Source organism: Apiospora marii (genome assembly GCF_038362585.1).
Source record: "Apiospora marii strain CBS 49790 chromosome Unknown utg000003l_segment0_segment0, whole genome shotgun sequence".
NCBI classification, from domain to species: domain Eukaryota; kingdom Fungi; phylum Ascomycota; class Sordariomycetes; order Amphisphaeriales; family Apiosporaceae; genus Apiospora; species Apiospora marii.
The window spans coordinates 5,868,075-6,006,304 of NW_027117374.1; the positions used below are offsets into that span (position 1 = coordinate 5,868,075).

General features: G+C 49.4%; 37 protein-coding genes across 37 annotated transcripts; 19 read left to right on the forward strand and 18 right to left on the reverse strand.

Moving 5' to 3' along the window:
- Nucleotides 1-385: 385 nt before the first annotated feature.
- On the forward strand, nt 386-1,960 carry PG985_005398 (uncharacterized protein; the record flags this gene model as incomplete). The annotated part of the gene is made up of 1 exon (XM_066825167.1): nt 386-1,960. One exon carries the CDS (start codon nt 386-388, stop codon nt 1,958-1,960), a length of 1,575 nt encoding a protein of 524 aa, XP_066688327.1.
- Nucleotides 1,961-9,404: 7,444 nt separating this feature from the next.
- PG985_005399 (HET domain-containing protein) lies at nt 9,405-11,688 on the reverse strand (the record flags this gene model as incomplete). Its single annotated transcript, XM_066825168.1, has 2 exons — nt 9,405-11,170; nt 11,232-11,688. The coding sequence occupies 2 exons, from the start codon at nt 11,686-11,688 to the stop codon at nt 9,405-9,407; spliced, it is 2,223 nt and encodes a 740-aa protein (XP_066688328.1).
- A 638-nt stretch (nt 11,689-12,326) lies between these two features.
- Nucleotides 12,327-14,084, reverse strand: PG985_005400 (carboxylesterase; the record flags this gene model as incomplete). The annotated part of the gene is made up of 3 exons (XM_066825169.1): nt 12,327-12,812; nt 12,896-13,725; nt 13,817-14,084. 3 exons carry the CDS (start codon nt 14,082-14,084, stop codon nt 12,327-12,329), a joined length of 1,584 nt encoding a protein of 527 aa, XP_066688329.1.
- Nucleotides 14,085-15,155: 1,071 nt separating this feature from the next.
- On the forward strand, nt 15,156-17,799 carry PG985_005401 (uncharacterized protein; the record flags this gene model as incomplete). Its single annotated transcript, XM_066825170.1, has 4 exons — nt 15,156-15,697; nt 15,753-16,008; nt 16,055-16,748; nt 16,799-17,799. The coding sequence occupies 4 exons, from the start codon at nt 15,156-15,158 to the stop codon at nt 17,797-17,799; spliced, it is 2,493 nt and encodes an 830-aa protein (XP_066688330.1).
- A 3,576-nt stretch (nt 17,800-21,375) lies between these two features.
- On the forward strand, nt 21,376-22,602 carry PG985_005402 (glucanase B; the record flags this gene model as incomplete). Its single annotated transcript, XM_066825171.1, has 1 exon — nt 21,376-22,602. The coding sequence occupies one exon, from the start codon at nt 21,376-21,378 to the stop codon at nt 22,600-22,602; it is 1,227 nt and encodes a 408-aa protein (XP_066688331.1).
- Nucleotides 22,603-22,745: 143 nt separating this feature from the next.
- Nucleotides 22,746-23,135, reverse strand: PG985_005403 (uncharacterized protein; the record flags this gene model as incomplete). Its single annotated transcript, XM_066825172.1, has 2 exons — nt 22,746-23,063; nt 23,121-23,135. 2 exons carry the CDS (start codon nt 23,133-23,135, stop codon nt 22,746-22,748), a joined length of 333 nt encoding a protein of 110 aa, XP_066688332.1.
- Nucleotides 23,136-24,514: 1,379 nt separating this feature from the next.
- PG985_005404 (uncharacterized protein) lies at nt 24,515-24,928 on the reverse strand (the record flags this gene model as incomplete). The annotated part of the gene is made up of 1 exon (XM_066825173.1): nt 24,515-24,928. One exon carries the CDS (start codon nt 24,926-24,928, stop codon nt 24,515-24,517), a length of 414 nt encoding a protein of 137 aa, XP_066688333.1.
- A 3,314-nt stretch (nt 24,929-28,242) lies between these two features.
- PG985_005405 (uncharacterized protein) lies at nt 28,243-30,797 on the reverse strand (the record flags this gene model as incomplete). Its single annotated transcript, XM_066825174.1, has 4 exons — nt 30,677-30,797; nt 30,065-30,619; nt 28,717-29,975; nt 28,243-28,660 (listed from the first exon to the last, which is right to left on the reverse strand). The coding sequence occupies exons 1-4, from the start codon at nt 30,749-30,751 to the stop codon at nt 28,243-28,245; spliced, it is 2,307 nt and encodes a 768-aa protein (XP_066688334.1). The 5' UTR covers nt 30,752-30,797.
- An 823-nt stretch (nt 30,798-31,620) lies between these two features.
- PG985_005406 (uncharacterized protein) lies at nt 31,621-32,326 on the reverse strand (the record flags this gene model as incomplete). Its single annotated transcript, XM_066825175.1, has 2 exons — nt 31,621-31,905; nt 32,030-32,326. 2 exons carry the CDS (start codon nt 32,324-32,326, stop codon nt 31,621-31,623), a joined length of 582 nt encoding a protein of 193 aa, XP_066688335.1.
- A 684-nt stretch (nt 32,327-33,010) lies between these two features.
- Nucleotides 33,011-34,272, forward strand: PG985_005407 (uncharacterized protein; the record flags this gene model as incomplete). Its single annotated transcript, XM_066825176.1, has 5 exons — nt 33,011-33,047; nt 33,125-33,179; nt 33,259-33,666; nt 33,772-34,104; nt 34,206-34,272. 5 exons carry the CDS (start codon nt 33,011-33,013, stop codon nt 34,270-34,272), a joined length of 900 nt encoding a protein of 299 aa, XP_066688336.1.
- Nucleotides 34,273-36,778: 2,506 nt separating this feature from the next.
- Nucleotides 36,779-37,815, forward strand: PG985_005408 (uncharacterized protein; the record flags this gene model as incomplete). The annotated part of the gene is made up of 2 exons (XM_066825177.1): nt 36,779-37,081; nt 37,159-37,815. 2 exons carry the CDS (start codon nt 36,779-36,781, stop codon nt 37,813-37,815), a joined length of 960 nt encoding a protein of 319 aa, XP_066688337.1.
- A 120-nt stretch (nt 37,816-37,935) lies between these two features.
- Nucleotides 37,936-39,719, reverse strand: PG985_005409 (uncharacterized protein; the record flags this gene model as incomplete). Its single annotated transcript, XM_066825178.1, has 2 exons — nt 37,936-38,772; nt 38,847-39,719. 2 exons carry the CDS (start codon nt 39,717-39,719, stop codon nt 37,936-37,938), a joined length of 1,710 nt encoding a protein of 569 aa, XP_066688338.1.
- A 1,444-nt stretch (nt 39,720-41,163) lies between these two features.
- PG985_005410 (uncharacterized protein) lies at nt 41,164-41,684 on the reverse strand (the record flags this gene model as incomplete). Its single annotated transcript, XM_066825179.1, has 2 exons — nt 41,164-41,438; nt 41,510-41,684. 2 exons carry the CDS (start codon nt 41,682-41,684, stop codon nt 41,164-41,166), a joined length of 450 nt encoding a protein of 149 aa, XP_066688339.1.
- An 85-nt stretch (nt 41,685-41,769) lies between these two features.
- Nucleotides 41,770-43,896, forward strand: PG985_005411 (uncharacterized protein; the record flags this gene model as incomplete). Its single annotated transcript, XM_066825180.1, has 1 exon — nt 41,770-43,896. One exon carries the CDS (start codon nt 41,770-41,772, stop codon nt 43,894-43,896), a length of 2,127 nt encoding a protein of 708 aa, XP_066688340.1.
- A 1,823-nt stretch (nt 43,897-45,719) lies between these two features.
- Nucleotides 45,720-46,997, forward strand: PG985_005412 (Alcohol dehydrogenase- zinc-containing; the record flags this gene model as incomplete). Its single annotated transcript, XM_066825181.1, has 4 exons — nt 45,720-46,242; nt 46,295-46,530; nt 46,597-46,723; nt 46,810-46,997. Coding segments are annotated over 4 exons (1,074 nt in total), but the record flags the coding sequence as incomplete, so codon positions are not given.
- Nucleotides 46,998-47,511: 514 nt separating this feature from the next.
- Nucleotides 47,512-48,904, reverse strand: PG985_005413 (uncharacterized protein; the record flags this gene model as incomplete). Its single annotated transcript, XM_066825182.1, has 3 exons — nt 47,512-48,059; nt 48,122-48,803; nt 48,887-48,904. 3 exons carry the CDS (start codon nt 48,902-48,904, stop codon nt 47,512-47,514), a joined length of 1,248 nt encoding a protein of 415 aa, XP_066688342.1.
- Nucleotides 48,905-57,045: 8,141 nt separating this feature from the next.
- PG985_005414 (reverse transcriptase) lies at nt 57,046-59,418 on the forward strand (the record flags this gene model as incomplete). Its single annotated transcript, XM_066825183.1, has 1 exon — nt 57,046-59,418. One exon carries the CDS (start codon nt 57,046-57,048, stop codon nt 59,416-59,418), a length of 2,373 nt encoding a protein of 790 aa, XP_066688343.1.
- Nucleotides 59,419-78,038: 18,620 nt separating this feature from the next.
- On the reverse strand, nt 78,039-78,646 carry PG985_005415 (uncharacterized protein; the record flags this gene model as incomplete). Its single annotated transcript, XM_066825184.1, has 2 exons — nt 78,039-78,334; nt 78,415-78,646. 2 exons carry the CDS (start codon nt 78,644-78,646, stop codon nt 78,039-78,041), a joined length of 528 nt encoding a protein of 175 aa, XP_066688344.1.
- An 8,958-nt stretch (nt 78,647-87,604) lies between these two features.
- Nucleotides 87,605-88,714, forward strand: PG985_005416 (uncharacterized protein; the record flags this gene model as incomplete). Its single annotated transcript, XM_066825185.1, has 1 exon — nt 87,605-88,714. The coding sequence occupies one exon, from the start codon at nt 87,605-87,607 to the stop codon at nt 88,712-88,714; it is 1,110 nt and encodes a 369-aa protein (XP_066688345.1).
- Nucleotides 88,715-90,124: 1,410 nt separating this feature from the next.
- Nucleotides 90,125-91,444, reverse strand: PG985_005417 (uncharacterized protein; the record flags this gene model as incomplete). Its single annotated transcript, XM_066825186.1, has 1 exon — nt 90,125-91,444. One exon carries the CDS (start codon nt 91,442-91,444, stop codon nt 90,125-90,127), a length of 1,320 nt encoding a protein of 439 aa, XP_066688346.1.
- A 1,659-nt stretch (nt 91,445-93,103) lies between these two features.
- Nucleotides 93,104-93,382, reverse strand: PG985_005418 (uncharacterized protein; the record flags this gene model as incomplete). Its single annotated transcript, XM_066825187.1, has 1 exon — nt 93,104-93,382. The coding sequence occupies one exon, from the start codon at nt 93,380-93,382 to the stop codon at nt 93,104-93,106; it is 279 nt and encodes a 92-aa protein (XP_066688347.1).
- Nucleotides 93,383-94,683: 1,301 nt separating this feature from the next.
- PG985_005419 (uncharacterized protein) lies at nt 94,684-98,975 on the reverse strand (the record flags this gene model as incomplete). The annotated part of the gene is made up of 3 exons (XM_066825188.1): nt 94,684-96,858; nt 96,908-98,507; nt 98,566-98,975. 3 exons carry the CDS (start codon nt 98,973-98,975, stop codon nt 94,684-94,686), a joined length of 4,185 nt encoding a protein of 1,394 aa, XP_066688348.1.
- Nucleotides 98,976-99,427: 452 nt separating this feature from the next.
- Nucleotides 99,428-99,863, forward strand: PG985_005420 (uncharacterized protein; the record flags this gene model as incomplete). The annotated part of the gene is made up of 2 exons (XM_066825189.1): nt 99,428-99,736; nt 99,792-99,863. The coding sequence occupies 2 exons, from the start codon at nt 99,428-99,430 to the stop codon at nt 99,861-99,863; spliced, it is 381 nt and encodes a 126-aa protein (XP_066688349.1).
- Nucleotides 99,864-100,460: 597 nt separating this feature from the next.
- On the reverse strand, nt 100,461-101,804 carry PG985_005421 (uncharacterized protein; the record flags this gene model as incomplete). The annotated part of the gene is made up of 1 exon (XM_066825190.1): nt 100,461-101,804. One exon carries the CDS (start codon nt 101,802-101,804, stop codon nt 100,461-100,463), a length of 1,344 nt encoding a protein of 447 aa, XP_066688350.1.
- Nucleotides 101,805-105,420: 3,616 nt separating this feature from the next.
- PG985_005422 (uncharacterized protein) lies at nt 105,421-105,899 on the forward strand (the record flags this gene model as incomplete). Its single annotated transcript, XM_066825191.1, has 2 exons — nt 105,421-105,713; nt 105,851-105,899. 2 exons carry the CDS (start codon nt 105,421-105,423, stop codon nt 105,897-105,899), a joined length of 342 nt encoding a protein of 113 aa, XP_066688351.1.
- A 902-nt stretch (nt 105,900-106,801) lies between these two features.
- Nucleotides 106,802-109,897, forward strand: PG985_005423 (Vegetative incompatibility protein HET-E-1; the record flags this gene model as incomplete). Its single annotated transcript, XM_066825192.1, has 6 exons — nt 106,802-107,161; nt 107,220-107,412; nt 107,461-107,730; nt 107,781-107,951; nt 108,122-108,656; nt 108,709-109,897. 6 exons carry the CDS (start codon nt 106,802-106,804, stop codon nt 109,895-109,897), a joined length of 2,718 nt encoding a protein of 905 aa, XP_066688352.1.
- A 2,054-nt stretch (nt 109,898-111,951) lies between these two features.
- PG985_005424 (uncharacterized protein) lies at nt 111,952-113,571 on the forward strand (the record flags this gene model as incomplete). Its single annotated transcript, XM_066825193.1, has 6 exons — nt 111,952-111,968; nt 112,033-112,560; nt 112,621-112,699; nt 112,756-112,828; nt 112,898-113,333; nt 113,412-113,571. 6 exons carry the CDS (start codon nt 111,952-111,954, stop codon nt 113,569-113,571), a joined length of 1,293 nt encoding a protein of 430 aa, XP_066688353.1.
- A 4,679-nt stretch (nt 113,572-118,250) lies between these two features.
- Nucleotides 118,251-118,864, forward strand: PG985_005425 (uncharacterized protein; the record flags this gene model as incomplete). Its single annotated transcript, XM_066825194.1, has 5 exons — nt 118,251-118,414; nt 118,466-118,561; nt 118,617-118,628; nt 118,683-118,703; nt 118,756-118,864. The coding sequence occupies 5 exons, from the start codon at nt 118,251-118,253 to the stop codon at nt 118,862-118,864; spliced, it is 402 nt and encodes a 133-aa protein (XP_066688354.1).
- Nucleotides 118,865-120,090: 1,226 nt separating this feature from the next.
- PG985_005426 (heterochromatin protein) lies at nt 120,091-120,576 on the forward strand (the record flags this gene model as incomplete). The annotated part of the gene is made up of 1 exon (XM_066825195.1): nt 120,091-120,576. The coding sequence occupies one exon, from the start codon at nt 120,091-120,093 to the stop codon at nt 120,574-120,576; it is 486 nt and encodes a 161-aa protein (XP_066688355.1).
- A 2,133-nt stretch (nt 120,577-122,709) lies between these two features.
- On the forward strand, nt 122,710-123,174 carry PG985_005427 (uncharacterized protein; the record flags this gene model as incomplete). The annotated part of the gene is made up of 1 exon (XM_066825196.1): nt 122,710-123,174. One exon carries the CDS (start codon nt 122,710-122,712, stop codon nt 123,172-123,174), a length of 465 nt encoding a protein of 154 aa, XP_066688356.1.
- A 138-nt stretch (nt 123,175-123,312) lies between these two features.
- On the reverse strand, nt 123,313-123,768 carry PG985_005428 (uncharacterized protein; the record flags this gene model as incomplete). Its single annotated transcript, XM_066825197.1, has 1 exon — nt 123,313-123,768. The coding sequence occupies one exon, from the start codon at nt 123,766-123,768 to the stop codon at nt 123,313-123,315; it is 456 nt and encodes a 151-aa protein (XP_066688357.1).
- Nucleotides 123,769-125,426: 1,658 nt separating this feature from the next.
- PG985_005429 (uncharacterized protein) lies at nt 125,427-126,638 on the forward strand (the record flags this gene model as incomplete). Its single annotated transcript, XM_066825198.1, has 1 exon — nt 125,427-126,638. The coding sequence occupies one exon, from the start codon at nt 125,427-125,429 to the stop codon at nt 126,636-126,638; it is 1,212 nt and encodes a 403-aa protein (XP_066688358.1).
- Nucleotides 126,639-126,659: 21 nt separating this feature from the next.
- On the reverse strand, nt 126,660-127,658 carry PG985_005430 (uncharacterized protein; the record flags this gene model as incomplete). Its single annotated transcript, XM_066825199.1, has 1 exon — nt 126,660-127,658. The coding sequence occupies one exon, from the start codon at nt 127,656-127,658 to the stop codon at nt 126,660-126,662; it is 999 nt and encodes a 332-aa protein (XP_066688359.1).
- A 606-nt stretch (nt 127,659-128,264) lies between these two features.
- Nucleotides 128,265-130,477, forward strand: PG985_005431 (uncharacterized protein; the record flags this gene model as incomplete). Its single annotated transcript, XM_066825200.1, has 2 exons — nt 128,265-129,264; nt 129,345-130,477. 2 exons carry the CDS (start codon nt 128,265-128,267, stop codon nt 130,475-130,477), a joined length of 2,133 nt encoding a protein of 710 aa, XP_066688360.1.
- Nucleotides 130,478-131,326: 849 nt separating this feature from the next.
- PG985_005432 (endochitinase) lies at nt 131,327-132,732 on the forward strand (the record flags this gene model as incomplete). Its single annotated transcript, XM_066825201.1, has 3 exons — nt 131,327-131,443; nt 131,531-131,595; nt 131,763-132,732. Coding segments are annotated over 3 exons (1,152 nt in total), but the record flags the coding sequence as incomplete, so codon positions are not given.
- A 159-nt stretch (nt 132,733-132,891) lies between these two features.
- PG985_005433 (uncharacterized protein) lies at nt 132,892-133,789 on the reverse strand (the record flags this gene model as incomplete). The annotated part of the gene is made up of 2 exons (XM_066825202.1): nt 132,892-133,478; nt 133,534-133,789. 2 exons carry the CDS (start codon nt 133,787-133,789, stop codon nt 132,892-132,894), a joined length of 843 nt encoding a protein of 280 aa, XP_066688362.1.
- Nucleotides 133,790-134,476: 687 nt separating this feature from the next.
- PG985_005434 (uncharacterized protein) lies at nt 134,477-137,785 on the reverse strand (the record flags this gene model as incomplete). Its single annotated transcript, XM_066825203.1, has 5 exons — nt 134,477-135,217; nt 135,307-135,803; nt 135,909-135,997; nt 137,013-137,253; nt 137,635-137,785. The coding sequence occupies 5 exons, from the start codon at nt 137,783-137,785 to the stop codon at nt 134,477-134,479; spliced, it is 1,719 nt and encodes a 572-aa protein (XP_066688363.1).
- Between the last annotated feature and the right edge of the window lie 445 nt (nt 137,786-138,230).

Here is a 138,230-nt window from a genome sequence, read left to right on the forward strand (position 1 = left end):
GAACTGGCGTCTGGATATAGACTTACTGCAACCTACGTAATGCCTTTGGGCATATAATATCCAATTACATAAAGCACTAGTATTTTCATGCTGAAAATTAGAGTGAATCAAGACTACGTTAGTCCAGTTCAGTATCCCTAACCAAAGTCTCGGAGGCTAGCAAGTAAGTTGGATCCACAGGGTTGCCTAGAGTGGATAAAGAGCCCACAGCAAATGTCCGGCGACGAGACCCCCAACACTATTTGAACGCCAGGAATCAAGTACCTACCTTGAAAGCGTCCGTCAACATAAAAGGCCATGATACCCCCAAGAACTCTTCACCGTAAGTCAAAGCACCATCGATTCCGCCTTTCTTTAGACTTTTGGAATCTATCGAAACGCCATCATGCCACTTGCAGCCTGGGCCAACCCTCCAGCCAGGGTCAAACACCCCGATACGGGCCAAGGGTATTCTCAGTTTTCGTGGCCGCTCTATCAGAGCGGTGCGGACTTGGCACTGATCGAGAGGGTCAGAGCCAACCAGAAGCAGGGCGTACCCTTGTCGGATCAAGACAGGGAGCAATTGCTCGCAGCATTTGGGCCACTGACGGGCAAGGCTCTTGCCTACCCAGCTTCGCTCACTAGCGATGAGCGCCGCACAGTGAAGGGATGGCCCGACACCGAGACTCGGCAGGCCAATCTCGAAGCGGTGGGCTTGGGGCACATGACGGCCGAGGAAGTCATGGCCAAGGCCCAAAACGACGCCGGGTGGATGACGCTGGAGCAAGCCAACTTGGTGCGCCAGCGCTTCAACGCGCGGCCGCTGGACGCCTTGGACTGGAAAGTCGACGGCTTCGACAAGGGATTCGCCGTAGAAGCGGTCCAGACGGAAGAGGAAGGTATGACGTACGTTTATGCACATGTGCGTTGGCGCGAGCTCAGTGGGCTGGACGTTTGGGAAGATAGTCGAAGAAACAGTCGAGCAAGATTTGCGGAGCTCGCGGCAAAACGGAAGGATTTGGAAGAGCGAATGGCCAAGGGTCAGCTAACCAAGTGGGAGCTGAGGATAGAAAAGTCGAAGGAGGACTCTCGGCGGGAGAAAGAGGCGCGCAAGTTGGCGGAGGAGAAGCGAATGGCAGAATTGCAGGCCGTCTACGGCACCGGACTCATCGGCTTCGGACTGTACAAGACGCAGGAACTCATGGACCTCCTGGACGAGTATTGGGAGCAGGCGGCCGACTGGAGGGACGGCTTCTTCCGCGGCAAAAAGGACCGGCTGTTCCAGCGGGCCTTGAAAAAGTCTCTCGAGGGCGAAGACAGCGAGTTCCATGTGATGCACAAGGCGGTAACGGGCGAGACGGAGTGGCCCCTGCACTACAAGATCGGTACCAAAATGGCCCGGGAGCTTGTGGCACCCGCCGCGGCCGCATCCGTCTTTCGTCATGACCACCGGACGAACCGCGGACAGGACATGTTCCAGGGCAATTACAAGACATTGCACCCTCGGTATTTCCTGGTCTGGGACCGACACGGCTTCCCGGCCCTCGACAATATTCTCAAGGAAAACACAGTCGTCTTGCCAGAGGTCTGGGTCTACGATGCCGAATGGGAACCGCCGGCGGATGGGGACGGGATCCGCGATGCCGACGGGTACGAGGGGCGTCTCAGGGTCCGCTTCACGTACAACGTGCACGTGCACTTCTGGCCGTTGATCCGGCAAGACGGCTTCGACATGAAGAAGATCTGGATGGAGCAGGAAGACCATACCAAGCCATACCCCTTTCCCGGTCACGACGTCACATACGACAACGTCCGGGAGAAGGTGCCTTGGACCAGTGACGGGGTTCCGGCCGATGTGTGGGCGCAGTTCCAGGAAGCCGTGGCCAAGGGCCAGGGGAGACCAGCTGGGGAAAGCGAACCGATTTCAGAAGAGGATGTTGTCCTGGAGCTGCCACCGAACTTCAAGTTCCCTCCTTCCTGAGGTTAGGGTTTCACGGGGAGAATCTAGTGGCAGAACCCGTATGGTCTCCGTTTGTACCAATAGCAACGTGTTTTGAGGTGATATCGCAGACGCTTTCATTGAATGCGGGTTTAAAGTAGTAATGGTTTCTGTTGGTATTACCAGTTTAGGGGCTACCAGGACTGGTAATAAGGGTGTCACGTACGCAAAGTATACGGACTACCAGGTCTTTCGTACGAAGGACCTAATAAGTTATATTATAATAAATAAGATATATATAATAAATATATTATATTAAACCTTAATTTATTAATATAATTATATTATAATTTATTTAATATTAATTAATAATTATATAAAATAATTATAAATTAATAAAAATAACGAAATAATATATCGATAAAATCCTTAATAATTGTATTAAATAACCCCGAAAAATCTTATAAAATAAAATTTTAAAGAAAAAACGTAACGGATTTTACCGTATAACTCCAAACTTTTTTTCCGAATTATAAAATAAAAAAGAAAAAATAAAATCTTAAATTATATAAAAAACCAGCTATATTATATATTACTTTATACTTTAAATTATTATTATATAAATAAATTTAATAATATTATATTTATTATAATTTTTATAAATAAAACCTTTATTATCGATCCGAACCCGAATAACGATTATATTATATATAAAAATATTATATAAAATATAAGAATTAAAAAAAAAATTTATTAAAAATATATTAATATTACCTTTTAAAATAAAATCCCTAATATAAAAACCCTTTTTAAATCCTTTAAAATAAAAGAAATATATAATATATATTTTATATAATACTTATATAAATACATTACCTTTAAAATTAAAAGGATAAAGCTAAAAAAATAATTTTTTAATAACTTTAAAATATAAAAAATATAACACTTTAAAAAAATAAATTATATAATAATAAAAATATATTTATTATATTTTAATAATAATAACGTTTATATTTTATTTAAAAACTTTTATAATCGACTTATAAATATTATAAAAAAGTTTAAAAAAAAATAAAAAAGGTTTTATATAATAACGATTTTTTTTTTAATAATTTTTATAAATAATTCTAAATATAACGACCTTTTTTAATAAATTTTACGCCCAACTCCGAAATTATAACGGGAATCGATTTAAAATTTATTAAAATAAATATTATTAAACCTTAAAATAAAATATAAAATAACCGATTATATAAAATAATAAATAAATAATTTACAATTTACTTCGAAAACGGACCCGGATATCCTCGATATATAAATTATTTAAAATATTTTAACCTTTCCCGCGTTTAATTTTAAATATATTTTAAACCTTTTATTTTAAAATTTATTCTTTTTATATAACTTTATTTATAATATTTTTTTAAAAAAATTAATATATAATAAAACAATAAACGGAAAAAATTTCCGAAACTTTATTAAAAAATATTAAAAAAAATAAAAGTATTTTAACTTTTTATATAATATTTTTACGAATAAAATTCGAATATTCGTTATTTAATATTAATAAAATAACTTTATAAAAAAATAATATTATATTTTTTTTTAAGTATTTTTATTAATTATATAATAAATTTTTTTATTTATAACTTTAATTTTAAAAAAAAATAAAATAAAATATATTATATTTTTAATAATTATTTTAATACGAAAATAAATTATAATTAATATTATACGGATTAAATTATAATTATTTTTATACGAATAAAAAAAAAAACCTTAAAAAATTATTATATAATATATTAAACGTTTTTTTTAATAAATTATAACTCGTTTAATAAATTTTTAAAATAAACTTTTAAAAGAAAGTTTAATTTTAAATAATTATTGTTTAGGTATATCGAAGAATTTTAATATTTATATCGGCTTTATTTATTAAAAATCGACGTATAAAAGATTTTTTTCGGATTTCTAGGTATCGATAATTGCCGTAATAGATTAAGCGGAAATTTTAATATTCTTATTTAATTAATTATATAAAATTATAAATTTAAAAATATATTTTATCGATTAAAGATTTATAAATAATTATATAAAAAAAAATTATTTTAATTATAAAAAAAAAATATTATATAAAAATTATTAAATATTCTAATTTAATCGGAATTAATAAATATTTTTATTATCTTACTTAAAATTTTTATATAATATAAAATTATCGAACTAATAAATATATTATATTTATTATAAATAAAAATATTAATTAACGAATTATTTTAAAAAAAATTAATTTTATATTTATATATAATATATTTAAATATATAAAAATATTAAAATCGATTTTAAAAATTATAAAACTTTTATATAAAATTAAGAAAGTAAATATAATAACCGTTTTATTAAAATTATATTTAAAAAAAAATTAAAAAGTTTCGATAACGATTTAAAAAACAATTTTAATTTTAATTTTATATAAATAATTAAATATTATTTTATTAACGTTATATTTCTTTATTAATTTATTAGAAATAATATATATTTCATAATTAAATTAATTATATAAATTAAAATGTTTATTTTTTATAATTAATATATTTAAATATATTAAAAAGAATTTTAAAATATTGATATAATAACGTTTTTTATAATTAATAAATTTTAAACGGAAATTTATATATAAAAAAACTTTAATATAAAAATTAATTAAAATTTCGAATTAATAATAATTTAATTTAATAATTCGTTATTTATTATAATAATTAAAATCGTTATTATACGATGGAATTTCGGAATAATAATATATTATATCTTTAAAACGATTATATTATTCTTTTTTTATTTTTTCAATATCGACCGGTTTAAAATATATTATAATAATATTTTAAATATTATTATATAAAAAAAAAAAATATATAATTCTTTATTATTTAAAAATAAAAATATCCGTTTTTTAATATTAATTATATAAAAATAATAATATATTTTATAAAAAAAAAAAACTTTATTATTTATATCAGAAATTTAATTACTTTTTATACGAAAAAGTTATATAATTTCTTAAAAAATATTAACTATAATAATATTACCTCGGCGAATTTTAAAAAAATTTAAAAATTTTATACTAAATATTAATTGTACAATTCAATTTTATAACATTTTAAATTTTTTTTTATAACGAATATAATTTTAATTATAAAATCGTTATTAATATTATATATATTATAAAACGGAATATATTATATATTATTAATATAAATATATTTTTTTAAACTATTATATTTTTTAAACTATTTAATATATAAAATATTTAAAATATTTTTTATCGATATTAAATATATATTTATTTTAAACTTTTTAATATTATATTATATAATTTAAGTATTTATTTTAAAAATAAATTTTAAAATTTTATATAAACGATAAGAATTATATATAAATAAATATTTATTAAAATATATTAAATTATAAAAAAAATCGAAAAAGTTTACGTTTTATTCCGTCGAGTATATAATATTTTTAAAAAAAAAATTTAGTAACTATATTAACCTAGAAACGATTTTCTAAATAATTATTAAAGCTTTAAATAATACCGCCGGCCCAAACGAATTTATTTTTATATTTTTTATTTTTAAAATATATTTATAAATTAATATATAATTTTTATTTTTTTTTAAAATATAAAAAAAAGTTTAAACTATATAAAAAATAATAAAATTATTTCGAAAATATCGTAAAAAGATTAATATTAATCAAGTTTTAAATATATAAAACGGTTTATATATTTATAATATTTTTAACTTTTTATTTTATATTAAAATTTTTATTTAATAGGGAAAAAAAAAATAAAAAAAATTATATAAAATTACCGTTATTAAAAGTTAAATTATTTATATCGATATTAATAACGAATTAAAAAACTTTTAAATAATATAAATTAAATAATTTTTTTTAAAAAAAAAACCGTATTTTAAAAAATAACGAAATAGAATTATACGCGTAATATATATTTAAAAAACCGTTAAAATAATCGTTACTATTTTGCGCGGTAAAGTAATTACCGCGTTAATTTGATATAATAACGGAATAATTATCCTATATAATAATAATTATATACCGTATTATAATTATTAATAATAATATTTCGGACTTAAAAGAAAAAAAAATTATAAATTATATTATAATAATAATACCGGATTTTAAATTATTTTTATATAATACCCTAGTTATATTTTTAATTATAAAAAAACGAAAGAATTATAACTTTATTATAAAATTTCGAAACAATAAAGTTATTATAATTCTTAAACCTTCGTTTTAAAAATTTAACGTTAAAAAAATTAATAATTTAATTATTTAAAAAGTATTTAAATTTATATAACGGTAAATAATATTTAATAAATATTATATCTTTAAAATATAATTTATATAAAAAATAAAAAGGAAAAATATAAAATTATATAAAAAATTTAAATTTATAATTTAAAAATATAGCGATAAAAAAAAAAAATTTTATTTAATCTTTAATAATTTAAAAAATAAATTAACGATTTTTATTTACTTTCGGATTAATTTTAATTTAAAATTTTAAAATATATAAAAAATTATATAATATTATATAAATATATATTTAATTATATAACCGATTTATTTAAAATATATATATAAAACGTTTTTATAAATTCCGGAATCGATTTTTAAAAAAAATAGTTTTTTATATTATTTCTTTATTATATAAATTCGTTAAATTTAATTTATATTAATTTAAAATATATTATAAATATTATATATAATAATTAAATATAATTATTTTAATATATAATTTATATCTCTTTTATATAATAATTAAATCGAAAAAATTCGATATTATAATAATATAAATCGATAATATTTTTAATTTTATAATATCTTTTTTTTAACAAAAAAAAAAAATTAATAAAAATTAAATTTCGTATAAAATTAAAAAAAACTTTTATTAAATAAATATTTATTAAATTTAATAAAAGAAAGATTTTATTATATTTATATAATATCTTTTTTAAATAAAAAAAATAAATAAATTAACTTTAAATTATAAACTTTTAAATAATCGATTAAAATTAATAATATATTTTTTAACGTATAAAAGATATATATATTATTTTAATTTATTAGCCGGAAATATTATATAATTTATCGATCGTTATTTAAATTTAAACTTTTAAAAAAAAAGATATTAAATATTTAAATATATAAATTATTTAATAAATTAAAAATTTAATATAAAGGTTTCGATATATTTTATTCGATTTTTATTATATAAAAATATATATTTTTATTAATAGTTTTTTTATAAATAATAAAAATTTTATTTCTTAATTTAAATATTTTATTTTTATTAAATAGGAAATTAATTATATAAAAAATTAATTTAAAATTTAAAAAAATATCGTTTATTAAAATTTAATAAAATATAAAAAAGTTACCTAAAATATATTAATAAATAAATTATATAATATAATATTAAAGGTTAATAACGATATCGTTTTAAATTTTATATTTTAATAGATTATATAAACTTTTAAATTTTAAAATATTTTAATAATATTTTATATAAATTTATAATTTTTTTATAAATATTTCATTAAATTTAAAACAATAAATAAAAAAAAGTTTATAATTAATATTATATTACTTTAAGAATTATATAAAAGGAAAGAAATTATCGAAATTTATTAAATCGACGACCGAAATAATTTTATTAATACTTTTATTGAAAAATCTTTAAATATAACTTTTAAATAGCTTATTTTTATAAATAAATTTATTATATAAATTAAGGTATATATCGAAAAACTTACCTTATACGCTAAATAAGCGATACGGAATTATTATATAATATTTTTTTTTTTTTTTTTTTTTTTTTTTTTTTTTCATATAAAATATACGGTTATTATTAAGTATTTTTTATATTAAAAACTATATAAGAGAATCGAAGAAAAAGAAATATAATTATATTTATTTTAAATTTTAAAAAAAGAATTTATTATATAAAAAATTTTTTTTTATTTATTATTATACGATATTTATTATATAATTAATTTTATTTATAAACTATTATAATATTAACGTTATTTTTATTATTATTATTATTATTATTATTTTAAGAAATATAATATTAATTATTATATAATATTTAAATATATAAAATATAAATATTATTTTAATATAATTAAAATTAAAAATAGTTATAAAACGAATAATTATTTAATATATTATAACGGTTTTTATATAGAATTAATAAAATATTACGGGAAATAATAAATAAATTATAAAAATAATTTTCATAATAAAAAAAGTGGATATAAACGAAACGGGGGGTATTAATTTAAGAAATTCGGATTTTAATATCGCGGCTCGGTATTTAATATATTTATTTTTTATCGGCTTATTATATAAAAATAATATTAATAAATTATTTAAATTAATAGAAATAATAGGGAAAGATAAAATAATTATATATTAATATAAAAAATAAGGAAGAAGTTTCGATTAATTATTAATTTAATTAAAATTAAAATTTAATAATATTAATTATTAATATTAATAATAATAAAAGTATTAAATATATTAATACTTAGGATATTTTAATTATCGATAATAATAATTTAATTATTATTATTTATTATATAAAAATATATAAAAATAAAAAAATAAGAGATATATATATATAATAATATTAATTATTTATATAAAATAAAAATTAATAAAAGTAAATAATAAAAAAATAAAAAAAATATTTTTTATATAAAAAATTAATTTAATATTTATATTAATAAAAGGGAAGAATTTTTTAAATTATTAATTTAATAATTTTATATTTAATTTAAAAATTTAAAAGAATAAATTATTAATTTATATAATTTTAATTTTTTTATTAATTTATATAATTTTAATTTTTTTTATTAAAGGAATATAAATTAAAAAATTAAATAAAAAATTAAATATTATAAAAGGTATCGGCGATTCTGTTTTTATTAATTTAATTACGATAACGGAATTAAGTATTAATAATAATATTTATATAAAAAAAAAACGGAAAAATTAAATAATTTAATATATTTATATAAGAAACGATAAAAATATAATAAAAGTAGAAAAAAGATTTAGAAAAGAGAGCCGCTTTTTAAAAAAAAAAATTATTAATATTAATATTATTAACTTAAAGGTTATTAAAATTAATAATAAAAGTATTACGTATATAAAGTGTACAGATTATTAAATCTTTTATATAAAAAACTTAATAAATTATATTATAATAAATAAGATATATATAATAAATATATTATATTAAACCCCAACTTACCGGTACGATCGTACTATAGCCCATTTAATAGTTTCCAATCTGATACAATAAGAAAAGAAAGAAAGAAATATATCAAGTCACAAGCATATCTTGCCTGTACTTGTTAAGGGCCCGGTCCTGCATATCCTACTCTGCTTAGTAGCTTCATCTAAGCGTGATCAATTGCTCTTCAGTCGACAAGGGCTCGAGTATGTCTCTTTCCCAGTCCACCATTGCCTTGACACTGGGAAGAAAAGCTCTCACAATCCCTACTCTCTCATAATGCTCACCCGTCGAGGGAGCCAGCTCGGACGGTACATGTTTGAGCACCATAAAGTACATCGTTCGAGTCAATATCACTGTATCTCCATGTCGGCGCGATACATCATACATGTACATAGTCCAGATGGGTGCCAATCTGCAAGAGCTACCGCCGGCAGAACCATGAGTGAATTCGAAAGTACTGTCTTCGAACAAGAAGTCTGGGAAGAAGTCAAATTCAACTTCCCGCGGGACTATGAGCGGATTGTATTCCTTAGATCTACAATCCGCCTTAATGTAGTCACCCAAGCGTTCGTAGTGCCGTGTCGATTCAAATATGTATTTTTGTCCCTTCCTAGTTGCAAGTGTGCAGCTGGGACAGTTGCTCCGGACTTTCCCAGGAATGAGACGAGCACGCAGTCGTAAGTATCCATCCACCACCTCACCAAACTTATTCAGGCCTCTGGGTGTGCAATTTACCTCGACTATGCGCTTTCGGAAGGCGTGAAGCGAGAGGCTCGCTTGGGACTTCCCTATCTGGGCCGGAAAGCGCACACCGGAATCAGCATCCACACTTGCCCACGACCAGGATGGAACCCGCCATTTCGGGCGGCCAGGCGTCTCGGTCTCAGTAGGCTTCGTTGGCTCGGTGATCCATAGTAGATCCTCGGCAAATGTCTGCTCCCACAGTCCGGCGAGGTAACGGCCCCTGCCAGAAGCCGAGTTACTAGCGCAAGCGGACAAAGCTGGAAGCTTATCACTGCCCTTCGTGATCCTCAAGCTCGAGAATGTGGTTACGGCGTTGAGCCAACTCTGCATCGTTTTGCTGAAGTTCAAGTTTCTGTTGTGTTCTCTCTTGGCCCTGAGTTGTGCCTCATGCCTAGAGTCCATGTGTGGCGCAATCTTGTTGTTGCCGCACTGGCAGGTGAACCGCGTGCGACATTCGAACTGAAGCTCTCGGTGATGGCATAGGAGAGTCCGACGCGACAGCATGCGCTCCTGGTAGACCCAGGCTCGAGTCAGGAGGGGTTTTTGGCATGAAAAGTCCTCCGTAGACTTCTCCCGCACACCGAGGCCGGCTTTCAGGCCATCTTTGAGTGGCATATCTAGACAAATATCCTCCAGAGGACTACACGGGAAGCACCCACCCTTGGAATCAGGTGATGACACTGCAGCAATGGTGATATATCCGTTACTGTAGACGTCGCCCATTTTGCTGGACTCAATTTGCCAGTCTATCTCGGAGTCTTGGATGATACACAGTGAATCGATCCATAAATATTGCAGACCGAGCGCACGGGTGATTGTGATGGCGTCCCGGAACGTTTTTGGCAACCTGTTCCAGGCAATGAAGTCCAGATTTTCAGAAATCGTCCCAGTCTTTGTCAGCACCGGCATCGGTGTCGTCCCCCAACAATGAGACAGACAAGCGAATCGTGCGCTGATGTCTCGATCCTCGATCAGCCGGATCCCTGGCTCGCCTTCTTTAACGAGCTCAACACAATCGAGTACTCGCTTGGGCAACTTTGTGGTCTCGTCAGCCCGGCAAGCATCGTGGGCTGCGTCACAGTGTCTCACCCAGCCCCGAGCTGTCTGTAGTGATCCGATGTTGGAGGTCACACCCGAGAGTGTTTGCGCAGAATGCATGCCAAAGATCGCGGTTGTGCTGTCTAGAACACATGATCAGCTTGCACTGCTCTCAATGCAATATATGTATACTGGCTGCCATACCAGAGTCACAGAAAAGTTGAAATTCGCGCGATCGGCCAGTGTCTTGACTGGTAATCCGCAAGGAATAGTGGTAGTCAAGCCATTCGAATACAACAGCATCCCGCGCGAGGTCTACGTGCTCGAGGAGTATGCGGTCCAGCACGCGACTCAAAAACTTGCAAGACCCACAGCCACTGCCAGCTGATGCAGCCATCTCATTGAAACGGAAACTGATACGTTTCTTGCGGTTCGGCTTCTGAATAGATTCAGTGTCCCGGCCGGTCAAGAACTCTTCTCTCTTTTTGTTCCTAGCTCTCTTGATCGAATTCCGACCGGTCGGGAGACTAATAATATCAATGAAGCGCTCCCAATCTGGGCAGTCCAGCTTGCAGCCTTCTGTTCCCATGAGGGTGAACAGATTGACCCGTGTCTTGTCGTAGGAGGGCGCGACAGGTTGAGAAACGGTTTCTTCGGGCATGGTGTCTTTCGAACCGGTCACGCCGGGGCATACTCATCACGGGTGATAGTCTTGTTTGTTTTGCTAAATGGGCAAGAGCCCAATGTCGTCCCTTGTAAGATATGCCATAGAAGTCAGCTGAGATTTAGCACAGATTGAGAGGAAGACATAGCCATTGGAGTAATGCTCGTGTATGCCTTGCGCGGGGTAGGGCGTTGCGGCTGAACAGTTGACGATGCTTTCGGGATTTCATTGGACCACCTAGTTCAGGTTTGTGTTACCCAATAAACGTGAGACCATCAGAGCTTAGACTGGCAAGCTAACGCTTCCTTTGTATCATCTTGACCGAACGTATGCAGGGGCTCGATCGCATGGGTTGACCTGAGAACATCTCCTCGTCCTCCAACACTCATATTAGGACGAGGATCTACCTAGCACAGCATCACCCCTGGACTACTACCTATGCTAAAGGTGCCGTCCCTGAGGAATCCTTGCATGGAAGAACATTATTGTGGAAAGCTCCAGACTTGTCTTCACCATATAAAGTTGTAGTGTGTGCAATCCCAGTCGTCTGATGTTTCCGATAAGCGTGCGGGACGGGCCGTGTCAACTTTAAACGTCTATTTCAACGTATCCACCAGGCTTTCCAGGTGAATCCCCTAACATCGGTCTACCAAAGCCTTGGGGTCAACGAAACTCCACTCAGGCGAGTTCCCATACGCGAAGTGTGCCAGGGAAGATGAGCCAGGTTCGAAGCGGGGCCACCCAGCATGGCTCAATCCATTGACAGGATCCGCAGTGAACTGAGCCCACAGATGTTGCATCAACGCCGTTGTCTTCTCTTGTGGCAGGGACGGCGGGATACCCGCGACAGCCTCCGAGTTCCCGAATATCATATGCATGTCAACGCCATGATAGGCGCCGCTAGTCGGGTACAGCCGGGTGTTTTCCCAGTCGCCAAAGTAGCGGTATTGCCACACGGGGACACCGACGGCTCGGCGGCTCAGCGCCTGCGCGTAGTTGGGACACGTGAAGGATGTCAGCAAGAACTCGTCGCCCTGGGCTTTGGTGACGTTGATACCGCGTCCATAGGCGGATATTACGTAGTACCCCTGTTCGTTGTCGTTGTTTCCAAGGACATATGGCTGTTTTGCATGCTTGGGTTAGCTGACTGGGGTTTCCTCATCCTCATTCTGCTTGCCTTGACTTGGGCTTAGAGCTGACTTACAAGTCGGGCGAAGTTGCCATCTCGTGAGCGCTTGTCGTAGTCGGAGAAGACCAGCTTTTCATCAGCCTGTGGGTAAAATGGTGGAGTAGACCGCACCGGGTTGTTACTGGCTGCAGATGGTACCTGGGATGCGGCCTTCAGTATTTCCGTCCAGCCCTTGGTTCTCATACACGCCAGAGTCTTCTCGTCGGCGCCGCATCCCAGGGTTTGTGAAACATTGTCCCAATTGCTGACCTGACGGCTAGGTTCATTCAGGGGAAAACTGAGGGCGTTGCCGGAATGGGATATGAGCCCACTGACGATCGGCTCTTCTTGATACGCATAAGCCCAATAGTCCACAGCCACGCCGCCGGCCGATTGCCCGAAGAGCACCATGCGGGAGGAGTCACCCCCAAAGCTTGCGATGTTGTCCCGGATCCACTCCACGGCGAGCCGCTGGTCCCGAAGACCGAGGTTTCCTGCCGCATCTGGCGCTCCGGGGAACCCGAAGATGTTGACCCGGTAGTTCAGCGTGACCACGACGACGTCCTCGGCGTCCGCGAGGGCCTGGCCGTCGTAAAACGGGGTGTGGGTATTGCCATTCGCGAAGCGTCCACCGTACAGGAAGATGAGAACAGGCTTTTGTTGGGCAGCGGAGGGGGTCGGCTTGGTCCATATGTTGAGAGTCAGGCAGTCCTCACTTTGAGTATTGCCGGCGCTGCCGACGAAGTAGTTGATGATGCGCTGGGCTTGGGGAGTGAAGCCGGGGAAGTCCACCGGCTTGGACGGCGCCTGAGGACAATCACTAGAAGAGGTTCGGTCAGTAGAAGAACAGTACACGTTTCGCAACTCTAATGGATGTCATACAAGCCCTGTAGCTCATGTATTAGCCAATCTTCTAGGTGTTTTAGCTTCGGGTTTTGATGCAGAGAGGAGGGACACTTGCCCAGTTGGATGCATTCAGGGTTACACCAGAACTCCGCAACGGCACCGGCGGAGCAAAGCGCAATTCTCCGATGGGAGGCGCAGCGTAGGGGATACCCAGGAACTCGACCACGTTGCTTCGGTTCGGGCCCGGATGCCCAAGAAGCAGACCGCTGGTAGTATTGGCCGTTATTGGTGAGGGGTAGTAAGATGTTGCCGCATCCTGGCTGCAGTTCCCAAGAGCAGAGAAAGCTGCAAATAAGAGAATTGTAATCGCATGTGCCATGGTACAGACAAAATTCAAGTGTCCTATACATGTGGTAGCGGTGAATCTCCAATTACCTCGTGAGATGTCGCAAATTCGATGATGCATGGCAAAAGAACCACGCAGCATACGTGGAAGATGCCACTTCCGGCTGCTGGCTAAAAGCAATATCTGCACTTTTTTCTTCTTTCTTTTTTTTTTCGATTCGTACTAAAATTCCTCGATAAAAATAAAATACTTATAAAAAACAAATTACCTTAAAAACAATAAATTTAAAAATAAAATATTATACTTAATATTTTCGAAACTTTTAAAAATATTTTAATAATTATAACTTTTATAAATCGATAAAAGTTTAATAACGGTTAATAATTATAAAATTTCCTCTTTAATTCCAGTTTTATTTCTAATCGTTATTAATAACTTAATGGATTATATATAAAAAATTATCCTTATTTCCTTTATTAATTATTTAAAAGTCTTTTATTTAATATAACTATAATAATATGCGTCGATGTGGATTTGCCGCCGTTTTAGGCAGGAAGTGCCTGCTAATCCGGCGGTCATTCCACACGCTCGGACCCTCCCGCCTGCCAAACAGCTATCCCGCAAATCGTTCACCGCCTTCCTTAAAGTCTACACAGTCTGACCGCCTTCCTGACCAGGCTTTTGGCAACCCCCTGTTCTTCGGCTCTTTCATAGACTCACGCCGCCTCCGACCGTTGGCCATTTCCGTCTTGACCCCCCTAGCTTGGCTCCCTCTTCTGCTCACCTTTTGCGACGCTCGCTGCCTTGGTTCATTCCAATACTTTCTCCCCTCGATCTAGCATCTATTTCCGGCTCTCTGTGCACTCGTCAACATGCATTTGAATAGTCGCTTGCGCCCCTCCCTACTTAGGGTGCTGCTTTGTCTCTCACCTTTCCCTTCTCCCTAGGCCCATACTCTCGAGCCCCCTCCTCGTTGCCTCTTTCACACGCATCACCCGTTACCCATACTTAATCTTCTTCCTCCGATCTAGCTTCTGGGACTGAGCCGTACCTCCGCCCCCTGCCCTTTGCCCTTGAAGCCTTCAATACTCTCCAGCGTGTCGCATGTCGCCTCGATTCTCCAACGTGCCCAGACGGGCGAGACAGCGGAAAGGTGTGCGCCGAAATGCTCGAGCCAGCAACAAAGCCCCGTCTGCCGAAGGAAACGATGCCAACTCCCCAATACCCCGACAGGTTGACGATGATTTCAATGTGCCCGACCACCCACAGGCCAGCGGCGTTTCATCTGACAGCACTCGACGAAGTCCGCGGGGATACCAGCGCAATACAAGAACCGTCAACAGGGCGGTAATGTCTACTACGATACCGAGAGCTACAGACTCCCGCTCGGGATCGATATGCTCCCTCGATTCAGGCACAGACAGTGATGACGAGCTCGAGGAGGATGGCGCGGGGTCAGACTCGGACTTGGACCGCAGCGCAGCTTCTCTGCCCGACTCTGCCTACGCCTCGGGCGAAGGCGATGCTGATGAACGCAACCTCTTGCAGCAGTTCATCGACCAATGTCGAATCGAGGGCCCTACCGTGGCCAACCACGACCCCAAGACCACCAGGGTAGTGGATACTGAGAACCAAAAATGGCAGCTGTATGCTATATCGGCCCGCCTTGGATGCGTATAATAAGCTGACATCTTCCTTTAGGTTCTGCAAGGAAATGAAGGATGAAGAAAAGGCAGCTCGGCTGGGCTGCGAGCTCTTGCTCTACGAACCCAAAGCTACCTTAGAAGCCTGCGATGCTGCTATCTTCAAGGGGTATCTCCATTGGAGGGTCAAATCCTCGAAAGGCGGGATCAAGAAAGAATCGTCCATCATGACCTACTGGAACAATCTCTGCATGTTCTATGCGAGAGAGACGAAACGTTACATGGACGGTGGAATCCTTTATGATATCAACAATGTGAGTGTATCGCTATTGCCTTATTCATCCGCCACTGCTAACATAGCTTTGGTGGGTACATGCCAAACTTACGCCCATGTTCGATCTGGACACGTCAAAAAAGGAGAAGGCAGGTCTTTATGTTTCTGACTTGGATTTGATCCTGCATCACCACTGGGTCACAGACGAAGAGGTGTATGCCCACGAACGATTACGTGTCCAGCTGGCGGCCATTCTTATCATCGCCGGTGCAACTTCTACTAGGCCTGAGGCATTGATTGGGAATCTGCGTTACAGAGATGTACTCTTCCAGCTCTTTCCCCCTGGTGACGGGGGAAAGCGGTCTCGCCTGGGGTTAGTCGTGGACTTTGTGAATGTTAAGAAGACAGGAGGCTCGCGTGATCCTAAGAAGTTTGGGTTCCACGAGGAAGACACGCTACTGCATGATCCAGTCCTTCACATGCTGTCGTTAGCCTTTGCAGACGATGCATTCTTCAACCAGTTCGGATTTGTGGGGGGCATTTACGATTTGGTCGTCCCGCCAGAGTCCGATCGGCTTAAATTGCGGTGGAAAGAGGAGTGGCTAGACCGCCCCATCTTCCGGGATGTGGAGTTAGCTAACGGCGTCAAGATATCACTCACAAAGGCTCTTAAGTATAAGAAAGTTCGCGATCATCTAGTCCGGCTTGGGATCGCTCTGGGATATGCCAAAAGGTTGGAGTTCTACGACATTCGACGTGGATCTGGCAAAAAGCTGCACAGTAAGACCCTCCGTCAAAGCTCAAACGAATGTGCTGCTGACACACTGCAGAGGCACTCAGCCCCGAAGAGAGGAACAAGGCCATGGGGCACAAACTTGGAGACTCGTCAACCTACACCCGATATTACATGACTCACTTTATTGATGCAGATACACAAGCTATTGTGTTTGGAGGCGACCTGCAGTCAGATTTCGTGCATCTCATGGGCCGACTGGTCCGGAATAGTCACGCTCCGACAAAGCTCACCGACCAGCAGATGTATGAAGTCAATAAGGATCATCAGCTCGCCAAATTACGCTCCGAAAGAGATGGTATCAACAATCGTATCAAGGCCGCCCCGGACGCTGAGATCCCGGAGCTGCATAGCCGTCGGAAAGTACTTCAAAATGAGATTGACAGTTTGACAAAGAAGTTGCGTCACAACCGGTTTCAAACCGCAATTAGGGAGTTTCACGAAACATTCCACTCGGATGAGGTTGCCAGGCAGCTCCATGGTATCCGCCCATCCACGCTGCTGGCTCCGCCGTCTATTGAATATGACCTGCCTGAGCGTGCCGAAGTCGCTCGCTTGTTTTCCCTGGCCGCCGAAGTGTCCAACAGGGACAGCCTACATCAGCTACGTATAAGACTTATTAATGCGCTAGCCCTGCTCTCGAAGCGACGAGAGAGCCCTTGCCGGAAAGCGAAATCCAAATCTGGGGACAGAAAGGGAGCACCAAAGCCTCCCGGAAATCCTATGATACCTACTCCACCCGAGGATATGGAGTCCAGCAGGATAGGCACAAGCCCCAGCCACCCAGCCGCGCGCTCGAAGCTATTTTGCCCCTTTTGCAAATGGGCCGATCATGAGGTGGGCAACGCCCAACGTCAGAAGGTTTGGCGGATAGATAGCCTGGCCAGGCATATTCGTCGCCAACATTTGGCTAAGCAGCCTGAATCTTTTGATTGTCCTTATGATGATTGCAATGCTATTCTGTGGGGCACAGAACATTTCACAGCTCACATGGCTCGCGGACATGGCATTGAGTTTCCGCCGTCTATCCTCTTGTAGATAGATTACTTTCTTTGGCGAAGATGATTGAAGGTGTCACATTGAGGGTCAAGGGCGGGTGTTGGTTGAGGATACGAGATTACTTGAATATGACCTTTGCTGAGAACAGGACTAGCTATCCTAATCAGAATTGCGACAGCATAGCACGCAGCCCGTCGCTAGCTCTGAACACGGTGCTTTGATTGACTTATCTGGCGCCCGGTGATTTGCGGAGTGCATCGCCAACCTAACACTTTGTGAAGTGTGAATTCAATGTTTCTTTTTTCCTCTCGGGCAGTCTTCCACGTCAAATTATGATATGATGCTAGGAGCAGTCAGACCCCGCAATCTTCGCCCATAGTGCTCACCGCCTTCCCTATCCTCTTATGCTTCTGACCGCCTTCCTTATTCCCTCATGCTTCTGACCGCCTTCTTAATTGTTTGACCCTTCTATCACACCCTCCATGTAAAAAGTAGCGACTGATTTCGATCTGTGTGCTTACGATCCCGCTGCCTGTGCCCCAAAGCCGACGAGCATCACACTTTTGCATCCATTTTTAAAGTACATCTCTGCATCTTCCGCCTGCATGTAAACCTCTGGTGTCGTGGCTCAGTTCGATCCCGTCTTCGTCATTCATTACATGTAAGCCCGGACACCCTCTTTCCTCTGTTGTTGTTTACTTGACGTATGAAGCTTGTATCGTTCCTGTCCTATGCTTAGATCTCTTTACGTGCAAGAGAAACACACGAGTGACTAGTTTATTCTAGTTGGATAGATTTTACGAAATTTGGACCCAATCAGCTACCATATTCTGTCCACTTGCTATTATACGACTGGCAAATTCGGGCAAGACAGAGTATAGAGATTCGCGTAGGGGCAAGGGTGTCAACAACCAAACCAAATCAAACCAACAATTTCAGCCAATTCAGCCAATCAAACCGGGACATTTATAGTCAGCATCAACCAAATCACATCTGGCCCCTTGGTTTGGTTTGGTTGGTTTGGTTTGGTTGTTTGCAGCCTTGCGTAGGGGTATGAAGCTACATTCACTGGAATATGGCCCTCCTTCAACTGACTGTCTGGGAACTTTACTAGCTAGCATTGCACACCTAGCAGCGACCTCGAGCCGAGCATCAGAGCCTTGTTGATTTTAGTATTGACAATAGCCAATAGAAGAGGGAGTGAGATGCAAGACCAATTACAAATACCATCGTTGCATGGGTGTCCAGTAGTCTTTACATGGATTTCATATCTTTAAACGAGTAGCCGGATGATCTTACCTGAGCTTCACGTGAGCTTTCTAAGCAATAACTGAGTTGCCTGAGCCATGCCTGGGCTGCCTGAGCTGTGCGGAGCTGCCTTCAGGGTTTGGTTAACAGGGGTGCGAAAGCAGCGCCTCTAAGAATGACGAACGTACGTGAATTCAGAAGGACACCTATCGGAGCTAGTTGCATGCCGACAACGAGCAGAAGGAAAAGGCTTTTTGGCACTCCGAAATTGCGCCGCTTCAGCTGGCCCAAACGGAGTGGATGAAGATCATTGAAGTCAGTACAGTACAGTCGCTAGCGAAACCTACGTCCTCTTTCCACTCTTTGATAGTTCTCGTTCTGGATCCACTTTGGCGGGGTAGCTGTTGACACCATGTACCCCGCCATGCTCCCAGGTACAGAGCCAATCTCTGCCTTTGCTACTCCTTCACTTGTACATCCATGAATCGATTGCTATACTTACTCTTGGGTTACTTATGCTCAACGAGAGCTAGAGCTAGAAACTGTTGGCAGTCGTATGCATTCATTGTGGCACTGCAATTGTTCCTGTAAGCGTCTACAAACAGATGTTTGACAGAATCCGGTCAACGTCGTTTTCGGCGTTGAGTTATTATAATAACGCTGACCAGTTTCTGTCAAAACATCTGATTGTAGACGCTTACAAGAACGATTGCAGCGCCGAATAGAGCTTGTACCACCTGTCAGCAGCTTCTCTCGTCGAGGATAAATCGATTCAAGAGTATCGTAATCGGTTTGTGGATGTACATGGGAAAGAGACGGAAAGGCAGAAATTGGCTCTGTACCTGGGAGCATGGCGGGGTACATGGTGTCAACAGCTACCCCGCCAAAGTGGATCCAGAACGAGAACTATCAAAGAGTGGAAAGAGGACGTAGGTTTCGCTAGCGACTGTACACACAATCACACACAATTAATTTACGCCCGGGCGGCGGAGCCGAAAGGGCAACGGACGCTAATCTACGGTACATTCTTGAATCGCTTACTTGTCACCCAAAGCAGTCACTAGCGAAACCTACGTCCTCTTTCCACCCTTTGATAGGGACCCCCTTTGGCGGGGTAGCTGCTGATGTACCCCGCCATGCTTGCAGGTATAGAGCCAATCTGTGCCTTTGCTACTCCTCGACATGCACATCCACAAATAGATTACTATATTCTTGGATTGCTTATGCTCAACGAGAGCTAGTGCCAAAAACTGTTGACAGTCTAGGCTTTCCTTATGGCACTATGTACAATCGTTCCTGTAAACAGATGTTTTGACTACAGATCCAGTCAACTTCGTTTTCGGCGTTGAGTTATGTATTGCAGTAACGCTGAGTAAATTCTGTTTCGAGAATGACTACAGTGGCAGGTAGAGCATATACCACCTGTCGGCAGCTTTTTCGTCAGGGATAAGATAATGCAATAGTCTGATCGGGTTATGGACCCACAAGAAAAAGATAACAAAGCCAAAAATCCAGCTCCGTACCTGCGAGCATGGCGGGGTACATGTTGTCAGCAGCTACCCCTGCAAAGTCGGTTCGGAATGAGAACGATCAAAGAGTGGAAAGAGGACGCAGGTTTCGCTTGTGACCATACCCTATTTCTCTGTCGGTCGCTCCTCTCTGTCAATACGTGCCTGTGTAGGGTCCCGTTAGTAGTATTCCCAGCAGGCCGTGAAAACCGACTCCTGGCAACGAGGTAGTGCGGGTATCTGTACAGCACGTAATGGCTCCTTCTGGAGTACAGCCCATGTTGGGACAGAATTTAGCCTTTGTCCGCTGTACAGATACCCCGCTCTACCTCAACGATAAAAATCATTGAATAGAATCTAGACGCTAGACTTGGATTCAGCAATACTATTAGAGAATGGTAGACGGATACTGTAGGTAGCACATCCCCTACCCTCAGGGGGGTCGAAGCGGCTCTACCTTTTCCTAGACGTCAAACAATGGAACAAAATCAACAACAACAACATGCGCCGCTTGCATCTCTTGTGCATTGAAGGGGATGCGAAATGGGGTGGTAGCCAATTGGGGATTTCTGGCGCGTCGAGTTGCGGCTCAGGGCATCTCTGGGAGGATGTGGTAGATTAGATTCCTACGGGAGGAATTGGCCCTTTTTGTCGCCGTGATCAAATAAGTATTCTTCGGCCTGCTCACTTTTCTCTCACGTTTCACAGTTTTATGGCGCAAGCACTGTCGGGATTACAGTACCGCTCCATGAATTTTGCGTAGCATCAATCGGGAATGTTCTTTCTCCAGCCAGTGCGATCATTCGTTGCTTTTGTTGGTGTATTTCTTTTCGTTCAGCTAGGACAACACATTGCTGCAATGACAGTTAGCAAGAGAACGATTGAGACGAATTCTTCCGGCATCAATTCTGGTATTTCCAATAGGTGTATGTCGCTGAAGCCATTGAAAGTCGAAGTCATCAACAACATCAAAGGGAGCCAACCGTTTGTCTATATAACAGGCGTCGATCAAGTTGGGGCCACTAAGTTCCTTACGAGATCGGGCACTTGGTTTTATCCCGTAGTAGCAGAGGATGCAGGTTTTTCGCCAATCGATCAGGCCTTGATCTCAATCCCAATTGCAGAGCAGCCCAACGTCTTCGCCGTCACGATTCAAGACTGTGTTGTTTCAGGACGGATCTGGATTTCTTTGGGCCAGCTTCCCTTTCATGTTGCGGCTTCGGACGGCGGCTCGCCTTATCTCGTTCCGCCTTCCGTTTTAGATAGCACAAATACTTCAAACACGGTGGACTGGGGATTTGTCGAGCTTACGCACACTGATAGAGACGGGCTGTATGCCAACTTATCCTTCGTGGACTTTGTCGGCTTGATCCTTAGTCTCACTCTGACCCTCGAGCAAGGAGATGCGCAGAAGGTTATTGGTCTCGCAAGTGACGGTGTCTATAGTGTCTGCGAGCAGCTGCGACAACAAAGTCGATTAGACGGGCTACCATGGGACCAACTATGCGTCACAGCACCTAGCGGTCGACCATTGCGTGTTCTTTCGCCGAACCTCTATGAGAGCGTACATCCGGGGGCCACGCAGGGGTACTACGCGCCCTATGTCAATCAAGTATGGTCAAAGTATACGTCTCGTGATCTTGTGATAGATACGCAGTCAAGCATGGGTTCCGTTACCTGCCGCGTTGGTCAAGACGGGCTTCTTTCTTGCGACGGGGACAATCGGGGATACGCACGGCCAAGCGCGTCAGATATATGGAGTTGTAGTACTGGACCTTTTGCGATCCTCGCCGACGATAATGCCGTGCACCGCTCAGTTGTGCCTAGATTATGTGCTGCATTCACAAGATCCACCCTGCTCATCGAAGGTGGCGAAACCCAGCCTGCAGTTGACCGTGCAAGATATTATCTCGGCAAAATAACCAATCACTACAGCCGAGCCGTACACCAATGCCAACTCGACGGGAAAGGGTATTCGTTTCCTTATGATGATGTGAGTCCAGCTCCAGACAATGTAGCCGGTGTGGTGGCGGGGAAAGATCCTCGTCTGCTGCAAATATTCGTGGGAGGTCATGGGGTGGCTTGATGGCTATGGGAAAAGCCTTACGATGATTTTAGATAGTGATATGAGGATCCGACCGTGACCATTGATAGGCTATATAGAGAAGGTACAAAGTGTAATAGTGTCTTTTCCAATGAGAGTGCTAAGGATCCTCTTTCATCGTGATGTTAACTGGGCGAGTTACATGCATCAATTGGCCTCTCCTCCCGCTCCCTCATACAAAGGTCCCTTTCCATGCCCTGGGAACAGTGTAGAATAATCTCTTGGGCCCTGACAAGGTCGTCTCTCTCGTCGAGAGCTCTGACCTTTTCCGCAAGGGCGTCTTTGTGTTGGTCAAGCTCTATCTCGGTGATCTCCTGGCGCAATTTCTGTTCTTCTAATTGTTCCTCTAGTTGAGAGAGGCGAAGTCCCATATCGTCTTTCTCAACCTCCAATCGCCAACACAGCTGTCGAAGTCCCTCGATCTCGGCTGCTTGTGCTTGTAGCTGTTTGCAAGTAGAGCACAATATCGGGAATTTAACTTTGGTCCTAGGTTTATTAACTTGGATAGAATGCATGGGCAATGGATTGGGGATTCTAACATAGTAAATCGACCGGCAGGTGCTTTGGACCTATCCCATATAGCAGTTAAACTAAGCGCTACGTTAACCAGATAGACATATAAGACGACCTAATATAGCTGCGACTGAGACTATAATGGAACAGGCGAACAGGGGACGCGGATGCAATGTTGAACTACTGTGTTATTCAGATCCAGAGGAGGCTCTACCACACAGCAACGTTACTTTAACAGTGGTACAGTTTATGTAAGTGGGGGTGAAGGAGTGTATTGTCTAATGCCTTGGGCTTCCACTCCTGAAGCCTGGTTGCAGGCTAGGTCTTTATAGACCTAGTCAGAAATGGACAGAGTGTCTATAGAAGAATCTAGATACATCTGGAGTCTGGTAGACTTGCAGAGAAGGGAGGAGAGGTATCTCCTAACAGTTTATTATTGGCTCGTATGGATATTCTGATTCCTACTCAAAGACCAATTCAAGTACAGTACAATGCTGTACTTCTGCACATATTGCACTATACAGTACTTGCTTGGATGTGAAGCGGAGGGTATAAAACCATGGTCAAGTTACGTCCCCAGGTGCCGAGGCAGAATCGTTATAATTTAAATAGAGCTACATCATGGAGATAGAATAGAGGCTGAGTTGCTACTGGCGCAGTATGCCTTTGTAGCCAACACGCCCAACTCCGTCTATTGCGAGGCCAGAGGCCAGATCAATACTATGGACGAGGCTGGTCCTGTACTTTTCATACTCTACTTCAGGCTACTACACGCCGGTAGAGAGTCAACCACAATATATGAAAGGGTTAAATCCGCCACACGTTAGTATACGGGCTCCACACATCGATTGACGCTCGATCCCTGGATACTGTCTTTGTTATTGCGATTGGAAGGGGTGTTCTGCGACTATGCGATTTGAAATTGAAACCTCCATAATTAGTAGTTATGATATGGACGATTTATTTTACCTAGCCCCCAAAAGATGCCTAGAGAGATTGCCGTACTGTACGCGAAGTCTTTATTAACACACAGCTCTCGCCATATGGACGGATGTTCAAAAAGCAAGCCTCTTGTTGATCTATGCTGATTCGGTCAATTATCTTTTCCCGTCGGGCCTGTAGAACTGATATATTTGTGTTGGTGTCAAGAACATGAATCTCAAAGTATTAACAGTTGAAACAGTAGATTGGTTTCATGATCTGTTCACCGAGGTTGCAAGAAATAGATGCATGTTTTCGGTGTCAAACAAAACCGTAGTCTATCGATATATGTATCTCTAGTTCTCTCTCACGTTTGAGGGCGTCTTCATCTTCCCGCCACAGCATATCGGGACTTGACTGTTCACTGCCAGTCAAGTACAAGCTCAGCTCCCCTTCCGGCTCAATCTGCTGTATCCACCTCCGACATGCCTGGTATCGGCTGAAGAGCTTCGTTCGTATTGTTCATAAGATACTCTTGTGTTGGGGAAGCAGGCTCCAGCGTAGCTGGTCGGGGCAAATATGCATCAGCTGATTTGAGGAAGGGGCTAGGACAGATCTGTTCGCTTTCCAAAGCCCGGATAAGTCCTGTCTGGCTCTGCACCGTCTGCTCTTGAAGATCGTAAACCGCCTGCATCTCTTCAATTTCCTTTACGAGTTCCGCTACTCTCATCTGCATTTGAGACCTGTCTGCGCATAGTCTCTGGATATGGGCTTGACTATTCTGAAGTTGCAACGCGAACTCTTGGACTGCGGCGCTTAAAACGCTTAAAGGCAACATCAGTGTTGATATATGAGAGGATGGAGTGCAATCCATGATATCCTGGCTAAAGAATGATAGTCCAAACTAGTTGAGTGAGTTGTAGAGCAGGGGCTGCACTATGGGCTATAGAGCCTATTTATCTGAACCATGGCATGAAAGCTGCTTTAGCCTCTTCATCTCATCCCTCCAAAGTATGTACGATGTTTATCCAATATCTGCTGTCTGTCGAAAGACACCCTAGGACGTATTCTCGCATCCATAGCAAGCTCCAGTTCCGGTACGAAAGAGTTTCAGCTATTTACTGATCTTCCAAGGCAAGGAGCCAGCGATGTCTGACACACGAGAGTGACCTACAAATAAGGCCTTGTTTCCAGCAAAATACCATCCTTCTTACCACACTACCCACCATGTTTCAAGCCAGGCACAAGGCTCGGCAACCGATAGCGCCTGTTGTTCGGAGATCTCGCCAGGTGCGAGTGCCTCCTGTGCAGCGTAACCTTACCTTCCAAGCTGCAGCGAACTTCCAGCCAACCCCCACTGTACAGACACGTCCACAAAGTGACTTCCATTTACCAGAGCAAGTCAACACGGTCTGCATATCTGCCACAGCCAGGCTTGTTACTAATTGCCACATACTCTTAGTATACCCGACCATCCCAAAGCCCTCGCCGATGCTATATTCCAACTATCATCCGACCTTGACGAACAGTCTATCCAAGTTAAACAGCTTGGTCAAAGGTAACGTCCGCTCACGCTATCCAATACCTTCCTTTTCCTCTTACTAATCATCCCTTCAGTATTGACGCACTGTACGTAGCTTGTGCCTATTTCCTTGTGGCTAAGACTGACTCTCCACCACAGCAAGCAGGTAGTCGACAATGGGTAGGCAGTTCAAAGGACTTACGGAAACATATACTGAACCGCTGCATAGATTTGAAAATATCAACAGAAAGCTGGACAATTGGTTGACGAAGCTAGATAATGTCATCGAGCAGGACTCTGTGGGCAAAAGTGCAGATGACTTGCTTGAAGAAGAGTTCTTGAGTTTACAATAGGCACATGGAGTGTCCTTTCGAAGCTTTCTAGTAGTAATAATTCAAGTGGTTATATCTTCACATTGGAAGAAGCATGTGCATAAATTAGATGTTGCTCGTCACGTTCTAAATTCAAATTGGAAGTTCACACAAATATTGTCCCATGTCTTAATATTTAGGTATTTTATCAAGTGCGTGTCTCGTTACAGAATGAAATATTTATGTGCAGAAATATGAAGGACACGAGGCTTTGGCTTCTTATTGTTGCCAGCTAGCGTTGCACATATGCTAAGCTATGAATTCCTGCCACTCGTTGCTTTAGTTTAACGTTAGAGAGAAGGTAGTTTTGAATTGAAATCACATTGAGCTTTCAATCCCGATTCACTCCTGGTAGCAATAAAACGCTCCTGCGTTTATATTGTCCATTGTTGACTCTCTGCCTGCAGTATCATATAGTTTGACAATAAGTAATAATGGGCCTGATAGTTACATGTTGTATGCACTGTACTGTATCGTGGGTGTATATAGCATGCACATTGATTACTGTACTGTGAAAACCCGGTTCAGTATCCACATTTTAATCTTAGATTCTTGACCACGAGAATTTGGCCTTTGTTCGCTATACAGATACCCCGCTCTACTTCATTAGCGAGAATCCTTGATTTGGATCCGGACGCTGGATCTGGATTTAACAGTACAAGAAACGTATACATGTACGGGAAATTAGAAATTGTCGATATCTAGCCAGCTTCATTTATGTTACATACTGTATTAGTAGCGATGCAGAGATTTGCTGATGACACCGGTCAAGAAGATAGGAATGGACGCTGGACGTACAGCTAGTGGTGCAGCCCATACCTGTCCAGGGCCATAAAGTCTGATATTCCCTCCGCTCCGCTTGTACCGTTTCGGCGTAGACGGCCGGATCATATTGGATTCAGAGTAATCAGGCGATGTTATTCTCTTCTTGCTGCATCCGTGGAGAGCCTTCTAGATTTTCGTGGGCTTAGTTCGGCCCTGGCTTCCATAATTGTTGTGTAGAGATAAAAGAGTAGCTATGGCGCACGAGCGCCACTAGCGGGCCAGGTCCCTTAGAGAGTCGATTCGCGACCCCGCGTTGTCAGGACCAAAGGCGCCGGTTCTGTCGTACTTTACTTATGACTATGACAAACTGATCTTTGTCTAATGCTACTGTGACATGCTTAAGTCTTCCTTGCGCCACTACAGCAAATGCTGATAGAAATTGATGCTTGATAGCATCAAATGTTGAGAAGGCGATTTCCTAATGATCCAAGGCCCACTCTGGATGCTCCATCTACACCGAAATGTTCGTTTCTAGGGGGAGGGGCGGAGGGTTCTTTGCGGCGCAGCGGCCCAAGTAACCGTAGACCCACAATGACACAGCGGCGTACCCGAGGAAGAGCCCTTGTGCATTTCTGGCTGGAAGTCACAATAGCTGGTCGCACTTCAAGAGCCCGTAAGACTTCCGCGGCTCTAGAGGAGCGAACCAAATGCAGGCACAAATCCGTTGTATAGAGGTTGCACATGTGGGTCAACTTGGGGTTAGGACTCAAGGGCGCGCTGGAATTAGATGAGGCATCGGCGCCCCTTATAGCCAAACTCGAGTCCTAGTACAGCCAATTAGGCGTCGGTTTCCTCTTGGAAGAGCAGTAAGCGGATGTTACATCCCGGCCGTCATAGGCCGTGGCTGCAGATGCTAGTTACCGTGTAACGGGATCAGGTCATTTGCGCAGCTTTTTGGGGTGATGCATTTGGTTGCAGGTGGCGCCACGTATTAACGTACATGACCAAATGGGGACGGTAGTTGGATCGTACATAGGTCTATCAGCAATAACAAAATGACATGAGAACTTGGTACACTTGTATGGTGTGTGTTTGGGCCAGCAAGTGATTTTTGTCTGGAATCGATTACTCAACAGTCTCAAATCACATTATGACCTACGCAATGACGACCCTTATTCTTGCCACCGCCAACACCCCAAAAGCTTGCCTAATAGCACAAAGCACATTCGTTCCGTCTGCTACCCCCCATAGCTGTAGTCTTAGATAGAACCACACTACCACCTATCATATGTCGAAGAATCAAATGGGATATAATAGGCAGCATTGAATATACAAATAGTGGCAAAGATGCTATCTCAAAGGAGGGAAATAACAAAAGAGATCTTCCAGTACTACGTGTTGGCGAACTAGACTGGCTACGAAGCGGGTGTACTGCTGAACTATATTCATATGCAGATGAACCAACACTATCGTGGTTATACCTGGACCAATTGCAGCTCCAACATGTTGTTCACGTTGTTGCTATCTTCTTTATTGAGGTATGTTACCTAGGCCAGTATCCAAGCGGTTCCCATGCGCATCCCTTAGTATGTCCTGTGCCCTGGTGCTTACCATTGGAACAATCAACTTGCTGTAGAGAGCGGGGTGTCCAAACCGAACGTCCACACTTTCGTCGTTTCGTTTCTCCATCACTACATCATCGCTTACTTTTTTACCCCTCTTACTATAGAACAACTGATCATCGTCGAAAGTCTTGATGCAGAAATATTTGAATCCTCCAAGGATGGCAAATAGCGGTGCCATGAGGATTACCTGGACATACGACTCCCTCCTAGCGATCACAAAGATCGCCACCACGACGTTGCTGAGCAACGTCGCGGTAATGACACGATTAACGATGAACCCCCAGAAACCGCCGCCGGATTCGTGTTTTGTCGCAAATACGTACCTGAAACCGAACGTAAGCGGTGAACACGCTAACAAGGTAAAAGATATCGAACTCACATCAACAGATACTTTTTCAGGTAGCTATCCGTAGTAAAGTAAAACGCGGTTACCGGAAGCACTAAGGGCTGGAATGGAGCAAATACCAATGCAATAGTAACATAAAAAAGAAAATTGTTATAATGAGATGCGTAATCGAAAGAAGGCGGCGCCGTAAGTTCGAGCAATTCCCGAGGTGTTGGATTCAAAAACCAGCACGACAACCAGTCTTTTCCTAGTCTGACAAGCTGTGAGATATCCAGCGCCGCACCAAGATTACGCTGCAACAAGTAGTTGAGCCAAAAGGGTGACACATCGCAAAAAGCTCTCATGAGATTCTCGAATGGCTGAGTATCCTTGATGGCCGACCACAGTTTCTGATTCGACTGGACTCGGATGACCGCAGCGGCATACTTCCACCCGGCCGAAAAGAACGAGAAGACAATAAGGTTGTTAAAAATGAAGAAGACATAGAGCTTGCGAGCTACACCTCTCTCGCGTTCCGTTTTGGAGAAATCGCCAGCATAGATTGAGAGACGGCGGAAGATGGTCGGCAGGAGTATGTAGAACAGCGTTGTAACCAAGGGCGCGAGGATACCTTGTATTGCACCCCATGTTCGTGGATGGCGTTCGAGCTCGGCCTGAAAGGTGGGCCATATGGCACCAAGTTTCGACAAGTCGGCTAGGAAGACGGCAATAAGAGCATTAGGGACCGTCCAAACGGCGACCAGAGCAGATACTGCGACGTGACCCATAAAGACTCGCCGGCGTCGAGTTTCCTTGGGCAACGAGAGGTTCTTCCAGATCACATCGTTCGGTCCGGGAGCAAGCTGGATTTTGCTCCCATGAGGATGCTGCTTCCTCGCAGCATACGCCAGCTCGTGAGCCTGCTCCATATTTGGACATGTGGCAAAGCCGTACGGAAGCACTTCCTTATCCACTGTCGCGTTTCTAATTTCGTGGATTTTGGCTGAGAGTCGGCGGATACGCGCAACTAAGTACTCAATAGCATCAACGTTGGATCCTGGGGCGAACGTCGTGTCATCGCCTGCCCGAGCCTTGCAGGTAGGACGTTTTGATGGCAGCGTTTTCGGGTGTCCCGAGTACTTTGAGAGCACTACTTCTAGTTCCCGAACGGCTCCGTCGTATATTTCAATGAGCTCCGGGAGTTCTTTGAGACTATGTGCAATAGTACCGGATAGATCCCTTGATGTAGCAAACTGACGGACAAGTTCGACAATGCCTGCATCGGTGCGATATTGTTCTGGAACGTCAGTCACCTGACCAAATCTTAGTATTGGAACACCTCTAAGTCTCCGAGGAGCGACACATTCTTTGTCGAAGGGGGGTGTAGCGAGATATTGCATACCATCAACGTTCGAGAAAACGCCTTGTTTTGGTAATCAGAGCTCTCGAAATACTCGCACCTGATACGTGCTACAATCCTAGAGCTTGTCCACAAGAAATAGCAAATAACAATGTCGAAGGCATGCGAGGTGGCGACATATGCCCAACATGCCCTCCCGCCGACAGAATAGGGGGCGAATTTCATGAACGTATTGGAACCATCAGACGAACGGTTCTTACTGTTCTCGACGATGTTAAGCGGGATATATACACCACAGCCAATGATAGATAGAAAAATCGTAATGTTGCGGCACATTGTGGTGAAGTGTAGAAAGACAGTTGCATCCTGGCCAATCTTTTCGACAAGCGCCTGATCCCTGGTCTTGACCACAGGTTGGACCCAGCCAAACACTCCATTTGAGATTGCTGGAGGAACACGCTTTCCATCCGAGATATGCTTCAGTCGAGGTGCATAGATTGTTTTGTTGTGAGGTCGTAGGAGACAGAAGAGCACGGCGCAAAGCACTGCGCCACTTATGGAATAACCAAAAGACGACCAGAACGCTTTAGTCGTTAACTGTCACAGGCGGTAAAGTCAGGAATAATATCTTTTTTTCGGAGATGGTATATCTACCTGTGTATTAAATGGACTCTGGATGTACTGAAGGAAGTCCTCGGGGTCGTTGTCGCGGGGCTGTAGCGTGAACATGGTGTGAGATGATTTACGAGCTGTATACCTTTGACCGAGTGGACGGCACCGTAACAAGTGATATGACGTTGGAGTCGAGGCCGGCTGGCTAGGATTTGGGCTTAATATGTAAAAGGCTCTATTTATTACTGAAAATACTGTAGTGGACAGGCATCCATTACGACGCGAGTCTACTGGTGATGCGGTTGCAGGCATTCCTGGCTCAGCCTATTTGCGACGGTCTTCAAATCAGGCTCATCAACAGAACAAGCGAGTATTGCTAGTATTAGTCACTTCGCAGTGCTACCCTAACTGGAGTAGACGAATGAAGGGGCTTACTGGGCGCTAAAGTTTATTCCAGCTCCTTGGCCTATAAAAGGATATTTATATCACGGTAGAAGGTATTCTCACACAGCAAGTAAGGGACCCCATTGTAGTTCTTGTGTGTCACACTGGCGACGGTGGTAATGGATCCCAGGAGCGGCTTCCTACGTAGCAACTAGTCTCAATTACTTCTACGAGACACTGTAGGATCATTCGCTTTTGTTTCTATTCTCCGGATAGGTGACATATTGCCACTGTTTATCCGTCCAATACTGCCTATTATGTACTTCATATTATTCTTCATTGTACAGCACGATGGCTTCCGCACCTGCTACGTAACGTCAACAAGGCCGTGGATTTCGATACCGGTTTTCCTGTGTCCTTCGCTTTCTGCACCAGTTGGGCACTAGGGAGTTCCCTGGAGTCCATCTTCCTGGTGCCTATTCAGTAAGCAGAAGAAAACCTGTAGTATATCGTGATACCTAACGTGCTTGCAGGAGAATGACCCCGGTATTCATATGAATTTGTGGTGGCCGGTACCTACAAACTACACGAATCCAGGTCCTCTACCCATACAATGTTGATAGGTTCTTCAGCAAGAAAGATTCCACGCAATTTCTCGTAAGGCAGGGGAAACAAGCTTTTCGTTTCGCATACCGGTCATCATGATGAGGTTTTGGCGTTAAACTCGAATGGAAGGCGTGGAAGGTCTTATTCTTGTCTGAGGCCGTGGTGGGAAACTCGCCCGGCACCGCCGCCGGCTTGCCGACCATGGTAAGTTTAGTCGAGTCGGCGGCGTCGATGGCGAACATGGAGACGGTGTTGGAGCCGGCGTTGACTGCGAACAGCATCTGTAACCGGTCCGATGTTAGCCTCGGAAGAGGGTGATCAGGGGGAATTTGGGGAGGAAACTTGGACGAGAAGAAGGCAGTTGCTCCTTAGAAACACGTAGAGGGCTCGCAAGTGCTTCCTTACCTTTCCGGCGACCGTCAGGGCCGATTGGGAAAACAGTGCATCTGGAGCCGATGGCTCATTCTTGCTGCCGTCTATACCGTTGGCGCCAGTGCCTCCCGTAGCAGTCGAGGTGGCTTTGCCCACCATACCATCCGCCTGCACGTGCATGGCTACAACGGCGTTTTGCTGATCGTTGCTGATGGTGTAGATAGCCTTGGGTGCGACGACCTTGGCTTTGCACGACGAAGGACGAGCTAGCGTTCCCGGGACCATGGGAAGGGCCATCAGGGCCAACAAGGGAGTGGGGATGAACTTCATGATGGCGCACGATTAAAATGCTAGGGTTTGTCTGATCAAGTAAGGATGTTGGGATTATAATAGCACACGTGACAAGCCGGCTGCCGGAGAAAGAGAGTAGAACTTGCAGGCTGGCTGCGTAGGAGGACTGACGAGAGAGTGAGAGTAGGTGGATGGGCTAGTAGCATCCCCCATCTCTTGAACAAGGCGAAGGGTCTGTGTAATATATACACATGGCGTGGCGCCAGGACACATGCGGGCGAGGAACTGGTTAGTGATCAATATTTCCGAATCGGGTAATTTTGATTACCCAGCAGGCATAGCAAACAAGGCGCGGTTACATTAAGCTTAATTGCAGGGGATTCAATGCACACCGTGTTCCGGCGCTACAGCTGAGTGATACACGAATGAGAGACCCTAAGGACTTGGCGGGGTTGCAATCCCCACTGTGTATGCAAGAACAGCCGCAGGGCTAGGCCGGAAACGGGAATTTGGATTCGGTAATCAACGGACCTTTTGGGGTCTTCCTCCTTCCGGCTCAGACCAGGTGTGTCCTGCCATCCTCGTTATCCCCGTTTCGAATGAACCATTCTTTAAATCTGGCCGTCTCGCTCATATCTTCGCACACCATTCCTGGCCGATTGATTCATTAATGATACGTAATCCTATCTAGTTCATCGCCTGTTCCCGAGTACCAACGCTTCAATGGGTGACCGGCTCTTCCGTATCTTCAACCCCAATGGTGAGTAGCCATTATCCATTGCGCGTACAAATCCCTGACAGTGCGCTAATTAAGCTATAACATGCTTCAATATACAGCGCCCAAGGAGGACGCGGCAATAAAGAGACGGCGCCAACTCCGGCAGGCGCAGAAGTAGGTTCTCCCTCCCGCTCCGCCGATCAATCCTACTCTGTGCTGGATGAGGGTGTAACTAGTTTAACACTTTCCACAGAACCTATCGCGACCGCAAGGAAATCTACCTCAAGTCGCTTGAAGAGGACCTGAAGCAGTCGCGAATCCGCGAAGCAAACTTGCTGCGAGAACGTAAACAGATGCAGAGGATCATCGACGATCTCACGCAGCGCAGCTCTCAAAGCGCTGACGTCTTCACCCCTGTATCGGCAGCCAAGGATAGCCCCGAGCCTAGCCAAGACGGTGGTACATGGTACCATGCCCCCGAGCATATTGCGGAGTCTGGGGGGGCCAACCAAAGGCCCGGCGGACTCGGGCTCCAGCAATGTCTCACATCACAGCCTTCGCAACGCGGTTCACCGGCGACGACAATCTTGAATAGCCCTGGAGACGACACCCGAATCGGAGACGCAGATGAGGTGGAGGTAGGCATGGATTTTGTTTTAACGTGAGTTTTGTCACCTCTCTCCCCTCCCTGCTGCCGAGGTTTTCCGGACATCACCCTGCATTCGGCTCGCCACATTGCTGACGCAACAGGGCCCTCTCTCTCTAGGCTCGAGAGACCCTGTCTCAACCATCTGGCAGGCGATCCTCACGACGCGCACGCACCGACGGGCCACGCCTTGACCGTCTCGTCGCAGCTGCTCTGCGTCGCGCCCACCGCGCCCCATCCGCACAGCCACCTGGCGTGCCCAATGCCCGGCCTCGCGCCCCGCGACCTCCTCGACAACCTGCTACGGCTCTCGTACAGCCTCTGCTCCGACGGTGAGCTGACGCCCGCCCAAGCCTGGCGCTACATCCGCTACCAGCCCGGCGTCGCCCTCTTGCGGGTCGGTGCGTTGCGCCGCCTGGCCGAGCACCTGCTGCGGGATGGCAAATGTCACGGGTACGCGCCGCCTGCCAATCCCTTTCATGTTCCCGTTGCATTATGTCCTTCCTTTTCTAATTCCCTTCTTTTGGCATATTGCAAGCGCTGACTGATCAAAGCTACGGCGCCGTGCTACAAACGGACAAGTTCCGAGCGGCTTTCATCGATATTTTGGCGACTGGCTGAACGTAATGAACTGATATAGTTGCCTTACGAGATAAAGGCGATAAGTATTGTGGAGAATTGAGAAGCAATAGGCTGGTCGCCAGCATGTCAAGAATTAGAGGGAAATTTCGTGCTCGTGGTCTGTTGCGCAGAACACCGTGAAATGCAACCCCAGAGTACCATAAACTTTTTGGGTTTCAAAGGGGTTTTACATTCATCTGGAAAGGACTGATACACTTCTAGCTGATGGACTATACTTGCTAACATGAATGATCCCGATTCCTGCACCTGCTCGGCATTAGAGTCGGCCTGACTGAGGGCATGCTCACAACGCCCTGTCGCATTGCAACTACCACAAAGCCGTAGTATTGAATCAGGCCGCTAGGGAACAGTAGTAAGCAATAATGAAATTTAACACCACAACGGCCTTTTCAGCGGATTGGTTCATCGAGACTGATTCAGCCTAATACAATCGTCTTCGAAGGAGCCCCATGTATGGAATCTCCTGCTTTCACAAGAAGCCTGTAATATAGACAGCAGTGTCTTTGAGCAGAGGCCAGACAACACTTCGTTCACTTGACTGGCCGCTCTGTCACGAGTGAAGGACTAGACAATAGCAATTGCCGGCACGTGCCACGACCGAAAGCCACGGAACTACAGCATCACAGACTTGCAGTACGCACAGGTGCTATCTAGTTTGGTCAACTCATGATAGTTCCGTTTCTCCCTCGCTTCTCCCTAGACTAGAACCTTCCTCCATGGAGTTAATACAATCAGCCTTCGCGCTTGGAACTCAATAACTGCTACCGATTCCTCGATTAGGAAGTGCTTCTTGGCAATCGGTCCAACCATGTTGCGTCTAATTCCACGCTGGTCGGACCTCAACAGGACTGTCTGTCCCCATGCCCCGATTACACATCGTTCCATCAAGCTTTCCAGCTCCTTTGCTGACAGCAGTAGTTTCGTTAATCAGTTACCTGCTATGTGAGACTGAGCCACCGCCGAGCGACAAATCGACTCGCCGAGTCGAAGCTATCAATTTCGAGGCCCTGCCGGGCACTAGCAATGACGCGAATGTCGGTATCGATGTATAAATAGCGATACAGATGCCGAGCACGAAACCGACTCCGAGTATCTTGCAGCAGCTCTCCCTGGCACGGCGGGCGCCGACCCTCTGTCTACGACAGTATCCCGACAACGACGGCAGGGCTATCATATTTAAGAGTCAGAGAACTGCTCCCACCGCAAATAGTGCAAGGTACGCATGGCTTCTCGTTTACTGGCTGTATGGTACTGAGTAACCCTCGAGCGCCCAATGTTCCCGACAGACAATAGAGGGGAAGCCAGCCAGCACCAAGTCAGGTTCCTCGACGAACGCAGGCGACCGGCCAACTTTCGAATTCTTACTGAATGCTCCATTGAAACCATCACAGCGCCTCATGGGTACCACGGCAAGCTATTTGCCTTTAATATGCCATCAACCAGTTCCGCGGTCACATGAATGCCATTAAGGCTTACGCCGTCAGTGACAATCGCAATAGTTTATTTTAGAACAGAGTGCAACTCTGGAATCCGCGAATGACGACGGTGCTAACTAGGTTAACAAGTCAAATTTACTTGGCTCAGTACCATCCGTTAAGGCTGATTCAGCACACTGTAACCGTGTTGCGGATAGTGTTCCGTGGGAATGGGGCTCCTGATTTCAAAGCTAGCGCGGTCTGGACAGGTATCTGCCAGATCCAGAGAGTGGTTGGTTCATTTGAACAGTACCCCACAAGCTGTTCCAGTGGCTGCTAGAGCACTTTGACAAAGATAGACTTCTCGACAGAATGACTCCCTCAGTCCATTTCTATTCTGCTTTCTTCCCAAACACCTCTATGGTCGAAGTTGCCAGCCGGCCAATCATACTTCCTATCGACTCACACCGTACTTCTTATGGCCAGAATGACGACTGGTTATCGTCACAATTCGTCGACCAGGAGATGCAAGACAATTTGAGCAGCCAAAGCCCAGCACCCGACCCACCTGGCGCGATTCAGACCCAAACCAGCGACCGATCGAGTCGGAGTGCGACGCCCTCTCAGCACGACCTCGCATTTGCGCCGCTCAATAATAGAACTAGAAATGCAGCCAACCGACGAGACAAATCAATCACATCCGGTATAACGTCGAATGAAAGGTTACTCTCAATCGTAGAAGCAAAGCCCAAGACATGGAGCAACATGTCACACATCCGCCGCGTGAACTTTGGGGATCTAGCCTCCAGCGGAAACTCAAGAAACGTTTATGACGGACTGGATATTGACTGGGCGACTTTGGAGAAGCGACATGAAATAACATGTCGCGGGCTAAACGCCCCCCAGGTAGACATAGCTGTTGCTCGATGGATCAACTGTATAGAGAGCGTGTTGTCCTTTGTTAAACTGTTCCATGTCCTCTTCCCATCCTCTTTGTTACAGGCTTTTCCATCCTCACTCGATTACCTACCTATCTACCTACCTTATCCAGGTCACGCAGGAGCCCCAGAATGTCTCGCAGCGTCCAAGGCAAGACTGTCATAGTCACAGGTGCCGGGAGCGGCATCAACTTGTCGTTCGCGACGCAACTGCTGTCCAAGGGCTGCAATGTCGTCTTTGCCGATCTCGCGCTGCGGCCCGAGGCGAAGAAGGTAGTCGAGGCTCACCAGCAAGCCGCCTCTGGCCACGGCCGAGCTGTATTCCAGGAAACAGACGTACGCCAATGGGACCAGCTGGAGCGCATGTTCCAGGTTGCCGAGCGCGAGTTCGGCGAGGTTGACATCGTCTGCCCGGGAGCTGGGGTCTACGAGCCTGTAAGTCTGATGCTGCTGCTGCTGCTGCTGCCGCCGCCGCCTTGATCTGATCTGCCGTGACTAATGTTTGGTCGCAGACCTGGAGCAACTTTTGGCATCCTCCGGGAACGGCGCAAAGCCGCGATGTCGCAAGCCAGAACCGATATGCGATTCTCGACATCAACCTCAACCATCCCATTCGCACAACTCAGCTCGCGCTCACCCGGTTCCTGAACAGCAAATCCAAAGGGCCCAAGACCATCATCATCATATCGAGCACCAGCGCTCAGGACACAAGCATCACGACGCCACTCTATGATGCTTCGAAGCATGCCATCAGCGGTTTCGTCCGTGCCATCAAGGACGTCGACTCCATCGCAGGAGTTCGCGTTGCAGCTGTTGCGCCCGGTATCATCAAGACGCCCTTGTACACCAACAACCCGGACAAGTTGTCCATGATCGACTCGGTCAATGATACGTGGGTCGAGCCTGAGGAAGTTGCTGAGGTTATGACGGCACTGATTGAGCAAGATACAACGAGCTCAACTATTGGAGAGTACGCAGAGGGAAAGCAGGACATCAAGATCGAGAGCGGCATCATCCTCGAAGTCACAAAGGGCCGAGCAAGACCTGTCACCGCCTACAACGACCCCGGTCCGTCTGGCCCTGGCGCTCTAGCATCCAACATGGCAGCGTCTGAGGATGCTGTCAAGGCCTTGATCAAGGAGGGCTGGGGTCTGCCGGAAAGGTCATGAGCAAAATGGTGGCAAAGGGATATGTAGGTAGTCATGAAAGTATCCATTATCCATTTTCGCCATTCCGCTCCTCGCTGTTGCACAATTCGCAGTAAAGACTCAGGAACGCCTCGACCATGACTAAGCAAACGAGAAGCACAAATTCCGGGTTTTCATAAGATGATGCAATCTCCAGGGACTAGCCAATGTACTCGGCGCGTCTTCCCAGAGCGCATCGAGAAGGTCCATAATATCAGTGATGTTCGCGATCATTAGCGACTCCTGCAACCGTTGTAGGCGATCTCGAATCATATCTCGCTGCTCCGTGTCCGAGAGACATGACCCAACTATGGCAACTGGCCAACATAGTATGGTGTTGATCTGCGCAGTTGCCTCGATATCCTCTAGATGCGCAAGAGCCGCAGAGACGGACGTGCCGACCAGATCCGTCGAGTGTGAGCTTGTGGACGGCAAAGGCTCGAACGCGCTCGTGTAGAGATAGAGCAGGATCGCGTGTTGGTAGAAAAGCCCGCCCAAACGCAACGTCTCATCGGCGCTTTCAGGTGGTGACCAGTTGAGAACCTTGGTGTGCAGTGTCGCAAACTCCGCCATTCGGTCACCGGCAATGAGAACGGGCTTCGACGTGTCGAGTGGCGGGTATTCCGCCGCGAAGCTATTGATGCGAGGAATCAAGAGGAGAAGCTCGATCCAACAGCCACAAAGGCTACCAACAAACGACTCCGAGGCCAGAAAATGTGCCCGAGATTGAATCAGGTCGTTTATCTGGTACTGCTTGCACTTTTGAGGCTCCAACGATACCAGGCTCAAGGTGACAACATAAACGTAGAACTCCACAAGAAAGTTCTCCAGGGAAGATTTTGGATGAGATGGATCGCTGCTGCTCAAAACAGACGCGATAAGCGTGTCAGCAACTTTCAGGTGCTTAAAGATTGCGCCGTCACGGTCACCTCGGACTGTCTGAGTGATTTTCAGTAAAAGCGCAAATTCCAAGGAGCTGGTCCGAGATCTAGAATTGACAGGTCGCAACCCACCTCGGTGAAGCATAGTAGCAGGGAGCCCAGGGCTAGGATTGCAGGCGTTACGCTAGTCTGGGAAACATAGCTGCTGATTGACTTTCGAAACAAGGCCAAAGACCTGTTATAATATGTATGTGCTAAGTCGTCGTACTGCAGAGGAAGAGCGACGGCGTTGTGAACTGCACTCATGGTGAGGACGAGGTGCATGATAAGGTCGTTGAGCATAGCAATTGGCATTATTTGTGACAGGAACGGGTTCTCAGATCGAACGCCACCAGAGAGAACGAGCGATGTCCGTGATAGATAGTGACCCAGCAGAAGGAAGCCCTGGTCGCCACAGTAGTTCCAGAGGCGCTGGCTACTTGGTTCGGGCATGATGGTTGGTGCTGTTGCGCTCAGGCCATGGTCGAGCCATCGCGTAACACTTGAAGGGGACAATGGCCTGCTGGCGGTCACATCGTTTGTGAAGAAGAAGTCGCTTCCTGAAGTTGTCGAGTAAATATCGGCGGCGTTATCGGCAGAGTCATGCGCCTGTGGCACAGTTGCACGGCCCACGCTGTCACCACCGGCGTCATCACCATGAACTTCCAAGCCATACTGCGTTTCTGGACAGGCCCCATCATGGTCAAGTGGCAGCAATGGGGTGGTTGGGGCCGCGCTCTCTGAGCTGGCGACAGGACTCGTATGTGAGGCGATCGGTGCTGTCGCATTCTTGGACTTGGCTCGCGTCCTCGGAGGAGATCTCTTGGGCTGAGGCCAGGTGCAGTCTAGGCCATTGCGCCTACAACCTGTGCAGATAGGTCGTGCCTCATCGCATTTCTTCTTCCGGGAGCGACATGTCAGACAACCAGTCCGGACACGAGTGATGTGGACTTTGACGTCGCACATAGTGTTGGGCGAACCCTCGCTCTTCGGGAGGAAGGGGGGCAGGGGGTAAGTAGGTCGGGTCGGGTCGGGTCGGGTCGAGTCGAGTATATATATGTTTGATGGACCGATGCAGCAGTCAGTCATGCAACGAGGGTCGCGTGTGTGCAGCGGTGCATGCGAATGTGCGATGTCGTTGCAGTTCAACCAGCAAGAGTGGGGATACCTGGTAAAGAAGTGCGGCCTGTCCGGAGGGATATTATGACCTTAGGTAAGGTCATGGTAGCATAATGATGTGGGGAGACGGAGGAGTGCGGAGTAGTACGGAGTACCTCCTTATCTTCTTATCTGCGATAAGTAGTACTTGCCCTGCCTACTCCGTACAGTAGGTAGATAAGGGACTACAACTAGTGATACAGCGAGGGACCTGGGGTCTGGATTCTTGGCGTGCGTGAGTTGGGTCACACTGTCAGGTGCGCAGCCCTGTAGGGACACTAAAACCTGGGTGCTGTTGGAAGATCCAATTTTATAAGCAGTATATAGCTCTAAAAGAAACTCTTGTATTATATACTGTTAGTTAGCAAATTGTCAAGTAGCATTTTTTTTGAATCAAGTTTATTGTCCGTGTACAGCTACCAAGGAGTAGCATCATAATGGTACATAGTTTTCGTTCAATAATATAAAATTTATACCTTTTTTTTTTCAGGTTAAATAATGGCAATAACAGTAATAGTGCTCAAGTATATGTACCTATCATTGGAGGGGTCTCAAATCGCCTGCGGTGAAATCAGTCTCAATAGGTAAAGTACCGACTACCTACCTAGGTACCCAGGCTACGCACATATAAAGTCGTTGTGCTCCTGCAGCTAAGCAGACCAACTTGCGTTTGTAGCCTTAACTGTTTCCAAGAGCTTGATCATCATGCCGACATTTTTATCGGCCGAGATCCTCGTTCGGAGAGGCAGCGGCAGCAATAAAATACACCCAGGTTAAGAAGCGATCGAGCTGCAGTAACGACTCGTTCGCCTCAATGTCATCACGTAATGCTTCGAGCTCCTTCTCGACTCCCGTGGCCGAGAGCCGACTCTGTTGGGAGTCCCATATTGGCAAAAGCTTCCGCCAGCAGCGGGCTAGGAAGGGGGGTCAACATTGATCGGTTTGGCCTGCTTCCTCGAAGCAGTCGAGAAAGTTGAAGATGGAAGGCAGGATTTGTGCACTATATGACGCATCGAGCTGTGTGATGGCAAAGAGGGTAAGACTGTGCAAACCATGTCAACAGGGGGGATACGGCCATGATGGTGCGGCAAGATGCAAACCTACATGGAGAATTGATCCCGGAGGTAACTCTGGAGTTGTGCGCTGCCTCCTAAGCTCGAGGAATCCATAAACACTCGCATGCTCGTGATTATTTGTGCGAGAGTTGTAAAGTAGTCTTGCGCGGCTATCATCTCATCGTACATGAGAATAACTAGGGCAACAGCGGAGAACAAGCGGTCGTCGGGACTTCCTCGTGAAGAAAACACGTCCCAGCAACTGCCTGAAAGCGATCTAATCGCAGCGGCTTTTGCCGATCCGCCTTTGCGTCGAAGCTAGGATCATCGTGGTAGGCAAGACGGTGGAAGCTTGCTGCCGCGACAGCATCGAAGACGAGCTGCGATGAAGCCGCCAAGGGCAGCAGCTGCATCTTGCCTTCATTGTCTGCCTGCCATATAGGACACATCCGTGGGTTGACTTGCTCGGCGACTGTTGTAATTCATCAGATACGTCTTATGCCATGGGATTCCAAGCGTAACTGACAGTAGTTCAAAGCCCACCAACTAGGCTGTGAATAGAATATTGGCTCAATGCTGAGATTGACATGTCGCTCTCCTTGTCTTTGAGAGCGTGCGAGGCCGTGCTCCTATGGTCAACATCAAGGCTCCCAATAGGCGCACGGGTACCCGTGCGGATTCCGTTTACAGTAAAGCGCCCACTGGTTTCGGCCGGCATCGCACACTTTACGCGCTACAGAACACGTTAAGCCACGTTCGCGTATTCCATTTAACTACCATCATTTTCCCAAGACTTGTCCATAATGGAAGCTACTAGCAGCAGCCACCAGGAATTCCCCGACGACTGTCTTCCTCCTGAAAACACCTACGAATGCCGAGCAGCCTTAGTTACGGCTATCAACGAGTGGGCATATACTAGAGGTCACGCATTCGTGACGAAAAGGTCGACAAAGGAGAAGAGCGGCAAGCTTACAGTCGTTTACGCATGTGATCGGTCACGTCGCGAATATGCTTCTGGGATGGCGCGCCAGCAGAAAACAACAACCCGAAGCAGTAATTGTCCGTTCTCCGTGCTAGCAAAAGAGTCGCGAGACAGGGATACTTGGACCTTGCAATACCGACCCAACCGACAGTTCGCCCAACATAATCACGAGCCGAGTCTACACCCATCCGCCCATCCTATACACCGTGCACTCGATACCGAAACGAAGACTCGGTTATCAAGCCTCTCGAACGCTGGCGTTCCCCCTAAGGAGATTCGAACGTATATACGCCAAAACACGAGTTCGATAGCAACGCAGCAAGATATCTACAATCGAATCGCGGATAGCAGACGAGAGATGTGCGAAGGGCAGAGCACGATCAACGCCCTAGCTAACCAGCTTGATCGTGAAGGGTTCTGGAGTCGTCTGCAGCTCGATTCGGATAACCGTGTTAAGGCTGTGCTTTTTGCCCATCCAGACTCGCTAAAATATCTTCAGGCCTATCCGGATGTCTTGATTCTGGACTGCACCTATAAAACGAACAAGTACGGAATGCCGCTCCTAGATATGATCGGTGTAGACGCCTCTCAACGATCATTTTGCATCGCATTCGCATTCCTTAGTGGGGAGGGCAAGGAGGACTTCGTTTGGGCTTTGGAGCGTCTCAGGTCACTGTACGAGATTAGCAAGGCCCGTCTGCCTTCAGTCGTTCTAACCGATCGATGCCTTGCTTGTATTAACGCTATCGCGGTGTGCTTTCCTTCTGCTGCTTCATTACTATGCCTTTGGCATGTAAATAAAGCCGTCCTTCGTTATTGTCAGCCATCGTTCGTTAATCAATTACGATTCCCAAATGCAGAAGCTGAAAAATCTGAGAATCTCGAAGATTGGAATATCATTTACCACCACTGGCATCAAATCATGAAGCCACCTACCGAAGAGATGATCAATACCCGTGTGTCCGCCTTCGAACAACGGTACATTACGACACATATACAAGCGGTAGCATACGTTAAGGAGACGTGGCTTGATTTGTATAAAGAGAGGCTTGTGAAGGCTTGGGTTGATACCTATCCTCATTTTGGTAATGTTGTCACTTCGCGCGTTGAAGGTGTCCATGCCCTTTTAAAGAGCCACTTGAAAAAGTCGACTCTTGATTTATTTGAGGCTTGGAGAGCTATTAAGCACGCGCTAATGAACCAACTTAGAGAGTTAAGGTCCAACCAGGCTAAACAGCAGATTCGGTCGCCGATCGAATTATCTGGGCCACTCTATGGCGTAGTACGTGGCTGGGTATCACATGAGGCTCTCCGAAAGGTTGAAGAGCAACGGAAGCTTCTCACGACGAACAGCGGGCTTCCTTCGCCAAACTGCACAGGTTCCTTCTCCCGGTCGCAAGGCTTGCCATGCGTCCATAAACTTGAGGCTTTGTTATCCCAAAATAAAGTCCTCCAGCGCGAAGACTTCCATCCACATTGGCACCTAATCCGAAGCGGCACTACACCCCTTCTCCTGGAGCCTCGCCAACATATTGACTCGGCTAATACCAACTCATCTTTACCGCAGTCAAGCAACCGACGGGAGCCCAGCGGCTTTGAGGCGGTGGAAGCCACGACCAGACAGAGAGCCCCACCACGGTGTACCAGCTGTAACACACTGGGTCACACAAGGACCTCTCAAACATGTCCCCTGAGGCACGCAGAGCTACAACTTCGAGTACAGGCGGAATTACAACGGCCACAAGAAGTACCGGAATTTACGTCCGACTTGCCGGTCTTGGAACCTACTCCCGACTTATTAGATCTAGATGTTCGAGAGCAGGTCTTAGAACAGGCTCTGGAGCAAGTCGACCAGGTCCTCGACCAGCAACAGGTTCCGGAGCAGCCTATAAAACATGACGACCCAAGGGCAAGCTACCAACGATGCATCACAGTAAGAGAAGCTTAGTATAAGGATCAGCGTCCGGGGACCAATATTAGCAATAAGATGTACCGGAAAGCGATGGGTTTACCATTACGGTATACCAAGGCAAGCTACGATTGGTGCTTAGATTATAAGCAAATGAAGAAGCATTGCAAAACGCCAACGGGGACAAGAGATTGGACAAGACAAAAAATGATGGCATACTTAGACTGGGATCGGTCTGAGACCGAGCGAATTGATATTCAGGTTGCTCAGGAATCGGCAGGTGGTTTACCTAATCGGAGAGGTATGGGCGGCCTTTGGACAAGGGCAGGACAAGACTGCGAGGAGCAGCAGGCCCTCTACTCTATTTCGACTGAACAGGTTGATGATGATTGTATTATAGTTCGAGTTTAGGGTTCAATATAGGCTACGCTACACTGGTTAGGATACTACAGAAACGAATGTTAGGCTGCGCTGGTTGTAATACCGCAAAAAAAAAAAGGGTGCGATGTCGGCCGAAACCAGTGGGCGCTTTACTGTAATTGGAATCCGCACGGGTACCCGTGCGCCTATTGGGAGCCTCAACATCAACACGCAGACTCGCATACCTGCTTTCTCGAGGGCATTGTTACCTCGTCTAGTGTACGCTGCCGCTTCGTGCTGACTCGAGTGGCTTTTGTCGATTTGGCCCGAGGTGCATTTGGGGAATTTGCATCCGTGATTTGGATCCATCGGAATCCCCTGTCGATACCGCAGCACTCCAAGTTATCTCGCACACATTTCTTGCAGCGAGGTTTGGTGCGGTCGCAGCTGATACGGCGACGCGAGCAGGTCCGACAGCCTCCAGCACGCCACGTCAGATAAGGCAGAGAACCATGTCTTGGGGATGCGCCTCAACTTTGACACGAGGCGGCATCTGGTCTGTTGTTTGTTGCTTGCAGTTAAGGGCTGGCTTGTTGTGTATGTAGGTAGGTCATGTACAGTATGCCGGGGGGTGAGAGCCACTGTAGAGCCACTGGCTTTGTGATAACACGAAGCGTGCCGTCTTGTCGCAGCCTCTCGTTGCCCTTGTAGATCAAGCATGATTCTTCTTATCCTTCTCGTCGTCAGCTGGACCGCGCTCCGTCGTGCCGCTCATCCTGGAGCCCCAGCCTATCAGACCTTATCTCCCTTACCCCGTAGTTCAGTCCTAGCGAAGCGCCGCTAGAAGCGGATCTACTAGGTCGCGACTCGCGAGCTAGCCAGTGTGGCTCCCCCCAACGCTCATGCCTTTATCCCAATGTGGTAAAGATCAACTCGGACCGCTGCCTGCACGACTGGGCTGCCCCTTGTTATCGCAGCTGCGTATATGGGACCCTTTGATCTGTGGGTAAGGTATCATCTAGTCCCATCAGATGCTGGGGTAACTGCGTCCAGGTTCCAGCTGCATCTTCGGTCGAGATGTCGATCGTCCATGCGACGTGACGTGTTGAAGCGGCACACCTTACTGGATAGCGTCCGCATTACGAGGTGACTTCTGATGAGTAAGTATCCGTATATCAGTACCTAATTACGGATACAGCATTGCCAACTTTCCTGCGGTACTTTTCTGGCTCCACCACACAATCCCTTCTGGCCGGTTAAGTCTCAAGCGGCTCGAGGCTTTGCCTCCTTACGGACCACCATATCGTACCCGTTTCGTACCGATTGGCGAGCGCGGCTATTCGCACGCATGGTGCATGGATTGAGCGCCGTACTTCCGATAGATTAATCCGCAGCCATAGTATATATACCGACGCGTGACGATCTGAAAGCTACTAGTTGGAACTCTATCCTCCCAAGGTAGCTCGTCAAAAAAAAATCATCTACCCACTAGAGTGTAAAAGATCATCGCCAATCACGCCCAAACAAGAGGAAAGAAGGAGAAAGGGACAGTCAAGATCATCATGCGTGCACTTCGTTACTACAACCCTGGCGACCTGCGTTTGGAGGACATCCCGGAGCCTGCCTGCCTCGACAACCAGGTCAAAGTGAGGCCAGCTTTCGTCGGAATTTGCGGCACGGATCTGCACGAGTATTCGAGCTCAACCTTCATCCCAGAGCCTGGTCACCCTCACCCAGTCACAGGCGAGACCCGGCCGCTTACTATTGGCCATGAAATTTCTGGTGTAGTTGTTGAGGTTGGTGCAAAGGCAACCAACAAGTCGCTGAAGACTGGGAGTCGGGTGGTCATCCGACCAACGGTATGCTGCTTTGCCTGTTCTGCCTGCAAGGAAGGGTACTTGAGCTGCTGCGCAACACCCGGGTTCCTCGGCTTATCGGGAGGAGGCGGCGGCATGAGCGAGTTCATCTGTGTTGATAGTGAATTCGTCCATGCCCTGCCGGAGGGTATCCCTCTGGATATTGGCGGTACGTACTGATGATTGTCTGCGATTCGTGCGATTGATCTGACAAGACGTAGTCTTGGTCGAGCCACTCGGGACCTGCTGGCGCGCCGTTGCAGAGAGCAACATCAAGGCCGGTGCAGATGTACTGGTCCTGGGCGGAGGCCCAATTAGACTCAGCATCGTCGCGTGCTGCAAGGCAAAGGACGCGCGCTCTATTGTCGTCAGCGAGGTCGCAGCTGAGCGGAGGGCACTGGCTACCATGTTTGGAGCTACACAGGTTGTGAACCCCCTGACCGAGAATATTGTTGCTGTGACCAAGGCAGCGAGCTCGGATGGCGCGGGAGCTACGGCATCTTTTGACTGCGCCGGCCTCTAGCAAACCATTGAAGCCGCGTGTCGTGCCGTCAGGCCGAGAGGCATTGTGGTCAATGTTGCCATCTGGGAGAAGCCTGTGAGCTTTGACCTCAACCTGCTTTGTTTCGGAGAGAGGAGACTCCATGCCGGTAAGTTCACGCACAGTCATCATACTGCCTGCCTCCCTACCAAATGTCGTTTAGTGCTGTGCTGAGAAACATGTCGTCGCGTACAGTTCTGGGATACTCCAAGCAGGACTTTGACAATGTCATCGCAGCCATTCAAGACGGGTCGCTACAACTTGAGCGCATGATCACGCGCAAGATCTCCATTGATCGTGTGGTGGAAGATGGTTTCAACACACTGGCTAAAGATAAAAACACACAAGTGAAGATTCAGGTGGACATGCAGCAGGTAGTCTGAATGAAGATCCTAGCATGCATCTAGTAAAAGGTCCATAGTTCGAACAACTACTACCTATTTTGCTTCCGTCCCGGTGCTATCTCCCTCCACCTGCCCATCTACATGTACCCCACGGTAAGTATGGCGAGCCCGGACGAACCAATCCAACGCCACGAGCAAGCCGAGACCAGCATATACTGCACAGACATAATTCATATCTTATGGTTGTCAGCTCTTTGATCTCTCTTTTCAAGGAGTCATTTGCGAGACTTACTGGCTGCCTCAGCAGGCATTACCGCTGGAAGAGCATAGATGATAATAGAGTAGACGGTCCAGATAAGCAGGACAATGTTAGACAAAAGTCCAAGTTTGCCAAACCAAAAAGGCCCATGTCGTGCATTATCGCGACCTTGAATGAGTTGACAGACGACGGGAATGCTGTAGCTGATGTACAAAAGAGAAATCGTTGCCCCGACAAGCCTGGATGATCTGGTCAATGACATGCCACCAGTCAAGATATCCCAGCAAGTGCCGCTTACGAGTTGAAGGCGACGGAGCTGCCAAGGTAAAGCAGGCCAGTGCACCCATTGATGACGACGCCCGCGGTATGTGCGACCAGAGGCACATCGAGTTTGTGATTAATTTTGCTCAGATGGTTGGAGAAAGGAAGTCCGTTGTCGCGAGCAAAGCTCCAGCACAGTCTGGCCTGCCATGTATGGCAGGTTGTCAAGCATCCCACGCCCGTCAAGATAATCAGAGTCTCCAGTCCCACTGCGCCAGCGACATTGATGGCCTGGTGGAAAATCTCAATGATAGGGACCAAGGTCGCGGTGCCCGTCACAGCATCAAGATCGTGGACCGAGAACATCATGGAGATGGAGAAAAGCCAAGCAGTGGTAAATCCAATAGCCACCGTGCCCAACAAGGCAATTGGAATAGCCCGCTCAGGGTGTTTGACCTCTTCCGCGATGTGCGTTGCGTAATCCAGAGCAGCAAACGGGTAGTTGGCATTGATGAGTCCAATGAGGAAGGCGATGCTCCGAAGGACCCATTGCCGTTTGTATATTGGAAAGTATGGTAGATCTCTCAGGTAGTCGAGCAGCGAAAATAATCTTCCAGCGCCTTGTTGAAACCGGGGCATTCACCCACCATAACGACCTTGTCGGCGTCGCCCTCGACACCATGATACTCCCCATCGGCATCCGCGGGGTCGGCCGTGGGGCTGCGCGCGATGTCTCCTAAATCCGCGCCTCCGGTGGGCTCTTTTAGGCAAGGGTATGTCGGCTCACACTGTTGCGCCCCCGCGGCTTCTTCTCCACGGCTCTGGAAGTGCTCGCCGGGATCACTTGTCCAGCTTCCTGGCATCCAGTCTTCGTCGTGCACGTCCTCGTGCAGCACTGTGCCAGCGCCCTCAGTGGGCTCCATCAGGCAAGGGTCTATTGGCACATACTGCTGTTCCTCGACGACTTCTCCCTCGGGGCTCTGGCGGTGCCTGTCGGGCTCACTTGTCCAGCCTCCTAGCGTCCCTTCTTCGTCTTGAATTCCCTCGGGCAGCACCGGCACCATATCTAGGGGTTCCTGAGTGGTCCCGTACGTGGTCGTGCTAGTACGAACCCTGGAACGCTTCCTCGGAGACGCGCTGGCGTCGGTGCTATCGCCCGCCAACCCGTGCTTGCCCGACCACGGACTTGCGATCTCAGTCGCCGGTTTCTCGTGTGCCCTTAGGTGCTTTTTGAGGTCACCGGGACGGCCAAAGGGCATGCCTTTAGACCGGATGCAGTTTTCATGGTGGCAAAAGAGGCGCGTCTTGTGCGTGCCCAGATGGTTCTGAAATTCGGAGTGCGATGTGAAGGCCCTAGCCCCGTCCACGGTTTCATGCCGGGCACAGTCTCGATAGGGGCAATAATTACCACCTTGTACAGTTCCATTGTGTATCCTTGAGTGGTTATTCAGACTGATACGACTTTTGAAACCCTCAGCACTGGGCGCGGATTTGTTCCGATCACAGCCTTCATGCTCACAGTAGAAGGCGTACTTTCCATCAGTTTTGACTTCCCCGATCTGAGCCCACTTCACGTGTAGTTCTAAGTGTCTTCGAAGGCCCTGACTTGTGGTGAATGCCTTGGCCTCAGGCCGAGATTGATTCCGATGGCAGTTTTCATAGGTGCAATAAAAGCCATCAGACTGGGTGGCATTTATGTGTGGCACGAGGTTGATGTGGTCTCTGAGGTCGCAGAGCTGGCAAAAGGGCCGGAGCCTGTCCGCGCTCTTGCTCCGATTGCAGTCGCTAAAATCGCAATAGATATCTTCCCTCCCTCCTCCAGTGTGCGCACGTTGCAGATGATAATTTAGGTAGGTTTCGGAAGCAAAGGGCTTGTGGCTGTCTGCGGATGGAGACTGTCTGCAGTCTTTGTGCTGGCAATAATAATCCGGCCACTGATACCCGTGTTTTTTTAAGTGTCTTCTAAAGTTGCCGTAGTCTCCCTGCGCAGGTCTCTGTTCGCATGCCGCTTCCGGGCACTTGTAAGGGAGTTCGTGCTTGTCCATGTGTATCCTTGTACCAGATCAGAATTGGTCTCGGCTTGAGTTCGGAGACAACTTACTCCCAATCCGACTTGTGCTTAAATTCCGATGCGTTACAGTCGGCCCAGATACAGGTGAATGTTCCATTTGTATTTGCGATTGGATAACGAGACTTCTTATCAGGAAATATCTTTGGTTCAGGGGGTTGCGAGGAGGCATAGCCGTTGTGTGGACTCATTATATTGGGTCGAACGAGAATAGGCAGCGGTAACTTGTCAAAGGCAGTAGAGATGTTTAGCAAAAAGGGCTTTTCGGGACGTTAAGGGAGGCCTCAAGCGGTGGTCAGTTGGTTCAATATCATCGCCATTAGCTAGGCAACAGAAATCATATCAAAGTCGAAAACAGGGACCTCCCGCTCGTGTTCTAGTAGCTCATCTAATACATGGACTAACCCTTCATCGCCTGGTAATAATATGTGCCCCGGGCTTCCTAGGTGGCCATCAGTAATTAAACGATGCAATTCGCGCAGGCATTTTACATAGTGACTCATGCAATGTCGTGTGCTAAAGGGAAGCGAGATGAGCATATGCATAGTGAACAGCCCTCCATCCGAGCAAGTAGTTCCCAGGCTGTGCTAGTATCACAGAATATTGTCAGTGCCTCCTTGTATGTTTTGGTCGATACATGTGTTTCATCACTTCGCCGTCGTCCTAGGCTGCTAGCCAACTTAGGCAATTGAATATGTGTGTGAGAAGAATCCCATTCAGCATCGGCAGACTTTTCTAAGCGAGGTTGGAACATCGTCTTTGATACGTGTACGTCAGTGTTACTTCACCGATGCCCCTGCTTTGCTGTGCTGTCGTAAGCGCTTTCCCCGGCCCCCTCCCCCTCCCCCCCGACTAACACATGGAAGTGCATACGGCCCGATGAAGTCACATACAAAAACATACCGCACTGTGTCATCCTGTAGAAACAACGCTGCAGGAGTTGCTCCATAAAGGAGCCGTCTGGCAGGGCGCACATGGCGTCTCAGGACGAAAACCCCTGTGAAAGCCCAGTGGGCCAGGTGAGATAGCGGCGCTTTCAAATTGTGAACGGCAGTCCGAGTTTTGTTTCTCTTTGCCCAGCCAATACCAGCCTCGTGGGACCATTGAGAATGACAGTGACGCCGTCACCGCCAGGGATGTCGTATACGGCCACAGGTCCGGCGCCTGATGTACCAGTAGGCGCTATTGCAGTATACAGGAGGTCGGTTTCGTACTCAGCATGACAAACTATTCAAATCAACGCTGACGCCTAGCTTTCCCTCGAAATGGACGGTGACCCGATTATTTAACGTTGCCTAAAAGTTATCCTATTTGCAATGCATTGTTATTCTTCTAGAGTCTTTCTAATGCTTAGTACCTTTTCTTCGTACCTCGAATTCACTAGCTCTAGCTCTACCGATTTGCTCAGCCCTTCTGGAAGGGACTGTCGGGATCGATGTGAGATGGATCCCTCGTCGCCCACATATGAGATTGGTGGATGTACTTTAAAGCCAGGCCAATTCCCCATGCGAACTTTCTACATCCATCTATTTCATGCTCCTGGACGACGCAATTCTTCTTCCAGTACTTGCTCCAAAATCTAGAAAGTAAGGGGGGCGTGGCTGTTTGTACCATTTCTGCGCTCTCCCAAGTTGTGTCTGTCGGTCGGTACTTTACCCATTGGACCTCATACATTGTTTTCTCGGAGTCGTAGCCAAGTACATCAAAGATATGATACTTCAGAGAGCAAATGCCACTCTTTCTCAAGCATTTATCTCGGCCGCCTCTTTCATTCCAGAACTCGTATAGGAGTGAGCTTAGAGGAGTCATCTTCTTGCAATACTATTCTTGTACCCGCCGTTCGGTGAAGTCTTGTAGGGGGTATGCCTGATTATCCACCGCGCAGACGGGGCTCCCGGTCTGCTTCCTTCATCATACATATGCACTGCCCTGGCCTAAACGAGCTTAGCGGTGGGATGGAATTACATCTTTACTTGCAAACTTGCAGGCTACAATGCGGCCCCGTTCCAAAACCAATACTTGCTCAACTCCACGGCCACTCCTCGGCGCAGCACCATTACTGCGACGTCAAAGGTTGCTCGCGAAGCGAGGGCGACAAGGGGTTCAGGCAGAAGAATGAGCACATACGGCACGACCTAGTCCATGAGTCACCGGGCTATGCGTGTCCGTGTTTCAAAGACGGTGAAGACAAAGACCCAGGGCAGACAATACGGAGATAGACATTGCGGGAAGGCTTGTCTGAGTTTTACGGCGGTCGCATGCTGAGCAATGCTGACGGTCTCTTCAGACATGTACGGGTGCACCATGTCGCTAAGGACAAATCAGATCCCCTCCTCCGTGATTGTCCTCTCCTAAAGGCCAGATGGACCGAATCGGGGACGAAGAAGGCGAAGTGCACTGTGACACCGCTGCGCTCGACAGGAGTACTCCAGCCTACAGCTCTTAGCCCATGACCCTACCACGCCGGGCCTCGAATCGCAGGCCTCGAATCCGTCTGCGCTCACAGTAGGATTGTAGCTCCGACACAAAACCTACACTCTCATCATACGGCTTCCGAACCAGCTATCCGACGACTTAGGCGGCATTCGCTGACGCCCCTCAATTCAATCAGCGTTCATGTCCCGTGCCCCTGCGCCAGGTGCATGTCTGTGTCGCAGCTAGTCGAGGCATCAGGCTCAACACAGGTATATACGTCAGCTAGCTTGACGTGAAAGCGCGCCACGACATGGGGAGAGCAAAGCTGTGCGCTTCCTCGGCTGCTCTGAGCCACCTATAGAATTGAAGTTATCCATATGATGGTCGGGCGCCCTGCCATCAAACTGTGTAATCGGTGACGGCTGGCACTTGATGCATCGCATGGCGACAGCTCTTGGATACCATAGATGCATGTACTTTGGCTCAATTTAACGGAGCCAGGCACAGTACATCTCCATCATTGATCACGTAACTTCATCTATCGTTGAGTAATGCCCTTTGAGGAATGCCCTTGGTACTCCATATTCTGGCACAAGTCGAGGCCTCTCACCCCGCGCTGTTGTCCGCCTGTCCGGAACATGACTGATGGAGGCTGGCTAGCCACCAGGAAAGCAAGGGACTATGCTAAAGCTAAACCATGAGGACACATGCCAGCAGTTCCATGTTTCTAGCTCAGCTCTGATACTAAAATTACTTTGGGCACAGGTCGTTCAATGCACCTCTTTTTAGCTGTATCTGAGGGCTGCTCTATGCCCCTAAAAGGTTCCCTTGCTACCTGCCCAAAGATCAACCCGCTATTAGACACACCCGCAAAAATGCAAAGGAAAAGAACGAGGCTGGTTTCTTCCGCAGCCTTGGTACCGCCAACGATTCTGCGTCGGAGTATCAGATGTCCAGCGAGGACTGGTTCTCCCCATCATCAGCTTTGTTGGCCTTTATCAAACAGTGATGAAGCATCTGGTTAAAGCAGAAACGAAGGTAAAGCCCCATATTACACAGCCCGCCGTCGGGGACCTCCTCGTACACTGATTTGATGTGCCTGAACTGCTCCACACTAAGACAACGGGTGCTTTCCCTGGTAAGAGGTTTCCCTGGGAAACTTGTCCGAACGCCCTCCCGTTCACAACGCCGGTTGTGAGCCTCAAGGCTTCGTCTGATCTTGTTTCTGACGCCCTTCCGTTTACAGCGCCGGTGCTAACTCTTAATGCTTCCAGCCCTAGATTTGGGCTCCCAACGTCCTTCCCATGCAAAATCGTGGCGCCAAAGTTGTTGGACATAGCCAGATATATATTCGGTATGATCTAATTGATCTTTGACGCGAAGGACTCCCACGAACTTGCAAATATTCCGTAGAAGTCCCAGGTCGAGTCCTGTCTTTGACTGATGCGTCAACACGTCCGAAGGAGTAAAACTCCGTGAGTACATCCAACCGTCATAGCCAAGGACCTGTTGGCATGGTGGAATCTCTCTTGAGATGCGTTTCAATCTTTTGGATGGTGGCGAGGTGACCGACACAGCCAAATATGCTGCCTCGGCTACGAACAAGCCATCGGAGGGTGCTTGCGCTTCGCTTGGTCGCTTCCTGTTTTTTGGTAGAATCTTATTATGTGTCATATTGGGGAGCGCAGTATAACGTGTTGGGTCGGAATCAGTGTGTATGTAGCAGTGTAGTATGCTGGGGCAGTAGCAAGAAAGGAGAGATGGGGGAGAAAGGAGAGAAAGATGAACGGTTCGGATTCTGGGAGCTCACAGGGTATTTATGTTCCGAAGTGAGAAGCTGGGATAAACTCCGGTTGCTACGCGGCTATGGATCTCGGAAGAAAGTTGTAAGGATCCGACTCACTCTAGGAGACCCTGGGTGTCTTCGATATAATCTCAAATAGGATCGATGATCTCACTTGCAATATTTGCAGAGCGAGCTTGAGATGGCCATTATTTCGGCAATATTCTGTTTGTGTCGGATCGGCTGCTATGCTACCAGACCAGATACGTGTCGGGGGCGTGGGTGTCTTGCCGTCGGAATCGTGTCGCCATCGAGTGAGAAGGTGGCCTTGAGACGTGGCATCCACAAGGGCAGTGCGTCGTAAATTGGAGACTGAGAGCCATTGTCCATGAGTCCCAGGCTACTGGACTGCTTTGCTTCGGTCGTGTGAGACCAAAGATAGTTTCCCATCTAACCCGACACACTGATCATGGGCGGTGTCCTAGCGTTCGAGTGGTTGGAATGCACCGTGTCGCTTATGCAGGGATTGCGTGCGTCCGAGACTGACGATTCGGCCTCCGAGGGGTTTTGCCGCTGCGTACCTGTCCCTATGGAAGTTGCTGTTGTCAGAATCGGTAGCAAAGCCAATTCACAGTCGCCGGGGTCTGGGGGTTCCAAATGGCTCGTACCTTTGGACACAGAACCCGACCCTTCGCTACGCCCAGATGACTGGGCATGTCTTGAATCGCAGCCACCACCTCACAGGCGAGACACTAATGCAGAGTATCATACTGGGAAGACTCGTGGAAGAGCATGAGATGAAAGGGTAATTGAAGCAATGTTATTCATCTCTCCCAAACCGCACGACCTAATCATGTGCCCTAATGACAGAAGATATCTACCTCGGTGGGCTCATCCGTCTGGAATTGACTTTCTTCTTATGCCACCTAAAGGTCAACAATACGCCCATGGTAATCAGCGCCAGCCCCCCGACCCCAGCTCCGACCCCAGTGCCGACCTCAGCTGCTGTGGATATTGCTCCTGTCGTGGCTGTCTTACTAGTCCCGGGGATGATATAGTTCGTTGCTGGCGGCACGGCGGTCATGGACGGGGCTACAGTGGGAGTCGGCCCAGTGTCAAGGGCCAAAATACTAGGGATAGAACCTAGGTTCATGCTCACACGCCTTGGTACAGACATCGACGCGGCCGAGTTACTGAGCATCGGCTTTGAGCTGTGGGGGGATTCTTCCAAGACGGGGTGATCAGACTGGACGAACCGCGAAATTGGAGTCAACCACTCGCTGTCCGAATTCATGGTTAGCGGCAGCAAGACCATTGTGGGTTTCTGGGACGACAAACGACAGCTTATGGGCACTTAGGGTGCAGGGATGCTCTAGATGCTTTGTTGAAAAGTTGTAGTACCCTGGATGGAGTATGCTGCACTTCTCGCTGAATATGGGCTGTGCTAGACGATGGGACCTCCGATCAAGTTATCGAGAATGAACAAAGCGCCAGCTTACTGGGTTCTGCTGACACAACACAGCAAATATTGTTTTATAGCCTAAGCAGTTCCAAGAAGACGCCGACAGGTGCTGTGCGGTATTGTAGATGGCTGCCGCTAAGACGACCCGTGCCTACCAGGATGGGACACCATAATAGGGGACGTTGAATCTGTGTCAGAAACGAGAGGATTAGGTCCTTGCCCCGGTACACCGTGGAAGAATTGGAGCAACAGCCTCTATTACCCGTATGTACAATAGCTTCCAATACAGCCTGAGCAAACAGGGTTGCAACACAGAGGAAGGCATTCCCGGATGCTACAGTACTCAGCGGAACCAGATGGCTAACCAAGAATAGTCGAGGTACTGCTGCCCTTTTGGATCGGTGGAGAAGGGCACTTGCGGAGCGGCTGGGAAGTTTTAGATTCTACGATACGCGGAAACCAGTGCAGACATGAGGAGCACATAGAGGCTCGGCGCCAGGATTGGTGTTATTAGTGGACAATCATGTGAGACGTTGGACGTAAAATAGGGTAGCATCGGAAAGGAAGAAACGATGAAGCTAGAACGATCACTTATGCCCTTCGGAGAGTTGTCGACCTACATCGTGGTGTCATTTAAACCTGTTTGCGAGTACGTAGGTAGGATAGGCACACTGTGAGCCTTTATCTATTCGTTGCGCTGCATACAAATAAAGCAGGCGCTCTGCAGAAGACAAAGCTCAGTAAACCACAAAACAAGGCTGACATAATTAGAACATTCTTTTCTCCAAGTGGCTAGGTATTGCCGTCCACGATGCACCAGATGCAGCCATTGGCTCATCACGATAAAGGCGAGGACATAGAACAAGAGACTGATGGGCTACTGTTGCACTGCGATCCTGCAATGCCGATTCTCTATCCTCTCTTCCCGACGCCCCTGTATCATCCACCAATTACAAGCACCTATACAAAGGACGAAGAAGGATACGTATGGCTTGCCGGTAGTGAAGAAACAACCTTGCGGTTAGCTTCGGTACTAATCTTAGCAGCAGTCACTTGATAGCATCAACAGCCTTTTCGACTTCTCTAGCTGGGATACAGGTTTTGATCGCAATAGCCCAGTATGTAACCATTGTTGCAGTAACACCGGCCACACAATCTGACTTGTTGCGATCTAGAGTTCCCCACCCTCCCCTACCATAGATGTTTCTCCTATGCTTCCTTGTGCCCGACTGGACAGTGTCCAGCTGGACACCGAAACGAAGGCATGGGATGAAGTGATATTCGGGCAGCCACCATCTCTTCCAGACGGCTCCAATGGGAGCTCATAATGCCGGAGGTATCACGCCTCACAACAGTGTTGATTTGGAACGGTAAGACAACTCTGCACTTGTATATAAGGCACATGGAGGCGAGGAACCTAGGGTGTCACGGTCATTGGGTTCGGGGCGCGGAGGCTGACTGTATTGGCGCTATAGACGAAGATGGTAGTCGAACGAGGAAAAGGGGAGGGACGGCAAATACATGTGGGCCACCCATATATGGACCACTAGTAAATACACGTACCAAAAGGGCATTTAATTACGTAATCCATCCATCCACTGAGGCTATTCCCAGTGGTCCATGTGCGTGTATTTAGCAAATTCGTGGTGGAGCTAGACCCCTGACCGATCCCTACCCACACTACCTCCCCACCCATACAAACCATATGGTCACAGATGTACCACCGCCAGGCCCTTGTCAACGCTACCGAAATACCCATAATTACCAGGCCATGCGCGCTTTTAACGCGTCACCCCTCAGGTGCCTTCCAAACATCTTAGCTTTACGAATACCCTCGCCATGGCTACCGAATCAAGCCAACAGCTACTCGAAAACAGCCTCTTTAGTCACTTCAGAGGCTGGATTTGGTCAGAGCGCGGTCGTGATACCAGTTCATGGCTATGGGACGAGGGCTACGATATTCAGAAGGACTCTATCCGCCGCTGGGTCTGTAAAACGTGCGTCCATCTAAACCGACCTCCGATCTCGAGCTTCACAGCCGCAGGCCTACAAAATGCCCGAACCCACCTATGGCGAAGCCATCGGATAGGCGCACCGGAAAGCGAGAAGAAGTGTAATGCGCAGCTGCAAGATGAGGGTATTACCGGCGATCATAAGTCTATAACATCCATCTTTAAGCTCGATCCGCAGCAGCCACAGCAACAGCAGTTTGCGAATAGCCTTGTCCGTAGCTTCGATCGACGCCATCTACAACGAATACTAGTCGAACTTATCGTCGGTAGCAACCTCCCGTTCAGCTTCGTCGATAACCCTCGCTTCCGTGAGCTTCTCGAATACCTAAACCCTTCTGTGGCACTACGGAGAGCTATCCCATCTAGCTCATCAATCCGGCGCCTCATCCTTCAGGAATATAAAGCCCATTGCCAGAAGGTCGTCGACGTCCTCCATAACTGCCCTGGCAAGATACATATCTCTTTTGACGGCTGGACGTCGCCTAACCAGTTCGCATTATATGGAATTGTGTGCTTTTATCGCAATGAAGCTGGCAAGCCTTGTAAGCTACTCCTCGGAGTGCCTGAAGCCCACCGTCATTTCGGTGCTACTATCGCCGGCGAAGTTCTCGATGTCCTCCACGCCTTCGGGATCGATAAAAAGAAGATCGGTTACTTCACTCTTGATAACGCTGAGAATAACAGCACTGCTATGGAAGTTATCGGCGCCGAACTGGGCTTTAATGGCCGTCTCCGGCGCGGCCGTTGTATCGGCCATACTATCAACCTAGCTGCGAAGGCCTTATTATTCGGCCACCATCCTGACGCATTTGAAAAGCAGCTTACCGGTGCGGTGGCGTTAACTGATGCCGATTATCAGCAGTGGCGATCGACGGGCCCAGTTGGGAAGCTTCATAACCTAGTTGTGGATGTGCGTAACGTCCACCGGTTATCCTATCGCTTCCGTCGGCTTCAACAAGATGAGATCGATCGGGCGGCTACACCCACAGATCGAGCAAGACGGCCACTTCGGCTTGTTAGTGATAACGAGACCCGATGGCTTTCCCAGCTATATATGATCCGGCGTGCGCTTTTATTAAAGATACCGCTTAAGATGCTTCTCGTTGTCGCCAGGGAGGACTGGGATCACGAAAATCGGTCAAAACGGACCGGTAGGGTGCCCTCGGCAAAGCTTATAAAGCTTCCGCGATACCTGCGAGAGGAGAACCACCTCTCGGATAACGACTGGGAAGTCCTTCGGCACCTTGAGAGTATCCTAACGATATTTGAGACTGTTGTAAAGACCCTCGAGGGCGACGGCAAGGTTCGGGATCGCCAAGGATGGTCAGGGTCCTATGGCAACGTGTGGGACGTCGTCCTCGGCTTTGAGCTTCTATTAAGTAAGCTAGAGGAATTCAAGCTGCTAGCCGAAGGCCTTCCCGACCCTGAACACTTCAGAATCGGCGTTAACCTAGCGTGGGAGAAGCTAGATATATATTATCAACGGCTTGACGAGACACCGATCTACTATACAGCTTTAGCGCTTCATCCAGCCTATCGATGGGATTGGTTTAATGAGATATGGCAGTTAAAGCCGGAGTGGATCGAAAAAGCGAAGGCCCTAGTCCATGAGGTATGGGTTGCTGACTATGCCCATCTCGATATCAGGGCTATTAGCCGTGAGAGTGCCAGGAGCGACGACGAGCCTCCCGCTAAAAGGCCGCGTTTCTTTAACCCATTCGAGGCTACAGATCGAGCGGCAAAGCTGCCTCGTACGATAGCTGTAATCGGCGATGAATATATAGCTTGGCAACTAGATCGAGAGATAAGCGACGGCGAGGTCCGAGATCCGTTAGCCTATTGGTTTGAAAGGCAAGAACGATATCCTCGCCTCTCGAGGATGGCTATGGACTTCCTCACTATCCAACCTATGTCAGCTGAGTGTGAGAGGGTATTCTCAGCCGCCGGCAAGATGGTGATAGCCTCACGGGCTAGTCTCGAAGCCCAGACTATTGGGATTTGTCAGGTCCTTCGGTCTTGGTATCGAGCTGGCATCCTTCCGGGGAAGGATAACGATATATTACCATTAGCGCCGCATAGCAGTGGAGGCGCCGACGAGGCTAGTGGGCTAGACTGGCTAGAGAGCGACGGCGAGGTCTACTCTGAAGCCTCTAGTGGTGAGGACGTAGAGCCTCCTAGTTCAAGTTCGGATTCTGACTAAGCGGTATTGTGCCGGCGAGGTTGTAAATAGCTTCATTTTGCTTGTATACTATATCCACCCATGTGTACATCCACTGTCAAAATGGTTTAGTGGATGTACATCCACTTACAATTGGCTTCATTACTAATCCACCCATCCACTCGAGCCTTCCAGTGGATGGATGGATGGATGGCGAGCCTTGGATATCGCAATGTTTGCCTAGTTCTACTGTATTACTTTGCTTCTGAGAGACGCGCCCCGCTTTCGGGCTTTGTCCTTTTGCTTCTTGTTGTGTGTTGCGTTCATTGTCGGCTTCTATGCATATTAGGATGTTTCCCGGTCTTAACGAGTTGGAGGAGCGACGGTTTCTGGAGGCGAGCACCGATTAATGAAGGTTTCTCATTGTGCCTGGTTGCGAGAAGAACTCATCGTACTGGCTCCATTGTTGGATTGAACACATTTCATGGACAGATCTGACGTAGCATGCCATAGTTGCCGAAAATAGCCCCAAAAGTCCAGTACCTCTCCCCATGGGAGCGTTGGAAGCGGCAATTTCAGCCTCTTCACTCCTTGCAGACCTTAACTGTCATATCCCGTACTGCTGTGTATCCGGCACTCTACATACCGTACGATACAGTCACTAGCGAAACCTACGTCCTCTTTCCACTCTTTGATAGTTTCCGTTTTAGACATTTTTGCAGGGGTAGCTGTTGACACCATGTACCCCGCCATGCTCGCAAGTACAGAGTCAATTTCTGCCTTTCCGTCTCTTTCCCATGTACATCCACAAACCGATTGCAATACTCTTGAATCGATTATCCTCGACGAGAGAAGCTGCTGACAGGTGGTACAAGCTCTACCTGGCGCCGCAATCGTTCTTGTAAGCGTCTACAATCAGATGTTTTGACAGAAACTGGTCAGCGTTATTATAATAACTCATCGCCGAAAACGACGTTGACCGGATTCTGTCAAACATCTGTTTGTAGACGCTTACAGGAACAATTGCAGTGCCACAATGAATGCATACGACTGCCAACAGTTTCTAGCTCTAGCTCTCGTTGAGCATAAGTAACCCAAGAGTAAGTATAGCAATCGATTCATGGATGTACAAGTGAAGGAGTAGCAAAGGCAGAGATTGGCTTTGTACCTGGGAGCATGGCGGGGTACATGGTGTCAACAGCTACCCCGCCAAAGTGGATCCAGAGCGAGAACTATCAATGAGTGGAAAGAGGACGTAGGTTTCGCTAGCGACTGTATGTCCAATCCTCTTCAGCTCGAGCAAAGCGTCTCGTTTTATTACTGCAGCTCCAACAGACGGGTTTCTAGCCTTGTTATTACATCACCGAGAATATGGTAGAACCTGTGTTAGTCTTTGCCATATTGTGGTGTAGTTCGCTTTCTATCTTACTCGTCTTCAGGACACTTGTTCGGTTCAAGCGGGCATTAAGACGTGGTCACCTGTGCATCACGAAGTGGTTAGCTTATAGCTATCTCTGGAAAAGCAATCAGTATATCGATTCCGCCACAGTAGCACGTGTGGCGTTGACCATAACGTACATCGGCCTCAATATCTTCTGCTTGACCTTCCGGGTTGCCTCACTGCCAGCTGCGGCATTACGGGCTGGTGATTTGGCTCTGTTGAACCAATTTCCCCTAATACTCCATTTCACGCCAATCCCTTTTGCTGATTACCGAATTCTGGTCTTACGCATTCACAGCGCTGCTGGATTCATGTGTTTGAGCCACATATTATTACACGTTGTATCATTTATCGCGGGGCGAGGTGATTTCAACTTCAACGAACACCTATATGCATATTCTGTAAGACCCACCTCCATTTTCTTTTGGTAAATACTGAAACTAGCATAGGCTGCTGTTTCAGCATGTTTCGTAGTCCTGCTTTCTTTACCTTCGCTGCGTAGGGTAGCCTACGAGCTTTTCCTCTGGATCCATCGGCTTTTGGCGACTGTCTTTATTGTCGGGGTTTGTTTCCATCTGCTCAACTCGGGAAAGTTGCGATTCAGATATTTCGTTGCCTATCTAGGGCTACTGACTGCTTCGGTGCTGATCCGCCTTTCCATGGCTGTGTACCGGAACATGAAATGGGGCGAGCCATGCACCCGCGCCATCATTAGTGATGCTCACGGCTTTGTTCATATAACCCTCAATCTGCCACGGCCGTGCGAGATTGATGCTGGTCAATACGTGCTTCTTTGTGTTCCCCGCGTGAGCCTTCTATCCTTCGCTCAGTCGCATCCATTTGTTGTAGCCTCGTGGGCTGAGGTCGGCCAAAACTCGATAGAACTCATCATCCAGCCCCGACGTGGTTTCACTGGAAAGCTTCTGCGCCATTGCAGGCGCCAAGGCGATCAGAGCGTACAAAGGCGAGCATTTATCACCGGTCCTCATGGCTCTAACATTGCAGTCAATGACTATAGAACTGTTCTCTTGGTTGCAAGTGGTCCTGGCGTCATTGCCATGCTACCGTACCTGAGAAAAGTCATCCACGGCTACTACTACAGGAAAGGATGTACTCGGCGAGTTCACCTCATATGGATGATCCAACAAATAGGTACGCTCAGTTCGCTTGTGCGAAATCGCAGCACTGACTTTCCCAAGAGCTGGTAGCAGCAGCACAACCTTTCCTGAACGAGTTTCTGGACGACGACACCCTCGGGGAAAGTTACGTGAGTTTTGCCAGAACGCCCAGCTAAAGTCCAAAGACTTATTGGTAGATTCTATCCATATCGATATACCATGAGAATGGGATGATGGAGGTGCCTTGGGGTCACCGCGCCACTCTTTTCCGAGGGTCGCCAGATTTCGAACATCTCCTCAGGCAAGAGTTTGAGGGGCATTTTACCCAAGTCAGGGAAGGAAACAATCTTACACGATCCGAGAGGGTCTTGTCAGAATTCAAACAAGAAACGGGAAATGTGCTTATTTTAGGTAAGGATCACAATACGCTCATGCGTCTGATAGCTGATCTTGGGATAGTTTCGGACCCTTCCAAGTCTCCCGGCAACTAAAGCCACACGGGTATAAAGCCCAGCTATGTGCCCGGCCTCTACACTCCTGGATTTTCTCGTCCTTCCCTTCGTCAGCAAAGCCTTTACCCTAATCCTGTTATCATTCCTTCCGGCCATGCCTGCACAAAATCGTCCTTTCAATTTTATGGAGCACAGAGAGCTTGGTGAGCAGCTCGCACGTTGCTATAATCTAGCCTATGAGTTCGAGGTGTCCGCCAAAATGGTCCAAAGAAACCTCAGTGACCTGCTTAGCTGCGACTGCAGTTGTGACTGGGACTGCGAACTGCTATTTGTGGGGACGTCCTCCGCGGACTTGGACCCAGATACTTTGAAATTCGTCTGCCTTCCGTACTCCCAGGCGTGTCGGCAAGTCCATGATTGGACGGCGAGGCGGCGTACCCTGCCTACTCAGGACCCCTAATCTCTTCTGCTAACACACTCCTATCCAACGCTCACGTTCCCACAAGCCATCTCCACGTCGCCGGGTTTGGTTCCTTTGGCAATGGCTCGTGTGTGACAAGGGCAGTAAGGGCTTGGTTCTGATTCAACTAACAATTGACTATGGCACTTCTAGGGGCTCTGCTCTTCTGCCTTTCCTCTCCATCCGGGAGGGTGATTCGTCAAGCTTATATACACCTAGTCTGACATCCTTCGGACGTCTTTTATCTCCTTAGCCGCCATACCCTTCAGGAATGTTGTTATCCGGTGGGTCGATATGCATGCCTTCGTTGGCATGCGTGTGACATCGTGATACTCTTTACAACATCTACAACAGCACGTATTAGGCAGGTTGCTCCCCACTGAAGACCATTCGTGATTGCGGGATTTTGATTCTGGTTTTGCTTGTACATCTGTGTTTATCCCCATTCCCCCATTCAAATCCGACTCCACCCACAGAATAGATAACAGTAAATCGCAAAACGGCAAGCTTCCCGTAGCCAAGGTATGTGTTACAGACTATAAAGCAAGTCGATGTTGTACACACCGGGTGGCACCCGGTATGTGTCTCGGTCGCGCAAGTTTGAAGCCAACGACGGCTACTCTGAGGCGTCCATATCCTGTTGGTTCGCGCAACCTCCGCCAACGCAGGTCTTGGGGCCTCTGTCACCACAACCGCGGGCACAAGCCTCCGACTTGGTTACTCGCTTGGACAAGTCACGCCGCTCCTAGCTGAGCTCTTTCTTTCTCGCTGTCAGGTTATACCTTCCGCCAGCTGTTGTTTTGTCAATGGAAGTTTCCGGGGCTTGATTTTGCTCCCTCTCTTCCTTGTACTTCAAGACCGCCCCAAAATGAAAGTTCGTCCGCGCAGCGGGGCGGTTAGGCTCCGTGTGGAGCCTCAGGTGCTGCATCCAATTGTCTTTCCGGTTAAATTTCCTACCACAGAAGTCGCACTCCGCCTCTGGTCCAAGGCCATGTTTCCTACAGTAGGCTGTCAGCAGCGGCATTACGGAAGAGGGCGGACGAAGTCGTACGTGTTCTGGTGTCTCTGAAGGTGCTCGCGCCTCTTGTAAGCCGTCCTATTCTTACATCCCGGAAAGCTACACACGTGAACTGATTTCGGGATTTTGGCTACGGAGATTTGGGCCTCATCCATGTAGCCTACCTCCTTCGCGTTGCTTCGTAGGTCAGAAGCCGGCGAACCCGCCTTCATATCTCTGTGGACACGCATGGACGATGCATCGGCTATACCGTGAACGTCCATGGCGTGGCTGTTGACCATTCCCGGCCGTAGTGAAAGTCGCTCATAGCCATGGGCGACCACTCTGGGTGATGGCGTTCGAATATGAGACAGCTGTGCCACGGGATCAGGTGACGGGTATTGCTGCCAATCATAGGGGCCTCTAGGCTCGAGAAGGGCGGCGGGCTGGTGTACAGGGCCTCCAAATACCTGGGTGAAGTCGAAATATTCGTCGCAAACCATTGGAGAAGAATATTCAGATTTCACATCAACAGGAAAGTATCCGTTGAGGTTTTCTGAACAAAACACCTCATAGCTCATGGGTGCGGAACCCGTGATGGTGTCCAACTCTTCCATGGTTTTTGGTGATCAACTTGAATTGGGAGTCGATCCACTGAATGGCGGATTTTACAGGCCGCGGTAGAGAGTGTTTAAGGAACTCCTCGCGGAAGAAGCACAAGAACGCCGTCGACTTTCATCAGTATGCCGTTCAGCAAGCCAACAATAACGATTCCGTGGTTGCTAGATTGACTGCGTTGGACCAGGGTTGCCCAGCGCCGCTCGAGTTCAGGTCATCTGCCTCAGGGCCTTACACAAAGGATGAAGTCATGACTCGTTCGAGAAAGATTGGACAAATGATGATATAGTTATAGGGGCACAGCTCTTAGCTACAAAGTAGCATTTTAGGTCTGTACCTCCAATCTTGCTCCTCTGGATCGTACCTACCCGTAACCCTACAATGAAGCATACTTTTTGCGTCTATTTCTGACCGTGCTAGCTGAAGCTACTCTGGCTCTATTGACTTTGTACTGTACAGTACCTCAAGATACATTCATGAAACAGAGACTGGTGTGGTAGCTGGTAGTACCAACTATGTAAGGCCGTTCTGTGTCGCTCATATTATCTGCGGATAGGAAAATACTTCTTTGTAGCGGTTTAAAGCATCTTAATCCTACTACGTTCACTTTGCGAGTGTCATTTGCTGGCTAACAGAAATGTCAGATGCACAGGCTACGATATGGTAGATGCGGATCTCAGGAGGCAGAGTTGCTGATCCGCCGCTTCAAATAACGAAAGCCAGCGAACAGCGGCGGATTTGAAGCCAGATGGGGACTCCACCAGGCGCCGGTACTGTTTTACTTTAGTCGCCCGCCTCCTTCGACTCCCACCGAGGGCGACAAAAGTAGACGCCGAACATATGGCTTCTGCGGCACAGTCCATGCCTGCTTATCCTGGTACACGCAAACAAACCCTCGACAGCACCGCCGAAGCAAAAGGACGACATCGACCGCTTCCGTGCTTATGGGACTGCATCACAACTGGCTGTCGGTAGTGCGGTCGCCGCAGAATGCGACCGTGTGATAGCAGCCGTACAATTGGTGCGTGGCAGACACGTGACGCAGGTGAGTCATCTAATAAAGATATTTCCATCCAAATCCGCCATCATCCCTTTCCAGTTCGCAGCAGCCGTTTACAGAGTCTTACCACCTGATCTCCTTTCTACCTTCAAAGCCGCGAAACAATATATGCCACAATGATGGATAACCACACCCTCTCCCTTCTCTCAGTAGCCCCTTTCGGTGTCTCCATAACTTTGGCACACGATGCAAAGACACGACGTCAGGTCTGCGCATGCTCCATGAAGTTGAGCGAAGAGATCCGTATACTTCATGCCATTGTCGCAGAGCTTTCGACGCGCCTTACGAACATGCAGACGATGTATTCACTGCAGTCCCATGCAATACATACGCAACAAGAGCTCATCAACGCCCTCGAAAAGAAGACGACTGCTGGAGGCCGGGTTGCGCCACTGCCGCCAACATATGAATTGACACTCTACGACGGTACCATTTCAGCCCACAGATGCTCGTTGGTGCACGCATGGCAGTCGACTCCCGTTATTCCCCGGATCAGTCGGTTGATGGTATTGGCAGAGTCGGCCGTGATGGACAGTCGCGAGGGAAATAATGGCAGGCGAGAGGCGAGCCACGCCTTGTATGGAGAGGACAAACGGAAGAGATATGCATGACCACTGCAGCACTTGGATCTCGACAAGCTACCAGTGCTAGCCTAGCACGGACGTTCTACATTGGTATGGGGATAAACCGTAGGACCTGCCGCAGAATTGTTGGTAGAATATCGAAAATAAAAGTATACTACCTGCATTGACGGTTGATCTTCATGATTGTGACCAGAAGCTATTTGGCTCAGGTGCCAAAAGGGCATGAATGCTAGACGTTGGAAGAAGCGAGTTAAGGGGGTGGCTCCTAGGTCAGCCCCAGGAGAAAGTGGCTGTGCTACGTGGGGCCGGGCTTCTCGTTCAATTACAGGCAGAGCGGCACATGCTTTGGCTAGAAAATGACGCGTGCAGCATACGCTTGGTGATTGACAACATGACCGCCATCCGATACAGCATGGTAGCAAGCACAACTGGTGCGGGGACAAGCTCATGACAACTGTTACCAAGAATACCCGTTGAGGTGACCGTCGCTTATGTGTGCAAGAGAGACGACAGCATAGCGACACGGTTGTTATTCACTGTTTCGAATGCTCAAAGAACCCCGAAGCACGCCGGCACACAATGACTCCTTAGGCCAGCGAGACCCAGCCCCCACGGGACCAGCGTGATAGACATTGCCACGACCGACCTGCATGCATCGCGCGATAGACGCATCTCACCGACGATTCTCCAACCGACAGCCGAGCAGGATTGCATGATCCATAGCGAAAAGAGTCGACGAGGCTACAAAAGGCCAGTGCATTGGCAGAGGCAGAGGAATGGAGCACCGGCGGTCAGCGCATACTATGCCAGGGGGAGGCAACGCGATTCCGCGCCATGGGCCATCGTGTCGGCGAATGGCCTAGCCCACTCCGACATCCAATATCCTCTTGCGAAGCCTTACACCTGATCGAAAAAGGTGTCGCCCAAGGGATCGGCGTCGGCCACGGGGACGAATCGCTCAAACAGGGCTTTCACCTGCGACAACCAGCCCGTGAGCCTTTGCGTTTGCTGCAAGAACCTGTGCCCGATGTCAGTGGACGACCTGCGCCGGAATGATACACGGCGACTTACAGCTGTTCGACCTTCTGTGTGCTGTTCGGGCACCTGTTGTCAGATGTCTACCTCGTTGCGACGGCGGTGGAGACCTACAAAGTCGTGAAGCTGGCAAGACGTGGGCGTGCGTGAGTAGGAGAACTCTGCTGTACGAGGGCGGGGATAGACTTACTTTTCGTTGTGGTGGGCCAGCTCGGACCGGACGGCGTTGACCTTGTCCAGCAGCTCATCCACCTTGTCCAGCAGTTCTTGGGTGTCGCCCGACGTTCTTCGTTTTCAGTACAACGCGCGGACTGGATGTGGAGGGACCTACGGTAGCGGCGAGCTGAAAGGGCTCGACTCGAGGCCTTCTTGGTCGAAGAAGTTAGGAACGTCTGGAAAGGACAGTGGTTGTTGGCTCGGAGGCTGGAGCTGCGTGGCAGAAGGAGCGACAGTCTTGAGCGCAGACGCAGGTGCGGGTGCAGATGCGTGCGCGGTGGTGGCGTGGCCTGCTGATGGTCGGCCAAGCAGAAACATGGATGCCAGCCCAGCACGATTGGTAGGTTGGGCTGTCGGGCGGAAATGGGCTTGCCAGTGGGGAAGTGCTGATCCATAGCCTGCACTTATGGGCAGAGCGAATTCCTGGACGAAGCACGACTTGTGAAGCATAACCATGCGAGAGCCGATTGGCAGCTTTCAACCCAGCAGACGTGGCGAGGGTCGAAGTGAGTTGCACCGAAAGCGGCCAGCAGTATCTGATTTCGGATCCTTGGCATACTCGTGAGCAAGCAGCTAATGTGCAGCTACCGTCAGTCCCGGACCCTATGTATGGGACGTACCACCGCGTTTTGGCGTGGATTCTGGCTCAGGGCAGTTCGGCGTCCTACGGTCCTCCATTCGAGAGCCAGATCAGCAGAACGAGGTCGGCCGGGACTAGGATCAAGTTCTGGATTGGCTGCTCCCCACCCATGAACTGCTCCACCAGCGCTTCCGCCCCCGCGTGAACAGCCCTTTCGGTGCTGCTTCTGGCCCGCCCATTTAGACGCTGGATGGTTTCGGCACGCCACTGACAGTCCCGCTCCTGAGCCAGTCTTGGTGCTGTAGACTGGGCGACATTGTGACCAAGGGCCGGAAACAGCGCGTGAGAGAGTTCAAGGCCTTGAAGGGTGACGCAGCAAGATCTCGCATCCTCGTGGACAGCTCTGGGGTGCTCCATTCTGGCGAGCCCATTCTGGTGTACGTCCATTCTGGTGTCGCCAATACGACTTTTCGGCCTGCTCAAAACCAGCCGCAGTTGACCCCAGATGCAAGCGGGACATATTGCACTGACGAATTAGCACGAGCGGTTTTGGCGGCGGCACGTCCACCGCATTACGCCTTGGCAAGTACGTGTTGCCAAACCACATGGGGGATCTGTACAGTTGATGCTACAGCACGAGAGGGAGTGGTCGCATAGGCGCAGAACCAAGGCGCAGGAGTAGGAAAGCTACGGGCGGCGGCGACGATCTGCCATGCAAGAAGTACGAGAGAAAGTGCGTGGAGTGCTATGTATGTACGTAAGTATTCGCCAATATATTGTATTCATCTATTCTATTCGCGTCTCTGCATTGGCTCTGCTCGCGGGGTCGGGACTGCCCGATCCGCGCGAACAGGTTCGTAGCCAGCACCACGTACAGGCGCAGAGGCCGGCTTCGCTGGCCGCACTGCCACTAGCAGGTGCAGGGAAAAACCTCGGTACATGAGATGCTCGAATGTAGGAGGAAAACCCGGGTGGCAAAGGCGGCAGGAGATGACTCGAACTGCGGACGCCAGAGCCAGGCCCGATGCCCCTCTGCAGGAGATAACTCGACCGCATGAGGGAGACCGAGCAAAAAGACCATCAACCAGCCCGACAGGAGTCAGTTCAAGCTTCTGGACAACACAAGCGGGAGTCAGTTCAAGCTCTTGGACAACACAAGCGGGAATCAGTTCAAGCTCCTGATCGACACGAGCGGGAGTCAGTTCAAGCTCTTGGACAACACAGGCGGGAGTCAGACAAGCTGCAAGCAGGAGTCTGTTCAAGCCGCAAGGCGCCAAGAGGAGTCTGTTCAAGCCGCAGGGCGCCGAGAGGAGTCTGTTCAAGCTGCAAGGGTGGCCGGCGCTCCGGGCGGAGGCGCGAAGAAGGAAGAGAAAACTACTGGCAATGGTGGGAGGCAGGTCACCCTTATATATCCGCAGCGCGCTGCCAAGACCCACGGGTCGGTGGCCCTGTCCGTCACGAGCTACTATCCATGCGCTGGCTTTGGACCGATTCTGGTGCTGCTTGTCGGGGGGCCGGGGGTCCAGGGAAGCCCAGCCCCCATACGGCGCAAACGGTACCCTCCTGGTTATCCGGGTGATCAGGTTCGACCGTTTCAGCGCGGGCGGCCGTTGGGACTCTTTCTCGCCTCCCCTTGACCGCATTTGGGCGTGGGTAGACAAAGCTGCTCTTTCGCCTGCTTCCGGTCCAGGATCTATTCCTGCATCTATGCCTCTTCTTCGCCTTCCTGGGCCATGTTTGTCCCTCCCCTCTTTCACACCTTTCGTCACCTTCACTTCCTCCCTTACTTCCTCCCTTACTTCCTCCTTACTTCCTCTCGCTCCCTTGCTTCACTCTCGCTCCCTTTCTCGCTCCCGCCCCCCTCTCGCCCATTCCCTCGCCCTCTCTCGTTCCGTCGCCCTCTCTCGTCCCCTCTCCTCCCACTTCCCCTCGTTCCGCCTCTCTCTTTTCTCTGCCCTTCTTTACTTCACATCAATCTTTTGCTGCCACTACGCTTACCTACTTTACGCTCAGTGTCTGATACACCTCACTCTCGTATTCCATCATTAGGCTACTCCACCATCACATTATCAGCCAGCGAAATAGGCCCGCCGTCGCACGATGCGCTTAACGCCGGCTGCGTGACTCGAATTCCCCAACAGTATCCGGCCGAAATCCCTACAACCTCGAGGCGCGACGGCTGCCATTTCTCGGCCGCAACGGAACAGAATACATTCTACGCGGGGGATTTGATCGGAGGCCGCAAGGCCACAGCCACCATGGTCCGGCTGTTCACATACCAGGGCGAGTGACCCAATGTCTAAGTAGCAATGCAGGAGATTTGGCCAGCTACGCAGGAGTTCGCATTTTACTCTGCTATCCGTCTACTAGCGCCCTTCGAAGATGTCGTGTGGCGTCCTACCCATTTTGCTCGGCTCTTCTGCCATAGTGACGGCAAGTAGACCAATGGCTGCCTGAACGGACTGGGGTGACTGGCTCCGATGTTGGCTCGTTCTGATTCCTAACTAATGCACCTTGACGGCCGATTTCTCTGCGATTTGTTTCCTAGAGTATCCAAGCGCCTGCATTGATTGACTAGTGGTGATGGGTACAATGGGGCTTCTGTATGCTCCATTTACCCCCGGCCATGGCTTGCTAGTGGGACTTGTCGCGACCCATAAGATAGCCCTGCCGGCAAACCAGTCGCCCCGCACCCAAATGGGTCGGTCAGAGCTGGAGCCGGCGCAGTTAACTCTAATGCAACTTCCATTCCCTTGCCTCCAACATAGTGACGAAATAGCAACAATGACAGCGCGGATGATGAACAGTCGAGCAGCTGCTGAGGTTGAAGCTCCAAGCCGCTTCGTTAGTGTTCTACTCGTACAGTGCCATACCGCAACACGATGATCGACCCAATGATTGATCGTCACTGGATGCAGGCATAACCGTGACGGCCGCTGATTGGGTTCCGGCTACATGGAACGCAATTTCGCGGCCAGCATCAGCGTGCCACTATTTCCGGCTGGCTCGGCCTGGAAGGATTCCAGCTTACCTTGGCACGATGAAACCATGACCATACGGGAGAAAACAATACTCGGCACGAGTCGTGCGAAAGAGATAACCGGAATGCCGCTGCTGCATGTCCTACTTACCCAACGCTTGCTTACCGATACGGCCTAATAATTCACCGGCAGCGCTATGGTATGACGCCCCAGGCTACCACAGCTATGGGTGTGCCAGACCCGGCATTAGCGTATGGTCTTTTTCCTTTTTCAGTTCAGTCAACCTCGGGACTCCGTATCTCGACAGGTGAGGGCACGGATACACCCAACAAGATACGGTAACGTGGTTAAGGTAGGGCACGAGCTTGGCCAACAAACAAGCTAGGTCGGTCATCCTGAATGTGCACGGCATCCAAGTGCAGGGAGCTTCCCCGCTCAAAGTTCAGGTAGGTGACTGGGGCAGTGGTACCGCATAGAAGGCAGATCCAGCGTATGAGGGCAATCAAGCAATAGGGCCAAGCCCGTGCTTGGAACACCAATTCAAGCGAATGCAGACCAAGACCACACCTCTCATGACACAGTGGTCAGATTACGGATGAAAGCACAGGTAAGCGAATAAGCATCCAATTGAACATCTGCAACGCGCCTACGCGCCTACGTCTCGAAAAGTCTCGAAGCACCGCGTCTAGCATCAGCACCCCACACCCTGGGCAAGACCAGATACGAGCCCTCCATGAAGACGGCACATCAGCGGCGATCCCACCGATTGTTGTACGTCCTATCCTTGGTTTTCGCGAGCCAACTTCCCAAACCCTTCCCAACATAAGCGTGATCTCTGCTAGCGCGACACAAGCGCTGACACACCATTGAAAATCACACCATAATCGGTAGGAAGAGTAACCCAGACCCGTCGAGGCGCCTTCGTTCGGACCGAGCAGGAGTTGGCTCGCCGCATACCCTGGACCAGCATTTCGCCATAGCCATCCTCGTCAAGCCGCCCTACAAGTGCTGGCAACCAGCGCGAGGTTCCGTGCCTCCCGACGAGACATCCGAACGTGCAGGCCTGTGCGAAACCGGCTTCGAGGGCTGCGATAGATATGCCTACCATAGGACACCCATTCGTCGCACTGAACTGTCGTCGATGAAGTGGTCCCTTCCATATAATCGGTCAGCTATGAACCGTGTCACAACCCTAACTCCGTCGGTGGTCAAGTCGCTGCGTCTCGTCTCGGCGATGCATGTTGCTACTGCTCGATTGTCGGGTGCTTGTCGGTTGCTCGGGATCCCGAAGGGAGGAATGTGTCCCGACAGATTGGGTCGCCCGGCAAGGGAAGCAAAGTGGCCTTTATAACAGCAGGAAAGGTCCAACGAAATGGGCGGAGCATGGCGCTAATTCGACGTCAGCTGGTGCTAGCCTCACCCGATGGGCCAATGGGTGTTCGGTCTATCCCTGCCAAGCAAGCGGTCGTAGCTGCTTTGGGAATCGTGCCAGTGCGCGAGACCGCCTTTGATTGTCCTACCCATAATCAAGTCGATTGACTGCCACTGTCAGAGGACCGTCACACTCGAAGTCGTCCGGAGCGGTCTTTCTGAACCCAATGAGCTTGGCGGAGGTCAGACTTGGGCGACGACAACTGTCGCCGTAGTCGCTGTAGTCGCTTGGTTGGCTCGCAGTTGTGATCGAGCCACCATAAGCAAAAACGCAAGCCGCTTCAAGATTACTGTACCGTACCGAGCTTGTACTACTCACTGCTTCGTATCTTCTCAGCGTCGGTGTCGCCTCTACCTGCCAGCCAGGAATAGCGGGGTTTCCTGGAAGCGAATACTCTCCTGGGCTGTTGCAGGTCCTGGCTTCCATCGTTGCCCGCCTGTTGGCGTACAATTGGGGTGCAGAGCCGGAAGAGTAGCAATGGCGCACTAGTGCGACTAGCGGGTCAGGTCCCTTGAACACACCATCATTAGCGTGGCGCCGTTTCGCGACCCCGCGCCTTCAGGGCCAACTGCCCAATCTTCCTGCTGCGCAAGAACTTCTCAAGACACGCCGAAGAGAAGTTGGCTCGGGATCCTCTCGCCAACATGGGTTCGGAACCGGAATAGCAGCTCCCCTGGCGACGCTCGCCCAACTCGAGCTCATTATGCCATCCCATTTGACATCCGCAAGCCAGCACTTGCTATATCTACCGTTCAGCGGGACGCTATTGTAGCTCTATGGACACGCCACGAATATACCCCAAGAAGGTCCAGCAAGTGGCCGAACCATAGTAGGTAGCTAGGCCTCCGCCATGGCCCACACCAAGGCGCAGAAAGACAAGGTTCGAAAGAGCGGCTTGTCACTGCAGAACAAGACAAAAGACCTCGGACGGTACTGCGACGTCTTCAGCGCGCTTGCGTACTGGAACCCGACACACGAGCGGATGGAGACGGCGATGCACGTCCCACGCGGGCAGCGCGTGCCGGACCTCAACAGGATTGTCCGTCCCCATGTCCCGGTTACCGTTCCGTCGAGTGTATCCAGCTCTGTTACTAACAGCCGCAGTTTCGACAATCAGCCGCGTGCCATGCGAGACCGAGCCACGGCCGAGCGACGCGATCGAGCGGCCAAGTCGAAGCCATCCCTTTCGAGGCCCAGGCGGACGCCAGCGACGACGCGAATGCCGTTGCTGGCATGGACAGCGACGCGGATGCCGAGTACGAAACCGATCCCGAGTATGTTGCAGCAGTCCCCGCTGCCGCGGCGGAGCCTCTGTCTGTCTACGACATCATCCCCGACGAGGATGACGGGACTGTCATTCCCAACAGTCCCAGGAAACAGAAGGGTCCGAGGCAGCTGCCTTCGCCGAGAATGCCGCAAGGTAGGCATGATTCTCGTCTATTGACTACATAGTCGACTGACCGTCGACGCTTACCATACAGCAGGCACTCCAGGTTCGCAACCGACGGTGCAGCGGCAGCCCGCCCGTACCGAGCCCAGCTCCACGACGAATACTGCACCAACCGCGGCTGCAGGCGCCCGGCCAGCACACACAAGGTACCCCGACCACGGCGCGATGGATGCGTCGCTGCAGAGAGCGGTACGTTGGAACAGCCGGGTGGCGGCTAGAAGATCCTTGGCGCCGATCGTGTCGACTCAACCACGACAATGCCCTGCTAGAATGGGGGGAAACGGCGTTACGCTGTCGCAGGCAGGCCGTCCAAGGGGATCTGTGCAGAATGCTGCGAGGCGCACGCCAGACTGCTACAAGGACTACAGGCGCAAATTGCAGCGGGACACCTTGGCAAAGAAGATGGTGGGAATGCTGGAGGATCTTCGAATGAGTCTCAGTGGCATGCAGTTCGGGTGACGACGTGGCACATGTTAATGCGTCAAATAATATAAGGAAGCTCTGTCTATGCTTTATGTGGAAGCATGTTTTCAGCTCTAGTTCAGTGACTAACAACCTAACGCTACTGTCGTCCCGTCTGCTCTCGTGACTCCCTACTACTAGTCTCCACAGTGATTCTGCTGCGAGGAAATAGTGTGCGACGTACAGCCCACTCCCATTCAAGTTGGATGATTAGGAGAACATCCTTGCGGTAGATGGCAGGAATGCATTCCCAAGAATCCCTCCAGATAGCTGTCTTTAATATCTACACTGACTCGAAGCCAATTACTTTGTTTTTATGGGGTAGTTCTCCTATCATGTTCTTGCGATGGATCCATGACATTTCTATGCTAAGATGTATCCCAGGCTCGCCTTTGCCCGACTTTGTACCCCACCTACATCCATGGAGACCTCGTGCGGCCCGCGGCCCTTGCCTGATTCAACGGTCGGCCCTTGGGCGAAGCTTCGAGCAAGAGATGCTGTCCGAGCAGGATAACCGACGAAAGGACCCCCACATCGAGGCTGAGGGCCTCGAGGTCCTTCTGCAGCGGGGCCGCCTGCATCCGTTTCCTGTGCTAGGATCATCGGGGACATATTTGGCATCTCTGCCGAGGAATCCCCAGCGTGCCCGTCTTGGTCGTGCCGCCTCTCCATTTCCTGGTGCGAGCTGATGGTATCCCCATTGCTCAAGCCAGACGCATCGGATTCAGGATTTGGGAAGAACTCCGCACTCATGTCGCTCATACCCTCCTCCCCGCCGCCTGGCTGGCATCGATCGGGTTCCAGTGTCGTGGGCTGCGAGGCACCGGCCATTGCTACCAATGCCAGTTCCTATCGCTGGACCTGCAACTTCGAAGTCATTGGCGTCACCAGCCACCGCATCGCACATTGGAGAGTCGAGACGCTCATGGCACCCCATCGTTCTGTCGCCGATCCTTCGGCAACTCCATCGCTGGGCGGATGAGTGGTCTGCGCTCCCTGTTGCACGGCAGAGGATCCATCAATATTGTCCTGTGTCGACGGTGGGCGACCCGTCAAACCTGTCATGGCATGATGCAGCCGCACAATTGGACACTTGGGCCGTTGAGTACGAGGATGTGCTCAGCAAAATCCCCATCTCGGATCGCAAGGGGCCTCGGTCTCGAGACCATACCTACAAAGCTCGGCCGTGGCCAGGCTTCTATCGCTCACCTATCAAGACTCGTTCTGGCTACAAGCCGACAAGCCAGGGAGGAGGTCGTCGTCAAGATGATGATGATAACGGGGATCCTCCTTCACCCAGTCCAAACCGTCCCGCTCAGCCTGCACAGAAACCGTCCGGGACGTCGGCTGCTAGGTCTCGTGAGAAGCAAGGGCGGCAAGGTCGGGAGAAAGCACGGCACAACGAACCAGTCCAGACAAGCATAAAGAATAGGCCTTATTGCACTCACCAGTGTTTGTTGGGGCTAGCGTCTGCCGGGCCCATCGACAAGGATTGCCCCAATGCCAACGATAATAGTGAAAGGCACATTGCTGGATCAAAATTTCTGTCTCTTCTTCGTTCTCAACTCGCTCGAGATCGTGGCCCTGATGCGGATTGTGTGCCGCTCTACATATCGGGCTCGCTTGGTTCGGTTTTCAAGGTACGGCTGTCGTCTTACGGGTACACCCTCGTCGCCAAGGGTATGGAGAGTGCCGAACGCCTACGTTTGTGCCACGAGAAAAAGATATACGATCAAATTCGAGACATTCAAGGAGAATTCACCCCGGTGTGCCTCGGATTGCTAGATCTAGCTTTGCCACAATATTGTGACGGTGGCGTTTACAAGCACCTGATGCTGCTTAGTTGGGGTGGAAGGCCTTTGCTTGGATGCGTTGACCAGGTTGACAAACAGACTGTCATCGCAGGAGTAGCAAGTGCTTTTGCGGCGTTGCACCGTTTGGGAGTCCTCCATCGTGACGCCGAAGCTCGTAATATACTCTTCGATGCGCCTACTGGCCGCGTCATGGTTGTGGACTTTGAACGAGCAGAGTTTAGAGGTCGCGAACCGCTCGCTTGCCTCACCGCACAGTCTCAAAACCGAAAAAGGAAGTGCAAAGCGTCCAAGAAGCAAGTGTCAGACGAGTTTGGAAGAGAATTTCAGTCTGTAATGGGGTCTCTGTCAAAGATCGTGGAAAGTGCCACTTGAAGAAACGGACTTGGTTCATGCCAGACTCGGCAGTACCCGGTCTTTGGTCACCATGAGCGCCGGTGAGGAACGAAACAGTTCGTAAGCAACGGTGTTGTCTTAGCGGCAATCAGGTGCTTGTGATCATGATCTCATTCTCCTTTTGATTGCGTTATGGGTGGTGTCAATGGTTGCTAATTGCATTGATGACTAGTTAGTCCATGGGTTGTCGAGAGAATCAGTGTCTACTATGGATCATGGCTCTTCAGGATACGACGCACTGGCTGGCAACGGGCTGGTTGATGTCGCCAATGGCTTCGGAGTCGTAGGAAATGGCATGGTAGCAACGGCAGGCGCTTCGCAGCCCACAGCACTGAAACCCAGTCAGTGCCAACCTGGAAGGGGGCAGGGTATGTGCGACAGCAGTGCAGAGCTCTACCCAACTGCTGAATCCAAGGCAGCTGGGGAGGACACCGGCTTGCACCAGGAATTAGAGGAGCTGCATCACAGACACGGGAACGCTGGTCCCCGACGACCTTGGCACAGGAAACGGATACAGGCGACCCCGCTATAGAAGTCTCGGGGCTCTCAGCCTCGGCTACGCGGCGCATCTTCATCTCCATCAATCCCCATCCCAACGCCAACGAGCAAACAAGGAAGCGGCTCCTCGACTTCAAGCTTCCAAAGATGGATGATGAAGAGCTCATCAATATCTTGAGGTGGTACACAGTCTCTTTCCCCTTGTTTCTGGCGGTATTAATGTTGATCTTTTAGGCCAACGTAGCTATGGGCATACGTATTTCGAACCATCATTAAGAACTGCTATCAGAGCATCTAGACAATTCATGTCTCAATACACCTTTGCCCAGCCTGCTGCAAGGCTAAATTCCCTTTCTGCTACCACTTGCTGAGTTCAATGCTCTCTTGGTGGGGGCGCAGCGACTTCTTTGGCGGGGTAGCTCCGCTTTCACCAGGCCAAAGGAGATAGGATACCTGCAATTAGGTGGTGTGGGCATCATCCGAAGGCAACTGCCTCTGACTCTTCTGCCTCGTGGGACTGTTGAGATTGACAGTGCCACCGTCATCGCCAGGGATGTCGTATACGGCCACAGGTTCGGCGCCTGCTGTACCAACAGGCGCAATTGCAGTATACAGGCGGTCGGTTTCGTACTCAGCATGACAAACTATTCAAATCAATGCTGGCGCCTGGCTTTCCCTCAAAATGGATGGTGACCCGATCATTCGACGTTGCCTAAAAGTTATCCTATTTGCAATGCATTGTTATTCTTCTAGAGCCTTTCTAATGCTTAGTACCTTTTCTTCGTACCTCGAATTCACTAGCTCTAACTGTACCGATATTGAGATTGCTTCATCCAGCTTCACTCGTTGGTTATCATAGTCCTTTCTCGTATTCACCAGTTCACTCTTGACCTTCCCACGAGCATCTCGCTCGGCTTGGAGTGGCTCATTGCAGCCCCGCAACTCTGACTCTAGCCGATCGATCTCTGCTGTCAAGCTGTTGATTCGTGATGTGAAAGTACCAGTACCCGGGGTCTTCTGTGACGTATTAACTGACTATATTCTGTTCCAGACATAGGGATGTCAGTTCTCTTACTCTGATGCTGCGGACTTCCTCACCATTGTGATGCGGTGAAACCACAGCTTCAAACGTGCGTCCGACACCTTCACATATTTTTCTGTACGCTCCACTGAATGATCGCTTAGATGTTTCGCAAAGAGGGGCTCGGCCTCTGGTAGTCGCTGCCAACCGTATGCATCCTTTTCGGAGGTGATCAAGCGAACTTCCGACGGATCAATTCTCACACCAAATGCGGCCTGAGCAGTTGCGAGCGCTGGCGCTGGAAGAGCTTCGAGCCTCCGTAATCGCCAAGAGTCCGGATGACCGGCTGCGTCGCTGTTTCATCTGTGTGGCGGAGGCTCTGAAGCTCCCCGCCGACAGCCCGCGAGTGAACAAACTATGCCACACCTTCAGCGGGAACATGGAGATCAGCCGCCATTTCCAGAACTGGCATTTGAAGTACCTTGGCAAAAACGATGAGACTGTTTGTCCAATCTGTACCCCGGAGGTCACACTTGTGCACAGGATGCGTCTCCAGCACCACGCACACGTTGCCCATGGGATTCGGTCGGCGAACAAATAGTGGCGAGAATGGACAGTTCCTTTGGAAGGGGTATTGGGGTAACGCATGCGGTGTCATATTGAAGTGTGTTGCCATTGACGCAGATTAGCTTAGTCCGTAACCACCCAAACTAATATTTTCGCATCAATAGCTACCGTAATTGACGGACGAGCTGTTCTTTCGTGATAAAATGCGTTATATAAATAGAGGTAAATTCAACCCACGAAACTAATTGTTACACATTCGATATGACATTGTATGGAGGCTTACTCTCAACTGTAGAAACAAGACTGAAGACACGGATCAAGGCGTCGCTCTTTCGCCAGGGGCATTTGGGGAATACATTTTGCGGTGAAAGTCCGAGGATTTGTCCAAGTAGGTATGTATGACACCCAAGGACACCAGCAAGTTAGATAGGAAACTCAAACTTCATGTTATTTAACTACATCTCTATCTTAAGACGTCCAAGAAAGCTTGCCCTTCCATTATGTTCAAATAGACCCATGTTGATATTCGGGGTTGATAACAAGAAGGGGATCAGCCCAGTTGACCAAACCCAATCTGGGGGGATAGGGACTGTATCCGATAAACTTTTGAATAGCAATAGGCAGGTGAAGGATCTTTTCAACGCTATTGGCGAGATATTGGTTCTCCGGTTGACGGAGGTACGAACAACACGCGCTAGACATGTAGACTCGCCGGCGCTTAGACTCGGTTGTATTTGCTCCTCCTCCGTGAAATTTACTTCCCAATATGATCATTGCATCTCCGCGGCCGAGTTCAGCATCCGCGATACTGGTATCATTGGGAGATGGGGGAGGTCTACTATAGTCCCAGAGGTGGCTTCCGGCGACAACTCGTGTCGCTCCATTCGCACGGTTGGTTGTGTGCGAAGCGGCCATGAATGTCAGTGATCTATCCCGTCCTAAGACGTACTCCTTGGCTGCGCTATTGCCACCATGATGAACTAGATGATCTCGATGGAACTGCTGGGCCTCAGCCCCTGGCTTCAACTATCGCAGTGGCTGATGATAGTCGAGCGCTTGTTTGATAACTTGCTTGCTGATTTCCAAGCTAAAGTTTGGTCAGTACAACTAATGTGTTACGATCGGACCGGCTTCGAAGATAAGGCTCTGGGGACCTTACCCAGTATTTCCCGTTTTCGTACGTGAGAAAGTGATCTCCCAAACCGGAAGTGCACGCCGCCTCTTCTAGATGGCTTGGGTGATGAGAATCCAAGGACTGCCCTTTTCACGATGGCTCTACCTAGTCGTCTAACAATGGGAATGAAGTAATGTCACGGTATGGGCGGCGATGCTGTTTCGAGTGCCGGCCTCATCTAGAGTTTATCAGCTTGCAAAGCCATCCTGTTTGTTGTATACCGTAATATAGACCCACCTACTTCACGGAATAGCGACGCGGCATACACACGCCTCAACCAGACTACATGCCATTTGACGCCTACCGTATGCCATCGCCTATTAGAAGTAACCTGAACTCGTTATGTTGGAGAGTGTGTAGGCCACGTAATCGAAGGCTTCTCAATCGCCATCCACATGTCTCCTGATCGGCGCATTCGCTTTCCTCTGTTTCCCACAGCGACAAACCGGGCCTTGAAGAGACTCACGCTATAGGTAGCGGCGAGTCCTGGAAAAGCACAGTTGGCTGCCACGAAGTTCTTCGTTACAAAGCAAGGAACCTTGACCGACAATGCTGTAGAAAGCCTATAGAGGCTGTGGCTAGATGATGTCTCCCAGTAACGCAGCTAGGAGTACGTTTTACGGCCCCGTATCCAAAAAGCCTCAGGAGGTTATCATCCTTTGGTCAACTGTCCCTCCTACAAGGCATTACACGCGGCGGCCTCCCTCGTATATGACTGGAGGGGCCCTTGAAGTGGAATTTGCAGGGGCTCGTCTCTTCCGACTTCGTCGCCCTTCCCTGTCAACTGGCAAGTAAGGCCTCGCGGGTATGAAGTCCAGCTATGTGTCCGGTCTCCCCCTCCTGGACTTTCTTGTGCCCTTCTCTTCGTCAGCAAAGCCTTTACCATCATCCTGTTATCATTCCTTCCAGCCATGCCTACACAGAATCGTCTTTTCCATTTGATGGAGCACAAAGAGCTTGGTGATCAGCTCGCACATTGTTGTAATCTAGCTTTTGAGTTCGAGAAGTCCGCCGAAATGGTCCAAAAAACACTCAACTACCTGTTGATATCCATTGTTATTTGCACAATGTTCCAAGAGGTAATACCCAGGCAGGAGTTCATGAGCCATGACTGAGCTATACGCCATCAAATCTTCTGCTACGGGGGTACCTGCCTTCTTCCCCAAGATCCTGCTGCCCTAATTCTTGGCCACTTCACTGTGCCATATCGCAGGGGCCATCTTGGGAAGCTGGTATCCGCTCGAGGGCCGCGTGCTGTCGACTTCAGGGGCACTCCTCTACCGATTCTGGTTGGTCCGGGAATGGGCCGGGCTTCTTCGTGGCACCATTCAGGAACCAATCCGACATCCGATCATGTGGCATCTCCTTTTCCGCGTGGCCGCGTTTGGGGTTTGCGTATTGGGGTACCAGTTAAGTTCAAGATGGGCCCAGCTTTATGTACTTTTTTCCAGCGATCCCCTGGACGAGTCTACACACTGACGGATTAGATTCTCTCAGGCACGTATACCATCACTGAGCTCCTTGTTTGCATGAGCCCGTTGGTGGGCAAACTAGTCCGTATGGGGACGCAAGATCTTGAGTTCATAGAACTTCAGTGAAGGAGGGCCGCTCTCGGCCTTTAGACAACATCATGGTTTCATGATTTGCATGGCAATAAGAAGTCAGGCATGCAGAATGGGAGACGGTTTTGGGTGAGCGTAGTCCGAAGGAGGATAAGAATCTACACTAGGACTAATTCCAACTACTTCTCCCAAAGATACTTTAATACGAAAAAGGAAATTTTTCCAGTAACGCCCAGTCTTACTTTCTGATAAGTAGTGAATGACCCATGGTGTCAGAGCTACTAAAGAGCCGATTGAATATTCAGAGAGGCGAAGCTGATCGCGCTTCATCCTGTGTGCTGGACGGAGTGAACGGCTTGTTTTGTGCCGAGTCCTAAGGTCAGCCTCCGCGAGCATGTCACCCCTGAAGTCTTCCATGTCTGAGCAGGCTTTTTCCTCTTTTCCACTTCCCCCCCACCTCGCGTGCTTCTGTCCATTGCCTGCGGTATGCATCCGTGACGAGTTTCCTTGTATATCTATCGTACGCGTGTGTTGCATTGTTGCAGTCTACTGGCTCACATGCGTCTTCGAAGACGCCTCAGGACGTCCGTGACCTGCTTAGAAGCCTTACGTAGACGGACTTCCTCTCGTCGTTAGGCTGCGCCCTTCACTGACTGTTGCCTTTTCAACGGCTGTCTCCGGCGCTTGATCTTCTCCTTCTCTTCATTGTACCTCAAGACTGCCCCAAAGTGGAAGTTTGTCCGCGCCAAGGGGCGGTTAGGCTCCGTGTGAAGCCTCAGGTGGTCCCTCCAATTGTCTCTTCGGTTGAACTTCTTCTCGCAGAAGTCACACCTCACCTCTGGACCGAGACCGTGTTTCCTACAGTAGGCTGTTAGTAAGGGATATTTGGAAGGGACGAGAAGTGGGCTAAATAGAACACACGTTTTCTGGTGTCTCTGGAGGTGCTCGCGTCTCTTGAAAGCCGTCTTATTCTTGCATCCGGCGAAGTCGCACATATGGGCTGCCTTCGGGATCGTGCACACGGGGATGGGAGCACCATCCGTGTAGGCTGCCTCCTTCGCATTATTTCGCGTTGACACAACCGCCCCCATACCTCTGTAGCTATTCATGTTCGATGGCGAGGTTGTACCGGAAACGTCCAAGGAGTGGCCCTCTACCGCTTCCGGCTGGGACGAGAGCTCGCAGGCCCCATCGGCCACCGTGAATGATAGCACAGGAATAGGTGGCGATTGTGTCGCGGAATCAAGCGAAGGGTATGAAAGCAAATGAATGAGATCTGTTACTTCGAGAAAGTCGACTGAGTGTATAGGGCCTCCAACTACGTCGGCGAAGTCGAGGTCCTGATCGCAAATCATTGAGGAAGTATGTCCAGAACTCGGACCAATAGGGCAATATCCACGGAGGTCTCCTGGACAGAAGACATCGCAGCTCATGGGTGTAAGCCCCGGGACGGCCTCCACCTCTTCCATGGCCCCGGATAGTTGACTTGAATCAAGACTCGATCTACTAGACAAGGGCTGTTACTGTACGGGGCACGGGAAAGCGCATTCGAGGATTGTTTCACGAAAGGAGCACACGAACGCCGTCGGTCTTGATCATTATGCCATCAGTAGGCCAGCAACAAGGTTTTGGAGGTCGCTAAGTTGACTGCGTTGGACCGGGCTTGTCTAGTGATGCTTGAGGCCAGCCCTTCTGTCGCAGGGCCTTCAAAGATGAAGTAGTGACTTACGTCTGAGCGAGGTCCTTTGGTGAGCAGATGAATGGTGATTAAAGGAAGCGCAGCTGGCTCTGTCCAATATCTGGGTCGTACTAAGGAGTGGCCGAGTGCTTCCGGTGCTGGTAGCGTTAGAAGTGCGTTTTCGCGGCCTTTATCACAGCCTCTGAAGAGTATTGGATGTCCTCCTATGTCCATTTATCTCGCCATAGCTAGCGCCATTTGCACATACGGCCCATATGGATGGTGACACTTGCCGTCGTCTTCGTAGCACGTTTTGGTTGGCGCCACTGGCAAGAGTTCTGGTCCCATGACTGGGCTTCGCCGACGGCACACATTCCGCCGCTCTCAATGCGTATGTAGTCCCTAGTACGCTGCTGAAGTGCTTCTGTGGCTCTGTGGTGTGGGCTAGTCGGGTCCTGACGATAGGCAGCCGAAACGCATCTGGCGGCTCCCTCAGGTACTCCAGTAGTAGCATGCGCTCATTGTGCACCAAATCTTCAATGCTGCTCTTCTGGTTCGTACCGACCGGTATGATAAGGCGACAACAGCTCAGTTATTTGCATCTATTTCTGGCCACGCTACCTGAAGCGACTTCCGGTCCTATTGGCTTGGTACCGCAAGGTACAGTTGCCAGAAAGGGACGGTGCAGTACTAACGGCTTCAAAGCCGACCACGGAGTCACCCATGAAGAGGCAGAAGTCGGCTGCAGCATGCCCAGCTATATGGATCACGTGGCGCAGAGCTTGCGACGAAAATGAAAGGGGGTGGGGCACCCCGCCCACCCGGTTTGGCGTTATGTTTGATGCCGTTCATAGAGCTGTAGGTTCGCGAACCAGAGTGGAATTTTAAGCACTTTGCCTTTGCTGTTGAATGTACATTGCGATCCCGCAAGTGACTGTCAAAAGTATGAGGAGGCATTAATGTCCCAGTACATCGTGGCTAATACTCCTTCTAGGAAAACTCACCTTTTACGATTCCGATTTAGAGCTTTGTGAAATTGGCATGGCAGATCTCAGCAAGGGTGAATACCAACCAACCAATCAACCAGCTAACGCTGGCTGGTTTGGAAAACGGTTGATCAAAAAAGCGTTGGTTGATTGATGATTGGTAAGTGACCTCTCGCCTACCTTTCGGACGGAAACATTTGAACAACGCTTTTGACCGGGAAGCCGAGATACACAGAGCGAATCTACACCCACAAAGTCCATGAGCAAAATCAACGCAAACCCAGGAACGTCTACGTCCATGAGGCGACGACGAACAAGTACAGCCCAAAAGGATATGACGGATACGAGATCGCTCAAGTACAAATACAAAAACCCGGGGCAGACTTGTTTTCAGGTCCGCCAAAACAACACAGAATGCAGAGCCAGGTGTGATACCTTTGATTCGGCTGAGAATTAGCGTGTTAATGGTGGCATGTGCCTGTGAGATACGAGATTACTGAGCTGGCTTCCTTATTTGGACCAGCGGCACCATCAGCAGCTCTCTACCTGAGGTCTACATCTGCCCTATGGGTCGTATGAGCCGTATGGCGGTGGCGCACTTGCTGGCTCACACGAGGCGCTTTCGAGTCCCTCCAATTCCCGCCGAGTCGTGTGCAGCAGAGCGACGTGGATGCGGAACCAATTGTTCTGCTTCGCCCGACCGTAGTCTCCGACGGGACCGTTTTCAATGCATTCGCAATGGGACCAGAATCGTACACTGGTATACTGTACTTTACTCTTTTTGCTGCACCAGCTCGAAGAGTTTCACGAGCTGTTTCGAGCACGATTAGAGGGCCAGGTCCCCTAGAAAGCAGCGTGGAGCCGGTCCGCGACCCCGCGGTATTTAGGGCCAACTGCCCAATCTTCTGCTGCGCAAAAACTTATCCTCGTCAAGACACGCCGAAGAGAAGCAGGACCGAAATTTATCTTGCCAATATGGGTTCTGGAACCACATCAATAGCTGCCAGCAGGACTGGGCTGAACAGGACCGGGCTGAGCAACAATGGACGCGCAGCAGAACTGGCAGTAATAGTTGGATTGCGGCGAACCGTGCTTTGCAATTGAACTAGTACCCCACCCCACGTAGCAGAGCCGCTTCCTCCTGCGGCTGACGAGACCAGCTACCCCGGTAAACCGCTTTTTTTCACCGAACAACAATAGCTTCGATGCAATGGTCACAGTCACAACAGTCAACCTTCGATACAGGCAGTAAACCTTCATTTTCTATATTCCCCGCCGTGTTTGGAGTATGTCCTAAAATGGCGTTCCGCCGTGGGAGCTTTGCGTTGTATTGGGCGCATTTGACGAGCGTGCGGGGGAGAGTTCTAGGGCTGGTAGAGAAGCCCACCGAGCTGAAAGACTTGAGCAATGCATGGCGGCTGTTATTTTTATATAAGCTGCATATCTCATTAATTCCCACCTAACCTGGGCTGTGGTCCTGTAGTTTCCGCAATGGCTGTGTGCTCCCACAAAGTCTCTATCCCTACCCTATCTACCCTATCATCTACCACGTCGATAACAAAACAGATATACCCTGTTACGCCCGCATCATCCCAAATATCTTCAACTCCAGATGAAATTGTCACGGTTAGGCCCACAGTCATCGTCACTACAAGAGGCCCTGACGTTACATCAACAAAGGAGGTGGTGGTCTACCCACAGCAACCGGAGCGGAACCATGCTGTATTCGTTGTTTTCAAATATTCGGTGGAAGACCCTTCTCGAAGCCATGTGATTAAAAGGTCTTGGGTGGTATTTGAACAAGAACGTGCTCCTTCAGGCCAGAATTACAGCCAGATTTGTTCATGGAACCCGGCAACAAGTATCGAGGCTAATGAATTCAGTCTCGATGATGTGCCATGGCCACCTGATATCGATATTGGAGAACATGATTTAGGGGGGCTGCATGGTTGTCTGTATCATGGGAGTAACGCGGGTGCAGGCAGTATCTCATGCAAAGATGTGGCAGCGGGGCTATGTGAAGTAGAACAGAACATAGTGAACTCTGACCGCATGCCTGACGTTCACAAGGAGATTCATTGTCAGGAGGCCGGGTATGTAGGGTATACTCTTTTCCCTAAGGTTAGGTGTTATATTTAATTAGATACGCATCTACCCAGCGGGCAAGTGAAAAGATCACCCTAATATACCAACCAACCACGAGGGCTCAGAATGTAGCACCAACCAACCAATCGTCGTTAGGTGGTTGGTTTGGTTGGTTGGTTGACATCATGGAGGCTAGACGACCTCTTCTATCCTTAACAAAGGCCTCATTATATGCGTACACTAATCTGGCTCGAGTATGACAGGGGAACTCCACCAACTAGGCACCGCCGGCACGTCATGGGTTCGTAAGACAGCGTTGAGGATCGACCCCGTACGTGTACCGCATCACCAACACTGTCACATTGTACGAGCGAAGGGGCTGCGGAGTTTGTCTGTCAGCGCTTCCCTCATCAACGCTTCTTTCGACAAGGGTTTTCTCAAACAAGATGCCTTTACCCTCGCGGCATGTGAGACTCGCCGGCGGCGGACCGGACATACACGTTCATTGCTTGCAAGTTTATACCAGGTACATAAAAGCTAGCCCTTTTAGTCGTCGAAAGAGGAAGAAGGATGGGAGACGAATCAGCCATGGGGGTAGTAAAGATACTGGTGACAATTACCATGCATTTAGTTACACCTAGATTCTACTAGCCATAGAAGTGTAAATGAACGGGCGCTACCAACAAACAAGTCCCAGGCCATATCGATTAGTGGACGCAGCAGTAGCGGCCAAGGATGCTTCGAAAATGATGCCAAACACACTGATCCCGGTCGTCGGCGAAGGGGTCAGCAACCTTTTTAGCACATATTTGCTGCTCTACAAGAGCCGCCGTACGCCCCCGCCGAAGTATTCTCACGGCATCATAAATGCCGCCTCGACGTTTATACCGTACTTTGCCGAAGTCTCGACAAATCCGCAGCCCAGTTCGAGCGCCAGAGCATGGCCCTCTTGATTCTATGAGGTCATCGGAACTAGAATCAAGTTCTGGATGGGCACTGCCACTCCCCCAGCACCGAACTGCCAGCTTGGACGATGGCCCGTTCCGGCGCGCGACATTCAATTTGACAGACGTCGGCTTCTCTAAAGCTACAGTACTGTGAAACCGGGCTCAGCATCCGTATTTCAATCTGAGATTCTTGGCAACGAAGTAGTACGGGGTATCTGTACAGTGAACAAAGGCCAAATTCTGCCCCAACACCGGCTGTACTTCAAAAACGCCTGTTACGCGTTTTATCGCATTCCAAGGACCCTAGATTGGATACAGACGCTGAGCCTGGATTTACATTGTATAATGAAGCGCCAATGATGACAAGAGTGGGATCAGCACCTTTCAAAACGTCTAATGCGGCTTCTAGTTGACACCTGTCCTGCTTTGCCACCCACTGAGCAGCCGAATACTTACGACATGAGAAGTCCAAAATCTCATCTTTACTTTCAACAGCTGGACCGATACTGGCATCTTTACGCTACTACAATGAATATAAATATGGTGGGTCAACCAAATCTCTAACTTTTCGTTTTTTGTCATTCACACGTCCACCCCCAACCAAGAACTACCATACAATGGCAGGCTCGAACAACCAAACTGCGAAGCCACTTTCTGCCACAGGAGCTGGCATTAGGAAGAACCCTCCAAGGGGCGCCAGTGAAGCGGCAAAAAAGGCCCTTCAAACACGAATAGCTCATATGGATTCTTCCACTCCGGAGAAGGAAGCTGAAAAAGCTACCGCAGAGGCAGAGCTAGATGCAATGGAGGGAGTTGAAGAGGAGAAAAATAACCAAATCGAGGGCATAAAGGCGGAGGAAGATAGCCTTTTCCTTCAAAACCCTACAGAGCCGGCAAAGGAATTATCGGAAACCACACCATCGAACTCAGGCAACGGCGAGCCTGTAAAACCTGAAACCAAACCGAACATTGTCGTCACTGATAATGATGACTCAAAGCCACCATCACATAAAGACCCTGAGGATGTAGCCGACTTAGCAGATGTCCTTGCCCAGCTTGGTGTAGGTAACAGCTACGTCGATGATAGCGGACTGGAGGCTGTTGGCTGGGCACCAGGCGGCATGGGACATAAGCAAATCATCCTGCGGGACGGACCACCGAATGCGGCAAGATACCGTGTGATGCCACAAAACCAATTTCCTACGACTGTCACCCAAGACAAGAAAATGAACCTAAGAAACAACAGACCAGGCGAAGAAAAAGTAGACGGAGAGTGGGTTGTGAAGAAAGGTACTCCTCTCACTATTCAAGGCGTAGCCTGGATTTATCCCAACAACCATGATTGCCCAATCCAACTATTGAATCCTGATAACTGGCCAATCGCGAATGGGAAGAATGCCGGAACTAAGAGAAGCCCTTTCACTCTGATCAGAGTCAAGTTGGAGACCGAAACGGGGTTCGTGCGGAGCTGGGAAACGAGGTCTACGGTCCGACGCATACTGGGGAACGCGAAAACGACATTGAGTAAAGACCTCATGATTGGCGAGTCCGTTTTAATTCCAAAAACCCAGAGCATTGGACTAGCAGATGCCGCCATTATCATAGGGGCCAAGTTCTGCGAGATCCGCCATGGCGAGTGGGAGAAAAAGGAACGGCGCAGTCTCGATAGGTCTCCGTCCCCCAATCCGGAGGCCGATATAGTACACGGAAACATGGCTAAGCTGTAGAATTGAGAAACGCTATCTGTTCTTGGGTATATTGCGATTCGGTGGTATGGGCTACTCCACGGTGCTTTTCATGTCAAGCAGGCCTTGATATCTCCTTTGTTATCAATATTCTCATTTCTCCTTCGAAGATTGGATTTTTGTATATTTCTTTATTTTCCTAGTTGAGTTGTTTGAGTCATAAGTTACTGCGGAATCAAAGCTCCTATCTCGTCTTCAAATCCATTGCACCAGGCGTAGCTTGTGAGTATCGAAATACCGTGCCCGGTTGTTTCTGTCAATACACCCACTATCGAACATGCGCATAGCGGAGTCTCGTACGACAGATACAGTGGGGTCAGGCCGTTCCGTCAGATGCAGGGCAATAGACCGGCTCGCCCTTCGTGCAGAAGCTCTTCTTCTGGGCGGTAGTCAGGCCCGGGGCGGAAACTGAGGGTATGGGGTGGCTCTCGGGTGGCGACGTGCCAGTTCGGGCGCGCCGGGGAAGGGAACGGGTTTCGGCCATCGATTGACTTGTCTCACAGCCAGCAAATTTCCGGGTCACATGAAGCAACAAGTCCACGCGTTTGTCATTCATACTTCCATCCGCCAAGCTAGGAGGCCATCACAGTCTCTGTCCCAGCACTTATTGTCTGAAGTGGTTCGCTCTGAAGTTGAAGACATGACAGCCTAATCATCGTCTAGTGTGATGATCACGACAGGAGCTCGATATGACATAGGCTTGGTAGCCGCCTCTCTCCCGGTAACGATTGTTTCACCAACGCCGCCAAGCCATGATGTCTATCGAGTATGGAGCCGAAAGTAGAGTGAGACCTTGAGCCATATTGGTAACCCAAGTCGCTTCACAACAGGGGACTCGGGTCTATTTCGGGTCTCCGACCAGGTGATGAGCCGTCTGCATGTCCTGGTTCGAGGGCATGTTGACGATCATGAGATAAAGAACACCCTGGTGCGTTGAGCCCATGTCCACTATGATTTTGGTTCGAAGGGATAGCATCACGCCTTACATACGCAGCTCTTCCTCTTGATGTTAGAGTGGCTTGGGGAACATTGTTACGCGGCGGATGGCTGTTAGACAGGTATCACCAACCAAGGTATAGGTGGCCTCAATTTACCTATCCTCTCGGCAAGGAAACCAAATGCCTCGTGTAGGGGGATGTGGTGGAGGAGTGTACCAAGGTAAGTGCCAGTCCTTCTGTTCTTGCCTCATAAGACCCGGTAACAGAGGAGGTCTTATACAGACCGAATCAGGCGACGACACAATATTTTTGATATATCTGGGGTCTGGTAGGGCTTTAAAAGAGGTATGATTAAAGGAGGTATGTCATAATTCTCTAATGCCAAACGCGGGAAGGTGCGTCCATTCTGGTAAACGCCAATCATGGTGTGCGCCAATACAACTTTTCGGCCTGCTCAGAACCAACCGCAGCCATTCCGGCCCCAGATCCAATCCTCTAGATGCTGGTTTTCCAAGTGCATATAGTACCTGTTCTTCTTTGTTGCCAACTCGACTATGAAAGCAGGAGATCTTTGCACGAAATCATCGGCGATCTCGTCCTTCTGCTCCGAACATGCTGATACACAGTGAGTGTAAAGGACCTGAAAGCATCGCGCCAACGACCGGTTCTCGGACAGCACACCCGCAATGGCCTTCATGTTGAAGGTGTTGCACGCTTCCTGGGCGAGCCCCAGAATCTCCTGGGGTGTGTCGATCTCAAGGACGTCACTCTCTAGGAGCAGTTCAGCTTCCCAGAAGCGCCTTTGGCAAGCTAGGGCGAAGAGAAGAGAGGAAGTTCTGGGCATATGGCCTCGGTTATAGTAACGTTGATTGGGGTCTTCGCCCGATCGTAGCAACTCTAGAATAACTCTTCGCCTCGCATGTCGCGTTCTGGCATCTGCGGGGGGGCTTGTAGCGGGCAAAACGGCAGCTGTAAGGGCCGTGCGCGAATAGGGGTTCAGTCCATTCTGCCCTCTCCGCACATCCGGGCAGTCTGGTTTCCGTGATGGGGCCCCCAGGCTTAGCAGTAACTCAGCGATCAGCCATTTTCCCTGATCGCAAGCGATGGAGAGCGGACTCTCTAGATCCCTGTTGACGTGGGTAATCGTTTGGTTGATATCCGCGCCGTACTCGAAAAGAAGATGGATCATATTTTTCGCGGGTCGAGGTCCCATCACGGCGGAGAATACAGCCGTATAGCCGAAGTGATCCTTCGAGTTTACGTCCAGAAGTTTTTCCTTCAAGATGTGTTCCACCATGATCGTTGAACCATGATGTGCAGCGTGATGGAGTACAGTGCCGAAGGAGTTCCTGAGGACCAGCGGGGCGCCTGCCTCGATCAGCCTCTTCGATATCTTGGTCTGACCGAGAGCAATCGAGATAAACAGCGGTGGTAGAAAATGTTTGACCTCGGCCCGAGATTGTGATAAGGGGTTTGGATCTGGGAGATAAATAGGATGTTTCGCTTCTAAGTCCGCCTTTGCTTGAATAGAGTGATTGATAGTTCCAAGGGCAATTTCGAGACCCTTTGTAGTCGGGGTATGCTTCGATGATAGGACGGCAAGAAAGACTGCGGAAGATCCGTTATTTCGCACATCGCTTTCATATAGCCTTTCGCGCCAGAAACACGACAGATTCTTCGAACAACGGCATAGAAAGGACATTTCCCGTAGAGTAAGGTATTTCGAAATCTCCAAAACGATTTCGAACGGCAGATCCGTAAAATGTAAAGCCATTGTGCGGGATAAGCGAGTAGACGGAGAAGATGGTTGATGGATTCCTAGAACCTCTGGACTTCGTAAAGATGTATATAGCCTTTGGAGGTAGCTGCCTTTTTCCCCTTGCCCTGTTCCCTGGTCAAATGAAAAGCTTCGGTGAAAAGCTGACATACCCTTGTTACCACCACGACATCTATGTGGCCACGAGATAGTTTAGTCTTGGCCTATGAGTCAGACGTAAAAGCAGCGGGCTCTGTTTCAAGCGGAGGCCGCCTAACTACGATCGTAGATGACATATGCGGCAATGGAAATCAGTTCTGCTCGAGTGGCAACCTATCGCTGCCCACATACCCATCTCATACGCCCTTTACTTGACAAGGTGAAGACTGCAACTTCAGTATACGTCATTCGATATCTCAAGAAAAGTAGCTATCCGTGGAGGTATCTAAACGATCGCTGAGGTGCTTCACATATCACAGGTATTACCATGATGAGAGTCTCATCCGAACAAGCCATTTGGCACTCTGTGATCTTAGGCAGAACCAAAACAATCTATAGTACCCGGACAGCTCATACGAAAACATTCCTGCTGGTACACGTGATGGATCGTTACAGGAGAGACCGTCCGCTGCGCACTGCCAAAAGAGCCTTGAGGAACTTCGAAATGAGCTGCATAAGCCACTCCGTTTGTACACGTACAGCAATGCGCCGGTTTCTTTTGACAACCGTATCTTGAGGTACAAAGCCAATAAGGATCATGGAATTTTCAGGCAGCATGGTCGGAAATAGATGCAAACCGTTATTGCCTTATGATACGAACCAGAAGAGCAGTAATGAGAATTTGGGGTACAGCGAACGCATACTACTATTCGCATATCTGGTGGCAGAGTTGCTGATCCGTCGCCCAAAATTATGAAAGGTAGTGAACAGCAGCAGATTACAAGCCACATAGGGGGTTGATGGTCCAGTTCAGACGCCTGCAGAACCCCATTAGTAACCACCTAATTCGTGAGAAGCAATTGGAACAGAGAAACGTATTCCGTCAGCAAGTTGGAAGAACAAAGCCAACTGAGTTGAGACATACATAGCCCCATTCTAGCAGCAGCCATTCTTTTGATGAACCGGCGTGTATACCCCACATGTGTAGGTTCGTACATCAAGCCTCGGAGCAGTGGTTGCGGCAGCGTACTGACGCGCTGTTTAGACACTTAACTCACCCATCGGGATTAAGGTAAAACCAGCTACGCAAGACCGGAATGGGGATTGGCGAAATCTATTAGAGGTCTAAGGGAGGCAGAGAAAGCGAAGGAAGATATCGTGGGCTGGTATGAACTAGATAGCTCTTCGTGCGTACTGAAACTTTGTAGCGCAGTGTGTTCCCACAGCTTTCGGCCGTGCCTCGTCGTCTATGGCTACTAATTAGTTCTCGTCCACAACTACAGGTGGTCGTCCTACTGTATCCGCCGCTCAGTCAATGGCCCATAGACTCGATGATCTTGACAGTGTATCGTGACAGCCCCATTCAATGGCTGCGAAGACAACCCGTGAAATGTCAACTATGGAGCCGTGGAAGCTCACGAAAGCCTTCATCAGCTTCGACGGCCCTCAGCCAGCGCAACCCGTCTCGAAGCTTTTCCAAAGTAGCTACGGGGATCTTCCCGTCTGAGAATGTATGTCCTAAGGACTCTTGTCTTGCTCTGTCCTCGCAGAAAGCGAATTCGTGTGCTTCTTGGCCTTGATAGCAACGGCCAAACGATCGAAAGCCATCCGGCTGTCCTTTGGCGCCTGCACCGTGTGTGTCCATTCCAAGGCCCACCAACCAGGGCAGATGTGTTCCACCTTAGCCTGTCCGTCACGGCCACGGACACGGCCATGTGGTTGTGGTGACGCGGGCCGTTGCCCTTCCATGTGCTCCTGAGCTTTAGACATGCTCCCAAAGTGGTTTTCGGTTGGCATGATCCCCTGCGCGGTGAAACAAAAAGCACGTAGCAACTGATTTCGGTGGGGATGACCTGGTGAAAGGAGTACTGTACTCCAACAAGCACCGGGACCTCTCGTACACTTATGAAGTTATCGCTAGCACGATCTGTCCCAGCTTAAGCTTTGATTAAGCTACTATCGCTAGGATGGGCACAAGAGAAGTACTTAGTAGTCGCCGCGCAACTTTCCTGTAGTGTATGGTACGTAGGAACACAACCACACCCATCCACGATGGGGCCGAGCGGCGACCAGATATGGATTTTGTCAGTGAAAAGGTCCGTTGCTGAATGTTCCTGTGAGCAAGACTTGCTGTTTCACGCAATACACCTGCAGCTCCTCTGAGGCTAGAGATTTCTGGTAATGGCCGCGACGCTTTTTCGGGGTCGGCCCTGGTGGACCATGTGAGCTTTCTTGCCTGGGCCGCTTTCGCGTCAGATCCATAGAGCTTCTACTGTGTTCTGAGGATGCCATAAAGGCTTCACTGAGCTGCACTCGCGTAATCCTGTGCTGTTACGCCATAACCGGAACAGGGTAGACGCTATATACATAACGAGGCGGTTCTACACACAGATACGGTACTGTACAAACTTCCACTACTGCATACGGTACGGTCGTCAGTATCCAACTCACACATCGCGGCTTGCCGTCGAGTTCTTTCACGGTACACGTGAGGTCATACAGAAGGTAACGAAATCGGCTTCCTCGCTGGGGGGCCGAGAAATTCATCTCCGCTTGGACCACTTTCTATTTTAGGAATGGTGCACAGTGACGCTTACCCGCTGACCAGATGGCTGGTTTTGTACTCTACCAAGGCTTGGCATGTACCTGTCATCCTATGTAGGCGCTTAGGTAATTAATTACGAGGAGTTGACCCTAATGGTGCGGGGTCGCGAACCAGCTCCACGCTGCTTTCTATATATAGTAACCACATGAAGGCATTACCTCAAAAGCATACGTACATGACCAGTTTCGAGGAATGTTCTAGCACCCCATATAGAGCATCACAAATAGAGCACTACGAAGAAGCCTGCATGCCCTTTCAATTCTATCGATTGATTGAAGGCTGGCGCCACTAGATAGACTTGGCATATACTCCTCCTGCTTTACGGTGGCAACAAATATTACTCATTTAGGACCTGTGTCTAGAATCTTCCTGGTCCCCAACGAAGGCGAAGCGGTCTATAAATTGACGACGCTCCCTGAAACCCTCCATTTTCAAAGGTAGTAAAAAAAAGAAGATAAAGAGTAGAAGCCTTAAAATAGAAATTGCACAAGAATCACTGCTTCCCAACCCCTTCCATGTCGCATTCTATGAAAACCACCCTCCCCGAAGCACAGCCGATCGTAATCAAAGAGCCGGCAACAGCGGATGATACTGGCCGGAAATCAGGCGGTAACCATAACAGATAATTTCCATGCCAAGTTATCCAGCTGCGATCCTCGCTAATGCCATAGCCAAGGCGTGAAACCTCGCGCTGTGGAGGTGATGACTGACTAGGTTGGGTACCAATAGCAATAGCTCCAATATCAGTAAGAAGATGTGAAGAATTCGGGCTGAATGACAATATAGAGGAAGTAGTGCCTATGTGGGTGGTCTGTAGCTCTTGGCCCGTCTGCGCGTCCCAGACCTTGACCGTCCCGTCGCGCGACGCCGACGCCACCAGCTTGCTGTCGGGCGAGAACGCCACCGAGCGGACCCAATCGCTGTGGCCCTTGAGCGTCTGCTTTTCTGCGCCCGTCGCCGCGTCCCAGACCTTGACCGTCCGGTCGTCCGACGCCGACGCCACCAGCTTGCTGTCGGGCGAGAACGCCACCGAGCGGACCCAATCGCTGTGGCCCTTGAGCGTCTGCTTTTCTGCGCCCGTCGCCGCGTCCCAGACCTTGACCGTCCGGTCGTCCGACGCCGACGCCACCAGCTTGCTGTCGGGCGAGAACGCCACCGAGCGGACCCAATCGCTGTGGCCCTTGAGCGTCTGCTTTTCTGCGCCCGTCGCCGCGTCCCAGACCTTGACCGTCCTGTCGTCCGACGCCGACGCCACCAGCTTGCTGTCGGGCGAGAACGCCACCGAGCTGACCCAATCGCTGTGGCCCTTGAGCGTCTGCTTTTCTGCGCCCGTCTGCGCGTCCCAGACCTTGACCGTCCGGTCGTCCGACGCCGACGCCACCAGCTTGCTGTCGGGCGAGAACGCCACCGAGCTGACCGCAGCGCTGTGGCCCTCGAGCGTCTGCTTTTCTGCGCCCGTCGCCGCGTCCCAGACCTTGACCGTCCTGTCGTCCGACGCCGACGCCACCAGCTTGCTGTCGGGCGAGAACGCCACCGAGCTGACCGCAGCGCTGTGGCCCTTGAGCGTCTGCTTCTCTGCGCCCGTCTGCGCGTCCCAGACCTTGACCGTCCGGTCATGCGACGCCGACGCCACCAGCTTGCTGTCGGGCGAGAACGCCACCGAGCTGACCGCAGCGCTGTGGCCCTCGAGCGTCTGCTTTTCTGCGCCCGTCTGCGCGTCCCAGACCTTGACCGTCCGGTCGTACGACGCCGACGCCACCAGCTTGCTGTCGGGCGAGAACGCCACCGAGCTGACCGCAGCGCTGTGGCCCTTGAGCGTCTGCTTCTCTGCGCCCGTCGCCGCGTCCCAGACCTTGACCGTCCGGTCGTCCGACGCCGACGCCACCAGCTTGCTGTCGGGCGAGAACGCCACCGAGCGGACCGGATCGCTGTGGCCCTTGAGCGTCTGCTTTTCTGCGCCCGTCGCCGCGTCCCAGACCTTGACCGTCCGGTCATACGACGCCGACGCCACCAGCTTGCTGTCGGGCGAGAACGCCACCGAGCTGACCGAATCGCTGTGGCCCTCGAGCGTCTGCTTTTCTGCGCCCGTCTCCGCGTCCCAGACCTTGACCGTCCGGTCGTACGACGCCGACGCCACCAGCTTGCTGTCGGGCGAGAACGCCACCGAGCTGACCCAATCGCTGTGGCCCTTGAGCGTCTGCTTCTCTGCGCCCGTCGCCGCGTCCCAGACCTTGACCGTCCGGTCGTCCGACGCCGACGCCACCAGCTTGCTGTCGGGCGAGAACGCCACCGAGCTGACCGCAGCGCTGTGGCCCTCGAGCGTCTGCTTTTCTGCGCCCGTCTGCGCGTCCCAGACCTTGACCGTCTCGTCGCGCGACGCCGACGCCACCAGCTTGCTGTCGGGCGAGAACGCCACCGAGTTGACCTCAGCGCTGTGGCCCTCGAGCGTCTGGCGGCAATTATTCCACTTGTCGTCTACTACTGGCTGGCGCAAGATCCATTGTGGTATAAGACCTTGAAATGTAGCGCGGATTACGCTCCGTTTCGGGGCGAAGAGGAGGCCAGATGAATAGACTTGAAGAGGGGCAACCTGAATAGTAGCAACGTTGGCCAGAATAAAGCGGTTCGCGTCGCTAAGGAAGTCGATTAGTGGTTTACTGGTACTGGGCTTAACAGTTGGTTAGTAACTTAACGGAACGGGTTGGGGGATAGCGTACTATAAGACTACTTAATGTGGTTAAAACCCGCAAGCTTTCTGAAGCTCTGTTCATTAGACTGAGCGCTTCTAACCAATATAGGAGATAGCTTTTTAAGAAGTTATACACCTCACAATCGTCGGTGATCATTGTACCTGACTGTTCCAAGTGGTATACCCAGTAGCGGCAGGCATATTGTATCTCTGGCTGCAGGCGCTCGTTAATTCGCTGTGAATCGATCTCGGAGAGTGTCATCCCTGGGACTTGGACTTGGCAGATATCCGTCCGCAGCGAGCTATTCATGACTCGCAGACATTCCGCGGCTAGCCGACGATGGACCTCTTTCTTATCAATCCAGAACTGGTTGCTCTCTCGCTTCTCCGGGTCGAGAAGGAAGTCGCGGAAGGATAGATGCAGTAATCGGATCGGTTGTTCAGATGAATCGGGGATACTGAGAACGGAGTGTAGTAGGTCCAAAGTGCCAGCAACCGTCTTCGTGGGCGTACCTAATAGCCGCGCCAAGGAAGTTCTGGCAAGTGGTTCAGCAAGAACAACAATTGGCCCAACAATCGATTGAAACCGCTTAATGATATCTTTTTTCTGCTGGGCTAACGCGCCAGCAAGGAGCTTATTCAATACAGGCATATATGTCGCATCGAGCTGAGAGACTTGAGCCGTCGCCCGGTAGCTTATGATCTCTTGTAGTTGGTCTGCAGGGTCCCCGAGTCTTCGGTCAGCGACAAACCGACAAACGGTAGCGGCAAAGATGAACAGCGGTACCGCCATCTTGACCAAGATCCGCATGTCGTCTTCGCTTGGCCATACGGCGGGTATGTGTCGGTCTTTTGCGACGGAATCATTGTAGTCATTCCTTACCCGCATGAGCTCACTTTTGAAGAATACGCGTATATCACGTTCAATGGCAGGTTCAGCGACCTTATGAAGGACAAGATCTTGGTATTCCCCTTTAATCGCAGTGAAGCCAAGGTGTATAGGAAGATCGGGTCTGCTGGTGAGAAAGACTTTGAGCCGGGGCGATTGTATGCTTTTCGAGTTCGAGAATAAGTGTATAAAGCATTTGACATCCTCCTCGTCCTCGCACTCATCTAAGGCATCGACAATAATTAGAAGAGCACGGTCCTTGTTAACAGCTCTAGAAATCTTCGATAGCGGTTGAAATATGAGCTTCTCGATTTGTTCTCTCATCGCTTTTTCGAAGATCGCAGGGTCGGAATCGATGGCAGCTTGGATGTGCGGGATAACAGCCGGTTCCCGTGAGCACAGCTGTGCCGCTAGGGTGGAGAAGAACTTGGACACGCCGCCGCGATCTCTTTCACCACGCTTGAAGAAGAAAGTAGCACCAAGACACCCGCTCGCCGAGGCAGTCTGCGCTAAGGTGCGTGAAATAGTGGATTTGCCCGTTCCTGCCATGCCGTTAAGCCAGAACATCGCTTTTGCGTTCGGATCTTGAATCCATTGATCAATCTCTAGCAGGAGCTCGACTCGGGTGTTTTGGAGGCAGGTCGGATTGTGTTCTTCGGCATGCGAGTCGAATGCGGCCCCTTGCGCGGTGGGGAGTTTCCCGAGGACAAGTTTTTGATCGATGGTAAGAAGAACGGTCCTGTAGGTATACGTTGTAAGCAGTCAAGAATAGACCTAGACCGGAAGAAGCGACTTACATTTGATCAACCTGTAAGGCCAAGGATATTGTTTGGCTACATCCCCTTAGATGAGTGACAACCTTGTCGACGTCCTTGGCCTGGAACGGCCATTTCCATGTGCTGAACCCAAATGGCGTCGTCTTACTCGAAGTCAACTTCTGATGGAGGCTGATGAGTTGTAATTGCCCGTCTCGAAGCGCGCCATCGAGCTTCTCTGTCGAGAGAAGCTTATCTCTATGGGGTCCTTTCAAAAGCTGCTGTACATCCTTAATGACGCTATCCAGGCAGGTTACTGTAGTTACGATTTGTTGTATGTCAGCCCTTGCGCTTGCGACATCTTTCGAGTATTGTACACAAAGCTTGATGACTTTCGCAGTCAATTCAGCAACGGCAAGGGCGCTGGCTGCAGTAGCGAATGCTTCAGCCATTACGGCTTGGATGTCGCTTGATGCATCGGCTAAGGACCAGGCAATCGGTTGGAAGTGTGAAAGACGATTGAGGCTATGCAGGTACAGGGCTGGGCCTGCTGAACAGGAGTCCAGCACGAGGCACACATTGTCGAACGTTGTCGGGGTAATTGTGATGAGGCTGAGCCAGTCACGGGATCTGCACGTCCTGCCAATCGAGTCGTCTTTCCTGTGTCTGACGTTGGCGTATGGCGATGTAATTGGTAGATGCACAGGGAGATTTGCCTGTTGTTGTAATGTCCAGTGAACAGTCGCAATGCAGCAGCCTTTTCAGGCAGGTATTGGGGGGGTTGTCGTCCCGTAGCGGGGCTTTTAGGCGGCAGGTGGCCTAAGCGTGCCTTTGTTCTTGTCCTGGAACACCCAGAACAAAGACATCAACCGCCATCCACGCATCCGCCATCAAGGTGACATCAATGGCCCCAAACCTGGCAGAGGCTACACACGAACGCGCCCAAGCTATGATCGAGAGTAATCAGTTTGCTAATAAACAGATTGCGGAAGCTGTTGGGTGTAGCACCCGTTCCATTCGTACGATCCGAGCGAACCTGCGATACTTTGGCACCACCAGAGCGCCTCGAAACGCCGTCGGACGACCTCGAACCATCACGCCGCCGATGCTTGACGCTCTATGTGATCGTTTGATCGAGAGACCCGAAATGTACCAGGACGAGATGGTCGCATTTCTCGCGGCCGAGTTCGACGTCGAGGTGACGAAAATGAGCGTGAGCAGAGCCCTCGCTTCCATCGGATGGTCCAAGAAAACTACCCGACGCGTAGCCGAAGAACGGAATGCCGACCTACGCGACTTTTATAGCCATACTCTATCCGACTTCCGTTCTTACCACCTAGTGTACATTGACGAATCGGGTTGTGACAAGCGTGCGGGATTTCGACGAACCGGGTGGTCTCCTCAAGGCGTGGCACCCGTACAAATAGCACGGTTCCACCGTAGTCGTAGGTACCAGATCCTACCGGCTTACACCCAAGACGGCATTATGCTTTCACGTATCTTCCAGGGGTTTACGGATAGTGAGGTATTTGAAGACTTTATTCAAGAGCTTCTGCCTTTATGTGGGAGATGGCCCGAGCCGAAGTCTGTCCTGATCATGGACAATGCACCGTTTCATCAACCCGATAGAATCCAACAGCTATGTGACGATGCCGGGGTCAAGCTCCTGTTCCTGCCGCCGTACTCACCAGACCTGAATCCCATTGAAGAGTTCTTTGCCGAGCTCAAGGCCTTCATCAAACGACACGGGCACCTCTATACCATACAGCAGGATTTTGCCGTCTTTCTACAGTGGTGTGTGGACGTCGTAGGATCAAGACGGTCAAGTGCAGAGGGACATTTTCGGCACGCAGGAGTGTCTATTGAAGAACCATAGAAGCTTAAAAATATATTAAACGGAAATAGAAACAACCCTTTTATTTATCGCTCATCACTCGTTACTCGTCATTTAACAAACTAGCCCAGCTTTTAACATCGCGAACGAAGCGTCTGGCGATACCAAGCTTCACACCCTTGTCTAGCAGGAACTGGTAATCCTGATCCTCATGCAACTGCTCAAGGTCTAACCCTTCAGCTAGAGTTAAATCTCGAGCCTTCCGGAACTCGAACTTCAGTACTACATCGTCCACTTTCGTGCACTGCCATTCGCAATATCTCTTAACCGCTCGATCTCTTAAACCGCAGATAGTAATAGGGCTAGAACAGGCAACTGGATGCTCCTCTGAGGCTTGTTCATTCGACTGGCCAGGTAAGACATTGGTGATCTGGATAGACGGAAGATTTCGGGGAGAGGCATCGCGCTTGCGCTTCTGTTTGCGCTCTGTATCCTGCTGTTCTTCGGCATAGAGCTGGGTACGAAGGAAATCAGGCACATCGTCGTGACAATTGATGGGGTGACCTTCTTCGATATGCCGAATCAGGCTTCGGAAGTGATGAGTGCGTAGTCGATAGTGTTTACTGTTCGCACTATCACGCCAGCAATATGGTCCGAGGTGGCACGGCGGCCCTGGGCATCGCATACGCTCGTAGAGTTCGTTCCAGGTAGTCTGCTGGCCCGTCGTCACTTCAGCGTGTAGCTGCGTTGTTCGTCGGGCAAGCATTGTTTGGGTGGCAGAAAATCTCCCCCTCGTAGTGGCCCCCGTCGATGCATCACCGGGTCTGTCGGTATCCACGTAGGTAAAGGCGATCGCGAGTCGTAGTGGCTTCCCTTCTCGAAAGAGAGGCGCCCAGGTTCGAAGCTGCTTCTCGATAAGCCTCCAGTCAATATCAAACCCGCTGAAATATTTAACGAGATCGCGTGCGGACCGATCTCGCACGGAGACTGTGATAGTAGTATCATCAATTTGCACCAAGTCCTTAGCTCTTCGGAGCTTCGTCTTGACCAATCTCTCCAGCTTTGGTTGCAAGAATTTGAGCCAGTAGGCGCCCGGCGCCAGCACAAGGTCGGGCTCTGTGTCCTTCAGAAGGACTCTGTTGTTATACATCACCTTGAACTCAATCGAATAGTGGATGCAGCGAGGAGGTTCATCATTGTAGGCTTCGTCCTCTTTCCAGTCAGCAAGTTGCAGCAAGGGAAGCGTTGCTCGCTCGATGCTCAACTGCCTGCGATCAGCGCACTGAAGCGATTCTTCTGACGCGAAACCCTCAGAAGGCGCAAGCGACGCTCGCCAGCTCTGCTGAGTATTGACTAAAGCCTGAGGAGATAGACTAGGAAAGCCAAAAGCAGCATCACCATCGTCGCCGAATGAATCGTAGGGATACGAATCAAACTCATCATCCATTTTCGCGGCTATACACTAGGGAAGACAGCGCCAGACTTGACGAAGACGGTGGCGAAATCAATTTGGCGGGGGCAGGGAGGTCCATTGTCGGACTCGAACGAAATGAGTCACAGATGGCCCCAAAAGCATCAAAGCCGCCAAATATGGCGGACGTCAGGAACTGCATCCAGTATTGGACTTGGATTGTATTGTTGTTGGTTTGGAGCAGACAGAAGAGCCAGGGACGATGTTGAATGCTAAGCTACATTCGGCTTTGGCCCTGTGCTACGCTGCCATTTGGCAGGCAGCCGCCAGCACTTGTTCTCACTTATTCGGCGGTCGCATCGCCGAGGGATCTCCAATAACCAGGAGCTTCTCTCTTGCATGAAATCGTAGAGTAGAAGAGGTATTGCATAGACATGATTTTGTAGGATTTCTTGAATAGCAGGATCGATGACACGCTGGAACCTTGTTTACCACCGTAAGCCCGGTATGCAGCACCATCATTATTGATAGCGGGTCTGCTTATCGTCTGTTGTTTGTTGGAGCCGCATCTGGATTACTTGAAGTGGGGTGCATAATTGGATGACAGGTCCAGTACTTATTGATATACCTGCGGAGACAGTTGGTGAGCTAAGATCCCGCACTGTGCGCCTTCCTAAAGCGGAAAGTGGTCTGAGCGGAGAACTCGTTTCGTTGTCATCGAAGAGGAAGCCGATTTCGTTACCTGCTGTAATACAATATGGCAACGCAAACCACTACGTACGCTTGGAAAGGCTCGGGGATACGATCACATTGGTCCTTAGATCTAATCGTAGCGCGGGTGCTCTACACCCTACAAACGCCCAACGCTGTATTCCATGGCGTACTAGCGCATAATCAGGACCGCTGGCTGGTAGATGGGCCAGATGAGAGCTTGCTCTGGGTGTGCGAACGAGACGGCTCTGTGGCCGTATGGCAGGAAGACCAGCAGCGGCCCACCATCAGCGAGGGCAGATCGGATCATGACATGGGCGCGGTGATCGGCCACTACGACAGCAGAAGCGGAGCTCTCTACTACTCTATAAAGTGGGTCGGCTACGAATGTCCAACCTGGGAGTCGGAGCAGGATCTAGACCAATACGCTGCTTTCCTAGATCAGTATTGGACTTCTTTCCCACATCAAAACTTGGTCAATTGAACGGCTGGTGTGTCTGGGCCAGGAAGGACATTCAGAGGCGGAAGCACTACCGCACTACACAAAAGTGAGACCGAGCTGCAGGCAGTTTGGACCATAAGCTATTCGTAGGACACCGTAGAGAGCCGGCTAAGACATCTAGATGGCCAAATGTACCATAAGCTACTTCGCAAAAGAGCCTCTATTGCTTTCTGTCTCTCCACTCCGCCTTCGCTAACTTACGCCACTCAGTTGAGGGCCGTAAGCCACGTTCTGGTAGATTCGCGTAATGGAGGCTGGCTGGGCGGAGCGTAACAGAACAACAGCCTCCGCCCTCGACGATGTGACACGAAACGTGTGATTCACCGGCCACGCACATGCACCCAAGCTTTGTTCGACTATCGATTGGCCGCCATGCAGCACGTCATTGCCGCCTTACCTGCACTGGCGGCAGCTAAGGTAAAAAGATGCATTCCCTCTCGATCCCATTGCACCAGTTTTGCTCGCCTCTGTGTAGACAAGACGCCGAACGCGCGGAGAAGCACGGCCAGTACACTCAAGCCGGAAGGAACAAAGCGCAAGTCGTAGAGAGGGCTCATCGCGGCTGCCAGCTGTTTGCAGCTGGGTAGTGTTGGATAGGTGGGAGGCAGGAAGGGCGTAGCAGAGCCGATGAGAGCTTCGGGCTTCCGTACTGGTATTGGGCCAGACTTACCAAGATCCGGACCGCTCTAGGTCGAGGTACGCGCTAGGGGTTGGTGATGGTGCCTGGAAGCACACTGATAGGTGGGAAATCGTATCTACCTTGCTGCAGTCGGTCGTGGCGACTCTGCCCAGTTCGAGCCGACGAGGTAGACAAACGACTGCTATTTTCCTGCCGGTGATCCTCTAGGTCCTCGGGAAGTCAACTTGGCGTCAAGCGTACACTACGCCATATCGAGGGAGGCCTCGATGGGAGAAAGACGATGGATGGTTACAACCAGAAGCAGGCCTCTAAGTCGACCAACAGGAAACCGCCTCACAATCGGATGTGAATTCCTGCAGTCCTCGGTAGCACTCGATGACGTTGGTGGTACGTAGGCTTTGAGCCGCAAGGCAGAAAAAGTCGGAGCATACCTCGCTACAGTCGCTAGCGAAACCAGCGTCCTCTCTTTACTCTTTCATAGTTGCCGTTCTGGCCCCACTTGGCAGGGGTAGCTGCTGACACCATGTACCCCGCCATGCTCGCAAGTACCCAGTCCATTTCTGCCTTTGCTTATCCTTACCTTGTGCATCCATAAATCGATTACCATGTTCATGCATTAGTTTATGCTCCACAAAACCAGGAGCCAGAAGCCGCTGACAGTTTATGGTTTCCTTGGCAATGCAATCGTCCCTGTTAGCGTCCGCAAACAGAGCTTTTGATACAAGTCCGGTCAGCGTCGTCTTCGGCTCGCATTCCACTCCCTGTTACTACAATATGAGCGAGTTCCCCTTGTCGAGATCACTCGCACCTTTCATTATTTTGGTCTTATGGATTTCTCCTCGGGACCATATTCACCAGCGACAAGATGCGGAATACCGATAGCACGGCCGACTATCCCGTACAGGTCTCCTACTACGGTAGCGCAAACGAAGTGCACCCAGCAGTTACTCTCTACCGAAAATGTACTTCTTACACCTCTTTAAAATGGCCTAGAACTAGTTGAGTGATGCTCAATACGACATGTTTGACGGCTGCTGCCTTTTGACATCGCCTTCGAATCCTTACTCAATGCTTCATTGAAACTATAATAAAGTCCTACTTGGCTCGGTACGATCCATCGAGGCCGATCCGCCCACTGTAACGGTGGGTAGCGCCTATAATATGGGGCTCTCGGTTTCCCAAGCTAGCAGCCCGCCGACACCTGCCAGATTCAAGGCAGAGGTGCCAAGCAGCGCTAAGGCCCCTTCACTGTTCGGCCAGAAGTGGCTGCTACAGCACTCCTCAAAGCTGGGTTTCCGACCAAATGTCTCCGCTCGTTCTTTTGCTTCCTTCCCAACACATCTGCCGTCGAAATAGGCGGCCAAGCAACCATGTCTCCCATCGACTCGCAGAGCTCTTGTGGTCAAAATGATGACTGGTTATTGTCGCAATTAGTCGACTCGCAAATACAAGATTATTTTGATAGTCAAAGCCCATCAGCCGATTCACCTGGCGTGATTCAGACCCAAACCAGCGACCGATCGAGTCGGAGTGCGACGCCTTCTCAGCAAGGAACCCTCACATTCACGCCATCCAACGGGAATGGAGATATATCCAACCGACGAAGCCGACCGAATCACATCCGATATGACGTCGAATGGAAGGTTACTTTTAATCGTAGAAGCAAAGCCGAAGACACGGAGCAAAATGTTACACTTTCGCCGCGGGAATTCTGGGAATCCAGTCTGCGGCAAAAGCTCGAAAACGTGACCGAGAAGAAGTTCCCAGCCAATAAACCCTTCCAAGTGGAAGACACCAATATGATCGTGTCCGTAACTGGCAAGCGAAAACTGAAGAAGCGCTACGACGGGCTGGACATTGACTGGGCTGTACTAGAGAAGCAGCTTCGAAGTTGGAGCTATTTGTTTGCGCGTCGGAAACAGCTTTGCATTAACATTACTTTCAACTATGTAGAAATCACGCCCGCGCCATGTCCATCACAGCGACAGACGAGGCGGTCGACGCCGTACCGCAATGGGTCGGCGACGGACTTGATGATTCAAGAGCTCGACGGCACGTGGATTCTACTAGTGAACCTCTTCCCTGGCGTCGTGTATGTAGCCTGATACAATATCCGGGGCCTCTCTGATGCGAAGAACGGATATCTAGGTAACGAAGCCGTCGATGTGCAGGCTTTCAGCCAGCGAGCTGACGAGGCTGAGGACTGTTATGCATGTTCCCACCAAATAGCCTGCTCTTCCGTAAGATGGCCCTGTACATACTGTATACCGCCACCTAACATGACGATGACCGCATCGTCGCTCAGTGCTACTGACGGGTTGGCCGCGCTCTTTGTATAGGAAGGCAACATCAATCCTTAGCTTCTTGCCCTGTGCAACCAAGTCGCTTCAGGCTCGCATCTGCTCTTCGACAGTGGCCTGTTCAATGTTCAGTCCGTCGAGTCATTTCGTGAGATCGCGCTCGGAGCGCTTCGATGCGGATACGATGACGGTCGTCTCTTCAGCTCGGTAGCATCCCCGGTGAGCTTGATGGCCACAATGCCAGCCAGCTTCTATTGGAGACTGAGGTTCCAAAATGCGTACCAGGTTCTGCTCTGTATTACTGGTAATTTTCGTCAGTCTGCCCTTGGCAAGCAATAGCTTCCACTCGATAGAGCAATAGAAACATGTAGGCGAGGTCTCGTCGTATGGTAGATTGGGATCCTAGTCACGTAACTGTAGGAAGGGGAGCCGCGACGGCCTACCTCGTTGCTGGCACTGCTGGCTTTGGTCAGCTGGGCCGATCCTTGGTATGTCAAGCCGCTGGAAGCCGTAGTGCTGTAAACTATTTGTCTTCATTGTACCACTGTGTTGCCTCCAAACCAGCAGTATCCATTGTGATCTTCTTGATTGACCTTGTCGTCAAACACCATCGCGAATCGATCACTGGCCATGCCTAAGCGCACAGGATCAGGTTAGCGCTGACGACGGTCACGTGAGAGGTCACACTTCTGCCACAGGCCGCAACCCCCGCAGACTTTCCAGACAATCTATCTGTTCACGAACAACTAGGTCCACCACCATTGAGTTTAAACCGCACAAACGGCGTCCCATGAACCCACATCGCCTCACAGTCTTACGCATCACGGCCCACCAAGACTTTCGCCACTGGTATCCATCAATCTAATCGTTCTTGATTACGATGGCGGGACCTTTGTCTGCGGCGCTAGGCCCCACCGTGCACCAAAGCCTGGAGGACGCCGTCGTTAGTTTCCGGACTGTCTTGAATGATGGACAACGCCAAGAGCTACGAGACATGATGAAAAAGCCTGATGTTCCTGATGCAGACTCTGTCTTGGTTTTAACAGCCAGGCTTGACTCCATCAACAGAAAGAGGAGAGGCAAAAGCCCCTCTACCCGACTTCACTCACTCTTGTCTTCAGTCGGGGATTTCTGCAACACCATAACTGACGGGAAACCTTGCAACATTGCGGATACCTATGTATCATCACATCCCGAGATTGCTGCATTAGTCTGGGGCAGCATCAAAATGGCAATGACGGTGGGCTAACGACCATGACATAGATAAGATGAGGCATACTGATTAGAGCTTTACGCAGATATTCATGAACTTCATGTCATACCATGACGCGACTTTCAATCTGCTAATGAAGCTGACCGAACTTTGTCCACTCGTATCGGAGTACCGTTCATTATACCCCGATTCGACCAGGTTGCAGAGGTCATTGAGCGCTTTCTATGCATCAATCATTCGTTGCTGTCAACACTTGGTAGAGCTAATACAGCGCCATGGTATGTGCATACACTCCGCATATTGATCGATTATCTGATAGGAAACAGGGTACATGCAGTTCGCTAGGCAGCTTACTACATCGTTTGATGAAGAATTCAGGTCAGATCTTGATAACATTCGGAGTTGTCGCAGTAGTGTCAAAGAGGATGCGTCCTTTGCAAAAGCCCAAGCCGATCTGAAGCATCAGCAACTGCAGGCAAGAGAGCGACAGGAAGCATCACACAGCAGAGAAATTATGACTCGGTTCTTCTCAACTACGGAGCGCAGCCTGCACAAATTGGGGAACCGACAGGTACAAAGCTCTCATCAGGAGTCAGGTAAGGATAGCCGGAAACCCCTCAAAGCATCCATACTTATGACCATGTAGCGAGAAGAACGCAACAGCTACTGGATTCTCTGTCCACACATGATTTCATGAGGCCGTTTAAGCGGAGCAGCGAGAAGCGCTATGGCGACACGACAAATTGGGTGTTCGGAACGGAGCAGTTTCGAAATTGGCTCGATGGGGAAAGCCCGGTTCTTTGGTGTTCAGGGAAAAGTAAGTTACAATACCTATGCGTAAGAATCGAACGCTAACTAATCTGAACAGTTGGGTCTGGCAAGACCATTGTCGCGTAAGTCCCTGTCGTCTATGACACGCGGTGTATACGCACTAAGATAAATACGCCTATAGCTCCAGTGCCATTCATCATATCCTGCATACTAAAGGCTCCCATGGTTGCCCAGTCTCCTTCTTCTTCGCCCAGTCCGACGACACCAACTCATTGAGCGCACATGTCATTCTCAGTTCTATCTTGCATCAAAGACTGAAAGGAATCAAGGTCTCCAAAGCTATGGAAGGCAGGATTCGAACAATAATCTCGTCATCGACTTCTTCGGATGTCTTGGACCTCCTCCGTGAATTGATGCCGGCGCCTCTGAAATCTTACATCTTAATCGACGGACTTGACGAATGCGATGCGAAGGACCGCAAAGAGCTCCTCCAGACACTCTCGGCATTAGTATCATCTGGCAGCAATATTCGCCTATTTCTTTCAAGCCGCTTCAGCCTTCAAAAGGAAGTCAAGAAGCGATTCACAGCCGTGGAGCGCCTTACACTAGACTGTGAAGCCACAAACGAGGATATTGCGACATATATCGAAGGTATTCTCGACGAAAAACTCGAAGATGGCGAACTAACAGTTGGAGACCCCGCACTAGTTGGTGATATCAAAACAGCGCTTATGAAAGGCGCACAGGGGATGTAAGTACTTCTTCCTAATAACCTAAGTATCACGTCTAATGGACAGGAGCAGGTTTCTCTGGACAGAATTTCAACTTAAAGACGTATGCCGGCAGCACTGTGACGAGGATATTCGACATATATTGAGCAATCTCCCTAGAGATCTTGCTGAGACATTTCAGCGAGCTCTCCGTCGTATCGAGAGGCAGAAACATGGCGCAGCAGCTCGCAAAGTATTCCCATGGGTCGCAGCGTCAAAGCGGCCATTGTCGCTTGGAGAATTGCGCGAAGCAATCGCCATCGAAATTGGTCAGCAATACAATGAACCAACTCGCCTGTATAATGACATGGAGGACATTGCCTCTTGGTGTGAGAATCTGATCCAACTCGACGAAGAGAGCCAGATTGTCCAGTTTGCGCATTCAGCTGTTAGGACCTTTCTCTTGGAAAAGCCCAGTGCCCACGATCAAGCTGGTTTCCACCTTCTTCTCGGGGATGTCGACCACAGAATCGGCGAGATATGCGTCACGTATCTCAACTTCAATGATTTTAAGACAACTCTAGCAGTTCGATCGAAGCCTCTGGTTGTGGATCCATCAAAGGTGACACGCGAACTATTCGAACCGGGTTCAAAACGTGCTGCGCTAGTATCACGCATCGTCTCCAGACCTAAAGCGGGAGCACACGATATGCAATCTACTACAGCGTTTTCCTTGCAAGACTCTCGGTCGAGAACCACCGCTTTGGAAGCCGGACATCCCTTCCTGAATTATGCATCAGTCAACTGGATTTTACACACAACATCCTTCCGAGAAACGACGTCTAAGACATGGCGTCTATGGGAAATCATGGTGACCAACGGCCATGGCATCGCGCAGACACCCTGGGAAGGTGATTTTTATGACAAAGCCGTGTGGAACTGGGCAATTCAAGCTCGCCATTATGCAATGGTACACCTTTTGGTTACGCACAATGAATCCTCAACATTCAGGAGCGATATCCTACAGGATGCGGCGAAAGAAGATGATGCTCAACTTATCGATGCATTGCTCAAAGCTCCCTGGACAGCAAAAGCCTACAGTCAGGCACTGCAGATTGCGTCATACTGGGGCCATATCGAGGTGGTCGAAAGGCTGCTCGCGGCGAAAGCCGACGTGAACGCGAAGCCTGCAGAAATTGATGGGCGGACAGCGCTACAAGCCGCAGCCAAAGGCGGCCATATCGAGGTGGTCGATCGATTGAAGCGTGCGGGAGCTCGTTGAGCAGGTATTTACTGTAGCACTTTTGAGTGGCACCGGCATCAAATAACCCAAGTGTCATTAACAACCACGTACTCCTATAGGCGCGCTTTTGTGCCAAAGATAGTGAGAGTGGGCCTGGAGTCGTCTGGTTAGGCTTTAGCCACACGTTCGGTCACCCGATCATGATCCTGCGACCCAGGTTAAGTGGCTATATTAGCAAGAACAGCCAGAGGCCAAGACTGACATTATTGACAGATCATCCCCTACCCTAAAGCAACTTAATCAGCGCGGACCGGCCAGAGCTTTGGAGACATGCAGATAGATCAGTTTCTTGCCATGCAAGGGATCGTGGGCGAAGCTCAGAAGGGGGTGGACCAGTCATTCGGAAAGCTGTCGGCGCAAAACAACAGCAGGGGATTCCAAGGGCAAATGGATGCGGCTTCTTCCGCTTCCATGTTTGGATAACGTAGAATGGCTGCACAGGGAGGAAAGATGGCAAATGTAGCCCAGCAAACTGGGAGAAAGGATGAGAACTCAGGGAAGACTAGTGTGGAAATCCTGTAGACCCCGAATCATAGCATCTAAGGAAGGGATAAAAGTGCAGCGTCAGCAGCAACCGAACGAACGCAAGGTTGGCTCTTTCTTGGGAATTTCAGAACAAGCATGAGAAATGGTGGGGTTGACAGGACGAGCCCGTCCGCCGTCCAATAGCGTGAGCGCTTTCTTAGCTGATGGCTCCGAAAAGGTCCTGCCAAAGGTTCTGCCAAGGGTCTACCGTGTACAGGGATACTGCACAATGAATCGGCTGTGGAGCATAACCTAATGCAAGAGCATGGTAATCGACTTATGGATGCACAAGGAAAGAATAAGCAAAGGCAGAATTTGGCTCTGTACTTGCGAGAATGGCGGGGTACATGGAGTCAGCAGCTACCCTGCAAGGTGGGTTCAGAACGGAAACTGTCAAAGAGTAAAAAGAGGACGCTGGTTTCGCTAGTGACTGTACAATGCACACCAAATTAGGCGATGGATGGAAAATAATCATGATATAATGCCACGCTCCTCAACAATCCTCGCAGGCTGGCTAACTACTGGCCAATGCAATCGACAACCAATGACGCCACCATAATGCAATCAAGAGAATGAGATCATGATCACGAGCACCTGATCGCCGCTAAGATAACACCGTTGCTTACGAACTGTTTCCTTCCTCACTGGCGCTCATGGTGACCAAAGACCGGGTACCGCCTCCAGAGTCCAAGGCACCGAATCTGGCATGAACCAAGTCCGTTTCTTCAAGCGGCACTTTTAACGATCTTTGACAGAGAACCCATAACAAACTGAAATTCTCTTCCAGACTCGTCTGTCACTTGTTTCTTGGACGCTTTGCGCTTCCTTTTTCGGTTTTGAGATTGTGCGGTGAGGCAAGCGAGCGGTTCGCGACCTCTAAACTCTGCTCGTTCAAAGTCCACAACCATGATGCGGCCAGTAGGCGCATCGAAGAGTATATTTCGACCTTCGGCGTCACGATGGAGGACTCCTGGGCGCAGATGTGCGCGTGCGCGCTGGGAGTACCAAAGCCTAGGTTGTTTGCTTTTCTCTCAGCGCCAGTAGTAGAGTTTGTTGGTGTCATGTCCTGGGTGTTGGCTACATGGATTGAGCTGTGCTGCATCGACCAGGCCCCATTCACCCCTGAGTCAGCCTGGCAGTAGACCCCGTTATTCTTTGTAACCAGCCGGAAGTCCCGCAGTCAAAAATTTGCAACCAACACCAGCAGGAAAGTTGGGTTACATTTCATGCATGAAACTACCATGAGCAGGCTGTAGCCAAGGAGCCTTGTAAGTACCCGTGCGTACTCAATCGTACGCAGAGATACATGAGGCGTTCACAGCTGCATCGTACGATCTACATGCAGGGACACCCTTTGGTCGTTGGAAATTAGACGTAAAAGATTTACGTTCTGCTGAATTTAAGTATGACATTGAACCACGGTGTCTTTCGCAGTCACAATTAATACTACATCGTCTTTCTGTCACGACCATTGCTCCTTGGCAAGTGTCTTAAGTGCTCACACAGCGATGGAGAAAACTAAGGTGTATGTGGAGATACGAAGTTCACGTCGCTCGTCGGACTTAATTCACTGATATATAGATATTTAGTCCACTCGGAATCGACCTCGGTGGCACCAGCGTACGAGCTGTGTTCGAAAGACACTGCGTCGGAGATAACAGTAACACAATTTCGTCGCGATTTCTCCCTGGCGAGATTCCCGCCGACATCTATCCCTACGATGAAGACGGCCTAGTGTACCTGAATGGGGCAAGCGATCACGCACGAAGATCAGTGCCCGCCAAATATGCCTTCTACGCCATCGTCGGCACGTCGGATGAATCATTGGAGCAAAATCCCCTAGCCAAGGAGCTCATAGACCACAGCAGGGAGGATACAGCCTTCAAGCAGCGCCTGAGAAAAGGCTTGGTGGAGCTCTTCAAGTGGATCGCGTGCCTCTGCCGTGTTATCTGCGAACAACACGACTACGAGATTGACGTTATTGGCCTCTCGGTGCCATCGCAGTGGACGGAGGACTTCAAGGTCCTGTACAAATCAATCATAGTCGAGACGTTCGGCGATCCAATTCGCGTCTACTTCGTTTGTGAAATTGAAGCTCTGGGTCACTACCTTCACAGGTGAGTATTGAGTTACTTTATTATTGACTATATGTTCCTAGGGTCTGATATTTTAAATAGAAATCACAAGAAGAAGCTCCTTCAACCCTTAGACAAGTTGGACGTCGTCCTTTTTATCGATTTCGGAGGCTATGACACAGTAGGATGCCTTTTAAAACCTCAAGCGGAAAGGGATACTACTAATAACAGGATTAGAACACCTGCATCTTCAAAACTCTCTACGATGAGAAGGATAACCCTAGATTTCATCTGATTTCCGGCGCCAAAGGTACCGAATCGTTTTCTTCTTTCCGTGTCTGTTGATGCATCAAAACGCCTGGCTTAACGTTGCTCTTAGGAGCCGGTGGTGGTAGCGCACAATGGGAGTGCAACATGGCGCAAATGGCAGTGGGAAAGGACGAACGGCGTCTGCTTCCCAAGCTCACGAACGCCATCCACGACGATTTGAATATCATGAAATACTCCATGAAACCCTACTGTAATAACCATAAATACAAATTCGAGGGCCTGAATGACGAAGGCACGGTACGATCTTTCCACATCGAAGCACAGGCCATCAAAGATTCTTTCGACGCCGCGATGGAGGGGCCCCTAAAGCTCGCACGCGAGAGGATCGAGGAGCTTGGGACGATCGATGGCCACAGCAATCACCGAGTGGTTGTTTCCGGCGGGACGTCCCATCATAAGGACCTGGAGGACAAGGTGCGGCAGATGTGCGTGGAAAACGGCATCAAGCATCTGCTCTTTACGGGTCAGTGGGACATCCGGTATGGGTAAGTCAAAATATCAACTCTCTTCCACCACTCCTTTATTATAAAGAAATACTGACTCCATCGAATTTTAATGGATAGTCCCATGAAGGTTGCACATGGCGTAGTGCATGTGCTGCTTCGAATCGGTGATGAGAAAAGGACGGGTACTGCGACCAAGGCCGACGACCGAGACAGACATCTCTCCAATCTCCGTCGGTCCGCAAGAATCCGTCAACGAAAACTGAAAGCTGGGACATAATACGGCGTACGGCGATCGATACGAATAGAGCAGAAGAGGATGAAAAGGCCGAGGTAGCTTGGTAATCTCATCAGCAACTAGAGCCACCCTTTACCATGTAGACCGTGCCCGGTAAAGACAGATATAAAGCCTTCGTATTACGGATGTGCCGCGGCCAGATGGTTAATCTGGCTTATCCTCCCGATCTTCTTTCGTTTCTCATTGTACGTCGTGATAACCGGAGTTCAGCATACCGCCGCTAGATTGCGTACCATGGTAATTTTGTTTCACCTTTTGCGACTCGCTGAGTAAGTAGTCGGCCAATTCGCTACTGCTGATTTGTTTTGGCCAGTGGCGTCGTGAAGCAACCGTAGACCTGCCGGTGGCCTTGCTGCAAGGTTTCACAATCTGTCATACACTGGAAGTCTGTCAGCCTCAAAGAGCCCGACGAGCGAATTGAAGTGCTATCGCCGTACTGATCATCCGCCAGCTCTGATCTAGCCAACTACGTAAATGACTCGTTCCTTCTAGGCAGTCTGGGATGTTTCTTTGGTGGATAGCTTCTTTGGTTTGGCGGGGTAGCTTTCGTAGCTTGTTTGGTAGCTTGTTTGGCGGGGTAGCTCCGCTTTCCCCAAGCCAAAGGAGATAGAAAACCTGCTGATAGGTGGTGGGGAAACCATTTGAAGGCAGCTGCCTCTGCCTCTTCTGCCTCGTGGGACCGTGGACAGTGGCGCCGTTATCGTTATGGTGACCCGGTGGACCTGCTCAATTGGAAATTCTTTAGCAGTTAGTCTGCCATCATCACTTCGCGTCAAAAGAGACCGCCGCCCTCCCCCCGCCTAGTCACACCACAACACCACAACACCACGACACCAAACAAAGACTATCACTCAGGAGGACTCAATCAACCCTGTCGCAACCTTTGTCCATTCATTGTCAGCACACAAAGACCATTCGTTTCCTCAATTCATTTACAATGCTTTGCCAACGATGTCGGCGCATGGCTAGCCAAACCATCAATCAACTCCTCACGGCCGCCACCAGAACCGCACAGCTTGCGACGCATCGAGTTCCTGCCATCACAAGATCCAATGCCTCCCGCCTGACAGCCTTCCGTCAATCCTCGCTGATACATGCACGGCTGTATTCCACTTCGCCCGACGCAAGTGCGCCCGCCACGCCTGCCTCGCCCTCGGCACTGAATGCGCTCGAGAAACCTGACAGCCTAGACGAAGCGGAGTTATCCATCTGGGACAAGCTGACGGCCGAGCTTGCCCCGACCGCACTCCAAGTCATGGATGTATCGGGCAGATGTGGATCCATGTCATTGAGATAATTTCAGAAAAGTTCCGAGGCTCAAACATGTTGAAACAGCAGCGCTGGTAGTCCTTGTAGTAGTCTGGCGCGCACCTCATCGTATTTTGTCTAAACTCGCCTCGACGGCCGGGGAACGACTTTGCAGCGTTTGCCCCTAATCTGGGAGGGCATTGCCGTGGTCGAGTCGACATGATCGACGCCAGGGGCCTTCTGGCCGCCACCCGGCCATCCATCGCGCCGTGGTCAGGGTATCTTGTGGGTGCTGGTCGGCCTGCACACGTCGCGGCGGTCGACGTAGCGTTCATTGTCGGGCTGGACCCGGTGTGGGCGGGCTGCCCCTCCACTGTCGGTTGGGAGCCTAGGACGCCTGCTTTATGATGAGCATCACACAGTCAGTCGGCTATGCAGTCGATAGACGAGAACCAGACTTACCTTGTGGTCTTTGCGATGAGGCCAACTGCCTCGCGCCCACCTGCCTCCTGGGACTGTGGGGAATGACAGTCCCGCCGTCTTCGTCGGGGACGATGTCGTAGACAGACACAGGCTCCGCCCCCGCCAACAGGAGCTGCTGTCATATACTCGGGGTCGCTTTCGTACTCCGCATCCGCGTCGCTATCCACGTCGACACCGGCGTTCGCGTCCTCGCTGGCGTCCGGCTGGGCTTCGAAATCGACTGCTTCGACATGGCGGCGCGATCGTGTCGCTCGACCGTGGCTCGGTCTCGCACGGCCGGCGGCTGATTGACAAAACTGCGGCTGTTAGCGACGGAGTAGGAGAAGCTCGACGGAACAAGAACTGGAACACGGGGACAGACAATCTTGTTCAGGTCCGGCACCCGCTGCCCCGGCGGGACGTGCATCGCCGTGTTCCACCGCTTGTGCGTCGGGTTCCAGTACGCAAGCATGCTTAAGACGTTGCAGTAGCGGCCGAGGTCCCGCGTCTTGTTCTGCAGCGACACGCCGCTCTTGCGCACCTTGTCTTTCTGCCGCTTAGTGTAAGCCATAGCGGAGGCCTAGCTGCCCAAAACAATTCGGCAGCTTGCTGGGTTCTCTTGGAGCATCTTTCGGAGTGTCCATGGTGCTACAAAAGCGTCTCGCGGAACGGTAGATATGTATAGTATGATAGCAAGCTGCCGGCTTGCGGATATGGAATGTGAATGACATGACGAGCCCGCGTCGGGCAAACCTCGCCAGGGGCGCTGCTGATCCGGTTCCAGGACCCATGTTGGCGAAAAGGATTCTCACAGATATCGGGGCTACAGTAGCTTCTCTTCGGTGTCTTGGAGGGGAGAAGTTCTCGCGTAGCAGGGAGATTGGGTGTTGGCCCTAATGGCGCGGGGTCGCGAACTGGTGGTTCCAGGGGACTGGCCCGCTAGTCGCGCTAGTGCGCCCTTGCTACTCCCGGCGCTACACTCCCACAGTAGCGCCAACAGGTTTGCAAGCAACGATGGAAGCTGGGACCAAAAACGGCCCGTGAGACTCTTCGAGCTTAAGCAGCAAAAAGACAGTACTGTACTATATGTTAAACCGGCGGCGCCATTAGCAGCTCTACATCCTAAGGTCTACATCTACCATACCGCAGCTTAGCCAGCCAACACTCTGTACGTCAGAAAGGACACATGAGAAAGAGTACGTAAGATGGCCCTGATCCGAATGCAGAGCTTGCCGAGGTACCCTAGAACGGTTACGAAGAAGCGCTTCCTGCTCGAAAGTCTAGTACATATCGCAGGATGGACTGCATGTAAGTCAACCCGCCAGTACGGCATCGTCTCTTTTTGACGACTATGCTTTGAGGTAGCAAGCCATTGGGACCGGAAGTAGCTTCAGGTAGCGTGGCCAGAAATAAATGCAGATAATTGAGTTGTTGTCGCCTTACTATGCTGGTCGGTACGAACCAGAACACCTGCATTAAAGATTTGGAGTACAACGGACAGGAGGGATGTCGCCATGCTATCCAGGCGCATCTGGCGAGATGGTCTGTTTCCTGGGCGCCGCGTGGCGTCGAGGCAATCAGAGGGCGGTCTCGCACTGACACGATGTGCAAACCCGCTACAGTACGACGACCACTCGGCGGGGGCAGGCCGAACGAACCTGACCTCCAGTTAGCTAATTCCATGCTTAGCCCGCTTTGTTGGTTATTTCCTGGGATAAAAACCACCCTGTTTCCCTTGATGTCTTCGCTTCCCTGTCTTTACGACCCAAACAGTCGGGACGCATTCCTTCCTTTGGAATGCCGGGCAACCCAATCACATCACCAGCACGCCAGCAGGAATGGGCATGCATCACCGAGACGAGGTATGCAGCGGCGCTAACGGGTTCCATCGAAAGGACTACATCGTCGACGGCAGTTCATTGTGACGGACGGTGACCCTCCCTTGACGAGCAGCAATCCTCGTCCATTCGCCTCTGCTGGCGATGGCAAACAACGTTCCATGCCTCGTGGCTGAGAAGGTGGAGCGTGCAGGGTGACAAGCGTGTCCAGCATGGGTGAGACGGTGCAACTGATTCTCGGTCCGGGCGAAGACATGCTCACGCTCTTGGGTTATCCCTCGTCCTGCCAGATTCTCTATAGTGTGTCAACGCTTATGCCGCGCTAGCAGATATTGCGCTCATTTTGGCAAGGGCTGGGAAGTTGGTTCGCGAAGGATACAAGAAAGAACGTACAGGAATTGGTGGTGTCGCCGCTGATGTGTTGCTCCCAGGGCTGGCTCGTATCCGTCTTGCGCAGGGCACTTTGCCAGGGCAGCGGGTATGCTCTGGGAGTGTGCTGACGCCAGGGGCGGTGCGTCAGGACTTGTCGAGACTTAGGCGCATTGCGCCGCGAGAGTCGGTTTTTCTCTGTAGAGTATCTTACTGATCGATCGATACAAGAGCGGGGCACTGCTCTTGGTTGGTTGGTCTGGTGGAGCTGCACTTGGCAACTTGACCATTGACCCGAATGCTCGGGCCGTCGTCCTCCCACTGTCCGCCAGCAAACATTCGTTACGCTGCACCGCTGCTGAGAAATCATGTCGCTAAACCGAGTTCCAGCAGGCTCGGCCTCTCAAATCGGTATGAGAGACACCTCTTTAGAGCATGGGCTTGCTCGGCTTGAAGGAAAGTCGCAGAGGTGGTATGTGGTCTAGCTGTTGCCCTGCGGCTAGTGTCTACGTGCAGCTCGCGCCAGGGTGATCGCAGGAACATCGGGGATGTGCAACCTAGTGAGTGTACAAGTCAGCGCCCTTGGATGCGCCTGCTGTTACAATATTTATAGGCCTAAAAGCCCACATAGATGTTCCACGGAATGCTATGTACGATTATCACCCTACGCAATCCTGAGCATATTAATGCTTCTCACCGCGATCGTATCATATTCCCCTAGCGATTTTCACTCGAGCGAGCGACATGTATTCCTCTCCGTATGAAACATCAAACCAGCCTGGGCTACTGCCGCTTTGGGGAGCCGCGGCGCATACGATTACGCCGGATCCCACCTTCACTCCCACTCAGTATCCACCATATGCGGGTTTCCACCTAGACCAAGGCATACTCGGATCGAGTCCACCGGCGTGAGTTCCTGCCTTATGCAGAGCCGATCAAGTACATTAACGATAGTGCAGAACGGCGGACCAGATGAGGAAGCTACTATATAAAGTCGACATGTTGGACCGAAAGGTGGATGAGGTCCTGTCAGAGCTCAAGAGCCATACTGGAGAGTAAGCGGGCCCGAAACTTCCAGCTATACAAGAACCAGCGACTGACATCCACCAGGTTAGAACGCTGGTAAGTTCTCAGGACTCATGGGAGTAGTGTGGATCTGATGTTTATTTTTGATAGGAAGCAAACATACCAGGAACTGTACGTCACGATTGCGTAGGGGTACGAAGACGGAAGTCTAACCGACATCTAGGTTCCAGCAGCATACACGGAGGTTGATGGGCTGTCTGTCGCAATTGAAGAAGACGATCGTAGAGGCGATGGGGCCGAGTGATGCAAACGACGACGTAGGCGGCATGTAACAAACTGCACAAGGGCTCGACCATGCGGCCTTTGGCTTGCCAGGGACGGAGTCGTTTACAAGAGGCTTAGCTTATGCGCGTTGAAAATGACGGGCGTAGCCTGGTTTGCTGACCAAGTTCGTGCTCCATCTTGACTGTATCGTGGGAAGAAGGTGATTTGTGTCTCTGCTTGTCGAGATCCTGAGTGCCCCGAGATGCTAGGTCTGGCACACCCACCAAGTTGTGTCCATGAGGGTGTGTGGGCCAGTAGTACTGCCGGCAAGGTACTGGCCGTATCGGGGGGCAAGCGTTGGTTGGGTAGGACATAGGATAACAGTACTGTAACCTTGCGGTATTGCGGTGGCATGGTTTGGACGACAGGGGTTGCATTCTTCCGAATATAAGGATCACCAACCAACACCAGAGATGGCCATCCTTCCATCGCGCCAAGGTAAGCTGGCATGCTGCCACGCCGCGCCAGCTGGGATGCTCGTAGCATGCTGAAATTGCGACCCAGTTGGTCGAGACCCATTCAGCGGTCGCTACAGTTATGCCTGCATCCAGAGCGGTTATGGAGTGAAACCTGAATTTCGGCTCATGCAATTAAGCGACCCTAACAATTTCTCATTTTTTAAAGCCTACCCTCGCCCCTTTTGGTTCCCCTAATCGTGCCCACTTCTGACGTTCGATTTGGACCCAATCCAGCATTTGATATCTATAATGCCCAGTTCTATCAGGTCTTAAAAAGGCTACTGTTTGCCCTCGCAGCGACCACTTCTTAACGGCGACAATCAATATATTCCTCCAAATAAAATGAACAGTGCCATGAAGCGTAAAGCATCTGCCGAGAGTATTGATGCTGTTAATTGTATGTTCAATTTCTCGTCCTGTTTTGCTTTCTCGCTCATGTATCAGGTGCCATACTAATCGAAGGGTATAAATAGTTAGTTCTTGTTCCCCTCTTCAAATACCGGTTTGCAGATTGTCTAAACGATCAGGATCCCTGGGGCAGCATACAGTCAGAACTCCAGTGGAGAAGGACAAATGCGAAGTATCCAAGGTGCTCGTCGCTGATATGGGCGAATTCGGTTCGTCACCACGGCATCTTCTATATTATAATCTTCTCTTGAGTGTTTTTGGTGGTTTCTAACTCATCCTGCCAAAACTTGCTTCAAGCCAGTGATAGAATACGTACCGGAGCGGATTTCAATGCGTTCGAAACCCCTACTGACAACGATGCCAACCATATGGTTGAGGATGCGTCTGAAAACAGCGAATTCGACGATACTCCAGTGGACATCAAGCGGGAAATTGAGAAGCTGTTGACGCATCGTCTGGTATCCGATGATGAGGTTGAGATCTTGGTCCAATGGTCATACGAGCCAGACAATGCTTCTTTCGAGCCCGAGGTGGAGATCCAACAATGTGCTCCCAAGGTTTTGTACGAGTATTGGATGGCTCAAGGCGGGCGAACCGAAGCCCTATATCAGAAGGACAGAGACGCCCCGCTTGCTGTGTATCACGCCTTCAAGATTTTGAGGCATGAGAGGAGGAAAGGCGCGTTCCAGTTTGAAGTGCAATGGGTCGGTTATCCTGCGACGACTGGCAACACGTCGCTTGAACCGGAAGACAAGTTGAGAGACATCTGCCCAGAACTTTTGGAAGAGTACTGGAAGAGCCAGGGTGGTAGAGATAAGTGCTTTGCCAAATGCGGTCGTGGTAAGAAACCCTAATGAGCCCCTCGGAAGCGTTGGCTATTGGAATGAAGTTATATTAAGCCAAAGGAGCCGCAGCCATGCAGGCCGGTCGTCCTGGAAGTACACAGCAGCAACAGCACCAAGGGCTTCATGCTCACGTATATTAACAACTTAGTATACGTTGGTTTCACGTTCGTCCAGTCGAATTCAATAATCCGTTTTTCATTTTATATGCTTCTCGAACAACTTAGCCAGTTCATCCATCCAACCCCTTTTTGTCCAACTTCTGCCTTCCGCATAGTCCGTTAATATGCGACGATCTTCCCAAAACAATGCCTCCATGGCGGAGCCCTATCCCCTTCGTCATCTGTCACAACCAGAATACACAGTCGTACATTTGTAGCAGTTCGCACGAGACCTATTTGTAGCATTGTCAGAAGGGCTGGAGATACTGGCCGAAAATGAACTCACACTTCTTAGGGGAAAAGCTAGGAGCAGGCGACTGAACGGTACTTGCTTGGGGTTGTCCTGCATAATTCAATACGGGAACGAACCGAACGAATGAACGAATACACGATGATTTTGCACGAGGAGTCCGTGGCCATCAATGCCACGAGGCCGAGCCTGGAGTTGTCTGAGACCAGGCCTCTCTTATCGCTCTAGACGCCGAACGCTGTGCAAAAAGCAGGAGTAATTATTGGAGATAACTGCTCTTTTGTAGCGAAATGAATGAATCAGGGGAGTGTTTCTTAGAAGGGTGCAGCAGGTGAAGGATTTGGTACAGCACGCAGTACACACCCTCCACGCGATAAGGGGCGTGTAATATTATGAGGGATATGGTCCCATGTCGGCCAAGGCAGTGTACCTCTAGATCCACATAAACTGTGCCGGAAGTTGGGAATGAGGAGATGAGTTGCGCCCGATGAAGTGGCCATGATGCCACATTTATGGAAGTGAAATAGGGGTGGTAGTCAGACTTGTTCACGAGGTATAGAAGGCGACAAAAATAAATTGGAAGTACGAGAGATAAGATAGAAGAAGAAAGAGAAGCGTTACAAGTCAGGTATAGTGATAGCAAAAGCGGCATCAAATATATAAGCCTCGAACTATTCAGACAGACGCATAACATATTGCACCAAGGCATATCTAAGACCACACTATCAAAGCAGATGTTTGGGAGTTCCTTCTCTCAAATGCGTATGGACTGATATTACAGCAAGCCTGCGTTTGTCGTGTCTAATACTCTGCATCATCTGAAGTTCGAGTCACCAGCGGCGTCACCGAGCTCGAAGAGACAAAGTGGAAACGATTCACCGGCCATAGCTAAATTGAGTTTAAATGCAGCTATGATGACGAGAATACAACTACTTCTCTTTCGAAGCTCAATCAGAGACGCCTAGCAAAAGAGGATGTGAAGGTGGTCCTTGGGTAACCAACCAATCATCATCGCTATGTTCATAAGCCAGCATCTGCGCATTTGATTGGGTTGTTCCGGCATTCAATCCATTTTGGGTAATTAAGCTACCCCGCCGGATGTCTTGACGAGATAGCTACCGTCAGTTTTACCACCCCACCTCACCTCTTAGCCCATTTCTCCTGAACTAAACTCTCCAGACTCAGGCGCTGTTCAGAGTACGAAGGGACCGTAAAATCGGGTTACTGCCAGCTACAATGCCACTGCGATCTGGCCTGAATCTCATTATTCTTGCTTGGTGGAGATGGCACAGCCGCGCGCTAGGTAAGTTAGTAGTCGGATGTCGAGGGAGCTAATCTCATTGCCTAGCCAACAGCGGAGCCGCCCGGCTAAATGACATTTTGGAACTTTTCTAAGCTGCTTCCATAATGGGTAAGATACTACCATTCATAATCTTGACCAGCAAATCATCCTCAACGATATATTTCTGTTCGCTAACGGAGGCATGCCTTGTTTGTTCTTGGGCCCAGCTCTTCAGAACCATCTTTCGGCGGTATGTGAACAACCAATATTTCTCCACTTGCAGGAGCTAACCTTCGACGAAGTTGGACAACAGTTGGCAATTCTACCAAAACATTCTCAAGGACATACCGACAACAGCCCCTTGCTCGTCGCAGACTGCCGCCGCCGCCACCGTATCCAAAATAGCAACCGAACTGTGCGATATAGTAACATCACCGCCACCCATACCAGACATGCGAAACAGTGCCCGCCCACCCTACCGGCCTGCAACAGCGGCAGAGCCCATGAGCTCGACCGAAGTCAGTCCCGTATCGCCGCCTCATCAAACCGATTGGGGCGATGCACCGGTAGCCAAGTCTGTTAGGGACAGAGTAGTTTCCGACAGCACTCGGCGAAGTTCGACCACGGGATTACGAATAGCCTCGGCAGCACAGCAAAAGAAGAAATATCATCAGCAGCAACACCGCCACCATTACCGGCAGCAGCAGCAGAACGAAGGCAGATTATCGCGTTCTGAAGTAGCAGCACCAATAGCCCAATACACAAAAATATCGTCTCCAGAATGCGATGTCGATAGGATGGCGCGGATGACCTTGACACAGAAGGGACTGAAAAAGATGGGGGTTCATTTGCAGGACGTCGCTCACCAGCAGCGCATGATGATAGACGACACCATCAGTTGCGGGACTTCACGCTAAGTCGGCGCAATAGGTTCGGTTCAAAAGTTAAGCTACCAGGGCTAATGAATGCACGCCATGTCCGCGCCCTTATCGCCCAACGAGACTAGGCCGACCAGCTCTTCAAACTGGATGGCCGTATCATAGCCTGCCTTCTTTTCAAGGAGGCAGTGCCTTCCGCGTGCTCAACTTTTCGCGCTGCGCCTGGCGCTCCCGCACGTCCTCGTCCTGGTAGACGTGTCCCGGTTCTGCACCGCGGCCCGAAATCTCGCCACCAGGCCCCTCCTCGCGGATACCCGTCGACTTGCTAGGATTCGGTTGAGGATCGGGCTGTTTGGCCGGATGCTGTTGCTGTTGTGATTGCTCCTCCTCGCTGGCTTGCCGGGCTTGTGTCTGGTGAGCCTCTTGTTTATTGCCGGCCGGGTCGTTGGACTCGCGCGTCTGATCGACTTTGGTCTCGCCCAGGACGTCCGTAGCGAGCGCTCTGGAGAGGGAGAATAGGCGACGCTGTGTTATGGCAGCAGCGACAGCGGACTGGACCAGGGGGCGGCGATGTTGTAGGGTACAACGCCATTGATTGGTGGTGGCTTGGCGCCGGAGTGTTCTTGGGAGCATATTGGAATATCTCTATATGCGCAAATACATCTGCGTGTGCATCGACGTAATATTTTTTTGTTATCGCTTTCGGTTACTCCCGAGATCTCAAATGTATAACTATAGAGTACTGGTTGGTATTGATACACCTGGATTGTGATGAGGTCAGTCTCATGTCAGATGGGGCATCCCCTTTCTCTGTTGGTTGTATGACGATAAAGCATCACTCTACTTCACTCGACATGGAACCTTGTAGATTATCCCAATTAATAAGTATGGGACCAAAGGTTGGTTTAGTAACGCCATGATCTCCAGCGTCGTCATGTAGTCGTCACAGTACTAGCCCTCGCTGTTATGTTTTCATCTAGCCGGTGATGGACCGGGAGAGCAAGGTCATCTATGCAATAGGGCTGCAGGGAATGTAGATCTGGTCTTGGTGTGAGCCATTACGGATGTCTACTTGAAACGGCTCGGGCAACTTGCTTGATCTTCTTGTAGCATACTCCTTGAACGTCCATTGAGCTTCAATAGAGTCTCGCGTAACGGTAGATATAGCAAGCTGCTTGGTTTGCTTGTATGAATTTTGATGGCGGATTGAGCGCGAGTTGGGCAAACCTCGCCAGGGCAGCTGCTGATCTGGTTCCAGAACCCATTGTTGACGAGGATAAGCTCTTGCGAAGTGGAGACTATTGGGGCAGTTGGTTCTAAAGGCGATCGGCTGGCCCACTACAGTAGCAGCGCTAGTGCGCCATTGCTACTCTTCTGACTCTGCGCTCCAACAGCGCGTGGGTATCTTCAATCTCTCGGCGGATGAAGCAATTTTTTTTAATGCGCTGCTGGATGAATTAGGCTTCGAGGTGACCGGCCTCCAGGTCGGATCGGTACAAGCGGAGAGGTGGGAACATCACATCGGGCTCTGGTTCTGCGCACCATAATAGGTATGGGCTGCATCACAAGCTGCCTGTCCGTCATCCATTCCCGTCTTTCAGTGCCACTTACGCGACGGTTCCAATTCCGCAGCACAATAAGGGCCAACAGAACTCAGGATGTACATACAGTAAAATCCAGGTTCAGCGTCCGCCTTTCTGATATGAAATAAAAGAACCCGAAGTACTGTGGGGTGCTTGCCCCGTGCGTAAGCGGTATGACAGAAGTACCGGTCATCGCTAAGCTAGACTTTCGTAGGGCTGCATATTTGGCGCTGATACGTACCGCTGCCGCTAAGCCCTGTACACCAACTGCCTTGGAGCCAACAGTGGATCAGTGGATTACACCCTGGACAGAAAGGCAGCTTTGAGCTGACAGGTCGTACTGTAATTGTACTCCGTACATACAGTCGGATTTCCCCCAAGCCCTCAAGTCTCAAGATCCGTATAAGGATTCGTACAAATCGAATAGCATACATATATAGGATGCACTCTGTTCACTCTTGCGTCTGTTTCTAGCCAAGACCTTGAATGTTCAGCACCGTTTGCTAGGTAATAGTCAACTTCGCAGTTTTGGTGCAAGCAGCCTAAGTAGATAACTTCCACGTCACGTGATGTGAGTCATACCCTGTGTTGCACGTCAGCCCACTCATGGGTTATGTTTCTCGTCCGCCCCGAGTCTTCACTGGCCTTTTACGTTTCGCCACCTCACGGTCGAAACAAGCTACGGTCTAGAGTGATTCTAGCGTAGCCATGGAAGGCACGAACTTCGAGATCCCCTCTTTTCACTTTGAGGATGCTGGTCTTGATTTTAGCACTCCCGTTGCCAGCCCGAGCGGAAGTCTTACTCGCTTTGGCGGGCCGTGGAGCGGTGGGCGAACGACCCCCGAGCCTGGTGCAAGTGCACCTAACTCGATTCCTTTGCTTTATACTATTACGTGGAAGCTGCAGCTACGGAAAGGAAGGATTACCAAACTTACTGAAGATACCATAGAAGACCTCGACCTTGCGCCCGGTGCGTACTGGAACGAAATCCTGCAGTCCGAACTCGCGATCCTTGTGCAAAGCAAATTACCCGAGCCTCAATACCAGCCTGACGAGACGTCGATTACTGTGTCCAACTCTAAACGCGGCGAACGACCTTTCCAGAAGCGGTTTAATAAACTGTTAATCGATTGGACGGTCGTAGAGAGCAAGTTAAGGTTTTGGGGTAACCAGGGTAACAATCTAAAAGTCGCCATCTCGTTCATTTACAAAGAGACCCAGACGGCAAAGGACGGCAAGACAGGGCGTGGAGCTACTAAGAAACACACTGCTGCACTAAACAACCTAGTTGCGCAGCAGGAAGCATCTGGTCATCGTCCCGTCTGGCGGGACGTTTACCAGCTTATGGAGTGTGTTAGTGCCGCCTGCACAAATCGGGGATTCTCTTGCTGGCGTAACAACGAGAAGCATTACAAACTTGACAGTGATATCATGGACCGGCTTGTCGACTATGCCGAGGAAGGAAACAAGCTGGACACGCATGCCGATGTGCCGCAAAGGATCCGTGACGTGATCTGCACACGTACGGACGAGGCAGAGGCGCGTAGACTGCGAAAGAGAAAGGCCTCTGATCCGTTGCCTGTCACTGTGCGCGTGCTCTGCCACGGGCACCGTGATGATGCCTCAGCAGAGTGGCCTGGAGAGGGTCAATGGGTACAGCTTGATATCCCTCTACCGGAAGATGAAGCCCCTATAGAGTACAGCCGCTGGCTCAGCGCGAAGGTCACGAATCAGAGATGGCGTGACGCCTCGCGGCTGGCAGGTGACGTCGTGGTTGACAAAGGCTACGATCTTGACTGGCTCTTCACCCACCAGAAGGCCGGCAAAGATATGTTAATTGAGAATGGTGTATTGGAGGGCGTTGCCGCCAGGTTTGTAAGCTGGGTTCCCAAATGGGTAGACGACGCTGGTAAAGATTGAAGCTAGTACGATTTCTGTATTTTACAAGGTTTCTTCAGGAGGCGGTTGCTCTACGTAAAGCCCAGCATTTCGAAAATGACCTTCTGCGCTACCCTGCTGATTGCCAACGACCTTGGCGCATGATTTCACATAACTCTCAAAGTCTCTCTGGATGAGACTGCTGTTACTTTTGCGTTGCGACTTTATACATGCCTTGACCTGGCCAAAGAACTCCTCAATAGGGTTGGTCCGTGGAGTGTACGGGGCGATGAAGTCCGACTTGACACCGGCCTCTCGACACATCTGCTGGACTCTCTCGGAATAATGGAACCCAACGTTGTCCATAACGAGTACGGTCTCAGGCTGCGGCCATCGGCCACAGTGACAGAGCAGCTGGTCGATGAAGTCCTCGAAGGTGGCTTTATCCACGGATCCGTAGAAAAAGCGAGACAGCTTGACGCCTTTCTGTGTATATGCCGCAAGCATAGACAGCCGACTATCGCGCTGGAATTTAGCCTTCTGCACGGGCGTAATCCCCTTCGGTGCCCATCCCTTCCGTCGGAACATGCCAGGCTTGTCGAAGCCAGACTCGTCGATAAAGACCAAATGATACGATCGACATCCCAGCATCTTGAGTCTGTACTGGTAGAAGTGGCGTAGTTCGGGCTTCTGTTGCTGAGCTACGCGACGCATTACCTTGAGAGTCATAGTACGCTTATCCAAAGCGCGAGAAATACTCGTCGCAGATACATCTACTTCAAACTCTTTACTAATAAAACCCATCATCTCACGCCGGTCCATGTCAGGCTCTTTCGCAATCTGATGGCAGAGTGCCATTTCCATGGTAGGAGTGACCTTGGGGTCGGGACCAGGACGGGTGGAAGGTACTGTCGTCGTTCCGTATCGTGCGTGCGTCAATCGTGCTCGGCGGACGGCGCGTTCGCTGCAAGGGATAGCTTCGGCAATGTCGTCATTCGTCGAACCTCGAGTAATCATGGAGAGCATTTGGTCGTGTTGAGACTTCGACAGTCGGGGGGCCATATTGACGGCCTTGTTTGGGGTTTGTTAGGAATCGAAATGTGAAGGGTTGCAGGTTGGAAATGGCGAGACAAGAGCGCCGCAGTTAGGCCATTAGTCGAAGTCACAGTGCCTGTGGAGCTTTGGTTTCCTCTAGTTCACATCCCTTTTAGTGCAACAAGGCCTGGCTTTTAGTGGCTAACCCGCTAGACCACAGAGCCCCATCTACTAAATAGCGAGTAAGTGCCTAGACATGGACAATGCTTCCCACTACTTTAATCGTTTAATCGGACCAAACTCTGTTTTAACGACGTACTCCATATTGAACTACGCAACGTCGAAAGAGAGATTCTCATCCAGCTCCATATCTGTCATTAGCCAAAATGGCTGTCCGACTCGATCACCACGTCCTGTGTTAGCCCCTTTGCAGTTGGTCGCAGCATCTGCCACGCCATGATGCTGATTGGACGGCGGCGCTCGCAAGGTCGCGCGGGGTCGCGCGTCGCAGCAATGTCAGCCGCATCAGGCTGGCACCTACGCTCTTCAGATATTGCGAGTGACGTCTGACTTTCAACAACCTATCGCACGAACATCAAAAGTCAAGGAGTCGCTACTCTACAGGCGCCAGTCATGACCTCAAACCGCACCATCCCGACGAACGATCACCAGCCACCGCGACCCGCTACCCGTAGCGGCTTCGAAATCGCTATAATATGTGCCCTCGTCCACGAAGCCGATGCCGCTGAAGCCCTCTTCGATCATCATTGGGATGATGGCGGCCCGCCTTACGACAAGGCCCTAGGCGATCCGAACGCTTACTCGACCGGCGCTATCGGGCGACACAACGTTGTGCTGGCACACATGCCGGGCATGGGCAAGGCAAACGCGGCAGCTGTCGCGACAAATTGCGGAAAAAGCTTCCCTAACATCAGGCTTGCTGTTGTCCTTGGCGTCTGTGGGGTTATGCCCTTCGCTCAAAATGGGCACGAGGTCGTGCTCGGCGATGTTGTTATCAGCCACGGCGTTATTCAGTACGATCTCGGACGACGCTTACCCGAGCGCTTCACACGCAAAGACACGCTTCGAGACTCGCTAGGCCGACCTAATGCCGAGATTCGTGGTATACTAGCGAAGTTGCAAGGATTTCGCGGCCGAAAAACACTCCAAAACAAGTTGACCGGTTATTTAGCTGTCATCCAGCAGGAGCCTGGTCTCGCAGCCCAGTATCCAGGTGCCCAGCATGACAGGCTGTTCAACGCTGCGTATCGCCATGTTGCCGATGGGAGGTTATGCGACGAGTGCGGCTGTGACGGGCCGTTAATACATCGGAGCCGCCTCGACGAGGACAGTCCGCCGCCTGTTGTACACTTTGGCTTAATCGCGTCAGGTGATACAGTGCTCAAGTCGGGCGAGGATCGCGATAGCATTGCTCAGCAGGAAGAGGTAATAGCCTTTGAGATGGAGAGCGCCGGCGTTTGGGACATAGTTCCGTGCGTAGTGATCAAGGGTGCTTGCGACTACGCGGATAGCCACAAGATGAAGGCATGGCAGCACTATGCGGCGGCAACGGCGGCCGCATGTATGAAGGCGTTCTTAGACTCTTGGGTGCCTTCGAAGCCTTCGTTGCCAGGTGGGTGATACCCGTGTTGGATGATCAGGTAAAGGTTCTTGAACATTCGCTAATCTAGTTAGAAGCGCGATCCGTTCTAGAGCCTATTGCCGAGCTTTCTTCGTCTAATCGTACTGCTGCTACAGCACACGTCATTTCCCTCCCATCTATTCGGAATAAGCACTTCACCGGTCGAGCCGCTATACTAGAAGAGCTTAAGAAGAAACTGTTCCTGTTTCGAGACTGTCAAAGGCTTGCTATAGTCGGACTCGGCGGTGTCGGAAAGACGCAACTTGCTTTACAGTTTGCGCATTGGGTGCGTGAGAAGTATCCCGACTATTCCATCTGCTGGTTGCCGGTCTTGAGCGTCCAGGGTTTCACTCAAGCCTACCTCGATATAGCGGAGAAGTTTGGCATTGATATCGATAGGGAGAATGAGAATCCGAACGATACGATACGAAAGTATCTCAGCTCAGAAGAAGCAGGGAAATGGCTACTGATAGTCGATAATGCGGATGACGCAGGGATGGTTCTCGACGCAGACGGCATATACGACAGCCTACCAGAGAGTGAGACTGGCCTTATGATCTTTACAACACGATCAATGGAGATCGGCCTTGCGATAACAGGAAATGATGTACTCGAGCTACACGAGATGATCCCAGAAGAAGCAAAAGACCTGATGAAGAAGTCACTCATTCGAAAGCAGGCTAATGACGAGGCAATAACGGCCGAGCTCCTGCGCGAACTCACATACCTGCCTCTGGCCATCACCCAAGCTGCTGCATACTTGAACCGAAACCGACTCTCTATCAAGAGATACCTCGAATTATTACACGGTACTGAGCAGAACCTAGTCGAGCTAATGAGTAAAGAGTTTCGCGATAACACACGGTATCGCGAGTCGCGGAATGCAGTGGCGACCACCTGGTTAGTGTCTTTTAACCAGATACAGGTATCCGACAGCACGGCAGCTGAGCTGCTATCGTTCATCTCGTGCATCGAGCCGAAATCCATCCCACGCTCGCTCCTTTCCGTATCATCTTCGGAGGTTAAAACGACCGACGCGATCGGCACGTTGTTAGGATACGCATTTCTTGTCGATCGTGGGGACGTCGAGGTGCAGAAGACGACGCTGGACGAGAAGGATCACTTTCGACTCACGTCAGAACAAGTGCTCGCAACAGCCTACCTCAACGCCAGCCAAGCTCAAAAAGCCGTTGATCTTCTTTAACATGTCGTGGCAGTGGAAAGTCAGCTATTCGATAGAGACGATCCCGATCGATATATATCACTGGAACTATTGGAAGATGCACGCCAGCAATTAGAAGCTGAGTGGGAGCCTGAGACTAATCTTTCGGAACAAGATACACCTTCCGTATAATACTATATATAATGGATGCACCTTGATCAGGCCGAAGCATTTTAACAGCAGTTGCTTACATAAATAGTGATGCTTACACAATTAATGCACAGTAGCTGCACATGATCGTCCGGTTGCAGCCGTTGTTGGAGCCTTCCAGCCATCTTAGTACTTCCCTGGTCGTAGCGGTACATGTAAGCGCTAGAAATGCATCCGTACAGCGGGTCTGTGGTACGCTGACAGGTACCTATGACTCACTAGAATGCACGGTGCAGGAAGCTCCACAGTACTTTAGACAAATATTTTTCATATATCCATCGCGGACGCTGAACCTGGATTTTACTGTACTGTAAACGTCAAATACATATCATAAACGCAGAATCCTAGACCTATATGTTTCACGCTTTGTAATACTCCCGTTTTGGACGAAGCATATAATCTACTAACTCTCTTTGTGGACCGGTTCTTAGTTCTATTGACCGCGACTGAAGCAAATGTTGCTCTTTTCGGTCGGGGCCAAAAGAGCAGTTCCTGCCATTCCATATATGCTTCCATTCATGGACCTTGGTTACCATCGTTCAATCTATTTCTGCCTTACACTCCTTTCTTTATCCGTCCGTGTTGTATAAAGCATTGTACCCTGTCAAATCTGGCTGAATGCTACCCTTTCCCATTGCGCCATTCACATCAATTTGTTCATCATCGTAAGATTTTCAAGATGTTAGCAAGCCTACTCAAACACTTGCTGGCGTGCTCACTTCTGCGCACTTCACTTTGCCTTTCTCCTTTGGACAAACGAGTAGACGGCTACGAAAATTCTGCCTATTTTGCGAACTGGTTGGTTCTATAATTCTCATTCAAAGTTTTCCCGCTAACGGATGCGGGAAAAGGGGTATCTATGCAAGGAATTATCGTCCTCAGCAGTTGCCCGCCGATGTTGTGACAAACATATACTATGCATTCGCAAACTTTCAAGACGACGGGACAGTGTAAGTAAGGTACATTCTAACTCACTTTCTCTAATGCGCTTCAGGTTCTCTTCCGATCCCTGGGCGGACACCCAGATAAACTTGTCCGATGCTTGTAAGCTCATATAGTACCTGGCTGCCTCTTAAGGAATATACTGAGCCCCCCAAGCGACGCCGGCCTCTGGAAGACATGCCTACGGCTGCGTCAAACAGCTTTTTCTTCTCAAAAAGGCCCACCGGAATACCAAAGTTAATCTATCTGTTGGAGGGTGGACATATAGTTTGAACGGGCGGTTCGCCTCAGCTGTATCCACAGAGCCGAAGCGCATTCAGTTTGCTAAATCTTCAGTATCACTGATGAAGGATTGGGGCTTTGATGGGATTGACATTGACTGGGAATATCCTGCGAACGCCAGCGAGGCCGCAGACTTTCTAGCATTGTTGAAGGCATTAAGAGCCGAACTGGACGACTACGCCGCCCGGTCCGTGCCGGGATACCATTTCCGCCTAACAGCTGCGATGCCGGCCGGTCCTGACAAGTACTCCAAGCTGCCGCTGTTCGACATGGCTCAGATAGTGGATGCGTTCAACCTCATGGCTTATGATTACGCGGGCTCTTTCTCCCCGTTGAGTGCGCACCAGGCAAACCTCTATCCCAACTCAGGGAACCTGGGGTCTACCCCCTTCTCCACGGATGCAGCGATTACTGGTTACCTTGCTGCCGGCGTCCCAAGGCATAAGATCATTCTGGGTATCCCTTTATTCGGACGCGCATTTGAAAACACTTCTGGAGTTGGGAAACCTTATTCCGGCATCGGTAAGGGGTCTTGGGAGGACGGAGTTTGGGATTATAAAGCCTTGCCCCGTTCTCACCTAGACGTACAGAAAGATGGCATCGCTGGGGCCACGTACACATACGACAATAACAGCCAGCAGCTGATATCTTACGATACGCCTGGTATGGTCAAGGCGAAGATAGACTACTTGAGGTCCGAGGGCTTAGGAGGGTCCATGTTTTGGGAGGCTAGTGGGGACCGGAACGATGCTGAGAGCCTCATCCGAATAAGCTATTTTTCACTCGGTGCTCTCAGACAGAGCCAGAACAATCTGCAGTATCCAGACAGTACATATGCAAATATTGCTGCTGGCATGCCCTGATCGGGAGGAGCCAAGATACACGTGGTAGACCGCTACGTAGCAAACCCAAAGGTTTACATCTATCCCCTGAAAAAATAACAGCTAAATTGTATTGAATAATAATTAAGGTATTCCCCCATCAAGAGCTCCCATCAGACTAGGACCGCTAGCATAAGAGTGTTAAAATTCTCGGGCCGTGATCCGTTTACACCACTCCCTCCAGTAGCTTCCCACTAAATTTACAGCGTCGATGTTCTCTTCCGGCTCCCAAGTGTATCTCTGGTCGAGAGGCCAGTCGCCTGCCCACATAACTAGGTATTCAGTGGATTCTTCCTCACCTGAGTCGCCAATAATGCGGTGAGATACTAACAACTCTACGTCGTAGGTTTCGCCGTTGGCATTAGGAGGAAGCCTCTCAGGTTGCAGTCGTAGTTCCAGGCCGAGAATGTCAGCTTGCTCAGGTGGGCCCAGCATATGCCTTTTTCGTTTGGTGGCCCTCGGTCCAGGTTGAGGTAGTTGTGGCGGTTTTGTTTTGGGTAAGACATATGCGGTTGGGCCGCCTTCTTTAACTGTGCCGGCCATAGTGTTACCAAAAGTCTGGAAACTAGGCTTTGCAAGTGGAGGTTTCGTAGCATGCGTACAAATTGCAATAACAGGATGAGCCGAACTTCTGTCGAGATCTGTGCCGATCACGTGGTGGCGCTTTGTGTCTTGACTCGATGATGGCTTAGACGTATGAAGAGTTCTTTTGGCCAGTGGAAGATCGGCTGACATAGAGAAGGCATATTAGCAGGTTGCACACGTATCTAAGAAGAGTCGTACCTTGGTATGGTTGCGTGCTATCGAAAGTATGGTTCGATTGTTTCATACCGTAGGTAGGGGTTGCGTGTCCTCTATCGGCTTTTGCGTCACTTGGTCTATTGATAAGAGCGTTAGGGGAATTATGAGGATATGTAGCCTGTCGGTTCGTTGGGCTTCTATTCTCCAGCCCAGCCAAGGCGGTCTTAAATGCTTCCTTTTTCTGTTTTGCCATGTTATAGGCCTCTGGGCTGAAGGGCGGCTGGAATTGAAAGCTCATCATGAAGTGTTGCGAGACCTGGAAGCAAATAGAAAAAAAGCAAAGAAAATGTTAACAGGACGCGCGAGGCAAGGCCCTTTTATATTGAATATTCGTTTCAACTTTCAGACTACCCTTGTCCAGGGCTGACCGCAGTTGTTCCAGCCAACTTTTAGTGGATTGAGGTAACCCATGTTTCTTTGTGACGAGTACAAGTTCGGAAGACTGTCAATTGGTTTGTGCTAACGCTGATCCGCGGTTGCCACCTCCAATCTGCCAATATTATAACTACATCTAAATGGCAAGCACGGGAAGTGCTGAGGGAGGCATACGACCATGCGAAGACCAGCTCGTACATAATTTATACTTTGCCCTCGAGCAGGTGAGGTATCAAAGAGATCAACAACGTCGATTACAAAGCAATGATACTATGTACCGCTTCGTTAATACATTTTTATTCTATCTTCCAAATCAGTGTAGTTGGTGGTCGTAGTTGCATCTTACCCAAGTCATTTGACCCAGCTTCGCACGTAATCGACATTCTTTAACGATCATATAACGTTAGTTAAGCAGAAAGTATTACTTAATACAATTGTTAATTTCGGCATCCACCATGGAATCAAGCTAAAGTGCAAATTTTAATTTTTGAAAAACCTGTTATCATTCAGTATTTGGAATATTGGCTTCCATGCCTGAGTGTGTTATCCATCATGACCTGGAAAACTCGTCCACCAACTTATTAAGCACAGACGCATTCAAGTATAAACCCCTGCCTTCCCATGATGCACCGTTTCGTGCTAGTACACGGGCGACGGCGAACCTTCCTTCTTTGATGGCCCACCAGATTGCACTATGTCCTTCCATCCGATGGTTGATGTCCTTGGAGGCTGCGCAGATTTGGTTGAGGACATCTTCCCAGTTTGATTCGCGGCTTGCGTTGCTCAAGAACCATGCTGTGGCTATCGCGAGGATGGGGGGGATCTGAGTGCCCCCGGGTAGCGCATCCACCCGTGCGCCGGCTTTCAACAAGCGCCGTGCTATCTCGGGCCTATTGCTATTGATCGCCTCTGTCAGCAGAAGGTAGGTTTCGGTAGTTCCGTGTACCGTTCGTGTTGGGTTTGGGTCGGCCCCAGCGTCTAAAAGCGCCTCCACGATCTCGATATGGCCAAAGCGAATGGCAAAAGCAAGAGGACAAATTTGTGGATCCTTGAGTGGCGAAGACACAGCGGCTCCTTCATCAATCAGGTATTGTATTGTAGAAAAGAGGTCTGGAATAATAACCCGTGGCCAGGCATCCCGCCACCCTCTATCATTGGGCGACGCAACTCGAAGACTTGCTACGGGCTGATATGACGCGTCAGCATCACATATCAAATTCACGAGGGGCCCGCCTCCATTATATTTCATGTTCCCGTTGATATCGGCTCCCAGTTGGACGAGAATGCGAGCCTAAATGCACGTTAGAATAAATTTGGATAAGCGAAGATCGAACCAAAAGAGTCACTTGACTTATACCGCTAGGTCGAGGAGAGGCTTACAACAGAGTCGTTGACTGCGTAATGTATTGGAGTCCTTCCCAGCCCATCTAAGGAGTCCACATCAACACCATCCTCTTCCATCAGGAGCCCAGCAATATGAGTATTGGCACGGAAAGCGCAGATATGCATTAGGGTATAACGATCATTCCTGAGATGATAGTAGGGCACCGTCGAGCAAAGATGGCTTCGCGCCGGACATGCTCGGGAAACGAACAGTTGCAGTTTGTTGTTATCGAACAACTGGTTCAATACCTGTGGCGCGTTTTTTCCAGTACTTCGAATCGCAGCTATGGCCATCTCGTAGGTCCTCTGCATGCCATACCAACAACTGAATTGAAGTGCAAACGGTACACTGTTCTGAGGGCAGCTGATAACGTCCTGTATATAAAACCGAGGTAAGATTCTTTCGCACATCATGCGACAAGTAGTAGCGAGTCTGATGCCATCTTGGGGGGATGCTTTGTCCAAGATGGAACCGAGCAGTCCGTTCGGGAGTCCTGTGATTGTGGTTTAGTATTTTGAAAGTCATAGTCAGTGGAGTGGTGTCTTGAGAAGTTGGGCTCGGAGAAAAACACTACAGTACTATTCTCCCCATATATCACCTTTTAACCAGCACTTTCCGATCGGATCTTGAGCAGTATGCGCCATACTGACGTTGATGCCACGGGAGCCAGTGCTATATGCTATCAAACTGTTTAGTGAAGTAAGTTTCCAAACAGCTCAAAAATGCTTTCCAATCTTTTGGACGTCGGACAAGGCGGAAGCGAATGGTGTACTTATAATTCACGCCACGCGGCCGTACGTAAACTACGAGTATCCTACTTTGGCTTTGCTGATTGTTGATGAACTTCAACACCACGCAGAAATTGAGTCCACTATGGAGGCTGTTGAAATGGGTCTTGATATGGCGCCGTTTTAGCTCTTAAACGTAAGTTATGGGTCTTAAAGGCCTTTGCTGTAGAACTTGTTCCGTATACTGAACAGTCTGTCTGGAACAGTATCTCAATTTACCGTAATAATCAAGTCTAGTAGGGTAGGGTCTGCAATTCGAACTCAAAGGGCGAAAAACACCTTTTAGGCTCAGGAGGAGTTTTATCTGGGCTCATCGAGTTGCCGCTGCTGTTTTCAGGTGATGCAAGTTCAGTTCTGGTACAGCGCTTTCTTCACATTAGGCACTTGAACTATGAACGCCCGGCGCCGGTTAGTGTCTCGACACAAATACATTACCATAGAATACTGTCTAAGTGGAGCAGCTGAAGTAAATATTAGCACGAAGACAGTCACTTCCGCTGAATATGATCGGTATGAGAAGGAACTGAAGTTACGTCCGTATAACCTACCGCCCGAAACGAAAGCGCAAGATGTGCATCCACCACTCAAAGACGAAGGAAAGGGAAGGAAAGGACACAAAGACATATATAAGAGGGGCTTTATATTCAAGTGGCCATAGCCGTGAATATACCAGGAAGTGAGGCATATATGGGATACAGTTCGTCATCGCACATCAGACCATGAAGATTACCAAAGTCAGCAACCGGAAAAGACAAGGTTGGCAGTTTAAGTGCAAGGCGATGCTCGCTAATTACATCAGTTCGTCAAGTAAAGTTCCTGTTAGGCATTGATTACTAACATTTTCAGCCTAGCACATTGGCGGCAGATTAATCCATCCCAAAGTTCATTTGATCACTACGGAAAAGGAGGCATACGGTCGAATACAAAGGCCATCAGAGACGTCGGGCAGCGCCTCGTGTTCATAAAGATTCTCGTCTGTTGGTCCATTGATGGCGGAGGCAGGTGCTTTGCCGTTTTTACTGCCCTTGATGAGGTGGGCAGGGACGGCCGATATGCGCTGCTCATTTCCGTGCACGAGGTAGTCGGAGAAGGCCACGACGGTTTCCTTTAGCGTGAAGAAGACGGCGATCTGGTTCCACGTGCATTTCGACATGGCTTGATATAGTTTATACGGCACATACCAGGCCAGCAAGTCATGATAGAACAGAAATAGTTGTGGCCTCGCGTGTTGATGCGGCTGCAAGAGCCGAGTCAAATAATAGGTGAAAACAAATAAGGAAAAGGGGCCGATTGAGTAGCATACCGCGTAACTCTTCTTCCAATCCCGGCGAATCTTGGATGCTTGTTATATAAAATTGTATTTAATATCCAACGCCCAATGGCAATGCCATGTTATCAGCGGATGTTTCGAATGCATCGGAATTCGGTTCAGCACGTGTGTTATTCCGATTTCGGAATAACTCTAGACATAATAGATTAGAAAGCACGAAAGCACTCAGGAATAGAGTTGAACGCAAGAATATGGTAGCGACGAACCGGGACCGCCCATATCGGCGACGAGCACCTTGGATACTGGGCATTTCTCCGTCTCCGCCGGTTTTCTGATAGACTGCTGCACCGGAGCTTCTGATTGTTCAGATGATTTGGACGGAGTAGAGCCAAGTTCGGGGACAATTTTCTTGCCCATCGATCGGCTGTGACGCTCTGGAGTTTAGAATTTCAGTGATACAACTCGCCGAAATCCAGGTCGCACCACTATTATGATGGTGCACTGGCTAGTGAGCATGATCACCCCCTTAGCCGCCGCTAGTTATTCAATAAGCATACCTTTCATTACACAGGGTGGAAGTAGGCTTCTACACTTATAGATCACATAATATTCCCAAGCCAGCAGATGGAGCCGTCACTCATTCTTCCTGCGTAAGATAGCCTATAACAACGTCCGCTTGTATTGGTGCATCACTACAAACCAACTCTTCAACAAATGTTGGTGACCGAGCCAAAGTGCACACGACGTTGACGTGGAAGTGCTGGGCGGGATGTTATCTCGGCATTGTGTCTTGTGACTGCTAGGTTTCGAAGCAGTTGTTCCTCGATTTCTTCCCGAGTGGTGTCCGCCTTCTTTGTCCCAC